Source organism: Phaenicophaeus curvirostris, chromosome Z (genome assembly GCF_032191515.1).
Source record: "Phaenicophaeus curvirostris isolate KB17595 chromosome Z, BPBGC_Pcur_1.0, whole genome shotgun sequence".
NCBI lineage: Eukaryota > Metazoa > Chordata > Aves > Cuculiformes > Cuculidae > Phaenicophaeus > Phaenicophaeus curvirostris.
In genome coordinates this window covers 25311484-25455662 of record NC_091431.1, presented here as the reverse complement: position 1 = coordinate 25455662, position 144179 = coordinate 25311484, and the positions used below count along the sequence as shown (strand labels likewise).

The 144179-nt window shown below is 40.2% G+C and overlaps 4 protein-coding genes across 5 annotated transcripts; 3 read left to right on the top strand and 1 right to left on the bottom strand.

The window, feature by feature from the left end:
- Positions 1–3357: 3357 nt before the first annotated feature.
- TUT7 (terminal uridylyl transferase 7) lies at positions 3358–36481 on the top strand. Of its 2 annotated transcripts, XM_069880271.1 has the most exons (29): positions 3360–3453; positions 4926–5452; positions 10705–10880; positions 11441–11557; positions 12339–12516; positions 12956–13044; positions 14325–14376; positions 16033–16102; positions 16952–17078; positions 18332–18451; positions 19422–19547; positions 20594–20774; positions 21118–22247; positions 22359–22509; positions 23185–23271; positions 24032–24132; positions 24638–24695; positions 25357–25460; positions 26403–26492; positions 26582–26695; positions 26804–26881; positions 27431–27608; positions 28317–28364; positions 28485–28576; positions 28907–29022; positions 31176–31501; positions 34035–34111; positions 34287–34350; positions 35480–36481. In XM_069880271.1, the coding sequence occupies exons 2-29, from the start codon at positions 4957–4959 to the stop codon at positions 35542–35544; spliced, it is 4611 nt and encodes a 1536-aa protein (XP_069736372.1). In that variant the 5' UTR covers positions 3360–3453; positions 4926–4956; the 3' UTR covers positions 35545–36481. The 2 variants fall into 2 exon arrangements, with proteins under 2 accessions (XP_069736371.1, XP_069736372.1); XM_069880270.1 differs by lacking the exon at positions 35480–36481 and having other exon boundaries at positions 3358–3453; positions 34287–35298.
- A 4205-nt stretch (positions 36482–40686) lies between these two features.
- On the top strand, positions 40687–47080 carry ISCA1 (iron-sulfur cluster assembly 1). Its single transcript, XM_069880408.1, has 4 exons — positions 40687–40791; positions 42277–42330; positions 44010–44115; positions 46650–47080. The coding sequence occupies exons 1-4, from the start codon at positions 40693–40695 to the stop codon at positions 46796–46798; spliced, it is 408 nt and encodes a 135-aa protein (XP_069736509.1). The 5' UTR covers positions 40687–40692; the 3' UTR covers positions 46799–47080.
- Positions 47081–83590: 36510 nt separating this feature from the next.
- On the top strand, positions 83591–107727 carry GOLM1 (golgi membrane protein 1). Its single transcript, XM_069880284.1, has 9 exons — positions 83591–83752; positions 86150–86329; positions 92086–92140; positions 93342–93444; positions 98134–98272; positions 103005–103134; positions 104393–104680; positions 106691–106804; positions 107143–107727. The coding sequence occupies exons 1-9, from the start codon at positions 83624–83626 to the stop codon at positions 107205–107207; spliced, it is 1203 nt and encodes a 400-aa protein (XP_069736385.1). The 5' UTR covers positions 83591–83623; the 3' UTR covers positions 107208–107727.
- Positions 107728–111192: 3465 nt separating this feature from the next.
- NAA35 (N-alpha-acetyltransferase 35, NatC auxiliary subunit) lies at positions 111193–140670 on the bottom strand. Its single transcript, XM_069880286.1, has 23 exons — positions 140654–140670; positions 139625–139766; positions 138601–138634; positions 135796–135910; positions 134617–134691; positions 133159–133326; positions 132284–132350; positions 131292–131335; positions 130644–130694; positions 129779–129862; positions 125242–125356; positions 124563–124741; positions 123404–123463; positions 121868–121974; positions 121587–121653; positions 120243–120341; positions 118734–118912; positions 116875–117011; positions 115441–115508; positions 115053–115193; positions 113268–113390; positions 112165–112245; positions 111193–111542 (listed from the first exon to the last, which is right to left on the bottom strand). Exons 2-23 carry the CDS (start codon positions 139746–139748, stop codon positions 111483–111485), a joined length of 2178 nt encoding a protein of 725 aa, XP_069736387.1. The 5' UTR covers positions 139749–139766; positions 140654–140670; the 3' UTR covers positions 111193–111482.
- Positions 140671–144179: the final 3509 nt, after the last annotated feature.

Below are 144179 nucleotides of genomic sequence, written 5' to 3'. Positions count from 1 at the left end.
ATACCACTGGTCCTGCCCTAAGTGAATACCATAGCAGTGAAGCACAGAGTCATAAAACAAATTAACTCAACAAACATTTTATGGATATATATGGACATTTCACAAACATTTTAGAAGGAAAGGGGTGGTTAAAGAGCATCTACTGTGATAGGGTGTGTAACAAATTTACACTCAACAGTTAATTTCACTATTAAGACAGTTATTTTTTACTCAGCACTGAAGAAGCATCAGGATTTGTCCTCAGAGTGCTTCTACCCAGCAGTGATTTCAGAGAATTTTATATACACAGAGGTGTCTTCATATTCATAGGTTTTCCATAAAATGACAAGCACACCTTTGTGGGAGCAATGCCAAGTGTATGGAAGATTAATTAGGACTAAGATAAAAACATGAAGCTGATACCAAGTATATCAGAATAAACATGATGAAAAGACCAGGTGTTCCAAACAAGACACATAGGATACTGAACCTTGAGTGTGTGAGAAAGACAGGCTGGGAAAACCGGCCTGGGAGTGTGTGAAGTGAGTATGTGACTGAAGACAGTCATAAGTGTGGGTGTGAAAGAAAGCCATGCGAAATATCTTGTTTGACTTCACAGTTCAGGAGCTGGAGAGCTATATAAATTTGCTTGAAAAAGAGGAGCTAGCTCATTTTCCTCATTTTGCTTCTGTGTGCCATGCTGATTAAAAGAATATACTTAGAGTAAAACTTTGAGGTCTGCATCTCCTTCATCACCCCACACCTTATTCCTGGAACCTCATTGTATATCTAGGGGGTCAAAATTAATCTCATCCAGAGTCATTAGAGCTTGGCAATACCTGACCAGGGTGACAAGAAGATAAGGGTGGTAATCATTATCTTAGTCATTAATTTTGTTGTTTTAACACATTGCAGTTGACATTCCATCTCACCATTTATAAATCACCATTTCAGGTCATACATGAGCATGCAAAATAGTATGGAATAGAGGATGGAAAATGTACTGGGTTTGGCTGAGATAGAGTTAAATTTATTCACATCAGCTGGTATGGGACTATGTTTTGGATTTGTGCTGGAAACTGGTGCCGAAAAAGCCAAGCTCAATAATCAATACCTATTTGACTATTAAGCAGGTATTCTTATTCAGCAGTGCTGCAGTACGCAGGGGATAATTCCACCTCATGTGTCCAACTATGGAGGCTGGTTACATGACTTTTATACTGGTTAAACATACATATCCGTATAGATTCCAGGAAACACGTTACATATTCATTATTTTTCCAAGAACTCATCATCATAGTTTATCACCCACTCTCATATGCACATCACAGTTACTCTGTGTCTTCAGAAGACTCTGGTGGTCTTTATCTCCTCCATTGTGTCAGTCAGTTTCTTTATGATACAGAATACTTGATTTGTTGTTTGTTTCAACTAGTAAACCAGCTAAACTCATGTTACAATCACATTCATTCTAGCTGTAAGTAGGCCAAGATTTGCTTAAGATTATTATTATTACTATCATCATCATCATCGTCATTATCATTTATTATTATTAATATTATTACTATTACATTATTATTATCATCATAATTATTATCATTATTATCGTTATTATAATTATTATCATTATTATTATTGCTTAAGCTAATTCATTCCCTTATCATAATGATTTATTCCTTCCTTCAACATAGTGTTGACAAGACAGGGATATTTTAGTTATTGCTGAGGAGTGCTTACACTGCGTCAAGTACTTTCCTGCTTCTAACAACGCCCTGCCAATGATCATGGTGGGGATGCACAGGATGTTGTGAGGGGACACAACATTTGGTCTATTTCTTTTCAGGTCTAAATACACCAGCTCCACCTTCTTCAGGAAAAGCTCACTGTAACATAGTTGACAGAAAGTTCTTCTCTCTTACCTCCAGCTGGACAAGCAGTAACATTTTCAATACACCTTAGCAGCTGAAAGATGGAGAGTGCTGCAACAGTGAAATGCTAAGGTAACAAAACCAGCAACCAAGACATGTCTGAGTCACAGTCAAAACAGGCACTCCACCTCTGCTTTGTACCACTGCTGCGCCTGAGTCACCCCAGCACCAGTATGGCAGGTTTCTGATCCCTAACTGGTCCAGTTTATTACACAAAAACACAGAAAACCCTCAATTTTATTTTTTCTCGGTAGTAAAGTTTTCCTAGAGGAAAAGAGTACCTTTTGCACTACACAAAAAGCAAAACAACAACAAAAAAAACTATTTAAAAAAATGTACCAAATAGTTGTTTGAGCTAAGTAAATGCAGTTGCAGAGAAACTGGAAACATAATCATAGAATCATAGAATCATAGAATCATAGAATCATAGAATCAATCATAAAATCATAGAATCATAGAACAGTTTGGGTTGGAAGGGACCTTAAGATCATCGTTCCACCCCCCCCGCCATGGGCAGGGGACACCTTGCACTACATCAGGCTGCCCAAGGCCCCATCCAGCCTGACCTTGAACACCCCCAGGGATGGGGCAGCCACAGCTTCCCTGGGCAACCTGGGCCAGCGCCTCACCACCCTCACGGTGAAGAAATTCCTCCTTATGTGTAGCCTAAACCTGCCCCTCTGTAGTTTATACCCACTGCTCCCAGTCCTATCGCTACAAGCCTTCGTAAATAGTCCCTCCCAGTTTTCTTGTAGCTCCTTTCAGGTACTGGAAGGTTTCGAATACCGCCTTCGCCGCCGCCCCACCCCCGATCCACCGCAGCGCTTGAGGTGACCGAGGCGGACGCTACGCCGCGCCAGAGAAGCGACACTCGCAGGCCGCGGCTCGCGCCACGCCCCTGGCCACACCCCCTGCCGTCTGACCACGCCCACGCCCCGCTGGCCACGCCCCTCGCCCTGTTCATGTCTCCCCGGCCACGCCCCCTGCCGCGCCGCGGCCGCTCCTCCAGCCCCGCCCCCGTCGGCCTCGCCCCCCTGAGTCCGGCCCCGCCCCCAGAGGCGGAAGTGCCTGTGGCGGGGCCGCGGGAGGGAGAGGAGCAGCTTCCGGCGAGGCACAATGGCGGGGCGGCAGTAGCTGCGGGAGCGCTCGGCGGCCGGTGGGTGCCCGTCTCTCGGTTGGCGGTGGACGAGCGAGACGCGTTCCCCGGTGCCCTCTCGCCCTTCCCTGGGCCGCGGGTGCCTGGCAGAGGCGGGTCCGCCGCCCTGCACTGGCTGCGCCTCCGCCGGGCCTTTCCCGGGCCTTCGGTGGTTGCGGGGGAGCTGGGGGCCTTCAGCAGCCCCGGGGCGGACGGGGAGGGTGGTGACGGCGCCGGGACCGTCGCCCCAAGACCGGGTCCCTTTGGCGGCTTAGGCCGGCGCTGCCCGCCGCTTCTGGCTCCGCACGGAACCGCGTCGTCCCGCAGGTGCCTTGCTACTCGCCCTCTGGGACAGCGCCCCCGCCGCGGCCCGGCCGGGACTGCCTGTCACATCGTGAATACAAGCCAGAAGTGAGTGTGAACTCTGATTCTCTGCTCCCTTCCAGCGCAGGGACTATGTCATCATCCAGCTTGGCAGCTGGTGTGACTGTTGCGTCTTGCTCTGAAACAAGCTGGGTTTAGGTCACTCTGAAACTCGGATTTGATATCAGATTTTGTATTAAAATGGGAAAGAAGCTCACTCTTCGAGTTTGAAACTTTTTTCAATGCTTGGCTGGAATATCTACGTCTCCACAGTCATACATAACTAGCCATGAATTCAGGTCTTTAGGACAGGAATCGTCTTTGTTTTGTTACCCACGTAAGAGCAAAACACCACTTCTGCATTAGAGGAGGACAAACACTAAAAGCCTCAAGCCTATAGGAGGCAGAAACCGAGATGCCTAGGGTTGCTTTTTTGGCGTGCAGAACTTAAGGAAACAAACAAAAAAAAAAACCCAGAGTTTAAGGACATCAGCCTCCTAACTCTCATACTAAAGGCAAGAGAAGGGAATTTTCTGCCGTCTAGGTGCTTCATGTAAATACCCTACAGCCTGCTCTACATCCTAAAGCAAATGCGTATCTTTTGATAGAGAAAACCTTTATTGCTTGGTTATATGTGGCTATGTTTAAATCATACCATATTCATTGTTAATGTGACTGCTGCTGCTTACATGTGTTTAACCGGTATCTTCCAGATAACTTCCTCTTTCACAATGGGCGCAGGTTTATGCTAACATTGGAGTTAAAGCTCCCTGGACATTTTTTACAGTAAGAACACGGATGTGACCAAGGGGTGTGGGAAGCAAATTGGTAGCCCTGGTGTTTTAGAAAGTACCAAAACAATATGGAGTATGGGTGCTTAATGTGAGACCGCGGCATGCTGGTCTAGGTAGAATGTGTGAAATGCACTGGCCAGTGCAGCATTGTTTTTTAACGGTTGTGTCAGCTTTGCCTGACAGATGGATTGCTATTCAACTTTTACACCTCTGTCTCCTCTGATCACAATTTTCATTTTTAGCAAGATGAATAGTGTCTGCTTTGGGGAAAGGGGGATATACAGATAATGTAGAATGGCTTTGGGTCCGTTCTCATTTTTGCCTCCTACGTATTCTACATGCTACAAAGTTCCTTCTTTTGAAGTTTTCTTGTACTGAGCTGAGACTCTGATGTCTACTCTTAAAAGTGGTTTTTTGTTCTAACAGTGTATAGACTTTAAAGCCCGTAAAAGTTATAGTCTATCTCTGCATTTTCTGAACCACCTATAGGTGTTAGACATTTTAAGAGGAGAAACCTAGCTGGGTTTTGAGCTGTCTTTTGTTTGGCAGGAGCCAATTTTGCTTTCCAGCAAGATTTGCTTGCCTTCATGGAATTGCAAAGCCTGGGCTTTGTTGAGATTTCTGTAACATATTGTAACATATTATTATTATTATATGTTAAAAACTTAGAAGTTGTATTTTAAGATTAATCAAGTGATGAAAACTTTTTTTTTTTTTAACTTCTAGGTGAGGATCACTGAGTTGAGTAGCAGTAGCCATGGGAGATGCCGCAAAACATTGCTTTGCCAAACAAAATAAGGAACAGGAGATTTTATGTCAAGAAGAATTAAAAGGGAGTCCATTACAAAAAGGCTACAGAGTCATGGATGAATATGGAAATGGCCATAGCAATATAATAGATACCAGCCTGCAAAAGAAAAAGGGAAGACCAGGTTGTTATGGAACCAGTCCCAGGCGAGGGCCACACAGGGTTTTGAGTAGCCCAAATTCTCTTAAAAATACAACTTACAGTCAAGGGTCAAAGTTAAATGATACCCAAAGAGACCAGATGAAGAAGTGGGTACCTAATGACCACCAAGGTACTTCGGAGAACTGGAGAGAGTACAGATCTGTTGCCTGGATTCCTGCACATAGCAGGACAAGAAAGGACTCTTTTCATGAGGTTGAAGGTGCTGGAAACAGAAATGTAAGACGACAAATTCAGGAAGGCGTTATGAATGAAGATGTGCCAGACATGCAGAAAGGAGGCTCTGGTAATCACCATGTTTGTTTGCTTTCACATAGTTATCCAGTAAAGTACCTTTTTGTGTGTTTTACTGAAAAGTAAAATTTCAGTATCCACTGTTAAACAAAAAGATTTTTTTTCCTTGATATATATTGCAAACTGTTGATGCAGAATTTCTTAGTCTATTATGTTGTCTTTGTAAGTTAGTTGGTAAGAGGTAGGAGTAAGTAGGTTGCAACATCTGCGAGCATCCCAGTTTGCAGTTTTCTGGGTACAATATGATTCAATCTGTCAAGGCTGGTATGGGATGTTTTGGTTAAGCTGATAGAGGGTAAGATTTTGGAGCTTCCAGTGAGGTTTGTTAACAGCAAATCTTAATGAAGATTGAAAATGATGTCTCCTATGTCTTGTGAGAACTTAATACTTAGCAACAGCAATATATCATTGACGCAACTAATTCACAGAATCACAGAATCACTAGGTTGGAAAATACCTCTTGGATCATAGAGTCCAACCATTCCTTTCAATCACTAAACCATGCCCCTCAGCTCCTTATCCACCCGTCCCTTAAACACCTCCAGGGAAAGTGACTCAACCCTGGGCAGCCTCTGCCAGTGCCCAGTGACCCTTTCCACGAAAAATTTTTTCCTGATGTCAAGTCTGAACCTCCTCTTGCAGAGTTTGAGGCCGTTCCCTCTTGTCCTGTCCCCTGTCACTTGGGAGAAGAGGCCAGCTCCCTCCTCTCCACAACCTCCTTTCAGGTAGTTGTAGAGAGTAATAAGGTCTCCCCTCAGCCTCCTCTTCTCCAGGCTAAACAACCCCAGCTCTCAGCCGTTCCTCATAAGGCCTGTTCTCCAGTCCCTTCACCGGCTTCATTGCTCTTCTCTGGACTCGCTCCAGAGCCTCAACATCCTTCTTGTGGTGAGGGGCCCAGAATTGAACACAACACACTTCTCCTAGTCTGTAGCACTGCATAGGGTTGTTGTGCCCCAAGTGCAGGACCCAGCATTTGGCCTTGTTAAACCTCATGCCTTGGTCTCAGCCCAGCGGCCCAGCCTATTCAGATCCCTTTGCAGAGCCTCCCTACCCTCCAGCAGATCCACACTTCCACCCAGCTTAGTGTCGTCTGCAAACTTGCTGAGGGTGCCCTCGATGCCTTCATCCAGGTCTTTGATAAAGACATTGAACAGGGCTGGACCCAGCACTGAGCCCTGGGGAACCCCACTTGTCACTGGCCTCCAGCTGGAGTTAACTCCGTTTACCACCACTCTCTGGGCCCGGCCATCCAACCAGTTTTCCACCCAGGAGAGTGTGCGCCTGTCCAGTCCAGAGGCTGACGGTTTCCGAAGCAGAATGCTGTGAGAAACTGTCTCAAAGGCTTTACTAAAGTCCGGGAAGATACATCCACAGCCTTTCCCTCATCCAGTAGTTGAGTCACTTCGTCATAGAAGGCGATCAGGTTAGTTTGGCAAGACCTGCCTTTCGTGTTTATTGTGACTGTTCTGCTAATCCCCCTCTTCACCTCTCCTAGAACTGAAAAACCTATCATCTCATGATCGCTTTGTCCCAGGCGTCCTCCAACCATCATATCCCCTGCAAGGCCTCCTCTGTTCATGAACAGCAGGTCCAGGAGGGTGCCTTCCTTTGTCTGCTCAATTCTCCATGCGTGTTTGACTTCTCTGTAGGCTTTTGGTACTAGTAATGAGAGTATGAGCCCAAAGTGCTGAAATGCATGAAAGAATAGGCTAAGGAACGATAAAGTGATCAGTGTCATGAGATCTCCATTGAACGTGAGTACGAGAAGGAAGTCTAAATAGATCAAAGCAGAAAGATGAAGCTTTAAAGGGAATACAATTAGATAAGAAAAACTAAGGCACAGATGAGGTGCTGCTAACACAATACAACTGCCTGTTAGCAAGAAATCAGTCTTGTTTTAGTTAAGACTGAGGACCAAATACTTGATTTGCCCCCCTGCTGAGAAGGAAGGCTATCACTCATTGATACCAGGATGTCCAGGAATTAAATCTCCTTTTCCTTGATATCAATTGTGACTAAAGACATAAACTGTGAGCAAGTGCCCTGTGTATCTCAGTGTTAGAAGTTGCACATTTAAGCTCAACTTCAGATGAGTAGAAAGCAGAGTGGAATACTATTGCAAGTTCTAAAATTTGCTGGCTCCATTCAGCTTCCTTCAGTGAAACTTAAGGAGCTCACTGAAGTAGATTTTTGGAACTGCCAGCAATCATACCTGAGAACTTAATTGGGAGAAGTGAGCTACTGATGTATAGGAAAGGGAAAGTGCATCTTTATTAGTAGAATTTAAAAATGGTACACAACTTTAATCTTGGCAAATTGTTCTGGAATAAATTTTGAAACCTACTACGGGTATTTGAAAGGTAACAAAGAGAGGAGTGGCAGTAAACATGGATTAGTTAAGAAAAAGGTATGCCAGGTCCTTCTAATTTATTTCTTTAAACTGATGATCAGTCCCCTGTGTATATGGGAGAAGTAGTTGATAGATACTGCTAGTACTATAGTACTGTAAACACACGTGGTAGTCTAGTAAGTAAACTGAGGAAAATTCTTTAGATTAAGTTAATATAAGAGACTTGCAGAGTGAATTAGGTAACTATGCTCAGAAAATAAAAGATTTTGTCAAAATTTTAGGAAGCATTGAACAAGCATCTGTGAGGATTCTATTCTGTTCAATATTTATTACACTATTCTGATGATGAATGAGAACAGCATGCTTATTACTTGTATGCTTTTAAATTTGAATATGCTGTGGAGCTGGAAGAACTGAATGCAGAAAAGCAGGAAGATCAATTACAAGAGCTTTGTGCAATTAGAGAAATTACTTGCATGTAGGATGAAATACAAAATAAATACTTGCAAATGCTGTTGCTTTAAGTAGGAATGTCAACTGCACAAAAAAAGTAGGAAAAATTACTGGAAATTGTTTTGTCATCTGAAATTGTGCTGAATCAGAAGATGATAATGAGTAGTCAGTTGTCATGGTGTTGTGAGGCGAAGAAAAGCGAGAATGCCAGCGCACATAGGAAACGACTGTAACAATCCCCAATCTTTCTGCAAAAGGAAAGGGTAGGGGGATTCAGTAATAGTTGATTACTATCTAGAGAGGTATTAAAAATCTGATGTGGTAATCGGGTTTGCATCTTTCCAACAGATGCGAAACAAAACAGTGGGTGTTATATTAAGCAAGAAAACTTCAGATAAGGAATAAGAAGTCATATTTTAATGGTAAAGCTAGAGAAGTACTGGAGAGGTTATCTGAACAGCTCATAGAGTGTGTACCTCAAGGCCTTTAAGAACAGGTTAGGTGAGCATTTCTCAGGATTGACAAAGTTCATTTCTTCCTGCTGCGAAGCACAGGCTAATCTCTCGAGGTCCCTTCAAAAGCTCTAATTCTCTGTCAAGTGCCAAACGATTACTAAAAATGTTTCCTTTAGTGGGTTTCTTTTTACTTGAAATCTTTTATTGCAGTTGTCACTTTACTTTACCTTCATGCCTTTTTACAGAAGCTCATAAGGAAGGAATTTGCCATATCCAAGGCACTAATTTTTCTGCAGAAACTTTAATTTCAACTTGAGTTTGGTACTTATTTAGTCATTAACCTCTAAGTAGATTGTCACTACAGTAACTATCAAATATTAAAAGTATTTCTTTACTTTGCAATTTTTTTAAGTTATTTAATGGCTACAAAAATAATTGGCAAGCAAGTGGTTGTCACATGCTTTTTTGCAGTGGCATTCCATTAATACAGTTTTTTTCTCTGAGTTCTGTCTATGCCAATTAGTAAAAATGTAGTCAAGCAACTGTACTGTGTCTTAAGAACTTGAGCTGGAGAATTGGCATGGAAAATGGGAGGAATCTGTAAAGTTCAGACCTAGGCCCAAGTCAGTCCTCAGTTCCTGCTCCTTGGAGCTTCCTTTGGTGTACTGTTCCTGCAGCCCATTAAACCTTAGTTCTGTGTATTCCAGCATGTGCTACTGCTAATAGAACTTAGGACATTCATCTCTTGTTCCTGTTTACAACATGAGCACATACACGCTACTTGATGAACTGAATCAAGCAGCTAGTTGAAAACACACAACCAGGTTGTTTCATGTTTGCCAGTTATTAGAGATAAAAATTGTGATTGCAGGAAAGGAACTTTGTAGACGTATTTGGTAGAGCAGTTTTGGTTCATCTTCTTTTTTCCCCATTATTACAAATTATGCTATTACATGGGGGTCTAAGGAAGTCTCAAACTTTCTCAGAAACAGAGTACTTTAGAACATGCATCTGGATATCTTGCATAGGTATTCAAGTGACTGGTAAGACATGATCTAAAGTCAGATCTGAAGTCATATGTGAAAATCTGGCCTGTGTATATCCATTCCTGAGGTTATTTTTACGGGTATTCTTTGGACTACTAGCAATCCCTACTTCAAAATGTATTTCAAAATGATGACAAAGTTTGCTTAAAAGTAGAAGTGGTATTGGCATTAATTTATTCTTCAACTTTTGCTGTAATAAAAAGCTCTCTAAGCGTGTTTATTCTGCCAGTTTTATGCCTTTATTAAGCAACATATACGTATATGTAGCAAGTTATTTCTTTTTTTTTACTACATAACCAATAGGGATTTTCTTTCATTTACCTCTTTAATAATGTGAAGATATTACTACACCATATGCTGGTTTAATTGATAGGCAAATAACACTAATAGACACTTATTACTGGTGATAATAAATTGTATGTCAGTGAAGCCATGGCAGTGCTCTATCATAGTACTTTTAGTTCTTAAAAATTATTTAGGCTGGCCTATGCTCACTAATTCTGTGATTTTTGTAGTGGTCTATGGGTCAGTTCACCTTCTAGCTTGTTCGTCTACCTAAGCCTGACCACACATCCTGAAATCTTTGGATGTGTTCTACCATTTCATTATGATACACAAGTATGTCTCTACTACACAGTGAAATCAATTGCTTGGGGGTGAGGAGCTTGCCAGTTTTAACAAAGCTAAATAAGGCTGGTGACTTCTATGGGATAAATTGGTGTTGTTCACTTTTTTAGAACAAAGGTGTTAGAGGTTATGACATAAACATACACTCTTGCTGTTATCGACTTGCACAGCACTGATCACGATACCATGCTGGGTAGCTGATTTGTATTTTCTTTGACTCACGGAGAAGTAGAATGGTAATTAAAGAAAAAATTAAACACTGCATAGTATTTTGAAGTTTTTTGATGTATTTGCTCTCTTATTTCTTTGTAAGAAGTGAAGCAGCTTAGGAAACAAAGAAGGTCAAGAAGAACTAGAAAGGATGAATATGATCAAGATGAAGTAGATGATCCAGTCGTAGATGAATCTGTGCTGTCAGCAAAAGAACTTCTAGGATTGCAGCAAGCTGAAGAACGGTTGAAGCGAGACTACGTTTATAGACTAAAGAAGGTGTTTTTACTTATGTTGTCCTCTCCTATTTTTCTTTTTTTCCTCTAAATACAGTGTAGAGAGTACACAAATCATTTTTCTGGCTGTGTCTATAAGTCTAGTTATATTAGAATTCATATAACTTACAAAATGGGTGCAGTTAATGAATTGTCAAGAAAAAGCAGGTTATCCTTTGTTTTTTTACTAAAATAAATCTAGATTTGGCAGTATTTTAAGCACAAAAATTTCTGTTACTTTATTTCATTAATTAACATCGGATCACTAGATCTTTGGGCGGTGGACCAGAAAAATTTTATGTTTATTCATTTAACATGTTCTTCCATGGGCGCTGCATATTTACCACTGTAAAAGACAAGGGATTGGACTTGATTGACCCAGTATGACCATTCACTGGCATTATATTTGATATGCAGCCTTCTAACTGTAAAGGTGGAGTTAGGAAAGCCGAAGTGAGTGTTTCTGAACATCAGAGTTAGTCATTCAGCTTAGCCAAGGGTATTGAATGAATGAAGGTAATATCTTTCTGTGTTTTTGAAGATTTTTTACTATCTTTATTTTAGCAACCTCGAAGCTATCCATTAGCAAAATATACCTGCAAATTGTGTGATGTTTTGCTTGAATCAGTGGCTTTTGCTCATAAGCATATTAAAGAGAAAAGACACAAGAAAAGCCTAAAGGTGAGTTAAGGATGAGGAAGAGTATAAAATGCAAGCTAATGAAACTGTCCTTGCCTTACTAATGATAATGAAACTGCACTGCTTCTAAAATCATTCCTCATTTTTTACCATATTTGAATCTTTTTAAAAACTATTATGTAGTGATACTGGTAAAAAGAGTAAATTTGGGATCTGGACTTTGCTTCTGCCCTCAGCTTTGGAATTGAATTTGTACTTTTTCATGCCTATTAAAGGAAGTCCTTATTTAAAGTATAACTTGGTAATGCTTTGCTACTATTGACTGAAGTATAATAAAAAAGCTGTTCTAACTGACTCTTCTGTTTTGCTGTTTATAATTCTTATTGTATATTTCATTGGTATATTTCAACAAGTAAGAGTTTTGATCAGGTCCAGAGCAATGAGGAATAACTATAAGCAAATATAGTTGGTATGGCAGAATTGGAAATTATAACCTATATGTCAGGGTGAAGATTTCAATTCAAAAATACTTTGAGGTTAAGAACTTGTTGCAGACTTGTTTATAAGTATAGGAAATAAGTTTGTTTTGAACATAAATATCGAAATAATTTCCAGTATTGTCTCAATTTACTTCATATTTTAAATTAAATGTCTTCTCTTCCTTCTAATTTCTATTTCTTTTCCTTTTTCTATATTTGCTTCCAAATATCTCCCATTATCTGGAAAACGTCTAGTGGTCTTGGTTGGGATGAGTTGCAGGCTTTCATTCTATCATATGGAGCAGCTCAAGAGAATCATTAAAATGTGTGTCCTATCTTTAAAGGAAAAGCAAGAAGAACTGCTACTGACTGCTCTGCCTCCTCCAACGCCTTCCCAGATAAAAGCTATTGGTGTTGCTATTGAGAATGTAGTGCAGGAGTTTGGCTTAAATAACGAAGATCTAGAAGAAAGACTCAACATTAAAACAATGATGGAAAACTTACTGCGTCAAAAACTGCCAGGTATCATTTGCAATTCATTTTTAAATTCTAGAAATGCCAATGTTAAAACAAAAAAGCAATAGCCTATAAGCGAAAAACTTAATTAAATGTTGGCTAGCTAAATTCTAAAAGAGTATGTTTAGTTACTAGTCTGTTGAGTGACATGATGGGGCAATATAACCCTGTGTAATTACAGTGGTGCTCATGACTCAGACCTGTAGTAATACATGAAGATGAACAGGACATGGAGAGGGCAATTGATCCTTATGATAAGACTTCATTAGCAACAGCATGGAAGACAAGGTTTACTAAAACAACTCTGTTCTGTTGGAAGACCGTCTGCATTTCGTGTGGTTACCAAACCTAGATGTAGTTTTACAATCTACTGACAATACCATGAAATAGCTACAGACTTAGAATTAAGTATAAAGTAAACGCAGTATAATTCTTTTTATTGCAGAGTGCTCGTTAAGATTGTATGGCTCCTCCTATAGCAGATTTGGTTTCAAAACTTCAGACATAAACATAGATATCCAATTTCCTGCCAGCGTAAGTAAGACTATTTTATTAAGTATGTCTAAGTGGTTTTGAATTTCTGCACCTTTATGTAGGTTATAGTTTAAATATAACTTAGTGAGGTAATAGCATTTTTTATGAAAATGCATTGGTTAAAACAAAGCTACCACATTAAGATGATCTTGAAGTGACTTCCTTGCTTCATACACCAGTTGTGGTCAGGCAGTATAATGCACCTTTGTTTTATCAAATCTTCTTTCTGAAAAACCGAGAACACTTAAAACATCTGTATTTCTAGTGTTCCTATGATATGGATCATTATTTATCTTTTTTTACAGCTGGATCAAATGGCATTTCCATGATCTTGTTTTTGTATTCATACATGCACATCAGAGTTTGATTGCTACGTTATTTTTGAGACATGAAACCATCTTACATCATTTATATGTGAAGTAATTTTAAGTCTTGATTTGTCATGCTAGTTGTTTCAATACATCTTTGTGCTTGAACATTGAAAAGAAATTAAGGACTCTGAAAAGCTTTTGATTCCATACTTGAACTTATTCCTGCTGTAGTTGATTTGCAGCCTGATAGTTAAAATTCAGCATTACCTCTAGGAAGGAAAGATGGAAACATTGTAGGGAAAAAGAATGATCCAAGTTCCTAAAGTCCAGATAATTTTTAAAAGCTATATTTTTAAAAAACTATATTTTTAATCTTTGCTGTGAGGTAGACATGCTGTGTCAGAAGGCACTCATATTTAAGCACACTGAAAGAGTACTTCTTGTGTCTTTTTTCCCCACAACCATGTCTTCTATAGAGGTAAAAATAGCTTCACTTACAATTACTTCAGGAATTTTTTTTTTCTTCAAAATAAGTGGTTTGTGTTCCTGTTAAATAACCAAGGACTAAGATTTTTCTGAGCTGCTGTTTTCATAGAATCACAGAATCACTAGATTGGAAAGGACCCACTGGATCATGGAGTCCAACCATTCCTATCAATCACTAAACCATGCCCCTCAGCACCTTATCCACCTGTCTTTTAATCACCTCTAGGGAAGGTGACTCAACCACCTGTTCTAATGCCCAGTGGCCCTTTCTGTGAAAAATTTTTTCCTAATGTCAAGCCTGAACCTCCCCTGGCAGAGCTTGAGGCCATTCCCTCTTGTCCTTGTCTCCTTACTGCCACCTTCTCTGGAAGAAAAACAGAAGTGACCTAGGGATGATATTTTAAATTTTTTTTTGATTGTGGGAAGTCACTTTTTTGACAGAAGTTTTTGATATGAAAACAACTTTATTAATTTTATTGACAGATGACTCAACCAGATGTTCTCTTATTTGTGCAAGAGAGGCTTCAGAACAGTGGTAAGAAAAAATTGCTGCTTTCTCAATTTTGTTAAACTATTACTAGTTAGTTTTGTTGAATTCTAACAGGTAAATCACATGCCATTTTAAAAAAAAAAAAAAGTGGGACTGACAAATACTGCAGGACATAGCATTTGGGCAGAAATAGCTTTAGTCTGGTATTCAGTTTTATGACTACTTTATTTAAGTCCCATTATTTGTGTTGATACGAGAACTTCCTCATGGGAGGGTTTCTTCATTATAAGTGAAGACGTCATTAAGGTAGACTGTACTGTCTTTCTTTCCCCAGACTGATGTTATCTATGTGTGGTACAGAAAGTAGCCTAAGCTCTTGTAATTCGGTCAGAAACTTGGTAATAAGGTACTCCAGATTGTGGTCTCTTTTTCTATAATTATGTGCACGTGCCTGTTAATGCAGGGAGGCCATTTACGAATGGCTGCATAGACACATGTTTTTCAGCTAATGAATACAAATCTATGCAGTAATACAGACAAGTGAAGTTTAAGATCTTAAAAAAAAAATATATGCACCTAAACAAATTTAAGCATATGTAGACAAAAAATGAAAAGGTGGGAAAAAAACTTTCTTTTTAAATGGAGATCACAAGGAGTAGCTTTACTGCTTTCTTGCGTTGCTTTATGCCCACAGTTGGGAAATCAAGCCATATGGTTCCAAATGTATATTAAATGTCTATATTTTTCATTGACCATTTCACTGCCACACCTGCTCCTGTTGTATGTCTAGTGTTTTGAAAGCAGGCAGTTGTTGCATTAACATCCTGTGCAAAGCCTTTCTAAGGGAGATGCAAGACACAGGGACAGAGCATTAAGTATTTGAAGTACCGCAGTGGCAAAAGCAAGATAGTTTTCAAAGAAGTCAGGTGTCCCAGTGGGTAGGTAAGATCAGGAAAACCTTGTCATTTTAGAGTTTTTGAGTTGAATATCTAAAATTGTCTCACAATTTCCTCTCTACCTGGCCCAGTGAAACAATTAGGCATCAAAAAAGAAGCCCATTTTGCATCAATAGATCAATAAACTTTACCTGGAGAAAGAACTGCAGTGGCATCTTTACTTTTTTAGTGTGAAGGTAAAAATGTAGCTGAATTGTGTAATATTTGGAAACCTATATAAAGAAAGAAAGAAAAAATTAAAAATTAGGCATAACATGAAGACATTATATTGTGTCAGTAAACCTGTTCTTTACTTCCATAGAGTGTTTCTAGATTACCAAGGAAAATAAACTTGAATAATTTATTTGTCTAGTACTGATGCAATGCTCTGTATTTTTCATCCTTCACACTAATAATTGTTTTACAGGTGTCATTGGTCTGTCTATATGCCTGGGTTACTGGAGCCAGCACTTCACCAAAATACACCTTCTTAATTTTACCTACTATGTATATTAATATTGAAAAGTTCTTTTCCTTGAGGATTTTCTTAACAGTACTTATTGTAGAGTATTAACCCTCACATATGAGAAATTTGCTTTAGAACAGTGACAAGATTCATTTATTAGATGTACGGAGTTATTTGTCTCAAAATTAGTAATTTTATTAAGAAATTGGGATTCTAGTTGTACTCCCAGTTGCATCTAGTTCAACGTGTTTATTGTCAACGTGATGCTTAATATTACTTCATTTTCTTTCTCTCTTCTAGAATCTTTTACAGAAGTTGATGCAGATTTCCATGCTAGAGTACCAGTGGTGGTGTGCAGAGAAAAACAAAGGTTTCAGTTGTCACTTTGTGTTCTAATAGTATATAGAAATGTAACTTATATGTACCAACATCTGAAAAATGACATTTCTGTACTAAATTATTACAGTTCCATGGATCTTGAAACACAAACTAACACTCATGGGCAAGTCATTCCTAGCCTAGAATAAGAGGGTAAGGGTTGTTCTGTCCTTAGCTGTGTATTTCCCAACCCCTTCGACCATTATGGCTTCCAGCATGTACCCTCACCCTTCCATTTGGGATAACTACTCAAGTAGAAACTTTCCTTACAGCTAATATGGTTACTGTATTAAATTATAGATTTCTGTAAGGTCAAGATCAGTTTGCTTAGCTTCACTGGTACCCTGAGAACAAATGAAAGATGTTTCATATTGCCCATTTAATGGATATCTCTTAAGATTCATGAAACGTTCTAAAAACAGCTACTGATATGAAAGTATTACCAGTTATTTGCTGCTGGTTTGATCTTTTTTTATAGTGTTTTATAATGTCTCTTGTGCTGTGGGAACAGCGTAGAAACTGTTTTCTGATGGGTATGAGACAGGAAGATGTTTTTGATTCGTGAAGCAAATTAGTACTATAATTTTTTTTTAGTTCAATGAATTAATATCATTAGAAACAAATAGTTAAATTTAAATTGTGTTTGAAAAAACATTTACAGAAAGTTGTAATGCATATATTTTCAGCCTAAACATAAATCAGATCACTTTTCCATGCTTCTTTTAATGTAGATACAGTGTCTTTGCGGGGCTATTTTGTCTTTCCTTACAGCTGCCTTCTACACTTTTTTGTCAGATATCATCTGGCATGTGACTGTTCTTTGTTTCCTTTTGGGTTTTAGTGGCCTTATTTGCAAAGTGAGTGCAGGGAATGAGAATGCTTGGCTGACAACAAATCATTTGGCTACGCTTGGAAAACTGGAACCTACTATAGTACCTTTAGTGATTGCCTTGAGGTACTGGGCAAAGGTAAGTGTCATTTATATTCCTCTGAATACATACTGAATTAAAATTGATATTTAGTTGGTTTAGAACTTTATTATTGGTTTAGAAAAATTGTTGAAACTTTCTGTAGGAAAGCTATTTGAATTTTTTATAGATTGTACATTTTATAAATGATGTGACTATCATTTGTGTCTTATAATGTTCCACTAAATATCAGAAGTGGAACTAGAAGCTTCAGCCCGTGGTATACAGACTAAGTATCCTGCTCTGTTACCAAACAAGTCAGAGGAATGTATATGAAATGGAATTACCAGTTTCTCATAAACTTAATACATCATGGAGGGAAAAAAAAAAAAAGCTGCTTGTTTTCATATGGAGATGAAAACTTTCTTTTGAATTAAAATAACTTGTTCCAAAACTTTGTGCTTGCAATTAAAATATATAATTCAAGAAACACTGGAAAACTTACTGTATTTTCATAAAAATAAATCATGCGAATGTGCTGTATGCTATCTGGTTTGCGGTTTGCCGATCTGCATCCTATGACTCTTCCACTAAAAGTATTATGGTAATCATAGGGTCATGGAATCGTTTGGATTGGAAGGAACCGTAAAGGTCATACAGTCCAGCCCACCTGCAATGAACAGGGACATCTTCAACTGGATCAGTTTACTCAGAGCCCCATGCAGCCTGGCCTTGAATGGTCAGCCTGCTCCAGTGTTTCACCACCCTCAGTGAAGAAAATTTCTTCTTAGTATCTAGTCTAAACTACTGCTTTAGCTTAAAACTATTACCCCTCGTCCTATTGCAACAGGCCCTGCTGAAAATTTTTCACAATCTTTCTTATAAGCTCCCTTTAACTCTTGAACAGCTACAATAAGGTCTCTTCAGAGTCATTTCTTCTACAGGGTGAGCAACCCCAATGCTCTCAGCCTGTCCTTATAGGTGAGGTTTTCCAGGTCTTTAACTGTTTTTGTGGCCCTCCTTTGCACCCCATCCAACATGTCCCTGTCTTTCCTGTGCTGAAGGCTTCAGAGCTGGATGCGGTGTTCCAGGTGTGGTCTCACCAGAGTAGACTGGCAGAGTCTCCTCCTTCAACTTTCTGGCATGAGTCCTGCAAATACCCAGGCCTTGAGAACAAAGTCCAGCTCCCCAGAAGTCAAAGATGTCTGTGTTTCTGTCAGTTTTTAGTGTAACAGAGTTATGAACAGTAGTTGAATGAATACCTTCCGTGGTATCACTTGAAACTTTAATAACTGCACAATTTATTTTTACAGTTGTGCTGTGTTGATCGTCCTGAAGAGGGAGGCTTGTCACCTTATGTGTTCGCTTTAATGGTTATTTTCTTTCTGCAACAGAGGAAAGAGCCTTTTCTACCTGTCTGTTTGGGATCGTGGGTATGTGAATTAATGCACTGGATAGTATGAATGAGAGGACCAGTCACAGGTGGTGTGTCAGCTTCTTGCTATTCCGAGCAAGCCAGCTATTTTTGCAGGAATTCAGAAAGAATGTTAATTCAGCCAGACTACACCTAACCTTTGAATGCTTTGTTGTAAGGCTGTCATTCACATTCCTAGGCGCTGAATTACGTGCACTGTAACCACTTTTCTGAGTCAGAAGACCTGGACATTGAATAATGCATTTCATAACAACCTCTTCCTCATTTATTCAGCCTTTGTACCACACTCTTGAGAACTCTGAATTCATGTAGCTACATCCAAAAACAGTGGCTTGGCCTTTGATATGTAATTCTTCAAAACTGTGTAGACCACGGTTGAGCACACTGGTGTGATGTCTGCCCTAGGAATCAGACCAGAGATTTAGAGGGTATATTTCTTGGGTTTAGAAACTGAAATGCATCTTTATATAAGGAATTGTAATGTCTATATGAATCCAGAATCCAGTTGTCCAGGACTTCATTTAAATGTTATATTCATGGCACCCATTTTTGTTTTTATAGTAACCTGTCACATATAGGGTGCATGTTCCAATTTCCACAACCAATTACATGGGCCTTCCAACTTACAGTTTCCTTAAACGCATGACCGTCTCATTCCTAAAGCCTCTTCACTCGAGAGAGAAATTCTATAGTATGTGGCTGTATAATTTAAATAACCATTTATACTTGTTTAATATGCAAAACCAAAGTTATGTGACACATGGATGCCCTTGCAAAGGCACTAAATCTTGAAAGCTTTTTGTAGAGAAGCAGAGGGAGAAGAGAGAAGCAGGTGGGAGGATAATTTAGGCATGGAATAGCTGGTTTTAACCTTAATTCTGTTTTAATTTGGTTTACTGCCATGAGGGGGAAAGGTTTAAAGTTTACATGATGTTTAGCTGTATGTTTCTTTTTCAATTTCCTTTCAGATTGGAGGATTCTCATCAAACAAATTATCTAATTTTCACCTGAAAGAAGTTGAGAATGATGCTGTGATTTGGGAGTATAATCCCAGTGATGATTTGCCACAAGAAACTTCCCCAAGAAGGGGCAAGGTCTGAAACATTAAATTTACTTCCTTAGTAGTCCGGCAGTCATTGCTTTTCCCAGAAAAAGAACCATCTTCTGGTTTTGCTCCATTTGTTAAAAACCACAAGCTGAACTAAGAGGTTGCATGACTGCTTGGTACCATGCTTACAGTGCTTACTTCTTGTTGCTGAGAAGCTAGCAGTAAACTAGGTGTTATTTCAGACTCTAAGATGCTGGGGTTTAATCTGTCAGGGAGAACATAGTTTGTAATGTTGAAGAAATTTTATGTCAGAATTAGGTTAAAAAATATTTCCTCTTAGCTCTGAACTACAAATTACTTATTTTAAAACAGCTTGACAAGAAACAGTATCACTAAATGGTCAAGTGTTATCAGTTAACATAGAGTTTTTTTCCCATGGAGTATTTTGTGAGCATGCAGAACTCCAATAGCTGTACCTGTTGGAGAAATACTTTTGGCACTACCGACTGTAACTAGTAATCCCTCCTGCTTTCACACAACTTCAAATTTATCTGTTAAAAAACCCAACACAGCAAAAAAAAAAAAAAAAACCAAACAAAAAAACCCCACAACACATGCAGGAAAGTACTAGTTACAAACAGGAGCTCAGATGCTACTTAAGTAGCTACCAGCTACATGGTTTGGACCTCATCTTTAGCATCTTTGCTAAATGGTGACCAAGGAATCTTAGAGCAATTAAGTAGTGAACACCTTAGGCTTTACTAAAAATTAGGATGTATAATCCATTCTGTCAGATTTAGATGGGATGTTTTCTTGGAAATTTATAAATTATGGCGTAAACACTTAATTAAGCAATTGTTATTAATCGTCAATGCCATTCTTTACTATTACTTCAGTCTTTCATTTTGAAGTTTTATAATCCGAGTTTATACTGTCTTTTCCAATTTTCTTAATTGCAGTTATTATTGTAATTGCAGGAGTATAGAAGCAATTGCAAATTCTGTAATATTACATTACAGATGAAATACAAGGAAGTTTAACAGCTAAACACTTGTGTATTAAATATTACTTAAGCTTTTCTGTAATTGACAGGTTCCCTTAGTATATGGTTCAGGACAGCACTGTTCAGCACCTGCTGGTCAGCTCTGGGTGGAACTTCTTCGTTTCTATGCCTTGGAGTTCAATATGGCTGACTTGGTTATTAGCATACGAGTCAAAGAAACAGTGTCTCGTGAATCAAAGGACTGGCCTAAAAAGCGCATTGCTGTGGAAGGTATTTATCAACAAACTTCAAAGAACTGTTACTTTAATCTTCCCAGTTACTGTCTTGGCTTTTGACTTATAATTTTTCAATACTGGATTATGATTCCCAATGATGCAGTAGAAATGTTTTGAAAAAATCTATTTAAGCAATATTTCTTGAATAGTGTTTCAACATTATCAAAAGTAATAAAGTGGACTTAAAAATTATCTTCAGCACAATTCATAGATCCTATGTTCTACAAAATGTTTTAGAGTAACAGTAGCATATTCAAATTTTGTAAGGATGTAAGTGTGTTCTTTCTCTTAAAAAAAGTTAACTCCTGCACTGCTGGCTCACTTCTTCTTTCCACTAGACCCATATTCAGTCAAAAGGAATGTGGCAAGAACTGTGAACAGCCAGCTAGTGTATGAGTATATCCTTCACTGCCTGAGAGCAACTTACAAGTACTTTGCTGTGCCTCACAAAAGAAGTGCAAAATTGAGCAAAAAATCCTCTCCAAATGCCAGTGAGGAGAAATCCCAAATGTTGGACCATGGACAAGATGATATAAAGCATGAAAATTCTGAGTTGCAAAACTTACATGGCAGAGCAAACACAGCTGTAGCAGAAGATTGTGTAACGGAGACTACAGGTACTACATGCCACGCACATAGAATTAATCCTTCAAAACTGTGCGATGGCTCAGAAAGCTTCACAGAGGAAGAACTGGCTGATGATATAAGTCATTTGGAAATCGCCCATGAAGATTCAGACTGTATAATTGAGGAAGTTATTTCTGGAGATAATGAGGATTTTAAACCAAGTTGTGAAGAGTCAGAGAGTGGAAATGAAGAAGAGGGGGGAGAACAGCAACAAAAAAGAAGATGGAATGATATCTTGACTGGCAAGCAGGGATTGGACGAAGATAGTGATAGTGGAGATCTCCCTGTTACAGCGAATGAACATGATGTAGAGACATGCAGTACTTCAGACTTAGAAGGTTTTCAGAATGCTGCACTTACAGAGAGTGATGAGTTTGGCCTAGAGTGCAGTGCTGTAATGGATGACAAGATTGACATTGAGGAAAGTACTGAAGGTACTGATGACCTGGATGAATCCCCTGAAAAATTCCAATGTTCCACACAGAGTCAAATATCCCAAATTATTAACTCAGATGAGGAGGAGGAAGGGGAGCAAGAACCAAGTCTTCTAAACCAGAGAGAGTCTGGTGTTATCCTAAGAGCTGAAGATGAACTAGATAACATATACACTGGATCTGGAGAGGATGATGCACTGTCAGAGGAAGATGATGATTTTTCCATCCCAAATAAATATGAAGACAAACATTTTGAAGAAAATGTGGATGCACCTCTGCGTATCAATTTGAGTCAAGAGGATCTTGCTGAGAAGGGAAGTCTTTTAGAAGAGAACACAGCAACAGAACAATGTTTAGAGTCTGAACTCTTTTATGAATTCAGTAAACCAGCTTTCACAAAGGGCAAGGTAAGTTAGCTTTATCAGAAAGTAAGCATATTGCAATTACATGAAAGCATTGCTCAAATTCATTAAAGCCATTACAGTTTTTAAAACCAATCTTCCTTTTTGTTCATGCAGTCTCCCACAGTAGTATGTAGCTTGTGCAAACGGGAAGGTCATTTTAAGAGAGATTGTCCAGAAGACTTCAAGAAAATTGAGCTTGACCCACTGCCAACGCTGACACCCAAATTTTCAGTTATTCTAGATCAAGTGTGTGTCCAATGTTACTGTAAGTTTTTTCCTTTGAATATTGTTGTGCAGTAGAAAGAATTGAAAAAAACAATGGAAGAACCACAGGCTACTGGTGTTATAAAGGGGTCTGGTTTATTTACCAAACTGCAACCAAGTGTCTTATGTACAATTCTAAGGTTTGTAAGGGCTTAGTGGGACTACTGAGTAGTTTTTATCTGTAGAAAAACAAAATGTTTAGGTTTAACTTCCACACAGCCTGATTACTCACTTAGGCATGTTAATATTATTTCTAAATGTTTCATTTTCGGTACGTTTTTTGACTCATGCTTTTACGTTTCTTTCTACTTTGAATTGTGTTACTGTTCTTTAAGGTGTGCTTTTTACTAAGACTTCAGTGTTTTAGAAAAAATGGCGTCAAAATACTATTTTGTAACACTTTTCCACTTCTGTTCTTTTCAGAGTGACCCAACTTTTCTCCTTTCTCTCTCGCCATTTCTGACCAGACAAAATGCGTTATTTGTCTAATAAATGTTTTTCTTTGAACAGGTATTTCTCTTCTACTTCATCCTTGCTTTCATTCCTTCAAATTTGAATCTTCTCTTGCTTTTTCTGTCCCGCCCCCACTGTAAACCCCTCACTTTCTTCATTTGAATCTTTGCTGCTGACTCTACAGATCAGATGGCCTGAATTATTGCCTTTTATTTTTTTTAAGATGATTTTGCTCCAAATATTGTAGAAGATCAGGCTCGGGAAAATATAAGACAAAACTTGGAAAACTTCATTAGACAGGAGTTCCCAGGTAATTAGGCAGTTCCAGCTTTGTATTTATACTTTGGTGTGTTCATATTTCAATGATTTCCAAGAAAACATAACAAGTACTTTAGTTCTGAACACTTAACCTGTACCGTTGCTGAGCATTTCTTTACTTCATTACATTATTTTCTGTTTTAAGTCTTGTAAGGTTTTGGTCTGAGTTTATTTTACTTAGTCATATATACAACTTTAGTAGGAAGGAACAATGTCAGGTTAAGGAGGAAACAAACAAAGCAGTAGCGGTACTAATTTATAATTGTTATTTTAGCCTTATTCTTTAACTAGATTTCTTGTTGTTTTGCAAAAAAAAAGCTTTTTGTAGTCCTTCCTACTGAAACTTACTGGTTTGGGAGTATTTACCTGGAACACCTGGACTTCAGTTCATAGTGTTTTAAAATTAATAGAAGACTTGGGTTTTGGCTGGAGCCTGGTATGTGAACAGATTAGTCCCTTATCTTGAAAATGTCTGTGGAAAGCAGTCTTACACACTTTACCAGATTCCAGCCCAGACCTGCATGCCGACTGTTGGAAAACATAACTTTTTTTTCTTTGTCTGTCAGGCTGCTCATTTGAGAAGTAGTAGTAGAGGTGCTTTCCTCATCAGCAAAGTTGATACGAAAATAAGTTTTGATGTACCGTAAGAAGATAGTAATGTTTTCATGCCCGTATTAAGCAGTGGTTTGAAGCTTTGTACAGTCCGAGGTTCTGTGTCGATATATGGTCATAACCCATCACATCTTTTACAGGAACCAGGCTGAATTTGTTTGGCTCCTCAAAAAATGGCTTTGGCTTCAAACAAAGTGACCTGGATATCTGTATGACGATAGATGGGCTGGAAACTGCTGAGGTAATTAGAATTATTTTTTGTAATAAACACCAAATTTTGTGGATATATTATGTATATAGTGTTATGAAACAATGAATTTGTTAGAGCATTTCAGATTATGCAAATTGAAGCAGATTATTTTAGGAAGTTTTGCTAATGGTCTAGGCATGAGTTTATGAACTACTCTCAAGAGTCAGTTTTCTTCCAAATTCTGCACTACCATTACTTCTCACATTAGCTGCTCCGATAAATACCCTACTTTGTAGCATAAACAACCAGAATATGGGAGAGTGGAAAAGAATATCAATCTTTTGTGCCTGGTATAAACTTCTTATAAGCCTGTCTTAGGATACTATCTGGTGTTGATTTTACAAGTGCTATTTTGAAACAGTTTCTGGCAGTCACATAATCCTGCATAATGTGAAACTGTCAGTTATGCAGCTTAAAGTGTAATGGCAAGTAATAAAAGGTTTCCCTAGAACACCTGTAGCAGATACCACTTTCACCTTTTTTCTTGATGTTTCAGGGACTTGATTGCATCAGGGTCATTGAAGATTTAGCAAAAGTTCTCAAGAAGCAGTCAGGTAACTTTGCTGAAAATTTAAGTGGTTCTGTGTATGTGACTTCAGTTGTAGTAAGAACGGTCTTGGGCACTATAGCTAAAAATCATTCTGATAAAACTATAATGAAGAGCTTAATGTTAGTAAGAGTGAGGTTGTGTTGTGAACATTTGAATTTATTTCTGTTTGCGCATGTAGGTCCATGAATTTATAATGTTATAAGATCACATCTCAGTTGGGCAGATCGTATATTGATAGCCAACGTACATAAGAACAAACCCTAAGTTAAAGCTTGAGGCTTCAAGTTAGTAGTTATGTTGTATTTGTATGTTTGGTGCCTAATAACTTAGTAAGAAAAGGCAGGGTTTGCATTGAGAATTCTGATTTTTTTTTAAAAGAAATTATCATTCTGTGGTGCTTGTTTGGGTGAGTCTCATGTGAATTTAATACAAAGGGCATGAACGATCAGTAGTTTAAAGTTTATTTTTCTGTAACGTGTTGCAGATGCACAATGTTTAATATTGATTTTAAGGATTCAAAGTATAATTGTAATACAGTTTAGATGTTGCCTAAGATTTTATTTTGTAGTCTTTTCACTACAGTTTGGAATTATTTGTACAGCACAGGATACTTTTATGACTGTTTGTCTTTTGCAGTTATACAGTAATTAAACATTTCATCCTAGGTTTAAGAAATGTCTTGCCTATAACAACTGCTAAAGTCCCAATTGTCAAGTTTTTCCATGTCAGAAGTGGTCTTGAAGTAGACATCAGTCTATATAATACTCTGGTAAGGTTATCTCCTTATTTTATTTTTTTTTAACAGAAATGTGGGCCTGCTTCTTGAAGTGATTGGTTTGTTGAGGTTCAGTAATCAACTATTTGCAATTATCTGTTGCAGCTTTAGGTTTCCAACCAACCTTTTTTTTTTCTTTGTTTGACTGAGTGGAGTTAGGTGCACAGTTGTTACTCTAGAATTGTCATTTTTCTAAGAAAATATTAGTTCTTCAGTAAGAAGAAATAGCAATTTAAGTGTTTTCTGTAAAAAGAAAGACAAAATAATATAACTTCAGCTTTCCTAAGCCTCGCTTCCCATTGTGTCTCTTGCTTGGCATTGAAACCCGGAATAATGATTTTGAACCTAGCTTATCTGTACTGGGACATGTTAGAATTTACATAGAAGTCCAATTTCTTGGCCAAATACGTTTTTTAAAAGTTTTGGGGTTTTTCAATATCTCTGAAAGTCAAAAGGCGTTCCCTTGAAACATCAAAGAAGAGTCAGTTTTAGAGCCAAGTATTAAGCTTTCTGAAGTTTTTGTATGAGCTCAAAGGGAGTCTTGAGGAAAATGAGACTAAATGAGTCTTCTTGAAATTATCCATCCATGTGGGTCAGTTGGTAGCTGTCACATTCTGGGCTCAAATCTCTTAGTTCAAGAACTTGTCTCCTATCAAATATTTTGAAAATGTAGTATTAAATAAATGCTTCTATTTCTGAAATGCTGTTCTGTGAATGCTGCTTTGTACCACTTCTGTACAGATAAAGGACATTCATCAGCTTTACAACATAGCAGGTAGTAACCTCGTTGTTGAATGCTTGCTTTCTTATTACACATTCTACTACGCAGGACTTTGCATTTGCGTTTCTTGAGCACACAACTTAAGCTGAAAACATTTTATTCCTTCATTTCTTCAGACGTCCTGTGCTTCCTGTATGACCTTTTTATTTTTTTAGGCCTTGCATAACACAAGACTTCTGTCATCATATGCAGCCATTGATCCTAGAGTAAAATATCTGTGTTACACAATGAAAGTGTTTACAAAGGTAAGTATACTTCAGACACTCTAGAGGCAGTAGTGCCTGCAGCGAGAGATGCTAACCATAACAGATACAAATAATTTTTCTCTTCCTAGATATGCGACATTGGAGATGCATCTCGAGGTAGCCTTTCTTCTTATGCATATACTCTTATGGTGCTTTATTTTCTCCAACAGAGAAACCCACCTGTCATACCTGTTCTTCAAGAGGTATAGTATATCAGGAAACAAATGAGTATCTGTACACAGTACTGAACAGAAGAATGTCAGTGCTGAATCTGAAGGGCTTGTCTAATTAGTTTAATATTATGCTTTCAGATCTACAAAGAAACAAAAAAGCCTGAAATTTTAGTTGATGGCTGGAACGTTTATTTTTTTGATAAGATAGAGGAGTTGGTGAGTAAATCAGGTTAATTTGAAATTCTTACCTGTAGCTTTGCAAATTAAAGAGTTTCTTTGAAGAAGCACTGTCCTCAAATATGATGATGGAATATAGAAATGGAAGTGGAGTAGCTATTGCTTTGAAAATCGTAATCCCATGCTGTAGAGCTTTAAGGATGTTATTGGTTGTAATTAATCTGTGGAAAAAAAAAAAACCAAGAAAAATCTGAAAAACAAGATTTGAAAGTTTATTTTAAGGTGTTAATGAAGATTAATTGCACTGTGTTCCATTACTAGGTGAGGAATAACTCCTAAAGAGGCGAGAGTGAATTAATAAATTCTCTTTATATCAGGCAAAACCTAGTTTAGAAGGTTTATTAGTTCTCCACTATTTTAAAATAAGTATTGTATTAATTCCAAGTATTAAAGTAAGGGAAGTGTGCTGGTGTAGTTCAACTGTGTTGCTGTATAAAAGATGACTTATATTCTTTGAGTTTCCAAGTTATGAATATTATTCTGCTTAATTTAAGTAACGGGAAGTAAAAACAGCTCTGTCGTTTTCAGTCAGTTGTTTGGCCAGAGTATGGCAAAAACACTGAATCTGTTGGGCAACTGTGGCTGGGACTTCTCCGTTTCTACACAGAAGAATTTGATTTTAAAGAGCATGTCATCTGTATTAGGAGAAAAAATCTTCTTACTACTTTCAAGAAGCAGTGGACTTCCAAATACATTGTAATTGAAGGTAAAACCATATGAAGTACATGAATATGTGGAATTTCTTAATGACCCCATGAAAAATTTGATCTTTCCACAAGGCTTGTTTATTTTTCTGTTACTAGATTAGGATTATGTACTTATGTTTAGAAATCATTTCAAAATTCCCAGTGAGTTTCAGTAGTCCTAGAAATTCTTAGGGTGTTTGTTTCTCTACTGAAAAGAAACTGCAGAACAGACCTCATATATTATGTAATGACAGTAATTGACAGAAAAATACATTTTAAACATCCTTTGGAAAAGAAATTAGTTGTAGTGCAACTGATATTTTCTAACAGATACTTAGATTAGTGGAGTCCATATTTGTATGCTCAGTTTAACCCTGTCTGCGATTACACTGTCAAGTAATACTGTGGTCTCCATCAAGAAGATGGAGCGATGCAATTTAGAAGGGGTTGCTAAACCAATTTCTGACCCGTGTGACTTAAATGGAAAGAACTTCTACTCTTGCCTGCACATTCTACTTACTTTTTTTGTAATACTTCAGTCAGTTCAGAGGTGTACAGCTGTGATCTTTTGTCTCTGTGGTTAACTTCTTCTCAATAAATTTGCAAACAGTTCCATTTCAGTATATTAATTCTGCACTTAGAATAGGTGCTGTGGGTTGTTCATGTGTATCTTTTTACTGCTGATTTTGCCCTGGACATGACTAATGCCTGCAATGCTTTTTGTTCAGACCCCTTTGATTTGAACCACAATCTTGGAGCTGGATTGTCAAGAAAAAGTAAGAATCCTACTAACAAATCTGGGTACTAAGTGAAGATCTTGTCTTAGATCTTATTTTATTGACTTGTTTGTTTGGATGATGATTTCTCTTTTTTTTTTTTTTTCTTTTCTTCCTCAGTGACAAATTTTATAATGAAAGCTTTTATCAATGGCAGAAGAGTATTTGGTACCCCTATAAAAGTATTTCCTAAAGAATATCCATCGAAAATGGTAAGTTGCTTCTAAAAGCAGTATGTGTATACTCTAGGGTTTATAGCTTACCATTTGCAGGAGTATGATTACACTCTTCTTATGCTCTTCTGTCTTAAATTTCAACAGTACTCTAAAAGTCTTTAGGGAAGTTATTACTGAGTGCTGGTTTTACATTCTTTGCTGGCCATTAACAGGCCAGTTGCCAGTTAATCTCATCGTTTCAGGAGTTGAGCTACAAATAAGATTTATTTATTCTCTCTGACTCTTAGTTACTGTTTAGCACTTGCTTGTCTGTCTTGATTCCCAAGTGTATGGATTTGCATTTTAAATGTGTGATTTCTTCTTCAGGAGTACTTTTTTGATCCAGAGGTGCTAACAGAAGGAGAATTGGCACCAAATGACAGATGCTGCAGAATTTGTGGTAAAATCGGCCATTTTATGAAAGATTGTCCCATGAGAAGAAAGTGAGTATCGTTTTGCCATCTGTGTGGAACATTTCCTTAGATTTGTTTCCTTGAAAGATTAGGATAGTGGTGCTACAGGAAATTAAGGTTTACACTCTAGTTTCTCTCCAGGCTGGACAGTCTTGGTCTTCTTACTATCTCTTCCTTAAACATTTGCCTTCATTTTAGCTGCCTTTCTCTGTACCTGCTTTAACTCTGACTTTCTTCTTAAAATATCAAAACCAGACCAACATGCAGTATTTGGATGTAAGCACACCATGGATTTATGCAGCAACAAAACAATGTCTTCTGTCATGTTTTTAATGTGTTATCCACGATGTCACTACCCTCATTAATAAAGAGTCTCTCCCTACCCTCATTAATAAAGAGTCCCTCCCTACACACACTAATAAAGAGTCCCTCCCTATCTTTCCTGTAGGCCCTCTTTACATACTGGAAGGATGCTATAAGGCTGCTGTAAGGTCAGCCTTCTTTAAGCTGAACAACCCCAACTCTCTCAGGCTGCTCTCAAAGGGGAAGTACTCCTGCCTTCAGTCATCTTTGTGGCCCTTTCTGCACGTGGTCCAGCAGGTCCATGTCCTTCCTGTGCTGAAGACTGTACAGCTGGTTGCAGTATTATGTGTGGAGTCTCACATAAGCAGAGTAGACCATGCTGCTTTTGATGCAGCCCAGGACTGGCTCTCTGGGCTGCAGGCACACATTGCTGGTTCATATAAAGTTTTTCGTCCACCAGTGCAGCCAATTCTTGCCCTTCAGGACTGTTCTAAATTCATTCTTTGCCTGGCCTGTCCCAGGTGCAGGACATTGCATTTGGCCTTGTTGAACTTTAAGAGATTCACACAGGCCCACCACTCAAGCCTGTCAAGTTCCCTCTGCATGACATCCCTTCCTGCTACACTACCAACTGCACCACTCAGCTTGATGTCCTCTGCAGATTTCTTCAGGGTGTATTCAATCCCACTGTCCATGTCCCCAACAAAACTGTTAAATAATACTTGTCCCAGTACCAAACCCTGAGGGCCACCACTCATCACTGGTCTCCACTTGGACCAACCACTTGGACATCAAGCAATTGACCACAACTCTTGAGTGCGACCATCTAGACAATTCAAATTCATGTCTCTCCATTTCAAAGATGAGGATATTGTGCAGGACAGTATCAAATGCTTTGTGCAAGTCCAGGTACATGACATCAGATTAGTCACTCTTTCCTTAACTACTGATGCTGTCAGCCCACTGTAGAAGGCCACCAGATTTTTCAGGCAGTTTGCCATTAGTGAGGCCGTGTTAGCTGTGACCAGTCACCTCTCCATTTCCTGTGTGCCTTAGCATAGTTTCCAGGAGCATCTGCTCCATGATCTTGTTGGGCAGAGGAGAGACTGGTTAGCCTGTAGTTTACTAGGTCTGTCTTTCATCACTTTTTTTAAAATGGGGAAGCTCACCTTCAAGCTTATCTGCCATTCTTTTGCCCATTCATTCAGTTTTGTGAGGTATTTTCAAGTTGCTTGCCATGAGCACTGCATCTGACTGACCAAAGAAGCCTGGTATTATCCTCGGAGTTTGAGGTTTCACTGGTTTCTTCTCTATGTCATGTTTAACAAAGTTAGATAAAGCCAGTCAGGCACCGGTAGCTGTTTCCCCACTGCCAGGCCTTTAAGTCACATAGAACGTTAGATGCTTCTCCCAGTAGAAAATACTTTTAGAGATACTACAAATATACACAGTTTGAAAAGGAGGCGAAGTGAGAGTTCTGATTGAATTGTTCAAGGAGAAAAAAAATAGAAACATGGGCCTATTTTTTTATGCTTTGTTTGCATTTTGCTCAATGTTTCTTTTCTTCTATTGCCCTTGCAACTGCAGCACCCAGATTTTCTGTCATGTTTATATTTTCTGAGATGTAATTGTTGGAATTCAAGGCTGCATTATAATCTTAATTGTGAAGTTAAATTATTAAATATATGTACATCAGTGTAGCTCTATTTGGTAAGAGTTCCAAAGGGACGGGTATATTAGTTCATTTAACCCATTGGAAAAAAATACATGAAATACATATATTGTCTGTAGACAGCAGTTGGGTTTGGGACTCAGGGTTTTTTTACTCTCTGTGTGTATATAAGGCGTATGAACTCTGCAGCATTTTTCTACTCCTGCAGACTAAGACGGCGTCATGATTATGAAGATACCAAAAACCATAGGTACACAGAAAGCAAGGAGAAAAGAAGCAAAGAGGACAGAGAAACTCAGAATAAAACAACAGAAAAGGAGAGCTCAATCAAGGAGGGAAAGTTGCATCTCTGTACACCTCAGAAGCGGAAATTAGCAAGGGTAATAGTGGAAACTGGAAGAGAAAAGACTCCCAGGCAATCAGCAGAGAAGTGGAAGCGCCCAGAAGACAGAGAGTTAAGAGAAAAACGTTGTTTTATCTGTGGAAGAGAAGGTCATATTAAAAAGGAATGCCCACAGTATAAAGGAGCTGCAGGTATGAAACTGGTCAAACTGAGTGATTTATACAGTGTATGGCTTTTGGTATTTTTAACAGAATTGAAGAAAGGGTAACGTTTTTCCTTTAAATAGCATCACTTTTTTGTTGTTTTTTCATTTAGTCAGTTTTCCCTTCATCCTCACTTACCTTTCAGAACTTTGCTGTATCCTAAGACGTTTAACATGGTTTCTTTTAGAGGGTAAGATGTGTAATAGAAAGGTTATGATAAGGAGGGTAATTGTTGTTGTTGTTCTGAGGGGAACGGAGGGCCCAATATGAGACTCATCCTGCAGGGAAATCTGCAGCCTTCGGGGAGCCCACGTTAGAGGTGTTACCAGGAAACTCCCTGATCTGTTACAGCCCTCTTGATTATTTCCTGCTATTGGTTATGCAGGTTGGTGGTGATGAGGTTGCAGAGAGAAGTCCAAAAGCAATCAGAAGTGACTTTAGGACACTGGGACAGTTGGTTGAACGATCAGGAGCTCAGGGATTGGTTTTCTCAATCCCATCAGTAGCAGGGAAGAATAGTGAAAGGAACAGAAAAACTACCTGTTGAACACATGCTCATACTGGTGTCATCAGTGGAATTTTGGGGTTTTTGATCATGGGGAGGTTTACACGGCACCAGGCTTGTTGGTGACAGTTGGATTTCAGCTGTTTCAAAGGCACAAAAAGGATTCTTGCTCCTGAGTTGGCCAGCCTCATCAAGAGAGCTTTAAACTAGGTTCAAAAGAGGAAGGGGATATGACCGGGCTCATTAGAGATGAGCCTAGGGGTATCATGCAACATACAGGAGGACCTAGAAGCCATTGTGCAGCAGGATAGCTATGACAGTCACCATCAGAGAAACATGATGGGATGACTGTCATGACTGGATTGCTGCAATAGATGGATATAAGCTCTTCAGAAAGGATAGGCTAGGAAGTAGGAGCAGTAGAGTGGCTGTGTGTGTTAGGGAAGGGTTTGACTACATAGAGCTCAACGATTGTGATGATAAGGTTGAGTGTTTAATGGTGAGGGGGAAGACCTGCAAGACAGATATCATGGTGGGAGTCTGCTACAGACCTGCCAACCAGAATGAAGGGGTAGATGAAGCATGCTAGAAGCAGCTGACAGAAGTCTTACAATCACTACCCCTTGTTCTTATGGGGGACTTCAGCTTATTGGACATCTGCTGGAAATAAAACACAGCAGCGATGGCAACAGTCTAGGAGGTTTCTAGAGTATGTGAAAGGTAACTTCCTGACACAACTGGTAAGTGTGCCTAGCAGGGAAGGTGCCTCCCTTGACTTGCTGTTTACAAACAGAGAAGGACTGGTGAGAGATGTGGTGGTCAGAGGCTGTCTTAGGCTTAGTGACCATGAAATGATACGATTCTTGATTCTCGGTAAAGTAAGGAGAGGGGTCAGCAAAGCCACTGCCATGGATTTCAGCAAGGAAGATTTTGGCCTGTTCGGGACACTGGATGAGATGGGCACATGACTGCCCTTGGCAAGCAGTCCTGAATGGCAAAGGGGTCTTGGAATCATGGAATAGAATCACAGAATCCCTAGGCTGGAAAAGACTTTTTAGTTCATCAAGTCCAACTGTATGTGTCCACTGCTAAATCATATCCCTGAAAACTTCATCTGCACGTATTTAAGCACCTCCAGGGATGGTGACTCAGTCACCTCCCTGGGCAGCCTGTGCCAGTGCTTGACAACCCATTCAGTGAAAAAGTTTTTCCTGATGTTCAATCTGAACCTCCCCTGGTGCAGCTTGGGGCCATTCTCACTCATCCCATTACTTGTTACTTGGAAGAAGATACAAAACACTTGCCTCACTACAGCCTCCTTTCGGGTAGACATAGAGGGCATTAAGGTGTCCCCTCAGCCTCCTTTTCTCCAGCCTAAACAACCCCAGTTCCCTCAGCTGCTCCTTGCAACACCTGTGCTGCAGACCATTCACCAGCTTTGTTGTCCTCTGGACATGATCCAGCAGCTCAGTGTCCTTGTAGTGAGGGGCACAAGACTGAACGTGGTATCCAACGCACAGCCTCACCGGTGCCGAGTACAAAGGCACGATCACTTCCCTACTCTGCTGGTCACACTGTTTCTGATACAAGCCAGGATGCTGTTGGCATTGGGCACACTGCTGGCTCATGTTCAGCCAGCTGTCAGCTAGCACCCCAGGTCCTTTTCCACCAGGCAGCTTTCCAGACACTCTTCTTCAAGCCTGTAGTGTTGCATGGAGCTGTTGTGAGCAAAGTGCAGAACCCAGCACCTGGCTGTGTTAAATCTCTTACAATTTGTCTTGGCCCATTGGTCCGGCCTGTCCAGATCCTTCTGCAGAGCCTTCCTTCCCACAAGCAGATCGACACTCCTGCCTGGTTTGATGTTGCCCACATTGTAAAACTGAGGACTATAACAATGTCCTATGTACTTCTATGTACTACGAACGCAGACTGCAAATATTTTGGTATTTTTCTATCTTACGAAACTTGAAACTAGCTACAAATTGGCAAATCTTTGTTATATTATGATCTTTTCAGGTGATTCAAAACCAGAAGTGTTGTGTGGATCTCCTTCTTTACCCAGTGCTACCAAACATGCTGGTAGATTAAATCAGGTAAACACCAAGTGTTCCTTTTCTTAGATGTTTTTCTCTGTAAGTGATCTAGAGTTTAATAAAGTAACTGAAAATAGCTTTATGTAAACTTTCAAGAAGGACCTTCTATTTTCTGTATTGTGGAAGGCCATAATTCAATTTTGTTGGTTCATCAGTGTGTATGTATATTTTATAGGGAGTGCTTATACATGAAGAACAAAAGAAACAAAAAGGAAAAGTATTTTTGAGTCCTCAGTCAGGTTTGTATATCTTCATTTCAATTCAGAAATTCTGTTTAAAAGCATGTATTTTTAACTTGCTTTCCCCATCAGTCTTTATGGGAACTCTGCCTAATTTGCTGAACACAGCAGCAGTCTGGACAGATTGCTAGATAATTCTGAAGTGAAGTTGTTTGTTGGAGTTTTTTTTACAGGAAAAGTGCATTTTTTTCAGTTTTGGTTTCAAAGCAGAACTTAAGTATGTCAGTTCTGTGAATTTTTTTCTTTAACTCTGGTATATTTATTTTGCAGAAGGAAATAATGGGCTTTTATCACTCTCATGTTTCAGCATACGTGGACTTTTGTGTTTCTTCAGGAATGACATATGAAGCACTCTCTTGAGAGGCTTCCTCAAAGTTATTGTCTATACTTCCATGTGATCCACTGAATTAGGAGATGCTATCAAAAAACTTCCTTGATCTGAGCTGCCAAAATGCAGGGAAGTTAAAATTATGCTTAAAAGTAATAGTCAGGTGGTAATATAAAAGCTTTTATGTATCCTCTCTGGATCAGAGATGTTGTGTGTTAGATGCATGGTTACAAATGCAACATCGTTAAAGTAATTTCACACATTTGCTAACAGGTAAAATGAAGATTTTTAAAAGCAACTGCTTTTTTTTTAATTATTAGAGTTTCTCTTGCAACTCTGCAAACCTTATAGCAGCTTGGGTTTCTTCAATAAAATACATAAATCTCTTCTGGGGCACATGAAGGGGGACCTAAGTAGTCTTTACAAACTTTGGAAAACTAAACTGCAAGCAAGTATCTCAAATTAAATTCTCAAGTTTTCTTGTTGGGAAGACACCATATTTTCTGTTTTGGTTCATCACTACAAGGCTTTTTCAAATCTAATTTTGGGGTTTTGAACACAAACTGGTTAGTCATTAGGTGTTTAGTTGAAAAATATGCTAGCTTCCCATTTTGTATGTTGATATTTCATACTGTCCTCCAGTGGATAATGATCTAAGGTTGATCTTTGCATGATTTTATTATTGTTTGACTTAGCAGTAATTATCACCTGTCTGATTGTTTCAGTTGTTTTATGTCTTGTCTTTTTTCTTTTCTTGTTTTAAACCTTTAAAGTGTGATGCTTTCTTCCTCCCTATCTTAGGCAGCCTTTCCAATAAATACATGACTCAGGGAAAAGCCTCACAGAAGAGGACCCAACAGGAATGATGAGGGATGTTAAGTACTGTTAAATTGCAATACAGGCCCTTCATTCATTTAAAAAATTATGTTTGCTTAAAGCATCTGGATTCATAGGACAGCAGCACAGAGAACCTTCGACTTAAGTATAATGGAATATGGATGTTTTATTTTAGATTGCTAGTACAAGCAACTGTGGATTTTAATATGGACCCCTCCTCTTAAATAGAATGTTTGAGCATTTTAATAGGAAGCCATGATGTTTACTATTTGTTTACTAGGTAAATCATATAGAAAAGGGCAGGTACTAAAAATGGACCGTTTTCAAGGTTTTGTCGTTCCACCTGACCATTTTAAAATGCACTAAAATTGTGTGCAAGCCAAATACATTGTTTTCTTCAAAAATTGATTTTTTGAAGGCGCAAATAATATTTATTGATGTTGATTGTTTATTGAATCCTTGTGTAAAAGTGTTTTAAATGTTTGTAGACTGCTACATTATGTTTTTTCCCTGTAGAGAACTGAAAATATAGACATTAGTAAAGATACATAAAACAATCTCTGGACAAGCAGTGCCATTGAGATTTCTTGGGTTTCTTTTCTGTGATTTTGTGGGAGTTCATTTGCTGCTGTGCTTACATACAAGAAGAAAGACAGACTAAGAAACAGGTCAATCCTGTTTGATGCTGCTAAGAACCTTATTCAAAGCCTTGGGGATACAGACAAAAATGCTTTAAGGAATAGAGGTATTATATTTGGCAGCTGAGGAAAACACACGTCCATTTTCATAAAATGTGAAGGGGATCCTTGTACCAGCCAAGAATTTAACTTGTAGTATGAATTTGAGCTTTACTTGAAGTCCTTCCAGAGCTGGTAATGTGTTGTCTTATCTTGTTCAGAAAATAATTAGTTACATGGTAAAATTGAAACCACTGTTATTTATGACTTTGAAATAAATTTTAAAAAAAAATTAAAAATCAAACTTCAGTTTCTGTATTTCTTCTTAGATTGCAGTTTTCAATATTCCTGACTTAAATGTAGAATTAATGATAACATGTTAGAATTATTTGTTTGTAGAAATGTCATGTTTAATTTTTTTTCCTTATCCATCTCATTTTTATTGAAGTTGAAAAACTAATATTGCCAAGGTAGTCTTTGGGAGCTGGGATCCTAACCTCTAGCCAGCTGTCTGTAAACTTCTAGATCTGCAGCTTTGACAAGAAAATCATTTTGTATTCTTTACTCAACATTTTACTCAAGCAAAGTATTAGAAGGCAACAAACAAAATTATTTGTCTACTACACTATATTTGATCATATGAAATTTCTTGTCTTATGGGAGTATGTTCTCAAGGAAAGAACTTTCCACATACAAAGAAAAACTCTGAATGGACAGACTTCACTAATAAAAAGTTTCTAGAAAAAGAATGATAACAAAACTAATAGTAATAAACTAAAATAATGGTTTACAAATCAATTCATACTAAAAAATTTAATACTACAAAGTAATAAACTAATAGTTTAAAGGACTGTACTGTCCATACTCAGTCCCTCTAATGACATGGAGAGACACCGAGTTAATAGCACTGTGTATTTGTGTTGCTTTTTTAGTTTAAAAAGAAAAAAAGTGCTATTGTCATATTTCAGAGGAATTTCACATACTTCGGCCACCTCTGTTTCCGAAGTCGGAAATGCCTTGTGCTATATGTAGTTAGTTCTATCAGTGCTGGAAAAGGGGAAAGGCCAAAATTGTGTTTCAGGTAAGTAATGCAGTTAACTGTCTGTCTTAAACAGGCAACTTATTCCCAGTTAGCTATATAACTATTAGATTAACACACAGCCATCTCCCCTAATTTAATTGTGCTGGTGAGATTTGTTTCATAGCTGTATTTAAAACTGTTTCTTCATCCATTAAAAATTTATTTAGATGCTTTTAATACACAATGGTTTTGTTTATAAGCCTCATTACATTTTTATAAGAATGGCATAGAGTGCATGACAGATGGCCTTCGTTGGCAACTTTTGGGGGGCCGGAAATACCTACTTGGAATGGCATCTTACCAGCAAAGAAAATATTTCTTTGCTATACTGATAAAGTTATCAATAACATTTCTTGTCATTAACTTGAACTATTTAGATTTTAGTACTGACTTCTTGCATTTATCATTTCTCGGTAATGTACTGAAGATGAAAAGCACCTTAGAAAAGCAGCCTATTTCTATCCCATGCTCGGTCTTTCATGTTGCGATTCGTTCAGCAGACGGGTGACCAGAGAGTGATGATGGGAAGGGTCCTAAGGAAGTACCAGAAGATAACATGCTTCATGCCTGCACGAGAGACTGTGAATGATGAAGAAGGTATTTGTTGCATTCATACACGAGTTTCCTTCTCCACTCCAAGTAGACACGCTGCTGGCTTTGCCCTCAGGCTGTTGGTGCATTTAAGCCTCTCCATCCCTAAGTGGTTGTTTGAGTTCAGGATGCGTGTCCAAGTTGCACAAATGCTGTGTGAAGACACATTTTGTTTAGCTGTCTTTTTTAGTAAGCTTAGAATCATAGAATAGTTTGAGTTGGGAGGGACCTTAAAGATAATCCAGTTCCAACCCTCCAGGGTGTAGGCAATTCTAATGTCCCCTTATTTCCTAGAAATTAGAGAATGTGTGCATAACTCAAGCCTATGTTGTTTTATTGTCTCTTGCGTTCACCAGCTTATGAATTGCTGCTTGTGTTCATAGAGTCATAAAGTCATAGAATGGTTTGTGTTGGAAGGGACCTTAAGATCATCCAGTCCCAACCCCCTTGCCATGGGCAGGGAGACCTCCCCATAGACCAGGCTGCGCAAGGCCCCATCCAACCTGGCCTTGAACACCTCCAGGGATGGGGAAGCCACAGCTTCCCTGGGCAACCTGTTCCAGCGCCTCACCACTCCCATGGTGAAGAAATTCTTCCTTATGTCTAGTTTAAATCTGCCCCTCTCCAGTTTTTACCCATTCCCCCTCGTCCCATCACTACAAGCCTTTTTGAACAGTCCCTCCACAGCTTTTCTGTAGCCCCTTCAGGTACTGGAAAGTCACTATAAGATCTCCTTGGACCCCTGTCTTCTCCAGGCTGAACAACCCCAACTGTCTTACCCTGTCCTCCTCTGGAAGGTGCTCCAACACTCTGATCATCTTCATAGCCCTCCTCTGGACCTGTTCCAACAGCTCCGTGTCCTTCTAATGTTGAGGATTCCAGAACTGGACACAATATTCCAGGTGGGATCTCAAGAGTGGAATAGAGGGGTGGAATCACCTCCATCAACCTGCTGGACATGCTTCTTTTGATGCAGCCCAGGACATGGTTGGCCTTCTCGGCTGTGAGCGCACATTGCCGGCTCAAGTTGAGCTTCTCATCCACCAGCACCCCGGAGTCCTTTGCAGGGCTGCTCTCAATCACATCATCCCCTATCCTGTACTGAAACCGGGGATTGTCCTGACCCAGGTGTAGGAACTTGCACTTGGTCTAGCTGGACCTCATGAGGTTCACACAGGCCTACTCCTCCCTGGGTCCCTCTGGATGACATCCTGTCCTGGTGTGGCAACTGCACGGCTTAGCTTGGTGTCATCTGCAAACTTCAGTTGACATTCCATCCCACCATTTATGAATCACCATTTCAATGTACTCAAATCTTGCTGTCAATATCATTGATGAAGGTATTAAACAGCAGTGGTCCCACTACGGACCCCTGAGGGACACCGCTTGTCACGGATCTCCATCTGGACTTGAAGCCATTGACCAGTACTCTTTGAATACAACCATCCAAGCAGTTTCTTATCCACCGAACAGTCCACCCATCAAATCCATCTCTCTCCAATTTAGGCTTGCTGTCTTTATAGGTGACATAGAACTACTGAGCCTCGTTAAAGACTTGTGGCAAAATTATGTATGTAAAAGAGAAAAACATGATACATTTATGATCAAACTCTTCAAGAATGAATTGCAGAATGACAACACTCAACTCAGGTGCAGGTATGCAGGGTTGCAAGGGGGATTTTTCGTCCAAGCCCTGCACACCAGACATCCAAACTGGCGCTTTTTTATTGAGCTATATTATTCATATGTATTAGGTTAGTATACATAGTCATGACTTTTCCAAGAAGTGGGTTGGGTTAGTAAAATTAGTTCCAAGAATTCATTAACACATATCTCCTCCTCCTTGCGCATGTGTTCCTCCTAGTAGTAGTGGTCAATGAGGGTCTTTGGGGATGAACTTAGCTTGTCTTCGTCACATTGAACTTTTCAACTTTTCTTCTTGCGCGTGCTGTTAGACTTTTGGGCATCCCTTCAAGGTTGCATCTAGTTTTAGCTGGTTCTTCTCCCTCTTATTGCACTGGTCCTTGTTATCTGGCTTAATTAGATACAGTGACATTCTTTCCCATTCTTTCTAACTGCAGCTTTGTTAAAATTTCTTATGTAAGGGTAAGCATCCAAGCACAGGCTAGCTGGGAGCTATTGTTCAAGCTAATTCTATATTTTAGTTCTAAAACTGTGTTCAGTTCTGGGCCTCTCACCACAAGAAGGATGTTGAGTCTCTGGAGCGAGTCCAGAGAAGAGCAACAAAGCTGGTGAAAGGGCTGGAGAACAAGTACTGTGACACACAGCTGAGAGAGCTGGGGTTGTTTAGCCTGGAGAAGAGGAGGCTGAGGGGAGACCTACAACTGCCTGAAAGGAGGTTGTGCAGAGGAGGGTGCTGGCCTCTTCTCCCAAGTGACAGGGGACAGGACAAGAGGGAATGGCCTCAAGCCGGGGCAGGTTCAGGCTTGACATCAGGAAAAAAAATTTCACAGAAAGGGTCATTGGGCACTGGAACAGGCTGCCCAGGGAGGTGGTTGAGTCACCTTCCCTGGAGGTGTTTAAAAGACGGGTGAACGAGGCACTGAGGGGCATGGTTTAGTGTTTGATAGGAATGGTTGGACTCGATGATCCGGTGGGTCTTTTCCAACCTGGTGATTCTATGAAAGCCATAGAAACTATACATAATATTCAAAGTTATAATACGCTAGCAGCTCATAACAAGCGGTCTCTTCCTCCAAGAGCGTTAAGCACCGAACCAGGCCCCCCGTGGCCGGGGAGGGAGGCCGCTCGGGCTCCGCCCCCGTCGCCGGCCAATGGCCGCGCGCGCCGCCCCCCGCGTCACGGCGATGGCGGAGGGGGCGGCCATGGCCTCGTCGGTGGTGCGGGCCACGGTCCGCGCTGTCAGCAAGCGCAAGATCCAGGCCACGCGCGCCGCCCTCACCCTGGTTAGTGCCGGGGGGAGAAGGGGGAGGAGGGGCGGCCGGGGTCCCGTCCCCGCGGGAGGTGCCGGGGTTCCCCGCCGGCGGCGGGGCCGGCGATCGCGGCCCGTGCCCTGCGGGAGCGAAGTGCGCGTCGTGCGGGCGGTGCCGGAGCCCGAGCCCGCCCGGCCCTGGTGGTCTGCGGCGGGGGAAGGTCATTAGCGGTAATTAAGTGTGCCCAGGTGGCCAAAAAGGCCAATGGCGGCTTGGCTTGGATCAGGAACAGTGTGACCAGCAGGTCCAGGGAGGTTATTTTCCCCTGTGCTCAGCACTGGTGAGACCTCTCCTCGAATCCTGTGTTCAGTTCTGGGCCCCTCACCACAAGAAGGATGTTGAGGCTCTGGAGCGAGTCCAGAGAAGAGCAACAAAGCTGATGAAGGGGCTGGAGAACAAGGAGCAGCTGAGGGAACTGGGATTGTTTAGCCTAGAGATGAGGAGGCTGAGGGGAGACCTTATCGCTCTCTCTACCTAAAAAGAGGTTGCAGAAGGGCAGGTGTTGGTCTCTTCTCCCAAGGAACAAGTGATATGACAAGGGGGAATGGCCTCAAGAGGTTTCAGGGGTGGTTTAGGTTAGACATTCTTCACAGAAAGGGTTTATCAGGCACTGGCACAGGCTGGGCAGGGAGGTGGCTGAGTCACCGACCCTGGAGTGGTTTAAAAAGTGGGTAGACAAGGTGCTTGGGGACACGATTTAGTAATAGACAGGCACCGTTGGAGTTGATAATCTCAAAGGTCTTTTCCAATCTAATGATTCTATGATTCTAATGAGGAAAGGTTTTCTACTTGTAGGCCGCTTTTGGTGTTAAAAGTCTGCTCACAGTAACAATTTGTGTGACTGGTGCTTTTCCTTTTCTCGGTGTCTTAGAAACTTCTAAGTACATGATGGAAATTTTTGTGTTGCGTTATTGCGTTTCTGCAAAACTAGAGCAGTGGATTTTATCCACTGGAAAGCCACAGATCCTCTCCGGGTTACTGGGAAGACACATGTAGGCCATAAACAGTTCTGTGCCAAATTGACTTTTGTCTGTAATGTGTATGTGATAAAAGTTTTACAAGTTCTGTTGTGGTAGTGATTTTGCTAGGGGAAGAGGGAAGCCAAACCCCCAACATGGAGGACTTGAGAGTTTCTGAGCTACCTGCTGGCTGTGTGGGTGAGGAGGGTAGCAAAGAGATATCGTGTTCTGTGTGAGTTAGATTCAGTAATCATCTGTTTTACAGCAGTGTGCAAACCTTCAGATCTGACATGTCAATACTGATAGGTGGCGGGTGCCTAAGGTGGACTTCGCAGATAGGAGACAAATATGTGCTAAGAAAACTTGAGTGTACGGAGTTAGAATGAAATCATTAAAGTACAACTGAGTACATTGCACCCTTTGTTATGTGCAAGCACTCACTGCAAGTAGACCGAAGAAAACCCCATTTCAAATTGATATACATCTTTTTATTTTTCAGACTCCATCAGCTGTTCAGAAGATAAAACAGCTTCTTAAAGATAAACCTGAGCACGTAAGTATAAACAGGGCCAGACTGTAGGTTGTGCTGAGGTATTAGCACAGCTCATGGTTGCAAAGCATTTCTGCCTAACTTGGAAGTTTGAAGTAAACACTGAGGTGTTCAGAGATGCTGGCATCTTTTTTTTCCAGAGGGCAATGCGTAAGTCTGTTTATATGTCAAGCTTCATTTCTTTATAAAATGAAATGCAGGAAATAACTGCCTAATGACATTCCACTGAGAGAATTAATAAATTTTTTTTGAGATTAATAAAGTTGAAAATTTTAAGATTCAAAATATTTTTGAGCTATATTTTACTAAAACTTTTTAGTATGGTATAGTGGCAAGTTCTGGTACAGAAAGAGATCTTCAGCTTTTGGTATTAACACAATATTAATTCAGTTTCTGTAGATGTTCTCATTATGAAGTATATAATGATAAAACTTAGATCCATACCCATTGGAAAGCATTTAATCTTAGGAAATTTGCCAGGCTTCGTATTTTTTTTAGTAATTGGCAATTCTCTAAGTTACTAAATGAAATTGTCATATTTTCTTCCTTGGGAAAAACATGCACAGTCTTGCTTCCCAGCCTTTATAAAAAATAAGGATTATATTTGGCTCTTTACCGTATGTATTATTTCAAGAATAATATTTCCTCTTTAACTTTGTGTAAGACCCATTGTTCCTTTTGCTTCCTGTACATCTGCAACTAACTAGACTCTTTGTTCTAATGTTTTAAACCATCCTAAGGAAGCCCTAAGCCTACAGCTTAGCTGGTTGGTCATCCCCTTGCTATGAATGGAGTTTGTGTTCTCCAGCCCGTTATTTGTAGCAATTCCTGTAGAGAAAGGTATTTAGTCTGAAAAGATCAAATGTTGTTTGTCTGAGATCCTGGTTCTTGACAAATGTTATGTTTTGGTATGTTTTTATTGTAACATTGGTTACAAAGATAGACAGTATAATTTTCTTCTTCAATTATGAAGCATTGGTGTGTGGAAAGTTTTGAAAGATGGTTGTACACAAGTAATTTTCTGTATCTTTAAAATCTTTTCTCAGTTCTTTACTTCAACAGATGCTTTTTTTGCCAAATTTGTTAGGTACTGTGAATGTTACAAACATTGACTAGGTTAGCTTTTAAGGTCAGTGAAAACACTAAGCAAATAAACAAGGGGATTACTCTTTAAGTGAGACTGGCAACAGAGGAAAGGAAGAAATCAAAGTACTTTTTTCAGAACATTGCTTTGAAGTAAGTTCTCTGATTTCATTTACAAGAATTTGATGAAACTAGTAACTGCCCTTGTCTTGGCCTCATGGCCTCATAATTAGGCTACTGTCAATTTTAAGAGAGAGCCTGGATTAGCATCTTAGCAAGTTTTAATTTGAAGTCACAAAAATATCTGCCATTGAAACTTTACTATACTTATGAGACTAAGCTCCTACAGGAGTGCCAGTAGCTTATTGCTTCAAAGCTTGATCCACAGCAGCAAACATATGATGTTTGCTTGGCACTCTGTTTTGAAAAAAAAAAAAAAAAAAGTAACTGCTTAATCCATTAAGCTCATTCACTTCTGCTTTGAGGCAGTGGAGATTAATAATAGCCAGTGTTTTGTTGTTCTGCATATTTTTTTATCGTTGTGTTCCAGGGTAGGTTTTATAAAAGTCGTGAATATGTTGGTGTGGTTTTTTTTTCAGGTAGGTGTGAAAGTAGGTGTTCGTACAAGAGGATGCAATGGACTTTCTTACACATTAGAATATACAAAATCAAAAGGAGACTCTGATGAAGAAGTAGTTCAAGATGGTGAGTTTCTGATACAGCAGAGCAAACTTCTTTGGTGGTGGGGAAAAAGAATCTGTTACAGGTTTGCCAAGGTACAGGTTAGAACATACTTGAAGTAACAAGTTGTAGCAAGAGGTCCTACTGTTCTGTTATACGAACTGTTGTCCCTTAGTTTCTGTTTCTAAGTAGCCAGTTAGTTAAAATCTGCAGCTTTTCAGTCTCTGGGTCTGAGACTACCCATGTCTTTGTAGGTGCCTTATAGCAGTTACTTACAGAATAATACAGAGCGATGTGTGTAGAAAAGAATACTTCTATCAGCATACCTAAACCAAAACTTGGCAGAGTAAAGATTTTACTTGCAAGGGGTTTTCTCCATTATCATCTCTAACTAGTCTTATTCTTCTTTTATTCATAATTTGTTTTTAACCTTTACATAGCTTTGTAGCAACAGGTTCTAAGGCTGCGTTAGAAGTTGTTTTTAAGTTGGTGTTTAAGGTTTCAGCCTGATAATTTCAGTGAGTATCCCATGATGGGTCTGTTGTTAAAAGTTCCTGTTGTGGTTTAAACCCAGCCCACAAGTAATCTCCTCACAGCCACCCGCTCACTCCCCTCTGATGGGACAGTGGAGACAATGGGAAGAGTATAAAAGTGGTAAAATTCATGGATTGAGATAAAGATGACTTAATGAGTAAAGGAAAAGCTGGGCGTGCAAGCAAAGGAAAACAAGGAATTCATTCACTTCTTCCTGTTTGCTAGCAAGTTTTCAGCCGTCACCAGGAAAGCTGGGCTGCATCACATGTAACAGTTATTTGGGAAGACAGACACCATCACTCCAAATGCATACCCCTTCCTTCTTCCCCAGTCTTTATATCCTAAGCATAATGTCATATGATGTGTAATATCCCGTTAGTCAGTTGGGGTCAGCTGTCCTAGCTGTGTCCCCTACTGGCTTCTTGCACACCGCAAGCCTTCTAACTGGTGGGGCGGTGTTACAAGCAGTAAAGGACTTGACCCTGTGTAAGCTCTGCCCACCAGTAACTGAAATATCTCTGTGTTATCAACACTATTTCCAGCACAAATCCAAAATGTAGGCCCGTACCAGCTGCTGTGAAGAAATGTAACTGCACCAGCCAAACCCAGCACAGTTCTATACATTCCTCTTGTAGGGTTGATTGTCAAGGGTTTGTTTAGGTGTTACTGAACTCAATTATATTATGTTCAGGAATATTACTTTTAATTTGGTGGCAAAGTAAGATATTTGAATGCAAGTGGGATATAACAGTTATTTTCCTATAGAAGCTATGCTGCTAGGCAGAGCCCATCTTCCAAGTGTCTTCAAAATACCTATGACCAACTCATAATTTTTACTTTCTTAAACAGAGTTAATCGGAGCTTCAGCATATTACTAAATTGAACCAGACTGCGTGAGATAAGAACTGCCACCTAATTCTGCAGATGCCTCTTGATTTCAAATTCAGCTGGCTTCTGGAGTCACCTGTTCTGCCTGACTCAGAGCTGCTCTAGCTTTACAGGGCTGAAAACAAATTTTTCAGACAGCACTTCCTAGTTTGAATCTTAAGGAAAAGAAAAGCTATTTCCCTCAGTCGGGTCAGAGACCTTAAGTTCCAAAGCCAAACCACATTTCTGGTGTGCTTGTGTGCTTCCTGTTTTGTTTTGGTTGCTTCTAAACACATTCCAGTGAAGGCTCTGACTTATATATAGCTTTACGCTCTGCGAGCTGGTGGCTTTGGATCTCAGCACAAATTTTCTGGCTTTTAGGTAGTAAGTGACTGCCTCAGGGGGCAGATCCATGAACTCCTTTATTAGGTTTTGCCATCACTGTCAGTTACTCCAAATTGATCCCAAAAATGTGTATATTCAACTTAGTTGAAGTTGAGTTGTGAGTAGTGTTTTATCTCAGTGTGTACTAAAATGAAACAGCTTTCCAGCAGTCTCTCATAACTTAATGAGTTCTTGTTGCTGTTTACTGATTTGATTTTAGATTTTTATTATTTCCTAGTCTGTAGACAGCTAAAGCACCCTTATGTCAGATTTGCAGTTTTAAAATTCATCCTAAAACGAACTACTAATTCTTAATCCTTAAAAGCTGTGATGTCTTTGAGAGTTCACATATTTGGGGAGAGAAAACGTTTGGGTTTTTTCATTATTTTTGGGGCATCTTCTTGGATGTGTAGGCTAAGAATGATCGAAAATGGGTTATTGACTGGGAGTTAAGTATTGAAGCTGATATTTATTCCCAAGGTCTGCAGCTTATTTCCCTGTGTATCATGGTTTTAATCACTACCCTACTCTTCCTCAAAAAAATATGTACATTCATGTGCACACATGAATAACAATGCTAAACTGTTGCTAAAGTTTTGTAGGTAGAGTGGAAACAGTGATGTTAAGTGCCCTATGTTAGGCCAGGGAAACCAAGTTATACTGGTAGTTTTCATATTTAGCTTCGTTTTTTTGTCACTGATTGAGAGAATTTTCAAGTGAATGATGATTTTGCTGTATGTAACTGGTTTTTTTTTTTCATTGTTGTCTTTAAGGGGTTAGAGTGTTTATTGAGAAGAAGGCACAGCTGACGCTTCTAGGAACTGAAATGGACTATGTAGAAGACAAACTGTCTAGTGAATTTGTCTTCAATAATCCAAACATCAAAGGAACATGTGGCTGTGGAGAAAGCTTTAACATCTGATGTCTCAGGACTACTTTGACTTTGAACAGCCCAAAACACTTACTGTTATGGCTTTTGGAAGTAAATGCATTCTCTTCTGATTTGTAGGCTGCATAAAGTGTGGATACCATTAGGAAAAATAAGGAGAAATTATTTTCAAAATGTAAATTGTGTGTTAAATTCCACCACTGATGTAGATGTGCTGTAATTTGTGATGAGTTGGGATCCAAAAGGTAAGAACAGCAAGTATTATAGTAACAGCTCTGTACTTTCACAAGCCAAGGTAATAAAATCTCAACGTTCCTTTCCTTTGTTATTTTCTTCGTCCACTCTATTGACACTTGTCCGTCCAAAAGCCATTTGAAAGCAAATATTGCCTATGTGTTTTGCTGTGATTTGTGGGGATGGGGATACAAACACCAACCATTTACATGTGTGTGTTTGTTAAGATTTATATACACAGGTACACAGTCCTCAGCTTCAGAATTCACTGTGATTATGTAGATGCTTGCTTTTGGTTTTGTAGTTTTCTGGTGTTTTCATCTTCATATGTGTAGGTTTTCTGATGATTTATTTACCTATAAATCCAGGAAAGTCCAAAAAGAAGTTCATGTATTAATACAGTGGTAGGCCGCCACAGCACTGCTTGTAGAAGTACTTCAACATGGGCTAACCCAATTTTAATTAATTTCCTTTTCTTGTTGAAGGCACAGTCTCTGCTGTACTTAGAAAGTAACTTTGAAGAACACGAAATATGCAGGCACTGGAGTAATAAAGTGGGATACACACAGGCCTTCTTTCTCATATTTCTGTTGTTTCTTGACTTAAATTGCAAAGTTGGTAAAACTGCCTCTAGATTGTGCTTCCCATGTTCACAGAATGTGCTGTCTGTGCACCAAAAGCTATGAAAACTTTTTCTGAGAGAGAGAATCCCACACTTCTCTGGTTTTTTTCAGTCATGTCTGCCATTAGTTTTATTACAGCTTGAACTCTGTTTTGTAGCTGTGTTGCTACTAGGGGGTTTCAGCAAAGCTTATGGTAACTTCTATTTAATGCCTGTCTTGCGGTTAGCTTGGGAACAGGAGAATGTGCATTTAAAATTCTAAAAATCCTAGTATTTCATCATTTTTAAAATCGCTTTACACAGTAATTTAAACACTGGTTTTGGAAGAGGCCTGTTTTTTTTTTTTTGAATTTAAACTTACTCTCTCCTAATCAGAATTTTGCTTTCATCAACCAATGCCTTTCAAGCTTATTAAGCCTTCAGCACTTCTGCTGGTGCTCAGGCAGATGTGCAAATGTCTGTCCAGGCCTTCCCAAAAGCTGGCATGAGAGAAGTGCTGTTCCATCATTTTATCTCTATGTTCCCCTGATTGTCCAAAGATGACATTGTGCAGCTAAGCTGCTCACTTGTGGAAAGGAAATTAACTTGTCTGCCTGGGTCACTAATCAGAACAGCTGGCAAGAAGATTATGGGACAACTGGGACTGGGGTCTTGCGGTCAAGAGCAGAAAGGTGTTGAGATGGGAGAGAACTGAGAGCATTTAGTATGGGCGTTGAAAATTCAGAGGTCGCATTGATCTGGACAGTTGCACCCACATGTCTGTGAACAATTTTGAAGTAGTGATGTGCTGAAGACATTGGGTTGCAGCTACGTTTTTATTCTTCACTCTGCATCTTTTCCCAAATGGAAAAAAAAAATAAATCCAGATCTGTTTTCTGTAGCGGACAGGAACAGAAAGTAAATTTTTCACACCTATAGCTTAATACTAAAATCTTCAATTGTGGTTGTATACTGTATCACCTTTTGATGTAATAACCCTAGTTCCTTCAACAGTCAAGTGTTGTATGCAGTTACTTTTTATTGTAATTCAAGAATCGCTGATAATACACTGGCTGGGTGCATTTATAGTGCCATAACTATTTAAGTCTTGCCAAACAAGCAAAAAAATGCAATTAATGTGATGTATCTGTATTAATATGTCTAGAACTCGAAGCTAAGGGCATTTCTTCAGACAGTGTTTCTCTGCTTCTTGCAAGAGGCGAAGACTTTGAATGTGGTAGCAGTCATGATTGTTAAAGTGCTAGTACTTACTCATTTAACTTGTTTTGGTGTGTTTGGGGATAGGGGAATCGGTTTGGGGTTTTTTAGACCTGTGGCAAGCATAGGAATCCTTTACATGTGTTTTGTGACTATGCCTTGGATGAAAGTTTGCATTTTCATACTAACATGAAATAATCCTCAATATTTCAATTTATGAAGACACCTTAGGCACAATGTGTTAAACTTATGTTACACTGCTGTTTATAGTTGCATAGGAACGTAGTTTTGTTGATTGGTTCATTATAATTTTGTGCAATATTGTATGTAGAGTTCTCAATTATAGTAATAAATATTGATTATTGGTAAATACGAAATTTTCCTATCCTGAATGAGTCTATTTACAATAATAAACAAATCTTAGGGCAGGAGGAAAAGAGGTTTATATGCTGGGATTACAAAGTAGGTACAATGTTACTGTTACCTAAGTTAATATTTCTAAGAAATAGTAAACACTTCCAAATATTAATGGCATTTCACTGGCATAGAAACATGGTAAAAAAATATATTAACTCTGTACAGGAAGGTATTTACACACACCGGAAGGGTGGGCTGCTAATGCATAGACTTGTATTAAACCTCACATCTTGCCATTCTCAGGGTAAAAATTCTAACAGGCAAGAAGTTTTTTTGGAGGCTTCCACATGCTAAAAAGTCACTGTGGTATGTTTTAATGCAGGATAATTATTTTGATCAAAGTTACTGTTCACATAAAAGGTTTTTAATCAGTGAGGCAGTGTGAGGGGAAGAGTCCCAGCCGCTAAACTTCAGCGTGGTGTGATGGGATCAATACCCCGTGGTGTGCATGTTGATGACACATTTTGGGTTGTCTTGTGGATACAGGCATTCCACCTCTAAAGCTAAGTTTCCTTTTCCTGTTAAGTGAAGATTCAGATTATAGAGGATGAATTTTGGATAAAAGTTAGAGATTATTGATACAGTTATGTATTCATGATGCTGGAGAGAGAGGGGTATCCTTCAGACAGTCTGGAGCCTGGCAGTGCAGCAGTTACCTTTCTGTTGGAAGTCTGAGAACTTGTAAAAAAAGCCTTGCTTGAACCAGCAAGTCTGTGCTCCAGATCCACCCCTTTTCATAGCTCTTCTTGAAAGGTCAAGAAGAGCAACTTGCTCAGGAAAACACTGAACAGTCCGATATGCAATTCATCCTGGTGATGGGACGAAATGAATTTGGACTCCAAAATAAAAAATGAGATATGTTTGGTGGGACTGTGAAATTGAAACATTATTTTTTTTTTTGTTGTTAAATCCATAGGTTGCTTCTGTTGTTTGGGTTTTTAGTTGTAATTATGATCATCCCCATTTATTTAAATCAGGGCCCTCACTAGTGGAAAAATTCTCCCAATTGTACCGCTATTGTGCTTACACTGGGTGCCTGGCTGCTTTATAAGATAAAACTTTCATGATGCTAAAATTTTGCAGTCTCCTCTGACAGAGAATTCCACAGTTGTCTGGTGTGGCGGAGTGTGCACCTCTGTGTTTGTCTCAAAAGAACCCTCAAAAGAGTGTTTGAAAAATTATTTCTTGTCAGTTACAGCTATTTCTCCGAACAGGAATCTGCCAGGCAGTGAGCAGCTGGGCCTGTTTTGTTCTTTACTTCTAACACACCTGAGATCATAGAATGGTTTGGGTTGGAAGGAATCTTAAAGATCATCTAATTCCACCCCCTGTGCCATGGGCAAGGACACCTCCCACCAGATCAGGCTGCCTAAGGCCCCATCCAACCTGGCCTTGAACACCTCCAGGGATGGGGCAGCCACAGCTTCCCTGGGCAACCCGTGCCAGTGCCTCACCCCCCTCACGGTGAAGAAATTCCTCCTTATGTCTAGACTAAAAGATACACTGCTCCAAAACGGTGATCAAAAATGCACCATGTTAGTGCAGTTCCATGTGGTTTGGGTTTGAGCAGCATTTGAATAGCACTTTTTGTATGCAATGTCTGGCATCTTTCTTAAAAGAGAGACACGAGAGGGAAGATGAACAGCTGGATTTCAGGAAGGTCCTTGTGGTCACCAGCCAGGGAGTGATGTGGGTGGCCGTGTCTCAGCAGGGCAGCAGTGGCGCCCAGTCAAGCTCTTCACCCCCTGATCCCCTGCACAGGCGTGGCTCAGAATGTCAGCTCTTGGGCACAGATACCTGACAACACTGGATGGCAGCATGTCTCCGGGCACCACGTTGCAGAAGGCGAACTGCCTCTCTCTGTGTCTGTGTTCCAAGTTTCCTAATACGTTTCCTGAGTATTAGAGCACTTTTGCTTATACTGATGAAAGCTTCTGTTAGATTGAACTTTTTCTTGTGTTCTCTTCTGCGCTTTTTACCTGTTCCCAACAGAAGACAGATGACTGCAGAAATGCAAAATGCCCAATCACTCCACACAGATCACTGATGCAATGCAAAGCAGAGGAGCAGAACAGAGCTTTCTGACCTGCTGTGGCTATCGAAGCAATGTATTTTTCATCTGTCCTCCCTAGTGTGCTAATGTTCCTCACTGACGTGTCCAGCTCCAAATTATTGCAGATTTGTAACTGATGGTTGCTTTGAAATCTAGGGTGACATGAGTTCTTTGCTGGGATGGTACAGTCCAGCAGGGCAAAGAAATCTCACAGAACGGTAGCTTCTCTGCCACACCTTACCTATCTGGCTTTTTTACTGCTTGCTTAATTATTTTATCACATAGGATTTTAATGAAAAATACCTTCAGTAGCTTACTGTGTTGAAGTCCAGACAGCAGGAATGAGTTCCCTCCACTAGCTCATGAAACGAGACAGCCTTCAAAAAATTGAAATAGCCTAACTAGCAGAACGCTGTTCAAACAGAGGATTTGCAGCTAGTCACTCCCCTTTTCAACCAAATGTTTTAATCATTAATTTTTTCACAGTGAGTCATTCACATTGACCTTTCATTCCTCATTGCAGTAGTCCTTCTGATTAAATACTAGATAGCGAAACTGCTTAAATTACATTGCTTTGCTCTTAATTATATTATTTCCTTCATGTAGGAAGCTTTAATGCAAGCAAGTATTCAAATAAGGAGAAAGGGAAAGGTGGTAATGAGTGTAATGTGGGATCTTGTGAAGCACACAGGAACCAGTCCTGCCTCTCAATCTTCATTTTCACAAGAGATTTGCAGAGTGCAGTCCTCCAATTTGCAAGTGAGACCTAGCTGAAGTGTTGAGTCAATGTTTATTTCTCAGGAAACATAAAGAATTCCTCCCCCAAATAAGTGAATAAAAAATCTGATATTTGGATATAAAAATTATCATGTAAAACTCCTGTTTGGAAACTTCCTTGAAAAGAGAAATCACATTGATTGTCCTTGAGATACATCTTCTGAATTTCTGCCTTTACTGTTCGGACTATGAACCAACATTCAATCAAATATGAACTGGCTTAACTGGTTTTATGAAGTTCCTTTGTACTTGTCCGCTCTATTTTAGTGTTTGATAGGAATGGTTGGACTCAATGATCCAGTGGGTCTCTTCCAACCTGGTGATTCTATGATTCTATGATTCTATGATTTGAGGTTGCTGCTCCTGTGGCAAATATGTGAAACAAGTGCATAGACTTCAGCTGTTGAGGGTGTGTTTCCATTAATATGTTGCGCTGAGCACTTGGTTACTCCAGCCTGTCTACTCTTGCTGAAATGTGGGAAAACAGTCATAGATAGTTATATAGTGAGTGTAGTTTACTTAAACTACCCTGTCAAGAAGAACTAGAAATCATTGGCCCACTTCTTAGGGAGCCTAAAATACCTGCTGCAAGGTTATTGTAAGTTGCCTCCCACAATATTCTTTTCATGAAGAACTTCTGGTTTCTACAAATAATTAAATACATTAAAATGCTCTTGCAACTTTAAACCCAAAGGCCGTTAAACATGCAACATGGATCTTTGGCATTGCCATTTGATGGACGTGGCCCACTGTGGAACTGTGAAGCAGTATAAAAAGACTCCGAAAAATGGTTTTGAACTCCAGGTTTGGCTACTTTCAAACAAAACTGTTTGTGTTAGATCTACATGCTTGCTATCCTGCTACTCACTGGAATTTGTGCTTCCAGGCTGTACTTAAACTGGTTAAACCAGCTCTGTGTTATAATTAGACCCATATGTTGCAATAAAGAGGCTTTTGCATGTGCGCAGTTTATTATGAATCGGAAAAATATTTCCTGGAAAACAGACTCTAGTGGAATCTGTCAGCACTGAATTTTGCATTGAGGATGCTTTGGTGCCCTGCATAGGCTGTGACATTTTGTCTGCTCTGCTTGATACCTCTGTCCCTGCCAGCTCAAGAAGCTTCCTTTGTAGTCAGCCACTCACTTGTTTACAGCAAGTTCGCCACAGACTGTTGTGCTTCTAACTCAAGAAAGTGGTCTTTCATGCAGGAGATGCGAGGAAAGTGAAAAAAGGCAGAAAATCAGGGGTTTTTTTTTTCACCTAAGGTAAAATATTTGTTAAAATATTTAGCCACAGATATACAAAATTTATGTTCAATACCAGAAGTACTGTATCTGTCTTCATGCCAACCTGAGTTGCCATTTACTGAAAAACATGTTTTCTTACACAACCGTCCAGATAAAATAAACTTTTAAACCAGTTTTGGACAATTTTATTAATCAAGGCTTGATGTGGAAAATTAGAGATTATTTTCATGAAACAGCTGACATCTAGGATCTGTTATAAACATTATAAAAGATGTGCATAATGTTATAAATGAGTCCAAAGGTAATATGTTCTGTCATTATTGTGGAGTGCTAGGAACACGGCTCATCATCTCTTATGTGGTCATTCTGCTTTTATCACCATACCTGGCCCATGACCTATTTTTATACTATGTTTAGACTGTAAAATATTTGTGGCAAGGATGATTTGTTTGTATTGTATGAAGATCAAAGGCTACAAAGCTGCGACTCTTGTCAAAACTTCTAACCTTTAAAAATAGTAATAATAATAACAACAACAACAACAACAACAATCGAAACCTTTGTAGTCATCCATAGAATTTGTATTTACAGTCCTGTGCTATTAATGTGAAAAATGTCCTATATTCGTTCAGATATCAGAACTACTGTCATCCCTCACAAGTATTAAAAATGAAAGGCAAAAGTAACTATCACTTTAGGAGCAAACATACATCTCTCTCTTCTGTACATACAGTCAGCAGCAAGATCTAACAATTGGGATGCTGCAGCATGCAACTCACACATCTTCCTAATGAGTCTGTTAGTAATAGTTGTTCACAAACAGATGTTGCAAAGGAAAATGCTCAGTTACTGAGAACAGGAATAAGAATCTCAGATAATTTCATATTTTAAGATGTCAAACAGCTGTCTGAATCAAAGTGAAAAATATCTGTTGCTGGAGGGCACAAAAAAAGCTCATGTTTGTGATCCATTGCAAAAACATGCTCTCTTCTGTATTTTTGATCAAAAATTTCCTTCATGTGCCAGTTTGTGTGGTCCAAGACAAATGTTTGAGTGGAGATATTACGCAAGGTATGTTTCAGGAAAGGGAAAAGGTGCCAGCCAGCATCGGAGACTTCCTCCATTTCTGTGTTAGAGGATTCTGTCAGTGACCAGTCCAAACTGATCATTATTTATGCGTGTCTCAGAGTAGCACAGACGTCATTAGGTAGGAACAACAGGACAAAAATTAAAAGAAGGAAAATAATTGAGATTTCAGAGACAGGTCCTGAATATAAGAACTGAGATATTACAGTCAGAATAATGGATGAATGAATATCTAGGACAGGGAAAAAGATGTTTGTCAAAGCAAATGTAAGCAAGCAGTTTGCTATGTGTTTTTACACCAAACATTTATTTTTCTGCAAGAGCCCACAAGAAATATCAAAAACCTACATGAAACCATTACAGGCATTTGGGAGCTCTTTCAGATCCATAATGTGTTATGTCTGGCTCTTGTGCACAGAGGAAGTTAATTCCTACAAGTCTGTTAGTTGCTCCTGAGATAGAATTGAGTGAGAAACTTGGCTTGGACTTCCATGGGAGCTGGATTCATACAAATAATTTTCTCCTCATTTGAGCAAAGCACTGGATTCTCAAGTGAATGCCACCTTGTTTTTTTTAACTCTACATTTGCTCTGAAGCGCATTAACAGGCTTTTTTATGCATCTGCTAGAGCTAATGTTTTGCATGCAATGTGACCATTCTGTGTGGAGACAATACCACACCGAAGTATCTTTGATGCCACTCGAACAGTAGAAGGGAAAATCTGTGCCAAAGCAACTTTCTATACTTTTCCCCTCCTCCCCACCTTCATGACTTCAAGGTACTTTAGGCCTTCCTATCTATTTTTCACATACTACTCCTTGTGTTTGTGTGAGGCTGTGTGCACAGGCTCGGCTAAGAGAAACACCAATTAATGGCTCTGAGTGGCCTTCCTGTATAACTGGGTTAAAATTAGAACAGTTTTAATAGCTTATGGATTATCAAATACAATTTCAAATCTCCAAGAAACAGATTGGTGGATGGTTTGTTTTCCACTGTTACAATACTTCTGGGTAGGTGAGTCTGCACCTGAAGACTGCCACAGCATCCACTTCTTTACGGCCCTCAAGAAGCCAACGACACTTTAAGCAGCTCATTTCAATTGTTTCTCATACTCTCTCTGCTAAGGTTTTCCCCAGAGGCCAACAATGACAGAATCTATCCCTAGATGACCAAGGAGGTTTTAACACAGGAACAGAATGAATCAAGCTGAAGTAAGATCTGGGGTTTTTTACTTCAAATAGCAGGTGCAACACAGGCAGCATCAGTACAAACCCGTCTTTTCAGATCTGCCAGAGCGTGTGGCTGTTAAGTGTTGACATCTAGTCATTTTTTTGGCGTAGCGAATGAGACCAGCAATAGGAGTACCAAACCGTGATGATGACATATGAATTATTTTTCCTCTTGACTTTGTAATCAGTAAAAATACCTCTGTTCATCTCAGTGGAAGAAAGTCAAGGCTTATTTCAATAAAAAACAAACAAGCAAACAAACAAGTAGGTATTTATCAGTGTGGATACCTCACTGCAAGAGATGGGTCCTGAACATCAGTTTAAATTGCAGTACATAGATGTCAGTGTTCTGCCTTATTACAGTGTACTCCCTTATTTTAGAGAAAATTGCATTCATGTTAACATAACACATACTTTTTTGCCAGTGTCAGAAGTACCAGAAGTGATCTGAGGGGACTGCAATGGGAATTGTATAAAGCCACTGTGAGGAGGAAAGTGTCATTCCAAAATTTTTTTGAAATAAACAAATTACAGTCCTTTCAAGACACTAAAGGGGAAAGCTCAGGAGACACACTATGTCTTCTCTTTGCTTTTTAAGAGTTCACTCATGTTCTCTGTTTATCCTGCTTCATGAATTCAAATGGGAATGACTACAATTCAGCAGAGAAAGCAAATGAAACTCTAAGTGCTTTAGGCAATTAAAAAGTCATCATTATTTTAATTTATTCTTCAGACTGTAGTAGTAACTTTAAATTTAGCCTGGAGCATAACATTCTCGTGCAGTACATGCAGAAAAACAACATGACTCCCAGAAATGTTTTACTGTTCTTCAGATGTGGAGCAGCTGGATGAAAACATAAGCCTTCAGACAAAAAAAAAAAGTACATGTATTTCTTTGTCTCTGCTGGAACATGGTAAGTTGATGTTTATATAACAAGTGGTATGTCTTTTTTCTGTTTAATGTAATTCCTAGCCCAGAAAGCTTGGCTCAGTTAACTGCTGCCTGAGAAATCCCTGAGTCAGACGTGCTCCTGCAAATAGGCCTGTTCCAGGTTAATCAGACCACTTAGCTGACCAGGTCCTGTCCCGTTCAGATAAAGGAACTCAAGCCTGTTCTTCCTCCTCTCTTATCTTTTTATTTCCCTCTCTTCTTATTTTTGTGTAACAATCTTTTTCTATATTATTCTCCATTGTACCCTCTTTCCTTTGTTTTTTTTTAATCACCTTTTCTCTCAGAGTCTACTCTTGCCAGTCATGTAGCAGTGATTGCTTCCAAATGCCCAGGGAACAGTCCCTCTTTCAGTTTGTTTCATTTCAGGAGAGAATTTCTCAGTTGTACTCTCCCCTCCTCTTCTGTTCTGCTTGAACTATCAAACTCTCCTGTGTTGTGACAGGACTACCTGGCCTCGAGTTGCAAAGGAGAACACGTTGCCAGACCCACAACCCTGTCTCCCAGTGTTAGGAAAATCTTTGGCTTGCCTTGGCTAATGGTTACCATTGCTCATCACATAGTCCAGTGGTGTCGCCTTTCCACGTGCCCAGCACAGCCACAAGCATTCTCTTCAAGCTAGTCAGAGGTTTCCATTGCTGGTAGCTGTCTGGCAACTGTGTTCTTTTTTTGTCTTCACCATGCAAATAAGTTATTCCCCAGAGGCACACGTGACTATTAAGCAAAGCAGATGAAAACAGTCACTTCTTCAAGGGTGAAATACTAAGCATAGGTACAGCGCTGCTGCACCAGATGGTGTTTATTAAGATGGCTGAGGAAAGAGTGCCAAAACTGCCCTAGCTACCCACCACTAGTAATTCTTTCAGAAATCCTGCTCAGTGGGAGCTAGATAAGAATTTCAGATTTACTCTAAAGCTGTAAAGCATTCTTCTCAGGTACATAAGGGGTGTGGGGAAGAGCTGATTGAAAACCTCAGATGGGTTCTACCTTGCCCAGCTTTAATTGTATCCCCAACCAGAGGCTGACGGCAGGGTGGTGAAGGATTACTTTGTGGGGTTTGTTTTAAATGGTCTGATCTGAAAGCCATTAAAGTTAGTGAAGACCTCCAGGCTTCAGTGAACTTTGGATTAGGACCATAAAGCATGAAAGGGATTTCTTCTGAAATAAGACAACTATTCAGTGAGCATACTGGCTATTTTCTGATAATAGTCATCCCCTCTTTAGAATTTTAATTTGAAAGGACACGTAGCTTGAATCCTGACATGCATACTGTTGGGAGAAAGCACTGTCTCTGAAAAACAGCGTGCAGGTTTCTAAATGAAAGATAATATGAGTTTGTTGTAGGAACGGCTCCTTTAAAAAAGGACCTTGAATGTTTCCGGGGATTCGGCTTCCACTGCTTCCTGGGCAACTTGTTCCAGTGTTTCACTACCCTCATTGTAAAAAATATCCTCTTTATATCCAGTCTAAATCTACTCTCCCTTACTTTAAAACTATTATTCCTTCTCCTTTCACAACATGCCTTGCTATACAGTCCATCCCTATGTCTTATACAGCCCCCGTTTAGGTACTGGAAGGTTGTTACAAGGTCTCCCCACAGCCTTCTCTTCTCCAGGCTGAACAACCCCACTTCTCTCAGCCTCTCCTCACAGGTGAGGTGCTCCAGCTCATGGATCATTTTTGTGACCCTCCTCTGGACCCACTCCAACAGCTCCTATTCTGAGGGCTCCAGAGCTGAATACAGTACTCCACGTGAGATCTCACAAGAACAAAGTAGAGTGACAGGATCAACTCCCTCGACCCACGTATGGACCCAGCATGGTGTAGGTTAAAATGTCTCACAGCCAGTAATTCTGAAATGTGACCCCCACCCCCTGTGGGTGGTTACAGGAGTAGATGATGCTGGAGGGCATGTCTCAACCTCTTACCTGATCTGCCACCTGACCCAGGTGAGAGGTGGGGACAAAGAGTTTAAAAAAAACCATGCACACATTTGGGACCATGTGGACACCCACCAACTTCTTGGACCCACAGGACAGAGACAACAAGTGCTACAACATGCAGAACTTTGAAGGTGGTGATTGCCTTTCATCTTTTCTATCTCTCATACAAACTATCCCTCTCATAAACTATCTCCTTTGCCTCTTTCTTCTTTCTCTTTTATTTTTTTTTTCCCTTGTAACAAGCACAACTGCATCAGGACGTAGTATTTTTGGTTCTTTTATGGTTTTCAGTTTTGTTAAGCAAACTGTTACGTGGTGTTATCAGTGTTTCCAAGCCACGGTAACATTGACCTTTGCAGTTTCTTGTCAGTGCTTCATTGCTTACAGGTCATGATTGATTGTACCCAGTTTTTCAGGGCGTGCACCTTTCTTAGTAAGATATTGTTTATACCCTACTCCTGAGAGATTTGTGTCACTCTGATCCTGTGCTGGTGACTCCAAAGAGCTCACTTTAAGTGGGGCATGACAACATGCTGGCCACGCTTCTTTTGATGCAACCCAGGATGCAGCTGCCTTTCTGGGCTGCAAGCACACATTGTTGGCTCGCGTCCAGCTTTTTGCCCATTAGTACCCCCATGGCTTTCTCCGCAGAGCTGCTCTCCGTCACATCATCCCCCAGCCTGCTTCGAAACTGAGGATTGCCCCGACCCAGATGTGGAACCTGGTACTTGGACTTGTTGAACCTCATGAGTTTCATGTGGGCCCACTTCTGCAGCTCGTCCAGGCCCCTCTGGATGACGTTACGTCCTTCAGGAATGTCAACTGCACCCCTCAGCTTGGTGTCATCTGTAAACCTGCTAAGGGTGCACTTGATTTCACTGTCTACATCATTGATGAAAATACTAAACAGCATTGGTCCCAGTACGGACCCCTGAAGGACACCACTCATTGCTGATCTCCATTTGGACATTGAGTTGTTGATTGCTACCCTTTGGATGTGACAACCCAATCAATCCCTTATCCACTGAACAGCTCACCCAACAAACTAGTATTTCTCCAGTTTAGAGAGAAGAAAGCTGTGGGGGACTGTATCTACACCTCTGATCCCTTCTGCACATAGAAGCATGCTCAAAATGTGAATCTTAGCTCTGTTTAGATGAATTCATACTGCTGGAGTCAAATACTTAACACAAAATAGACCTTGTATAGATCTCAGAGCAAGTGCCTATATAACAAAAAGAGAACTAGTGCTTTTGTTTCAGTTACAGCACTATTACAATAATTCACTGCCTCTAATTTGCAGGAAAGACAGATGTCCTAGTACTTAAAAAAGATTGCATAATGTCCAGGATTGTCTTTACTTAGGTTGTCTTTACTTACAGTGTTTAAAATCACTGAAAACCTAAAATGAGTAAAATTGCTTAAGAGTCTTTGGAGAAGTCCATGGAGGGTAAACAAATAAGAATGAGAAAGGCACTCTAACCTGTGTTTGGTATCCATGTTTTTGTTGCTGTAGTAGCTTTTACAGTGCAGACTTTTATATGAAGTATTCTAACATCATTGCTGACAAGGAGTAACTGAAAGCTATGTAGGAGAAATACAGTCTGTTTTTCCAAGCTTTCAGTGTCTGCTACAACTTTTGATGGGTAAACGGAGCTACTGCCCCTCATACATAGTTACCTTTATTAAAAGATGTAAGAATCTAACTTCTAGTGATGGTTATGATGTTGGAAGTTTAATTCTGAAGTGCTTTGTTCCATGTAGGGAGCTGGAGCTGGCTCACTGCATCCTGCCCGCACTGGAAAGAAGTGGTCCTCCCCCAGCAGAGCTCCATAATCCTCACCAAAATCTTGCTTTGTCATTACGTCTTAAGAGTAACATGCAGTGGTGGCACAAGGCATCAAAGTTGCCTTCTATTATGCAGTGGAGTTAACTGTTTGCCTTTTGCAGATTGTCTACGCTATCTAATGACTTTCGATGTGCAGCAATTTGTTCTAACATGTAACAAATTCCCATTGTTTGTGTGATTCCTAGTTTTTTAAGTAATGCTAAACAGTGACAGCATTCTGTTGCATTAACACACCCATGTAGAAATTTCAGTGCGAATTTCACTGGATTTCCCCAAGCCCTCAGAAACAGGCACTGGGCGACTCAAGCTGTGAGCATGAACAAGACAGTATTAAATAAAGTTTCAAAAGCTTTGACAAGGTAATATCCTTTTTGTTGCTGTTTTTGCAGTGTACAAGTAAATATTCCTGTCTTATTAGTCTTAGCTTGTTACAAAGTTTGTTTTGTTTTGCATGACACTGTAGCTTAACATTTCTGTTGTATTATATTCATATGCATATACGCGCACTGGGCTACTACTGACCTCACTAGCTAAAAAGCATTAGAGCCACTATAAGGAACAATGCACATGCATGGAAACTTAAATATAGAGTCTGCTTTCTGAGGATCATAGCTGGAAAAAATATCAAGGGCTATTGTCTTTCGTCTCTTTTATTATGCGTTGTAAATCATGCACTGCCCCAAGGCATGTAAAATCTGTGCTTCTCGAGATGGCACAAGTCCCCATGTATTACCAGAGTAGCACGAACATGGCTACATGTAAATGATTGTCATAACTAACCGTTATAACTTCAAGGTAATGTAGATGCAGAGCCCTGTCTGTGAGGTTTTTAGAGGCACTGCAAAGAATAGAGAAAGAGGCTACAGATTTTTGAAAAAGGCGCTAGAGCCCGAAGCATGGCAGGTTTGGATATGTGACATAAATCGCAGGAGATACACTGAGATTTGCAAAATGACAGATGCAAGGCTCCCCTTCCAATTGCTTCATGGGCCTGTCTATGGTATAGAGAAGGGAGACGATTAAATCTCAATGGAGACACCTCAAAACAGACTGGATTCTCTTTCCTGCCTGAAATGACAACCACTCAGAAAGCAGACATAAGAAAGTATTATGGGTTTAGCTAGGAAATCCTTGCTCTCTTTAATGTTTAGGGGGTGATTGAGGTGGTATATTTTCCTGTTAAAGTTGTTTTGTTGTAAGGGAAGATTTTGAGAAGTTCTTCCTTTGTGAGATGGGAGAATAATATTAGTAGAGTAAGTGGCACACAGATCATGCCTGACAGTAGGTCTACATCCCTGCTTAGCAGCCATTGCCAATAAAAAGTCTTTTTTGCACTCTTCCTATGTCTCCTATGCCTGGGCAGGCACAACTGTGTTGGCAGCAATAGCTTAGGAAAATGCGTCTCATGCCTGTAATTGCTTGCACTTGCAGCTGATCCCAGACTCTTAAAAATTATGTTCATACAATCAGGGAAGAGAAATGATCTATGCAATTACTCCCCACATACTGCTCCTCAGGCATCAAGAGAGACAGACTATGCTGAGCTATGCTCCAGCGGGCTGTCACATTCTTGTTGTGAGTGTGTTACTTCATATGTGTTATTTTTAGAGCCTTCAAGTCAATAAAGGCCTATGGATGTTGGATCATGGCCAGCTCTGACTGCACTTCTAAAATGGGTGGCCACAAAGAGCTATTCAGGACAGCGCAGTGGCTGGCATGCAGATCTGATGAGCTTCCGTACTATTTTGGACCAGCTGTGCTTTTCCGTGCTGCAGGACAGCCAGCTCATGAAAGGTGATTATACGCAGTTTATTGTTGGACCTATGGCAGACCGTGGCTATGCAAAGGACCGTGGACTGACTTCAGGAGTTGGGCTTAGCATGCCATAAGAAAGCAAAATATAGCAGAGTCCCTACACAGCGTGTTTCAACTGTTGTGCTGCTTCCTTTTCCAAGATACAGCAGTGGGATGACATCTTTGTGCCACACATCATATATTCCTCACTGCTGCTCCAGATAGGCTTTTGCTGGCTGTTTCCTACACAAACTTAATGACAGAAATAGCGCTGCTAGCATTATACTTTCCATCACTGCTTCTGTTGGTACAAGTAATCCCCATGAAATAACCTAATCTTTTAGGGGAGGGATGGAACGTAATACTTACCAATACCTCTTCTAAATGGGAATGGTAGCCACTGGTGAAGAGAAGAAAGCAAGTGCGGAAATGCCTTAATTACTGTCATGACAAAGCAGGTGGCAGAACCAGGAGCAATGGCTTATATATAACTTTCTCTATAATAAAGTACATATCTTTCTAAATTCCACTACTATGATCATTATTTAGAAAACAACATGGCAATCCAGCAGAATACAATTTAATACGGAGGCTCTGAAGGGATCTTGTCATGGTGGGTACATATTTCCTAGTGGCCACCACACAGTATCAAGGGAAGAAATAGAGATGAGACCCAAAAAAGCATGAAGACCAAAAAGAATGCAGAGACCAACAATTTACAGCAATTTACCTCCAAGCATAGAAATAAAACCTGTTGTTCATACATACTTTAGAAGTAAAGGATCTAAAACTATGTCTCATGATTCTGTTCCAAAAAGTCCATCTTATAGAGACATGGGTCACTTGGCAAGCAAAGTAGCATTGCTATCCTTTGTGCAGAAGTGGCAGAGACTTTCTGAACTCTTCAAAGTCTAGCATCTCTTTTCCTGTCAATGTCTCAACTCCTACATCAGGAAGCTGTAGAAACAAAAAGCGGATAATTCTTATGGTGGCAATTTGAGTGCTGCAAGACTATTTGGGTTGGGGTTTTTTTTGCTTTTTTGGGTTTTTTCCTTTGCTACCTGATGGTGATAAGCCATGTAGGTGTAAGCTTTTGTTCTCCACCCAAAAGCAAAGAGTGGAGGAAGCTCCCTGAAGGCTTTACGCAGTCTCACTCAAACAGGTTTGTAAAGTTATACTTCCTATGTGTTACATTATTCTAACGTCTGACCAAACCCTGACTACAGAAACTTGAACCAGTCTTTACAGCTGTGTAAATCAGGGTCATTGGAAATATAACAAGCTATGGTATTTAGTTAGAAGCTATATATTTGTTTTTCTGTAGGGCAGGGCATCATGAGATGGCAGAATTTTTAGTTCTAGGTGAGGTAGGGAGGAAGATTAGCAGAACAATCACATTAAACTTCCAGAGGGCAGACTCTGGACTGTTCAGAAGGCTGGTTGTCAAAGTCCCATGGGAGACAGTCCTTAAAGGCAAGGGAGCCCACGAGGGCTGGGAGCTCTTCAAGAAGGAAATCCTAGCAGCTCAGGAGCAAGCCATCCTGATGTTTCAGAAAAGGAGCCCGTTGCGGGGGAAAAACCAGCTTGGTTGAACAGACAGATCTTGAGGGACATCAAAAAGAAGAGGAATGTCTATGAGACTTGGAAGAAGGGACAGGCATCTTGGGTGGACTACAGGAAGGAAGTGAGATTATGCACAGGAAAAATCAGGAGGGCTAAAGCCCAGCTAGAGCTCACATTGGCCAAGTCAGTGAAAGATAACAAAAAATCTTTCTATAAATACATCAACAATAAAAGGAGGACTAGGGAGAATATTCAGTCCCTATTGGATGCGAGTGGAACAAATGTGACAAAGAATGAGGGCAAGGCTGAGGTACTTAATGCCTTCTTTGCCTCATTCTTTAATAGTAAGGAAAGTTGTTCCCTCTGTGTACACACCCAGGAGTTAGAGGAGCAGAATGAGGCTCCCATGATCCAAGAGGAGGTGATCAGAGCCTTGCTAGCCCGACTAGACACCCACAAGTCTATGGGGCCAGATGGGATCCATCCAAGAGTATTGAGGGAGCTGGTGGATGGGATGGCCAAACCCCTTTCCATCATCTTCCAGCAGTCCTGGAAGACTGGGGAAGTCCCATTGGACTGGAGGCTGGCTGATGTTGTGCCCATCTACAAGAAGGGTCGCAGGGAGGATCCAGGGAACTACAGGCCTGTCAGTCTGACCTCAGTGCCAGGGAAAGTCATGGAGCAGGTGATCTTGGGTGCTGTCATGAAGCACATGCAAGAGAACCGGGTGATCAGGCCCAGTCAAGATGGGTTCACAAAAGGCAGGTCTTGCCAAACTAACCTGATCGCCTTCTATGACAAAGTGACTCGGCTGCTGGATGAGGGAAAGGCTGTGGATGTATCTCCCTGGACTTCAGTAAAGCCTTTGACACAGTTTCTCACAGCATTCTGCTTCGGAAACTGTCAGCCTCCAGCCTGGACAGACACACACTCTCCTGGGTGGAAAACTGGTTGGGTGGCCGGGCCCAGAGAGTGGTGGGAAATGGTGTGAAATCCAGCTGGAGACCAGTTAAAAGTGGGGTTCCCCAGGGCCCAGTGCTGGGTCCAGCCCTGTTCAATGTCTTTATCAATGACCTGGATAAAGGCATTGAGGGCACCCTTAGCAAGTTCGTGGATGACACTAAGCTGGGTGGAAGTGTTGATCTGCTGGAGGGTAGGGAGGCTCTGCAAAGGGATCTGAAGAGGCTAAACTAGGAGAAGTCTGTCTAGAAAGCTGCCCAGAGGAGAAGGACCTGGGGGTGTTGGTTGACAGCCGACTGAACATGAGCCAGCAGTGTGCCCAGGTGGCCAAGAAGGCCAAAGGCATCTTGGCTTGGATCAGAAACGGTGTGACCAGCAGGTCCAGAGAGGTTATTCTCCCTCTGTACTTGGCACTGGTGAGACCGCACCTCGAATACTGTGTTCGGTTCTGGGCCTCTCACCACAAGAAGGATGTTGAGGGATGTTGAGGCTCTAGAGCGAGTCCAGAGAAGAGCAACAAAGCTGCTGAGGGGGCTGGAGAACAGGTCTTACGAGGAATGGCTGAGAGAGCTGGGGGTGTTTAGCCTTGAGAAGAGGAGGCTGAGGGGAGACTTGATTGCTCTCTACAACTACCTGAAAGGAGGTTGTGGAGAGGAGGGAGCTGGCCTCTTCTCCCAGGTGACAGGGGACAGGACAAGAGGGAATGGCCTCAATCTCTGGAAGGGGAGGTTCAGGCTGGACATCAGAAAAGCAGTTTTCACAGAAAGGGTCATTGGGCACTGGCAGAGCCTGCCCAGGGGGATGGTTGGGTCCCCAACCCTGGAGGTGTTTAAAAGATGGTTGGATGAGGTGCTGAGGGGCTTGGCTTAGTGATTGATAGGAATGGTTGGACTCGATGATCCTGGGGGTCTTTTCCAACCTAGTGATTCTGTGATTCTGTGATTCTGTATTTACATTTGCATAGAACAACCTAGAGGCCAGGCTCATTCTTGCTTTTGGTTAGCAGGTGGTATTAGCACATAGTAGCAAGTGAAGATTCTGAAAAATGTCCCTCCACTGCATGCTATTCACTTTAACAACTTTCATGCAGAGGCGATCAGGTAAAAGACTTTAGTAGGCATCAAAATCTTCTTGACTTTAGATTGAGAATCAAATTTGATGATGCAACAAACAGTTGACTGAAGACTAGTGTCAACAGTATTCTTGATTGTTGTGAACATCCTAATTTTGTCTCATCTGTTTGTCAGAAGGAACATAAAGGATGTGTTCTGCTAACAGGGGCAAAGTGACTGTGGAGGACATTTCTCATCGGTGTAGGGGAATTTGAGCAGTTTTACAGTTCAGTCTGTCGAGCTCACATGTATAAACTCATGTATGAGTGTTCATGATTTCAAGAAACCCAGTATAATTGAGAAAATCCAACAGATTTATGCGGTTGCAGTATTATGCGGTTGCGACCATCTGGTGGCTATATCAATACACTATATCTTTATTTGCTAATAACTTCTTCCCCTTTAAATAACACCAATGTGAAATCAATTGAGTTTTTTTTAAATAACATTGTTGAGCAGTATTTATTCTTGCAGCTTTGCAGACACAACAGACTGTCACAGAGACTGTGTCTAATCTGAATCTTCAGACTTCGCTGTGCTATCCACATTTTTACAGTGTAAAATCTGGACATGATGTTGATGCAATTTTGGACTGCATCCAAAGGTGATGCAGTCTTTTTCCTGCTGCTGTGTTGGCAGTGTAGAAACACCATTTGTTCCATTTCAGTAGCATCCAGCACATATTATCTTTGAACTGCTGATGGCATAAGGGGATTTGACTCATGTAGTCAGTGCATCAATGCTGGAAACGATCTCAGCCCTAGTGTGGACGATTAGCTGGCAGCCTTAATGGAAATGCTTTGCTTTGTCTCAGTGCTAAATGACTGGTAAGGCTGTCGTTCTCTATTAGCTCCCTGTTGTGACCCATGAGATGGCAAATCAGGTTCATACACAGGCACTTGTGCCACACAGGCACCAGTCCCAGAAAGCACAGCATTGTATTCACAAATAAAAATACCACTGTATGAAACTTATGCTTTGAACTGCTGTACATTCAACAGAAAACATTCTGCTTTTGCCTTGCTACTACTCCTACATTTATGGATAGGCTGCCTTACTTGATGTCCTGGTTTTGGCTGGGATAATGTTGACTGGGAAAGAAAGAGTTAATTTTCATCTCAGCAACTGCTGTTTTTTCAATTCAATGTGAGTATAGTGTTGATAACATATTGGTTTAGGCTTGGCTGGGATAGAAGTTTTTCTCAGCAGCTCCTGTTTCTCTAGATTAAAGTATGAGAATACTGAAAATACCGATGTTTTATTTGTTGCTAGGAAACCAAGGATTCATTTCAGATTCCCATGTTTTACGAGTAAGCAGGGGTATAAATCTGGGAGGAGCAGAGCCAGGACAGCTGATACAAATGGGCTAGCAGTAGTATTCCCTACCATGAACATCACGCTCCCTTTATAAGCAAGAAATTTGACAGAGGTGCCCTTGCTCTCAGTGTCCCACTCACTCTTGGTGTCCTGTTTCCAGTGTCTAGTTTTTGGCACTCCAAGTTTAGTTTCTGTCTTCGATGATTTCTGCACTGGCTGTGACTTCCACGCCAGCTGGAACTACTGTGCTCACTGTCTGCCACCCAGCAGTCTCTGCTTGGAGGACACATTCTGCAACAGGCTGAGTATAATTTTGAATATTATTATTATCATCATCACTATTATTAGTAGTAAATCTTCTTTTTTTGTTCTATTAAAACTGGTTTTATTTCAGCTGATGATCTTTCCCTTTTTTTTCCTAACTCTCCTCCTCAGGTGTATATGTGGGGGAGGAGGTGATAGAGCAGCTGTATAGCACTTAGCTGCTGGCTAAGGGCTGAACCAAGACACTGGATAATCCTCAGTTTTACAGCTGCATTTAAGGAGTAAGTTTTCCAATGTACTTCTAGCAGACCCCACATGACCTCGATCATTATTTCCAAGGCAGTGCAGAATTCACATACAGAGTTGAAAATCAGTCTGCACTTTATATGGATCAGACCCCTGTACCAAGATGCACCATCAGAGCTAAATACTGTGGCTGACAGGTAGTTATAGAGACAGTCCATCATATGTTACCATATTCCACTACCTAGTGTGAACCCCAGCACAAAGAAGTGATAAAATGATTCTCATGCATTGTCTTCCTATGAGCTCAAGTGAGTTAGCCAAGTTACCTGAAACTGCTCTCAGTTAATCGTTTAGCTACCACTACCCTTCTCCACATAACTATAGCTTTGTGTCACCTGCAGTTTTTCTAGAAAATATGGACTGAGACCATTGTTTCCTGGGTGGACTCTCAAGGATTTGGAAAGATTGCTTTTGTAACCTTTACCCTGTTTTATCTGTTGCTATTGGACTACCTATGTGCTGTGTCTAATGAATTAAGCCTCTTTGTGCCCTCATGAGGTGGGAAAAGCATTATGGTTCTGATTTATTGAGGAACACACAAGACTGACTTGTACATTAAATGTGCACAGCAGAAGTCAGGCTAAACTCTGCACTTTCTGAATTTCAGCCAAATAGGGTTAAATTTTGCAAATGGCAGACTGTTTTCTAGGGAAAAAAAGGTTCAATCTGTGACCTGTGCATGTTACTGTATACATACACACAAGGCTGCAACAAATGCTTGCAAATCTGGTATCCCTTATTACATGTGAAATTGGTGCCACAGAAACCTGTCCATCGGTATAGAATCCATAGTAAAAAAAAGGATTGCATTCCTCTTACTGGCTTACACACAAGGAAGATTAAAGATGTTGAAAATAAAAGTCTCAGTCTTATATATATTATTCTGGAAGAGAAAATAATCTCTTAATTCTGGCTACACAGGCACCCAAGGCAGCACAGGTATCAAGAGTGAATGCAGCCATTGCCAGCAGGTATTAATTTTCCCAGTAAAGTGGCAGCAATAAATATCAAAGAGTAACACTAAAAACCTTCAGAGATACCTTATGAATGAAAAAAAAATTTCCAAGAGCACAGCAGGGGAGATGTCAACACACTAAAGACAGAGAAAAAAAGGTGAACAGAAAGAAGTCATGCAGTGAAGCTGACAGATAATCTGATACAGATCCGGGACAGAGATATTCAGTTCTCCAAGCCAGTGTGTTCCTTGTTGAGTTGACCTTTTATCTCCTTTTTAGATGATAAGTAGATGTTGATTTTTCTCTAGCAAAACCAGCCTGCCTAACTGTAATTCCTACAGTTAGCTTGGATTTCCCATGAACCTCTATGTTCTTATATGATATATGTTCTCATATGAGAGCATATCAGGCGATCTCTAAATAAGGCTGTACAATTAAACAAAACAGACAATACTATGAGGCAAACTCTGCAGAGCCGAAGAAGCCAGAATGATACTTCCATTTACAGAATCTATGCCCAAGGCCAGCATCCAGGGTTACTCAGACAGCATCCAGAAGATGGCAAAGGCAAAGAAACTCCCTTGTCATTAATCTGTGATAACATGTCTGTGCTTTAGTAAAGCAAGGCTGTGGTCAGATTTCAGCTGACAGTTGTTCTGAAATGAACTGTTCCCAGCTTCATGTTTATTGCTTTTGTTTGTGAATGCCTGGTTTTGTTTTAACATTACAAAGCAATTACCTAAGTAAAAGAAACAATCTCTGCATATGCACAGATGAGTTGAAATACAGATGAAACTCTCAAAAGGATTTATTTTAAAATGGAAGTAAAAAATACCACCTAATAATAGTTCCTATATAAGCACAAAATTACTCCTGTTTCCAATTAGCAACAGAATTCCAGCTCAGTGAAAAGGACTGTATGTAAAAACGGTTCTAAAGAGTAACAGAGTTAAAACATCCATAACTCTAGGCATGCTACTTGACCCAAGCAGTGAATAGTAATGTCAGTTTTTGCAGTATATGTACTAGAAAATTCTCACTTCAGAAGTGAATTTCAAAGCTTATGTAAATCCATTGGTTTCTGAAAGTATTCATTTTTGTTTGATGTTTTAGCCTGCACTCATTATATTTGAAGGTTTGTTGGATATAAACAGTGAACATGGTATATATGTGTTTGATTTTTAATATCGCTTCAAAAATGCACAGGTACTGGTAATGTATATCCATAAAGTGAAAGTTAATTGCCAAGACTCACTTTACAACAGCTCTGTATCATTTCCCTGGTTATGAGACAGATACTCATTTTCAAACCTAAAATTTTCAGTGACTTTGCCGAGGCCTGTACAGAAACCAATGGCAGAAATGAGATTTGACTCCCAGGTTCTTAAAATTTGTTCTCTCTCTGCCACAGCAATGCTTTCTTGCCTTAGCAGTGTGGCTAGAACAAAACTTTTAATATCTCTTAAAGATGAAGAGGCAATTTTTCTGTAGTATTGGAGAGGTGATGAGAGCAGCGGAGGTCACATCTAACAATCTGTGGGAGCATATGTATTCAAAACGAATGCTTATTGCTGCATTTCCAGTTAATTTAGTGATAAATAACCATCATAATACAGGTGTAGGTGCTTTCAATCCCTCTTTCTCAAAGCACATCCAATTTTCTTATTTCAGTGTAAACTGTAGTTTTCTTTTTCACAAATACTTCTGGAATAGATACAAATTATGTAGGTGATCCAGCTCCAGCAGCCTTCTGCAGACTGCTTTACTTCTAAACCAGGTGCTTCAGACACAATATTTTGGCAGCAGTCACTAACACTCAGCCCTAATATGCAGTGTTTCCAAACACAAATGTGACATTCTTCTCAAGGACATCTCTGTCCTGGGCTCAGCTACGCTGTCTTATGAAGCCCATACAAACAATCCCTTATCAAGTGTTTTACTTCTACTGCTGGTCCCAAGAGATCTTGCAGAGATCCTCAACTTTTCTGCAGTTTAATGTATGTAGATATGTGTTCCTTTTGGCTTAAAAGTAGTGTTAGAATACAGTTCTGAAAGACCATCATCAGATTGTGAGTTTATAGTAAACAGGAAACAATGCTGAGTGGTTTGGCTACTACATGCTGTATGCTCCATTCTTCTAAGCTAAAATGAGTGGATTTCTTTAAACAATTGTTTGCTTTACTATGTTTATGTTTAAAGAGAAAATTTCTAGTTTTCTTAGTTCCCTGTTAAAATACATGAGTATTAATTTTTTAAATTATGATACATCTTCATTAATGTTGCATGGTCTACTAATTTTTGTGCAAGAAGGATAATAGCTGTAGTTTAGAGTATTAGTAAACAGGGGAAGAAATAATGGCTATAACGATTAAGTAGAATCATTGGGGTTTTTTTCACGTCACGAACCATTGCTCTGCAGCATCTGAGCTTTTCAGAACTTCCTCTCTGCCAGTATCAGCTGTTATTTTCTGAACCACTGGTAAGCAACGTCTGCCGATTTTGAAGTAGTTCTGTCACGGTTGATGCACTGCAATGTTCTTTGAATCACTTTCAGCAAAATACACTCAATTGAGTTGATTTCTTCTTATTGGACTCACACTGCAGACATTGCTGGATTTCAAAAAAACCTTCACTCTCCCTATTAAAGGTAGGCTTTATATTAAGGTTTTGAGATTTTCCAGTTATTTCTACTGCTAAACGATTTTCCCATGCCACCCTGTGATATTTTGGGCAGGACTGTCTCACCTTAAGACAATCTTATAAGACAGGGAAAATACGGGAATTATGCCTCCAGAATTTTTAGCTGCCTCTAATGAAGGAGGGCAAAATTATTGAATTAGTGGGCCCAGCTGCAGACAGTCCAATTTTTTTTGTGTGAACAGTTATTGCTAATGAATATTTTCATTTGTGTTTATTTTTAACATTTTCCTGTCTTATTGACAAAGACCAGTGGGCAGTTTTCTGAATCTCATTGTGTTTTTATGAATCTTGACAAACAGTTCAGTTCCCTAAAGATCTGAGAACCTGTTTTTAGTGTTCAGTTCTGGGCTCCTCACCACAAGAAGGATGTTGAGGCTCTGGAGCGAGTCCAAAGAAGAGCAACGAAGCTGCTGAGGGGGCTGGAGAACAGGCCTTATGAGAAACAGGTGAGAGAGCTTTGGGTGTTTAGCCTTGAGAAGAGGAGGCTGAGGGGAGACCTCATTGCTCTCTATAACTACCTGAAAGGAGGTTGTAGAGAGGAGGGAGCTGGCCTCTTCTCCCAAGTGACAGGGGACAGGACAAGAGGGAATGGCCTCAAGCTCTGCCAGGGGAGGTTTAGGCTGGACATTAGGAAAAAAATTTTCACGGAAAGAGTCATTGGGCACTGGAACAGGCTGCCCAGGGAGGTGGTTGAGTCACCTTCCCTGGAGGTGTTTAAGGCATGGGTGAACGAGGTGCTGAGGGGCATGGTTTAGTGTTTGATAGGAATGGTTGGACTCGATGATCCGGTGGGTCTCTTCCAACCTGGTGATTCTCTGATTCTATGAAATTATAACTCTAAACTTTGATGGTGCTGTGCTGGTAAAGAAGGACTCACTTTTCCTTAAAAACTGAAAAATAAGAGGAAAAGGCTCCCACTTGGGAAATCACAAGTTTCCCTACCTAAAGGGATGTAATTGTACTTGTGAGAAAAATGTAGGTTTCGGAGCTAGACAAAGCTATTGTATGTATTATTAAAAACAAAATCTCTGTTCTCTCCCATGAAAAATCTAAAGTGCAGTTCTTACACTGATCAGTTTTTAAATGGTCTCCAAGGACTGGAAGAAATGTTCATACTCAGCATTATTTTCTGACACATGGAAGATCATTTTTGTTAAGTTTGTGGTCTTCGTTCAGTTAAAAAAATCAATTTTTTTCTTAAATCTACCATGTCATTATGGAAATTGTACTTGAAATAATGACTCTTGCCAGGGACTAATAAATGCTTTTGCATTTTTCATAGCCTACAACCGCTTTTGCAGCAATTTCTATACCTTGCTTCCACTACGATAGTTTACCTTCCACTTGCAAAAGCTAGCACACAGGAACAATGTACAGATCCAGATGGTGGGAAGCATCCAGCTGAGTGGATAGCTGTGGAGGAAATGCATTGCCTAGCTTTTTCTCTTGCTTTGAAATTCTCAAGAAAATACCTGCTTCATCCACGTGGGTGATTATTAAAAAAGTCTTATGAGAAGTATCTGAGGGAATTGGGGTTTAGCCTGGAGGACAGGAGGCTGAGGGGAGACCTTATCACTGCCCACAGCTACCTGAAAGGAGGTTGTCGAGGGGTGGGTGCTGGTGGTCTCTTCTCCCAAGTGACAGGTGATAGGACAAGGGGGAATGACCTCAAGCTGCACCAGGAGAGGTTCAGATTGGACATTAAGAAAAATTTTTCACCAGAAGGGTCATCAGGCTGATGCTGTGAAAAGCCAGACTCAATAATCCATGCCAATTTGATTATTAAGTAAGGTATTATTCAATGTGATGATGGGCATGCAGGGGATAGCTCCACCTAATATGCCTGCAACTTCCAGGTCAGTCCACAAAGGCTGTGTACAGTCAAAGCATACACATTCACCACTTTTCCTGGAACAAGTGTGTCTTGTAATCAGTTCCCAGAACTTATTTACATAAGTTTCCTGCCCTTGGCACAGGTGCTCTGCCTTCTGCAGGTCTCCTAGGCTGTAGATCTAGTGGGAGGTGTCCCTGCCCATTGCAGGGGGGTTAGAACTGAATGATCTTTAAGGTCCCTTCCAACCCAAACTGTTCTCTGATTCTGTGATCTTCCTCAGAGTCGAACTTTTCAGCTCCCCTTCATGTCCATGCTCTTAGACTCCTTGGGCTGCTCTTCGAGGCTGCATCTTGCCCTAGATGGTTCTTCTTTCTCTTATCATTGCACTAGTCCCTGTTATCTGGCTTAATTAGATACAGTCACATTCTTTCCCATTCTTTCTAACTGGTGCCTTGCTAAAAGTCCTGAGTTAGGCATAAGTATCCAGGCACAGGTGAGCTAAAAGTTATTATTCAAGCTAATCCTATATTTTAGTACTAAAATCTCAAAATCTACACATAATATTCAAATACATAATAGGTTAGCAACTTACAACAAATCACTTCTTCCTTCAAGGTACTGGCAGAGGCTGCCCAGGGAGGTGGCTGAGTCACCATCCCCAGAGGTATTTAAAACCTCAGTAGACGAGGTGCTTAAGGATATGTTTTAGTGGCAGACAGGTGTGGTTGGACCTGATGATCTCAGAGGTCTTTTCCAACCTGGTGATTCTATGATTTTGTGAAAACATCCTTCAAGAGCTGAATTTCATTCATCTCTGATTTCAGATGCTCAGCTTTTCCCACGCATGGCTTTCCAGTGTGAGAAATACTTACTCACTTGTAAAACATTGAAAAGGAGAAAGACTTCGAAGCAAAGGCAATAATATTTTTATTTTACAATTCAGTGCTGAATCAGGTGCCCTTCTAAAAAAGGCATGCCATCTTACAAAAGCAGTGGTTACATACACTAGTTTTAGACAAAGCATCATGTAAATCCTCAAAGAATGTTTGGTTTTTTTTAGATCATCCAACCATGTCTGGAGACTCTCTTCAGATTATCTCCTGACCTAAAACAGCTGCATCTTACAAGACAACTAAAGGCATCAATAAATTCTTGCAGCCCTAAGACAGGTTATGTCTTGACCTAAAACAACTACATCTTACAAGACAATTAAGCACATCCTTAAGTCCTTGCAGCTCTAAGAGAGTGCTTATTCTTTTAGGTTCTTTATCCATGTCTGGAGATTATCTGTGTATTAACTCTTGACACAAGACAGGTTTATATGATCAGGTCCCTCCAGAGGAACTTGGACAGGCTGGAGAAATGGGCCTGTGAGAGGTTCAACACAGGGTTCAACAAGGCAAAGTGCAAGGTCCTACACCTGGGTCAGGGCAGTCCACAGTTTCAGTACAGGATGGGGCACAAATTAATTGAGAGCTGCTCTGTGGAGGACTCAGGGATGCTGATTGATGAGAAGCTTGACATGAGCAGGCAATGTGCGCTTGCAGGCTGGAAGGCCGTGTCCTGGGCTGCATCAAAAGAAGCATGGCAACCAGGTTGAGGGAAGGGATTCTGCCCCTCTAGTACTCTCTTGTGAGACCTCGTCTGGAATACTGTGTCCAGTTCTGGAATCCTCAGCATAAGAAGGATATGGAGCTGTTGGAACAGGTCCAGAGGAGGGCTACAAGGGTGATCAGAGGGCTGGAGCGCCTCCCATCGGGGGACAGGCTGAGAGAGTTGGGGTTGTTCAGCCTGGAGAAGAGAAGGTGCTGAGAAGACCTTATAGCGACCTTCCAGTACCTGAAGGGGCTACAAGAAAGCTGGGGAGGGACTGTTCACAAAGGCTTGGAGTGATAGGATGAGGGGCAATGGGTGTAAACTGGAGAGGGGCAGATCTAGACTAGACCAAAGGAGGAATTTCCTTGCTATGAGGGTGGTGAGGCGCTGGCCCAGGTTGCCCAGGGAAGCTGTGGCTGCCCCATCCCTGGAGGTGTTCATGGTCAGGTCATAGAATCATAGAATCACAGAATAACCAGGTTGGAAGAGACCCACCGGATCATCGAGTCCAACCATTCCCATCAAACACTAAACCATGCCCCCCAGCACCTCGTCCACCCGTGCCTTAAACACCTCCAGGGAAGGTGACACAACCACCTCCCCGGGCAGCCCGTTCCGGTCGGATAGGGCCTTGGCCGGCCCGGTCTAGTGGGAGGAGCTCCCAACACCCACCCCCGCCTCAGCCACGCGCCTCACTTCCCCCTCCCCCCCGCAGGAACCCCCGCGGCTGGGGAACACGTGGCGGCGCCCCGCGCGCCCGGGGGCGGGCTGAGGGGCGGGGTGCGGGGGGGGGGGGCAGTCGGGGCGGGGCCTCCCCGCGCGCCGCCCTTCCTGCCCCGCCCGCAGCGGCACCGGCGCGCGGCGGCGCCTGTGGGTCTGTCTGTCCGTGTGTCCGTCCCCGCGGGTTCTCCTGCTCGGAGCGGCGAGGTGAGAGCGCGGGGTGCGGCGGGGAGACGGCGGTGTGCGCAGCACCTGGGATCCCCTCGCCTTCCCCTCTTTGTGCGGTCAGCCCCAGGCGGCCCCGGAGGCAGGACGGGCTGAAGGAGCCGGGGACCGTTCAGTCTGGGGAGGAGACCTTAGAGCCGCCTGCCAGTACCTAGAGGGGCTGCAGGGAGGCTGGGGAGGGGCTGTTCACAAAGGCTTGTGGTGACAGGACGTGGGGGAACGGGTATTCTCTATATTCTGTGTCTCTCTTTATATATATTCTATAATAATAATAATATAAGTAATACTATATATGCCCTATGCACTATACGTTCCCTATATGCTGTATATAATTACGTTCCCTCTCTATATATCATATATATATTATATACATATATATATTATATACATATATATATTATAAACTGGAGTGGGGCAGATTTAGACTAGCCAGCAGGAGGAATTTCCTCGCTGTGAGGGTGGTGAGGCGCTGGCCCAGGTTGCCCAGGGAAGCTGTGGCTGCCCCATCCCTGGAGGTGTTCAAGGCCAGGTTGGATGGGGCCTTGGGCAGCCTGGTCTAGTGGGAGGTGTCCCTGCCCATGGCAGGGGGGTTGGAACTGGATGATCTTTAAGGTCCCTTCAAACCCAAACCGTTCAGTGGTTCTGTGAAATAACGCTGCTGTTATAAATGATAGAAGGGGGGAGGTGTAAAAGTCTCCTCCAGGCTCCTCTTCCACGAAAGGTCAGACCTGATGGTTCCGGGAGGTCCCTTACAGGCGGGACTGTGTCCTGACCCCGCTCACCCATCTCTTCCCGAATCCAGCCGGCTCCTGGCTTTCCCTCCCCGGGGCAGAGCTCCCGAGGGCTCCCGGTCTTGCCCTCGCTGAGGTGGCCGGTGGTTCGTGCCTCCAGAGTCCTTCCCTCTTTCTGCTTGGCAGAGTGTTTTTACTGCCTCAGAAATCCTGGTTAGGCTGTTGCGTGCACAATCAATATGGAATCTGCTTCCTGCACCCGGGAGGTTTACCTTGCCTTGCTTTATTGGATTCGTTTACCTACTTGAAGATGGGAGTAGTTGATCAGGTTTTTAATTAACCTTGCTCTTGCACTAAGTCACTTTAGTTAGTGCTGTATCCTCCGTCTAAACCGCCTTTTGCTCATAAAGAACTCTTTGCAACGTTGTTTTTTTTTTTTTTCCTGCGAGTAGTTTTGTGTGTTTTACAACAAAATCTTGTCGGGGATGGTAGCAATTTTGTGGTTTTCTCACCTCAAAACTAAACATATTGTATTTGATTTCTTAAGTTGTTTTTTTTTTAAGATTAGGTAGATGTCTTATTAGTAAGGTGATCCTAACAAGATAGTTCATATTGTATGGGAAAAATATCAACAACAAAATATTTTCCTGAAAATATATGAAGAGTCTCACTAGCTGTTGAGATGTTGCAATGTTGTAGAAATTTGCTTATTTAATTCTGGTGTCCAGAAACTTCATGCTGGTATTTTAGAAGATTTTCTTTAGTTACCTCACTTCCTTCATCAGAATAGTTACCTACCTTAAACCTCCAGCATCTCTTCAGCCACAGACCTGTTTGGGATTTCTCTTTAATCAGATATGGGCATGACGTTGTGGGTGATTGATTATTAGCTTCTTGTAGAGTAGTCATTTTAAAGAAGAAGTACTTACCAAGTTGAAAAATAATTAGTGGGTGAGTGGTAACAGTCACCATCCCCTGAACAGATAATGCTTTTTCAGTATTTTCATCCTCTTCTGATCTGTTAATTTTAGTTTAAAATGCATCAGAAAAGGAAGACCCAAGGTCTGAGTTGAACATAAATGATGGTTATTTCTGAGGAGGATGAGAGTGCAGTTGCTGAACTTGTGCCATAAAAGTTTCTCCCCTTCCTGTTCAGTGAAAAGTGTAACTTGATAATTTGAACAAATAATGACTCAGTGACATCCTGCAGCATCTGTGTTTGAATATGGTTGGTTTTTCTTTCAGAAGCTACCTCTTTGAAGTGAGCTGGTCAGCTGAAGGACAGAAGTTTGAAAACTGACTGCTGCTGAACGTTTCAGGAGGGTTTTGTAGTTGTAGTAGTTTTTCCTGCAGTTTGTGGATTCCTGTGAAAGATATTTAGAAAGTTTGTGCTCAGCAGGCCTCAGTTCACTATATGGATTTGATATCTCCATTGGAAAAATGTTTGTTTGAACTCTTAATTTGCAAACCTCAAAAAACCTACTCTCAAACAGTGTTGCTGCAGAGTATGTGTGCTTTGTTTTATGACAATGTTTTAGACCTGGTTTCTGACCTCTGTACACAGTCAGTAAACCCTTCAAAGCATAAAGCTTACTGCTGCTGTAACTGGTGCTTGCCGTGCAACTGTGAGTGTCACTTCTCTATTTCCACTCATCTCCGAACCATCATCTTTTTTTTGGAAGACAGTGCACAAATGTTTGCTCTATGATTCACTTTTTAAAGAATTGAATTTTTAGAAGATTTGTTTATTAATTTTACTCAAAAATAATTTCATTTTTTAATAAAACACAGTTTGTGATACCTTCCAGTCTAGTCATATCTGAGTATAACTAACTATTGTCAATGGAAGTGGTATTGATTAGTTTGCTTGGTTAAGCTGGTCTGTTTTTATTCAAGCAGTCTGTTGTGGTTTAGCTCAGCTGACCACAAAGAACCATGTAGCTGCTCACTTAGTCTTCTCCCCTCCCAGTGGGGAATTGGGAAGAAAAATGTGAAACTCATGGGTTGAGATAAAACCAGTTCAATAGGACAGCAAAGGAAGAGTAACAAATGAGTAGTAACAGTAACAATAAAAGAATACCCAAAGCAATTGCTACTCAGCGCAACTTCTCCCCACCCAGAACCTGACGCCTGACCCCATCCCGAGTAGCAATTACCGAACTATGAACCGCTCCCCCGCCAGCTACTCCCCTTATATACCGAGTGTAGTATCAAAGTATGGAATATCCCTTTGGCCAGCTTGGGTCAGCTGTCCTGGCTGTGTTCCCTCCCAGCTTCTTGTGGAAATTAACTCTATCCCAACTAAACCCAGCGTACGGTCAGACATAGAAATTCCACAGTAATATCTGAAAAAAAATCCTGTGTAATTTCTTCCAGAATCTCACTGAGAATAGTACCATTGTCTATCTGCAGATATCCCTTGACTGAAGGAGCTTTTCCCAGCCTGGATGGAGCTCACCTGTGGGCCAGGATGGGGTTGTATGTCCTTTTAGTGCTGTCTGGTAGCCCATGGGTTCTTACTGGGTTTTTATAATTCTCTTTGTCTCTGGTTATGGCCCTGCCTTTCCAAAGGGGTTTTCCTAAGGCTCTGTCCTTACCTGGGGGTGCAGACCTCCACATAAGATGTGCCATCACTTTTCAGTGACTTCTCCAGCTGCACATGGTCTTTGCGTGCCGCTCTGGCTTATGCTGGCCTTCCCCCCCACCCCGCCATGAAGATGTGCACTGCTTTTGTTGCATTATTTATCAGTTCTGCTTGTTCTGGCTTGGTGGGACTGATGCAGATGCACAGAGCTCAATCTTGTAAGCAGAGAGACTTGGCTTTCCTTCTGGGAGTCTGAAATGCACATATTATTTTGCTCTGTCTTTGCCACTAATATCTTAGTCTTGAGACTTAGTAGGCACAGTTGTTAGTTATCTGTAGTGGAAAACTGCTGGATACCAGCTATCCTACCCAGCTGACTGCAGTAAAAGAAGGAATTGCTCAGACTGATAGTGTGTGAATATAGCAAATAAAAGTATGCTATATGTTAATTTGCTTGAATCCCTCAGAGTCTAAAACATCTTTCTCTCAATGAAGCACTGCTAGGCTGGCAAAACAGAAGAACAAAATCTGCTGTGCAGTAATCACGAATTTCATGCTGAGCATTATACAAGTGATAAGAGCATCTAATTTTCACATGTAGTAAACATTGATGAAAAACAGATTTCTTCATGTTCAGTAAAATCACTTTCCTACCTATAAAATCAGAAACATTCAACACAAGTAAGTGTACCAAACCAGATTTTCATGGAAACCAGCATGTACAAATACATTTTCATGTAAATGTGCTTACCAGCGTGATTTGCTTATAGCTCCTGCAAAATATATGCATGTCTGTATCCATGACAGAAAATGAAACAGTTTTTATTTTTAAATTAGTGAGAGACAGAGAATCTAAATGTTGCAACTGAGGTAATATTTTGGGTCTGCACTATTCAGGTGGAAGATCCTTCTGTGTTTCATCTCTTTCCTCTTCCTTTCCTTCTGTTGACTATAAACATATATTCCCAATTAACATAACTTGTTTAAAGACAGACAACACTGGATTTTCCAGAGAGAACAATGTATTGAAGTCAAACATGCTTCAGTGAAATGAGCGCTTTCCTGCCTGCTTGTTTTTAATACCTGAAAACAGCAAAGGAGTGGCTCTGGCTGCTGGATTTGTGTACTTTGTAAATGTATCAGTGTGTTTTAATGTGGTTTTGTGCCTGTGCTTAAAGCAGTGTAGTGAACCAATCATTCATTTGAACAACATAGTTGCTTTGCCTCTAGAAATTCTTAAGCAAAACAGCTAGTTCCATCTATTTATCCAGTAGTTAAATTCCAGTGTGAGTTGTTACTGCTGCTAATGTGGACTGCTTTCTCTGTTTCTGACTGGTAGGAGGAAACTAGCAATTATTTTATTCAAGCAACAGTTGGAATATTGCACTATGCCTTGCAGTGCTATTTTTAGTAGTTTTTCCATGTCTTCGAGTGTACCAACTTACAGCAAACAATAAGATACGAAATGCTTCATGACAGGTTTCAATATAGATTTTTTGAAATGTAGTATTTTATCCCAGTAAGCAAAAGTAAATTAATTATCGTGTTCTTAGTTGATGTTGCAGTGCTGATTATCCTCATTTTCCAGCTCTCATTTTTGCCACTCTGGCAATCTGCTGTTCTTGGTTTTCAGGGACCCATTGTAAGGTGAGGTGGCTCTGTTGTTCTTTGGCACTTAGGATGGCAGGGCAGGAAAATAATCTGTGCAAAATGTATGCGTTGCTGCAGTTCTTAGCTTTGTATTAGATATTTGTGCATATCTCTGTGTATGTGTTTTAGTTACTGCATCTTGATTCTTTTTGCTTTACAACAAAACTGCATGGTTCGTCTTCTTGCTTTTGCTATTTCTGTTGATCTTAACCTCAGTTGTACATGGCCCCATGGGTGTCCACTGGGGCTGTGTTACATATGCTGGTTTGTTCTGTAGTTGAGGTTTCCTTAGGCAAGAATCTTGTGCCTTGGGTGTCAAATCTGTGCAGCTGTGCACACTTTTTTTGGTTTGTTTGGGGGGCTTTTTTGTGTGAAAAAGAAACCTTGTTTTACTCTTAGGCTCCATATATGGCCCCATCCCTAAATATAAGCAAATTCACAAGCTTTTCAAGAATACAAATAGATCTGAAACCTTCATCAGTCTGGCAGTATTGTGTACTCCCTTCTGAGAAAAGTCAAAAACAAATTATATCTTAAAGTGAACACAAAAAGGGGGTTTTGCAGAGCATGCATTTGGACACTTAGGCATAGGCAAGCTGTAGAAGTACTTAAGTGATGGATGTACATAGAATCAGTATTTCTGGTACTTGCTAACTGCTGGCATCACCTTCTTCCCCTGTGATTGCATTGTATGTCAGTGTGTAAACCCTTTGAGAGTTGCTACTATTTATTAATTTTTAAATACATCACAAGGTGTGAATTGCTTCTGTAAGGAAGAAGTTGTTTATTTAAGAAAATGCACCTTAAGAGGCTGTACAACATGTTAAGTGTACCCATTATGACCAGCCTAGTGGCTTTCTGCTATGGGGAAACCGCAGGAGTGGACACAGGCTGTGATCTGTCTAGGCTTCTTATAAAGCCTTTGATGTGGTTCCCCACAATATCCTTCTCTCTAAACTGGAGAGAGATGGATTTGTTGGGTAGACTATTTGGTGGATAAGAAACTTGTTTTATGGTTGTATTCAGAGAGTACTGGTCAGTGGCTTGAAGTCCAGGTGGAGGTCCATGACAAGTGATGTCCCTAAGGGGTCCGCACTGGGACCAGTACTGTTTAATATCTTCATCAATGGTATTGACAGCGAGATTGAGTGCATCCTCAGCAAGTTTGCAGGTGACACCAAGCTAAGTGGTGCAGTTGCCACACTGGAAGGATGGGATGTCATCCATAGGGAACTGGACAGGCTGGAGAAGTGGGCCTGTGTGAATATCATAAGGTTCAACAAGGCCAAGTGCAAGGTCCTGCACCTATTTCGGAGCAATCCCCAATCTCAGTACGGGATGGGGGATGATGTGATTGAGAGCTGCCCTGTCAAGAATAACATGGGGGTGCTGATTGATGAGAAGCTCTGCGTGAGCTGGCGATGTGCACTTGCAGCCCAGAAGGCCAGCCATGTCCTGGATTGCGTCAAAAGTGTGGCCACCAGGTCAAGGGAGGTGATTCTGCCCCTCTACTCCTCTCTTGTGAGACCTCATCTAGAGTACTGTGTAGTTCTGGAATCCTCAACATAAGAAGGACATAGAGCTATTGAAATGGGTCCAGAGGAGAGCTACAGCCTGGAGAAGAGAAGGCTCTTATAGTGGCCTTCCAGTACATGAAGGCGGCTACAAGAAAGCTGGGGAGGGACTGTTCACAAAGGCTTGTAGTGATAGGATGAGGGGGAATGGGTATAAACTGGAGAGCTGTGGCTGCCCCATCCCTGGAGGTGTTCAAGGCCAGGTTGGATGGGGCCTTGTGCAGCCTGGTCTAGTGGGAGGTGTCCCTGCCCGTGGTAGGGAGGTTGGAACTGGGTGATCTTTAAGGTCCCTTCCAACCCAGACTGTTCTATGATTCTATGGTTCATTTCAGATTCAGCTAATGTCTTGCAATGCATCTGTTTGCCGTCTGTTTGATCATCTGTTTGCTGGTTTTGTCTGCAGAAGTATAAAAAGAAAAAACGTTGAACTCATTTTACACGAGAGCAGTCTTACACACTGTGCCCAAGATTCCCAGTGGCTTTTGAGGATTCATTGAGCTAGATGCTGTGATACTCATTAAGACCAGATTTTATCATTTCACAGGGTGAATATGACCTATATTAAACAGAATTGCACCTGGCCTTTGACCCCACTTTTCTGTTAAGATAAGCTGTTCCATGGAAACAACCTAAGTCTCAGTAGCAACCAGTAATACCCTTGGTGCTGCTTATTCGTTAAAGCAAGGTTATTTATTTTCTGTTAGGAGCAGAGAAAGCAGCTGAAGATTAAAACACACATCACTTAATACAATTTACTATTGAAATCAATGGAATGTCTACTCTTCTGTTTTTATTTATTAGATCAACTTTAAGGTAATTTGGTTCAGTCTGTCTCTTTTATTTATTTGCAAGTTTAGAATGTTAAATTACTACTATCACAAAGCATAAGTTGAAACTATCCAAGTTCAGGAAGCAAAGTGCAAATTATTCATGAAACAGTGAGGCTAAGTTTATTTTCTTACTAAATGAGATAACAAGGAATCTATCCTCTATCTATAGGCCAGTGTTTTCTGACTAGCTTTTTGGGTCTACTGTATGATAGGATGGCTGGTTTGTTCCACTTATTGCAGATTTTCATTGTATTGTCAAGAATATACAAGATTTTCCCCTTGAGTCCACATGAAGCTCTATGTACGTGTGAAGTTAATAGTATGAGATGACCTCTCTTGTCCTTCAGACGGGAATACCTGGACAATGTGCTTTCCTTGCTGGGTGTAGGTCCTCTAGCTGAGAGCAGTTGAGTTGTCGCAGCAAAAGTTTCATTTTGTGTGTAAAATACCTGTCATGGAGGATGCAATATAACGTGTCTGTTTTAATTTGCAGGTTTCCACACTGTTGTGATTCTTTGGGTAATTTTTTTTCCTGAAATGGTAGGGCTGGGAAATAGCTGCCGAGGGATGAAGTCTCCACCTCTCCTTGTGGCTGCACTTGTGGCATGCATCATTGTTTTGGGCTTCAATTACTGGATTGCAAGTTCTCGCAGCGTGGATCTGCAGGTAATTTTCCTATAGTTCTACATGTTGTCTTGGACTCCTGTGGTTAATAAACATAGTCCAAAAGAAGGATGCTTCCCCTGCATGTGATGGGCCAGGAATTTAAACTTGTTATTGGAATTCTCACAAGTATTACAGTCGTTGCTAACAAGTAGCGGGAGGAATGCCTATTTGTAGGTGAAGGGGACCCAAAACTTGAAGGCTTGCATGTGTGATACTTGTTGCCTCTGCTTATATAAAGTGCTCAGCTATCTTGTGCTGTTTCAGTTTACCGGTATGGCAAATACCATCCTCTGTTTGTCTTCCTAACTGTTCATGGACACTGGTACTCCATTTTAAATCTGAATGGACATCTGTAATTTGCTTATCTTCTTAGATTCAGTTTCTTATGTGACTGGTAAGAATGTATGCTTACTTTCCCAGCAAATACAAGGAAGTCTAGCTTGTTGAGAAACAGTGTCTGTAAATCTGAATTTGTGTTTCTTAGAAGCCTTTCCTAAAGAGGGCACAAAACTCACATGGAATAATTCCCTTGTCTGGTCTTTTTTTTCTACTGGTAGCTGTATTTTCTGTGACTGTTGAGCTTGGGTTTTAATCCTACTGGAACACGTGTTCTGAAGTTGAGGAATACAAGAATAAAATTTCTGGTTTGTGACAATGTATGTAGGATAGTTATTTTTTCTTTTTCTTTCTTCCTCTTATTTTTTAACAAGCAAACCTAAACCCAACAACCTGGTGATTAAACATGCCTGATGAGAGTTCCTCCCATGCTTTTCCACTAAATTTGTATCCTCTCTGTAATTGAGCTGGATTTTAGTACTGAATTGACAGCTGTAGGAATTGAACTCCAATTTCATCTCAGAGTGGGCACTATTCAAACAGGACTTGTATTTCTCTGGCCGTACGGTTAAGGGTATGTCTTTAGCTTGCCCTGTGTGGAGGGTGTGATGCGCTGTCTTCTTGGACTATGCTTAGCTCTTGTTTTCCTTTTAGTCTGTGGCCTCAGGATGGTGGCTACCAGAAGGTAGTAACTGTATCAGTACTGCTGAAGCTTTGCAGCACGGCTGTGAGGCAGCTAATATCAACGGAAATAAGCTACCATACTAGCTTATTCTTGATCTTGATCTCAATAACCAAGAAATGTAGGGTCCTTTTTGCTGTTACTGATTTACCATATGATCTTATATAGTTCTCACAAGGTTAGCTTGAAAATGGTTTCACTTCTGCATGGTCATACATTCTGAAATGAAATAAAATCGTACCTCAAGATGTGGCTGGAGCTTCTGAAGCATTCATTTGTTGGCAAGATTTCACAGTTTTTATGACTGAAATGGAGGAAGTGATTTTTTTTGCACTTCCAGCTAAACTGTTTGTCTTCTTCCCTTCCAACCCCTGTGCCTTCTCTCTCAGTTCTCTCACTTTCGGTGGCAGAGAATCAGAGTACATGGGCAGTAAGATGCAGCATACTGTGTGTAAGAACTGATTCTTTTTCTCAAAGTCTTTGAAGATGCACATTTTTTATTATATCTGTTTTTTAATTCATGTGAATTCCCTAGGTCTTTCTAACTGATGTAAATTCTGTTGATATTCCATACCCAGCACTCCACACTCCCTTGCCGCCCCACCCCCATGTATCTTTGAACTCTTCCTTGCTCTCGAAGAGTGAAATTAACCCAAAATATATAGAAATGACATCCTGCAAAACTGTATCAGTACTTTAAAAAAGAAAAGCTTTATAGTTTTATAGCTTTATAGCATCAGGCTTTGTTCCTTACCCTATGTTTCTCTGTTTGTGCAGTATGTGATGATGTTGAGTTTTCCTCTCATTGTCACTGCTCTTCAACCAGTCAAGAACAACAATAATTTCTGCTTATAAATCAGTTATTCTTATATACGTCTTTGTGTAAGAGCCATATGTCAGTTGCTTATGTAAAAGCTGGGCAATGTCATCCTCCCTGTACTCTTTCCCAGATCTTCAAGGAAAATGTACTGGTTTGAGAGATGAGTTTTCCACCTGCAGAAGGAAGTATGGTGACATCAGAACTGTCTGAATTGAATTTAAAAATTATTTGACCTTGTAGTTCAGAAAGATTGTAGGCTGCAATATTTTTTATATGTTTTTCTGCATTTTTTTTTAAAGCTCAGGTGCTGAGGCAGCTTTGTATTTCTGGTATCTTAACTGAAATTTTAATAGTGTCTACAGATATGCTGTACCATTAATTTATTTAGAAAGGGGGTGGTATGTCTCTGTGTGTGGTGGGTGTTGCTGTCTGACACAACACTTTAATGACATTACCATTGTTAGTTCTGTAAAATGTGGTATTCCTTGAATGTATTGGAAAAGAGTCCAGTTAAGGGAGAAGCATTTTCATTTGCTTTGGCTAATTTGGCCTTCCTCAGGGTCGGATCATGGATCTGGAAGGCAAAGTCCGCAGGGCAGCAGCGGAGAGGGGTGCCGTGGAGCTCAAAAAGAATGAATTCCAAGGGGAGCTAGAGAAGCAGCGACAGCAAATTGACCAAATCCAGTCCTTGCACAGCTTTCAGATGGAAAATGCCAACAGAGTACATCAGGAAGAGAAGGTAAGGCACTTTCTAGCCACAGTTTTCTGCGAGGCTGTGGTTTACCAGGACACACTCTGCAACAGAATAAGGTTGCTCACATGTTCCCACTGATGGTCATGCAATTAGTGTTGGTAAGGCAAAATGTTTGTTTCATTGTATGATGTTTAGAAAATGAACATTGAACGTGCATTGTGGCATTCGCTGTATAATATATGAAATATTAGAATCTGCAGCAACACTTCTGAATACCACCTCTGTAAGTCATTGTTAACCAGCCTTGGGGTGGCCTCTGGCTTTTTTTCCTGTATGCTAATGTTTTAAAACTTAAGGTAAAGAAGAAGCTGTGCCAACAGTCATGTTTGTATTTCCAAATATATTTGTATATATTTGTAGGCATAAATGCTTGACTTTTATTTCTAAGTGCATTACAAATTTTGTGGCATCTTGGCCTTCTGCCTCCGAAATGTCAGGAGGTTAGATTAGCCTATCATAGAATCCTTTGGATGGGAAGACCTTTGAAATCATCAAGTCCAACTGTACCTGTCCACTACTAAACTGTATGTCTGGGCACCTCCTCTACCCATCTTTTGAATACCTCCAGGGATGGTGATTCAGTGAAGAAGTTTTTTGTAGTATCCAATCTAAACCTCCCGTGGCATAACTGGAGGCTGTTTCCTCTTGCCCTATCACTTTTTACTTGGGAGAAGAGACCAACACCCACCTCTCTGCAACCTCCTTCCAGGTAACTGTAGATAGTGATAGTGTCTCCCTTCAGCCTCTTCTCTGGGATAAACAGCCTCAGATTGCTCAGCTACCCCCTGTAACCCTCGTACTCCAGACCATTCCCCACCTCTGTTCTCCTTCTCTGGACATGCTCCAGCCCTTCAGTGTCTTTCTTGTACTGAAGGGCCCAAAACTGAACACGGTATTCAAGGTGCAGCCTCACCAGTGCTCAGTGCAGGGGAAGGATGACTTCCTTGATCCTGCTCGCCACACTCTTATCTCATACAAGCCAAGATGCCGCTGGCCTTTGTGGCCATGTGGGCACTTTCATGACAGTGCTTCTGATTGAACAGCACAGCCGGAGAGGTAGAAGTCCTTTGTGATGAAAATGAATGTACCTACTTAAATACCAGTGTGTACTGTGTGATTAGTGATGTGTAGTATCTTGCAAACTGTTTTGCTGTGCATTTTCCTCATGTTGCTGATACAACCGTGGATGTGGCTTATTAGCCAATAATATAATTTTTCTTGCTGTTGCCAGAAGTGTTTAGCTGAGAGTATTCATTCTGGGTTTATTGCTTCTCTTGCAGAGTCTCTTGACTGAAGTTTATAGATCAGCTTTCCAGGACTGTTATTTTTAGCTGAACAGACACAACTGATGGTGGTAATAGGTAATCTTCGGCTAAAGGGTTCTCTGTTAGGAGACAGCTCACTAGTCAAAACTTGTGGTGCATGAACTAACTCACCAGAATAATCTTTGAAGAGCTTAGAGGAAGAAAAGTTAATTAAAAGTGGAAGGTGGAATTGTTTCACTAATATGCACATCAGTGGCATATTTTTAATTTTTATTTTTAAAACTGCTTTTATTCAAAATCCTTGAAGTAATAAAAACCCAGTTCTTTTTACCTCTTCTGAGATTGTTGAGATTTTGATAATTTCTTCTCTTTGGGTTCAGTCTTTGTGTATGCTTTATAAAAAATGAGGTATAGTTTTGTCTATTTATTTTTTTAATGTATATATTTATTAAAAAGATACTAGAGGATAGACAGAGAGCACTTGAGTTATCAGTCTTGTCACTTTTGCCTCCTAACAGTGGGCTTTGCTATTGAGTGCTGTGGGAATTGTTTAAATTTACCATCTTCTGGGAAGGTACTTAGTTTACGTTTTGGTGAAACCCATCATTCTGTTTTGGCATCTTTTTGCATTTCAGTTCTGTCCTGCAAAGAATGAGGTAAAAAAAAAAAATCAGTCTTTTTTACAAAGAAAATACGTTTTATGCTTCCTTTTTGTAAGTAGTTTTCTTTTGGCCAGAATTATTAAAAGTCACTGGAAGTGCTGGTCACAGAGTTTACTGTGCAGGCCTTCTGGCTGGCTGGATGTTAAGAGCTGGTGACAGGAGCTCACCCAGGAGATTCAAGGAAGCTTGGTGGGTGAAATATTGCTTCAGTCAAGCGCAGTGTGCAGTCTTTGTGCTTCAAATTACTATAGTACCAGAAAAATGCATCTGGCACCACACAATCCACCTTTCTTGCAGTGGTGGTGTTTCTGAGTCTAGAGGACGTGTAGGAGTTGTCCATTAAATCTGGCCTCTGTGCCAGCCAAAGTGATGGGAAGTAACAGAACTGCTGTTGCATGTGGAGGTGAATGTGACAGTCTGGGAAAGAGTTAAAGCGGCTTCTGGAAAAGGAGATCTTGTTTCTGAAGTCTTGGGATTTCCTTCTGAAACAGTGCATTCACACCTGGCATTGCAAAAGGCTGTACGTGCATGACTTGTAGAGAAACTATGGAGATGTTTTAAGACTGTGTGATCACAGGGGTGAATTATAAAGCAAAAGTTACAAAGCAGCTTAGAAATAAACTGGGTTAGGTTCTGTACTATGACAAGGTCACCAGTGGAATTTAGGAGTGCTGGAAAGTCACACAGAGGAGGACGAGGAGGATAAAAGGATGTTTTCTAGTAGAGCTATCGCTGCTACTTAAAGGATAGAGGGCATAGAAGGTAGGAGGTAGTCAGAGGCAGAAATACCCTGTCGGCTTACCATTCACTGAGGCAATGTAATCCTGGGAAATTACTGTCATGATTGTTCCTTTAGGTCTGAGTATGTATAAAACATTTCTATCACCAGTCTGCTTGTAAAAAAACTGCTTGAATTCTTAAGCATTAATATAGATTTAGCAAATATCTTCTGGAAATCCATACAGAAATAGACTGAAGTGATCAAGAAAGCTTACATGAACTCTTAGTAACAACAGATAAAGAATCAGGAGTGCAAAAGGGCCATTTCTAATCTCTAAGCAATTTTCTAAAGAACAACATTCTACATGGTTGTTATTCAGGGCTTGTAGCTTCTGGGGTGTACGCAGCCATAATAGTATTTTTGAAAAGTGTTACAGGAGAACAATACATGTGATCTCTCTTATTTTCAACTTCTAGAATGTGCTTTTACATTTGTTATTTTCTTTGTATTTATGTAATTCTTCCCCAACCCACATATTCTTTTACTAAGGAGTGGGAACAAGCTTTGTACACTGTATGTGAAGCACGTCACTGTCCTGTTGCTCAGTGTCTTTTAACACTGGGCACAGCTGCTCTCGGATCCCCTCCCTCTGGAAAATTTCAATTCCTGGCACAGCCTTCTGAGACAAAATACCTATCAATATGCAGACAGTCAGCTCTGCTCAAAAGGAATGACAGTGGGTGGAGGGAAGAGAGAAGAATGCCTGCCATGAGAAGGAAAAGGTGCCTGTGCGTGTTTTGTTCTTGTTTTTTTAAACCAAACAATATTGCATCTTACAGTTTTGAAAAGGCTTTAAGGAAAAGCAAGCACTGCTTGGTGCCTCTCTCTACTTGCCATAGCACAATGTAACCAAATTAGCAATAGAAATCACTCTGCTTACTCATAACTGGTACAGCAGAGGTCTAGAAGAGTGTTTCTGTTTAAAATACTTTTATGTGATTGTCATGGTTTAACCTCAGCTGGCAACTGAACACCACACAGCTGCTCACTCTCTCTTCCATAGCGGGATAAGGGAGAGAATTGGAAGAGTAAAAGTGAGAGAACTTGTAGGCTGAGATAAAGACAGTTTAATAGGTGACGGTAAAGCTGGGCACACAAGCTGAGCAAAACAAGGAATTCATTCACTGTTTCCTATTGGCTAGCAAGTTTTCAGCAGTGTCTGGGAAAGCAGGCCTCCATCACATGTAACAGTTACAAATGGCATCACTCAAAAGCCCTTGGGTTTTGGTTCTGAAACCAGTGTTTAGTCTTACAAAGTTCTTTGCCATTTTATTTCTTTTTCCAGCTGCAATATCTTATTATGCTTTTATATACTCTGTTTACAGTGCCAGTTCTTACTTACACCAGTTCAGTGTGCTTGGGTTAGCTTGATTTATGGTAGTATCATATGCAGAAGAGGTCATTGTAGTAATGGTTCCAAGCATTATGATTGTGGAGGCTGCTGTGTAAGGCATTAATCGAGTCAAATGTATGTACGTAATTCAGAGGATCACAGTTATTATTGTCATAAGCAGTTATTACTGTCATAATGTACAAAACATTTAACATTTTTCTGTTTTACTGTCAAATAAGTGGTCTTGGTATTTGGGATTTTCACTTTAAGGAAAAAAAAAAGAAATCATAATACAGCAAATTGTGAGAAAATGAAAATTCCGTGTGATACTGATTTTTCTAGTCCATTCACTGTGATAATGATAGAATCATACAATGTTTTTTTGTTACAAGGGACCTTAAAGGTCATCTAGTTCCAACCCCCACTGCCATGGGCAGGGACACCTCCCACTAGACCAGGCTGCACAAGGCCCCATCCAACCTGGCCTTGAACACCTCCAGGGATGGGGCAGCCACAGCTTCCCTGAGCAGCCTGTTCCAGTGCCTCACCACTCTCAGAGTGAAGAATTTTTTCCTAATGTCTAATCTAAATCATCTTCCCCCTCCCCTTTGAATTTGTAACCATTCCCTCCTAGTCCTTTCTCTACATGCCTTTGTAAAAAGTCCTTCCCCAGCTTTCTGGTAGCCCCTTCATGTACTGGAATGACGATGATGATGATGATAATGATGTCTCCCTGGAGCCTTCTCTTCTCCAGGCTGAAAAAGCCCAACTGTCTCAGCTGGTCCTCATATGGGAGGTGCTCCAGCCCTCTGATCATCTTTGTAGCCTTCCTCTTCCAACAGCTCCACATCCTTCTTGTGTTGGGGGTTCCAGAACTGGACACAGTACTCCAGATGAGGTCTCGCAAGAGAGGAATAGAGGGGCAAAATCCCCTCCCACGACCTGCTGGCCACGCTTCTTTTGATGCAGCCCAGGACACGGTTGGCCTTTTGAGCTGCAAGCACACGTTGCCAGCTCATGTCGAGCTTCTCATCAATTGGCACCCCAAAGTACTTCTCCATAGGGCTGCTCTTAATCATATCATTCCCCATCTGGTATCGAAACTGTGGATTGCCCTGACCCAGAGTACTTGGCCTTGTATGAGGTTCTCACAGGCCCACTTCTCCAGCTTGTCCAGGTCCCTCTGGATGACATCCTGTCATTCTGTCATCACAATTGCACTACTCAGTCATCTGCAAACCTGATGAGGCTGCATTTGATCTTGCTGTCTATATCATCAATTAAAATATTGAACAGCACTGGTCCCAGTATGGACCCATGATAGCAAGCTGTGCTAAGCTGTATTCTTCCTTCATGAGATAAATACAGTAAATCTAAATGTGACTACAATAATGAGATTAAATGAGAGTAAAGCAGCAAGCCATTTTAGTAGTGGACTCTAAATTCCTTCTCCTTTTATTTAAGTGCAGTGATATCTCTCCGCACCCCCCATTTACTGGGAAATCAAGGTTAAAATTAATATTTATTGTTCATAAATGTTTATCTCTAGAGCAGCTTAAAATTTTTGGTTTTGGCTGTGGCCCAACACTTTGCAAAGAGAAGATCATGTTACAAGCACTTAGCTTGGTGTCATTTTTAATACTAATGGTAACACAGGTCCTTTGCAATTTAAACATTGTTTTCTGCTTTGCTCCTTCCAGGCAGTGCTGATGAGTAATATCACAGGAAATGAACGACTGATCCAGAGTCTACGAGGTATGTTGTAATACCTCTTTGCATCTCTCTCGTGTTTTTTAAAGCCCCCTGTTGCATTTTTCTGGTGTCTTCTGAGAATGCTGCCCTTCTTCAGGTCAAGAGGGTGGTGCAGGATCTGCAGTGACTTAGTCCTGCACCTGCATAGTTCCAGTTCAGCGAGGTGTCAGACTAATGTCCCTCAGTGGTAGAAGGATTTGTCCGTGTAGTACTTGATGTAGAACTACTGACTACCTTTAGCAGCATATTCTTGCATTCCTTCCTGAAGTGTTTGGGTCATGCATTTTAGTACCAAGGGAATCCACAAACTCCTATATTAAATAAGAAAATTTGGTCTAATTCTTTGCTATTGATGTTGATGCTTCAAAATTGTTAACAATTTATTCCTCAGGAAGTATGGGGAACGGATCCTAAGTTCAATAAACAGTTAGATATATTGTGGTGTCTCCTGGTGCCCTCACACAGAGCTTTCTATCAGGAAGAAAACTCTAAATCATAGATGCTTCTTTTTAAGGACAATAACTGTTAATTATGTATTATTCAGATAAACATTGTAAAGTTGTCTTTAGATTGCCGATAGACATGAATGCCACTTCATCCTGTATTCTGATTATTATTTCATAGAATCATAGAATAACCAGGTTGGAAGAGACCCACTGGATCATTGAGTCCAACCATTCCTATCAAACACTAAACCATGCCCCTTAGCACTTCGTCCACCTGTGCCTTAAACACCTCCAGGGAAGGTGACTCAACCACCTCCCTGGGCAGCCTGTTCCAGTGCCCAATGACCCTTTCTGTGAAAAATTTTTTCCTAATGTCCAGCCTAAATCTCCCCTGGCAGAGCTTGAGGCCATTCCCTCTTGTCCTGTCCCCTGTCACTTGGGAGAAGAGGACAGCACCCTCATGGGCTGAAACTTAGCAGAGCAAGGGTTTTCAAACAAGTTCAAGTATTCCTTGTGAAGAAAAGGACATAAAAAAATCTGGTTTTGTTAATGTATTAGGCTTACCAAATCCTGTGCAGCTTTGATGAATAAATTGAACACTTACCTATGCATTTCTATACAAAAATATAGTAAGCATGACAGATGGATGGAGTTAGTGTGCTTACTATCAATCTGGGTTTTGGTACTTCTGTTGTAGTATGTGTAGGTGTGCACATGTGCGTCTATTTTAAAGTGTATTTTTATCCTGTTTTGATCAGAGCACTTAAAAGAGTTACAGACAGAATATGGAAAGCTACAACTGGATGTTTACTGGTTTCAGAAGAACCAGACTAACCTTCAGAAGAAGTTTTCATATGACCTGTAAGTACATTCTTTTTAAAAGGTGGCTTCAAGAGTTGTAGGTGACTTAATTATAACACAGAGAATTCTTGTGATAGCTATGGCACTGTTAGTAAGCGTATAGTTTTGAAGGGAAAGTAACACCCAAGACATCTTCTAAAATTCCTTACAGCTCATCTTGACTAAGAACATAGGCCTTGCAACATTTGGCACATCAATATCCACAGACTTCTACACTTGTTCACGTCCTTTCTATCGCAGGAGGAGAAAGGTAGCGATATTCTCATTCAAGAGCTGGGGTGAAAATTGAAACATAAAGAGACTGAACTCTGAAGAAATTTAAGAACGAAGATATCATAGAATCATAAAATGTTTTGGGTTGGAATGGTACTTAAAGGATCATCTAGTATGAATCCCCCTCTGCAGGTACACCTTCCACTGGGTCATGTTGCTCAAAGCCTCATCCAACCCTGGCCTTGAACACCTCCAGGGATGGGGTATCCATGACTTCTCTGGACAGCCTATTTTAGTGCCTCACAACCCTCACAGTAAAAAGTCAGCAGGAGTTTTGTGAGCTTACTGGTATTATGTGCAAAAGAACTGCATGTTCCTTGGCATGATGACCCAGGAAAGAGTTAAAAAGGTGTTTAGTAAGAAATGGGACAGATTGTGCTGATCAAGTGCAGGGCAAGGCCATACAATCCTACCACCCAGCAACGTGTATACATGCAACTAATTTTGTTTATTCCTTTATGTATCTGGTTTCGCATGCTTGTTCCTACCAGAGATCCATCCATTTCCCTGCCTTTGTTCCCATAATAAGGCTTGGCCATCCCAACATGTTCTGTCCCTGCGTCCCACAATGTTTCCCCTCAACCTAGACAGGAAGCACCTCAATCCTGTTGACTCATCTTGGTGGGTTGCATGCCTGGGCATGAGGGCTGAGGCTGTCCTGAGGCAGCTCTGGGCTGTGGGGTGGTATGAACTGGGTGTCCATCTTCTGAGTCTATAATTTAGGCTCCCCACTGCCCTTGTGCCTCTCTACTCCTTTGGTTCATGGAAGTTGGCCTTGGATGGGCTCGATGGCTCCTGTGATGGGCCTGGGAGCAGCTGGAGAGGGTATTACTTGGGCTCCTTTGTGTATGCACAGATTAGCTCTTTATCACAGAAATGAACTGTTTACTCTTGTGAGAAAGAAAACACACAATAGCTAGTAAATTAAAAATTATGTGGATCTGTTGCAGTTGTTATCTGAATTTTATTTTCATGTGCAGTTTGGGATGAAAGAGCATTTATGAGAGGTTGCTCTAGCTCCAACTTCAAGTTGTCAGTATACTGCACCTTTCCCAAGCTTGCAGACTGAGGTGTAGGCAATTCTAATGTCCCCTTATTTCCTAGAAATTAGAGAATGTGTGCATAAATCAAGCCTATGTTGTTTTATTGTCTCTTGTGTTCACCAGCTTATGAAGTGCTGCTTGTGTTCATAGAGTCATAAAGTCATAGAACGGTTTGTGTTGGAAGGGACCTTAAAGATCATCCAGTCCCAACCCCCCTGCCATGGGCAGGGACACCTCCCCATAGACCAGGCTGCCCAAGGCCCCATCCAACCTGGCCTTGAACACCTCCAGGGATGGGGCAGCCGCAGCTTCCCTGGGCAACCTGTGCCAGTGCCTCACCACTCTCATCGTGAAGAAATTCCTCCATATGTCCAGTCTAGATCTGCCCCTCTCTAGTGTATACCCATTGCCCTAGTCCTGTCACTACCTGCCTTAGTGAACATTCCCTCCCTAGCTTTCTTGTACACCCTTCATGTACTGGAAGGTTGCTGTAAGATCTTCTCTGAGCCTTTTTTCTCCAGGCTGAACAAGCCCAACTCTCTCAGCCTGTCCTTTTATGGAAGGTGCTCCAGCCCTCTGATCATCCTTGTAACCCTCCTCTGGATCTGTTACAACAGCTCCATATCCTTCTTAAGGTAGGGATTCCAGAACTGGACACAGTACTCCAGATGAGATCTCACAAGACCGGAGTAGATTGGTAGAATCCCCTCCCTTGACCAGCTAGCCACACCATGCTTCTTTTGATGCAGCCCAGGACATGGTTGGCCTTCTCGGCTGCGAGCGCACATTGCCAGCTCATGTCAAGCACCATCAATCAGCACCCCAAGTGCTTCTCCACAGGGCTGCTCTCAATCACATAATCCTCCATCCTGTATTGAAACCAGGGATGACGTTTTGATGACTCTTCCATGAATTAGCATTAGGAAAATCAAACTTTAGAATAATGCCTAGTCAAGAAGTGGTAATAATTGATTTTTGAGTTCATACAGTTATAAAGGTAGTAATTTGCCAGTTCACAGATTATCTGCTTACCACTCCACTTCCTTTCTGGATGTGAACTACAGAACAGAATTTTTTATTTTAAAAAGAGGGCAGTGAAAAAGCATGAAAGCGCAATCAAACTGAGTGAGCTGCTGTCATAGAGGGCATATGCCCTAATTCCTCTAGATTAGCTAGTAGCTTGTTTGCAGCTTGAGAAACTGGAACGTGCCTATCTGAACCAGGTGCTGTTACACCAGAGGGTATTAACACTCTGCTAGAGCCAGGCTCAGAAATGCATCCCCCTTCTGTTTTAGTGAGAGGGAGGTAAAAGTTTTAGTTTGTTGACCATGTTGTTGTCCACAGGATGCTGGAACAGGTTTTACATGCGCAAAGATGTGTTTGCAGGTTCTGTAGCTGATGGTGTACCTTGGCTCAAAAGTTACTTTAAAATGGAAAAGTCCCAAAGGAGAGAGAGAGAAAGAAAAAAAAAGCCCCGTTAAAAAGCCCCAACAAACTCCTTTGCCACTGGGGCCATCAGGGAAAAGCAGCAGTGTGATCCCCCAGCCAGGCCTTTTCCTTGGGCGACCTTTCCTGTGCAGTGGGTGCTGACAGCAATGATGATTTTTCACCACATTTTCCTACAGCAGGATGCGCTTGTCCTCAGGATCCACTCAAACCCACAACTCCGTGTTCTGTTCATGGTGGGATCAAAGTGTACTTAGGGTTGTATGATGTGTGGTTTCTAAGCCTTCTTGCATGTGAGTTACAGATTGACTTATCTGCCTTGTTCTTACTCTAATGCAACCCAAAATTTATGAAACAGGTTATGAAGATTCTAGACAGGTTTCTGTCTAGAAAGCTGCCTGGAGGAGAGGGATCTGGGTATGTTGGTTGACAGCCGACTGAACATGAGCCAGCAGTGTGCCCAGGTGGCCAAGAAGGCCAATGGCATCTTGGCTTGTATCAGAAACGGCGTGACCAGCAGGTCCAGGGAGGTTATCCTCCCTCTGTACTCGGCACTGGTGAGACCGCTCCTCGAATCCTGTGTTCAGTTCTGGGCCCCTCACCACAAGAAGGATGTTGAGGCTCTGGAGCGAGTCCAGAGAAGAGCAACAAAGCTGGTGAAAGGGCTGGAGAACAGGCCTTATGAGGAGCGGCTGAGGGAGCTGGGGTTGTTTAGCCTGGAGAAGAGGAGGCTGAGGGATGACCTCATTGCTCTCTACAACTACCTGAAAGGACGTTGTAGAGAGGAGGGTGCTGGCCTCTTCTCCCAAGTGACAGGGGACAGGACAAGAGGGAATGGCCTCAAGCTCCGCCAGGGGAGGTTTAGGCTAGACGTTAGGAAAAAATTCTTTACAGAAAGGGTCATTGGGCACTGGAACAGGCTGCCCAGGGAGGTGGTTGAGTCACCTTCCCTGGAGGTGTTTAAGGCACGGGTGGACGAGGTGCTGAGGGATATGGTTTAGTGTTTGATAGGAACGGTTGGACTCGATGATCCGGTGGGTCTCTTCCAACCTGGTTATTCTGTGATTCTGTGAAGTGAATTGGGGGAAAGGGTGATCTTGCCCTGGTGGTAGTCACTTCCCATGAGAAATCCAGCTTGACAACAGTGCTGGGGTTTGCACAGGATCCTCAGCAGAGCCACAGCGGGGAAATGCTGCCCTGTCATCTTCAGGAAGAACACTGCTGCAGCAGCCTAGCTTAGCTACAGGCTGTCGAGCTGTGAGCAAAAGGCAGGCTACAGAACAGCAGGTAGAAGAACCCTGGTGTCATAGGTGTTCTGATATGGCACAAATGGCACAGTGTAACTGTTAAAAGTATATGAAAGATACACAACACTTGCATCTTTAGGAAATAATTCCTTTTGGAACTTAAAACAGCTACTGATGAACTCCATTTCTGTAACATATTTTTTTACGTCTTGCAGCATTGCACTTTGATGAAATACTGTGAAAGAGTTCAGCTTGCTAGCAGTAGCTTACACCTGTTTTTTATTTCAACCAGTGTCTTGTTTCCTCTTCCTGTCTAAAATCTAAATATGCCTTTCTGTTACAATACTGGAAATGTTTCAGGGATCAAAATTGATTTTGATTTAACTGCAATTGACTAGCTATCGAAAGACAAGATTTATGTAGCTTGTTGAGCTGGTCTAGCAGAAGCAATTTAATTTCTTCGAGTAGAACCTGGACCACCTGTGCCACAAGTTTGTCCTTAGGACATAGGTTAACATTTCATTTTTTCCTACTGACTTCTCGAATACAAGCACAGAAAATAGAATGAAGAAAATAGCAAAATTGGGGGGAAAAAAAAGAATAAAATATTTAACAGAAGAACATTTTAGAACTGCATGGATGAAAGTCAACAACTACTCACTTGTTCATGTTTTCTTCAGGTCACAATGCATCAACCAGATGAAAGAAGTAAAAGAACAATGTGAAGAAAGGATAGATGAGCTTACAAAAAAGGCTAGTGATATAACACAAGTCAAAGAAAACAAAGACCTCTCAGAAGCTTCAAAAAAAACCAGCCAGGTAAAGTTTGAGTAATTTCTTTAAAATCATTTTCATTGTAGTTCTTAAGAGGTTTTCCACCTTTCTGGTATCTCGCGCCAACACTAGCCCATCTCGTTAAGGTTTGCACTGCTTTCCTTCAGATTTATTGAATGTTTCTGATCTATGGGGAAATTGAGTGATTCCAAGAATGGAGCAAGGCAGAGGTCCTGCAGGAGACTCCAAATCACTGTGTTTTTTGAGATGGGCAGAATTCCAGAGGCAAAGCTGGGAGTAGTGTGTAGCCCACTAAAGAGTAGTTGAGCTTGGGTTCACAACTCCTTTTAACTCTAAGAGCATATTCTGTTTGTGTGTTGTCTATACTTGAGAGTAGCAGCAAGTCTTGAGTACGGTATTGTAGTCTCAGTGTCTCTGAGATCCATCAGCTATGAATTTTCACAGAAATCCTTATTTCAGCCTTTTACAGTGGGAATGCGGGGAAGATCAAGTGTTGTAGTTGTTAGCTTTTGGACATTCTGAGTCAAAAGAACCACAAGAGGCATTACTGTATGTGACATGAGAATCATAGAATTGCCAGGTTGGAAGAGACCCACCGGATCATCTAGTCCAACGCACTTAGGGTCGGGCAGGCTTGCTGCATCAGGTTGTCTGCATGCCAGCTGACTCTTTCTTCTGGGGTAGAGAAGATGGGAGGAAATCCTGAGAAATGGAAATTTCAGATCCTCCTATTGCCTTGGCGTGTGAATTATTGATGCTTCTTCAGTGAAGCAGGATTTAGCCAGGGATAGGACTTGATCCTTTAAACTTGATACAGATGGCCCTGGAAACGGGCACTAAAGCTCCTGGGCAAGAAGACAACTAATTTATTTCTCTATGTACTGAAGCAGCCCCTTCTTCAGGCCTATGAGCAGCAGTCACAGAAGTTACATTTTTTTCACATATGGTTGCAGTGGGGTCTTTGCCCAAGACCCCAGTGGCCAGCACTCATTGGGAAGGCGGTGGGGTTTGGTGGCATGTGCTGTTTTTCCTTTGGCTAGGAAAGGGCTAGTAGAAGAAACAATTTGATGACTTTGGAAGTGGAAAGCCTAAAGGAGTAAGGGTTCAAGCAAGGTTTTGTAAACAGTTGGAAAGTGGTGAGAGAAACTGGCTGAAACATTTGCCTGGGGACTGCTAGGTGTTCAGGTAGTGGTTCCTTTCTGTGTCCAGTCCTTTATGTTAAATGGCAGGAAAGGGAACTGCAGAAATTTGTGACCTGGGAACCTACTTTGTATGACAGCTGCAAGATGAATGAAGCATTAGAGGCTGGAAATAGTAGCCAGCTATTCCTCAAAAAAAAAAAAAAAAAAAGCTAGAGCTCTTATTTGTCAATAATTTTTAGCAACAATCTATAAGAAGTAAATAGAACCTAGTAATAGTAACTATATAGTAACAATTTGGAGATGATACATGTTTGTCAAACAAATCTATCTTTTTTAATGTGGAGGTATAACATATTAACTCTTTGGAAAGTTAAAGTGCAGAAGACCATACTGGAGAGGTGATCAGCTTGGTTTCCAGCGTGCCTTTGCCCTAGACTTTCATTACACTTCCTTGTACCAGGTGCTCTTTTCTTGTTGTTCTGTGGTTTGGTGCTTTGGTTTTTTTTTTACCATTTCCAGTTTAGAAGGGAAATCATCCCAGAAGGAGCCTAAGCAGTTTGGCTGAAGCCGCTCTGTAGGACCAATTCTCAGTCTCTGGAAGCAATCTTTACTCAAAGCAGACAGCAAATGATGCAGGGCAGGTTATTTGTTCTCTTTTTAATCTATAGACGGTATGGTCCCAGGTGAGATAACTACAAATATAGCTACAGCCTAAATAAGTTCTGTTTGTGTTCCCTGGTATCTGTGACAGTGTTTTTCTATGTCAAGCTGTAACCTTCTCAGTAGTTTGTTTGCCCAAGGATTGCAACTTTTTTCTTGTACAAAAGCAGAGATATTTATCATTAGTACAAGGTGAGGAAATCTATTTACATTTTTAGCCAATGTTCTTAGCTGGAATAATTCGCATTTGCAAGATGTACATGCTTATGTAATGGGAAGGTCAGAGTTAAAATAAAACAAAGAAACAAAATGTAGTGTTGGTTGGTTAATAAATATACAGCTTTTCTCACAGCTCTGTATTTTAAGGAATTATGTATGTTTTGTTTGAGGAATGTACAGCATGTTCCAATTATTATCTTTTTATCCAACCACTTAAACTAAAAAATTTTTCAGCATACACTCTTCTAATTTATTTGACACCATCATTAAAAATTACTGAGCTAGAAAGTTAAGATAAGCTAAGGGCTTTTGCATGTTCTCATACTCTGACCATGACAGAGTAGGATTCAGAACTGCACTTAAACAGTTAGTTTATTACTCATAATGTTACAATTCTAAGTCAAGGGTATAAGCATAATTCTAGACCAATATTAATATCCTATGTGGGTTTGTGGGGGAGTATGCAACCTGTCTGGAGTTTAGTGACAAAGTCTTTGTAGGTGTTCCCATGAGGTTACTGCAGCTGAAGATCTTGCAGACGATCTGGTACCATAAGGATTGGATCTGTGTTGTTATTTTGATGTCATTGGGGGTCTCAGACCATCTGAGAGGGAGCTCCAACCATGGTTTACTCCACTTGCTCTCTTAAGGTCCATTCACAAGTGGTCTGGAGTGATGACATCTGGGGTGGCGGTCAGCCCAGCTCTTCTTCTTCACCTCTTGTCGGTGGTGCAGCTGATAAGGGACACAATGCATTGTTTTGGCCTGGCCTGGCTGGTGCAGCCTTTACTGACATGTAGGGATCTGAAAACTCCAGGGTTATACACCAAGCCATTTCCAACACACAAATCCCACGGTTTCTTTAAGTCGTCTAAGTATAATACATACTGGATTCAATTCATAAACCTGATTAATACTTATGCTTTCAGGATCACTTTGGGTTCCTTTTTCTTTGGGTGTGGTGTCAGGTCAGCATAGCTCTGCTATATGTGCCTGCTCGCTCTGATATTTGGGGGGTGACCATGGGCCAGTCTGGTCATCCTGATCGGCAACAAGTGGCAGAGACATCTTCATCTGGGTTATTCTTCCCCACTTACCCTCACCGCACACCTGGGCTTGGTTATGATTGTCAGCATGGAGTGATCACCAGACCTTGGTCTTGCTCTTCTCCACCCTACAGGTCAGGAAGGCAGCAGCCATCTTCAGCAGCTCAAGCGGGAGTAATGTGTCACATGTTTAATTAAGAGATAATTTCTTGCTACTAAGTAGTTTTGCTGAAGAATTCATGCCCAGCATGAAGTGAAAAATGGTCTTATGTTCAGTTTCTGATGATTTCTACTGTAGAGTCTGACCTCAAGAGGCAAGTTATACAATATAAGCATTTTTAAATACAGCATTTTTGTTTTAATGACTGAAGGAAAACTGAGCTCTTCTGAATATCCTCACTCTAATAACAGAATGTTCTGTGGAGATACTTGCTTCTCAAGCTTTCTGAAGAGTTAATACTACTTTTTTTTTGGTGTTGGACTTCATGGCGTCGAGTCAATGAAGTCTTTAGTTATGCTTTAATTTTGACTCAGCTTAAATATTTTCAAAACAGCCAAGTAATCATATACTACAAAACGCTGACAACTTCGGCTTCTTGGTTATTTAACCATCTCTTTCTGCATTTTTCCAAGTCACTGCATGAATGCTTGACAACCTAGTTTTTTATTGACCTACTTAGAACAATGGGTAGCTGCAGTCTTATCAACAATCATAACAGAAAACTTTTGACTGTATGATTTTCTATACCGTGACGTTTCCTATTCATTTGTATAGTACTGGAGACAAAAAGGTTTATGTTTCTAAATATCTGCATGCTTGTTCTTTCTCTGTGTCTCTGATTATTTTAAACAAAACAAAACCCCATCCAAAAATCGCTTTAGAACAGTTTCATTAGTCTGGTTTTTTGCACCAAAGCTAGTATAGTGCAGCATGGGCTCCAGGCACATTTCGTGTTCAGTCTTTATGTGAACTGCAATGATATAGCTCTCTGCCAATTAAATGCTAATATTAATTGTACATAAATGTACTAAATGGGATGATCTTCAAGGTGGTGTACATCCTAGCCATTAATCTTTAAGCAGGTCAGATACTGAGAGCACTGTAGTAGTAGTATTTAATATATTCTTAATTAAGCTTCATCACATTAAATAGATACTGTTTTCTAGTTGATTTTATGTTTTTCTTTCCTAATCCTGCATTCAGCATAGTTTTAGACTGGTTCTGTACAGGCTCACCTAATTGAAGTTTTATGATGCCCAAACTCAGTTTACATGTCCATGTAGATAACTAACAGTAGTTAATGCCATGTGTTTGTTTGTTCTGCTGACCTCGGCTAAGTAGGAGAGCAACAGTGGAGGAATGCTTGGTGTTACAGTTCAGTGACCCTCAGAGAAATAACAGTGTTTCTTCTGAAACACTAACCAAGAGTAGTAACCTCAGGGCTGGCTGCAGTTAGAATAAAGAAGGTGCCCTAAATTCTTGTTGAGTTTTGCTGTTACATAGAAACATCACTGCATATTCAAGATTGCATGGTACTTAATCAGCAATAAATATTTCAGTCCAAATATTTCAAAGTGTGTTAGGATTTTTTCCCCCCCTACTAAGTTCTTATCTAACTTCCACTTCCCTGTCTAAATCCAAGAGTAGTTATATAGACCAATGCTTGTCTGTGTACAACCACTTTATAGGTTAATATTCAGCTGCCAGCCTTGAAGCAGACCGAGCTCATGCACACTGACTTGGAACAGCAAAAACACAATGAAGATGTACCTAAAGCAGTACCTACAGTAAAAAAGATTGACCTGCTGCAGGCTAAAGGTGAGCTTGAAGTCACTGTCTTACTAGGAACTGTTTAAGAAGTATGTAATGGAATTGAGCTTTTGAAAAACATTCTTGTGCACAAGATTAAGATGTAAACAGTGACACCAGTAGACTGAACTGTAACCAGTTTTCCAGCTATGGAGATTTGTAACATCCATGGAAGCATTTTTATTGCTAGCATTTCTATTGGTTCAGCTTTGTTGTAACTGACAGGCTGCACATGAAGAAAAATGCAAGTATTGACAATTCTAGAGTCCTGTTCCTTATTTAATGTGGAGCAAATATCCTGGTTTTGGAAGCAATGATTTTCAAGCACATTTAAAATTTGCTTTTTTTAATAATTTTGACACATCTAGCCTACTAAGCCACCCTACAGAATACCTGAAAGTTAGGCTTTAAACAAACACACGTCTGTGCTTCCCATGTGCTGCCACTGGGCAAAATGTGAGTAAGGGAAATGATATGAAGGACATTAGATTAGTTGTCCTAATGGTTGCTTTTGGCACTAAACTCACAAACTATCAATGTGAATGGCTGTATCCTAGTGTGTTGGTTTGGCATAGCACTGTGTGTGATAGCAGTTCAGTTTCCTATTTAAGTATTCTTACATGCTCTTTTAAATTGCAGTTTTGGGAGTATGCAACTCAGTGAGCTGTCAACTGAAGACAATATCTATATATAGTTTATTCAGGCAAACGTCATTGTGGTCTTTTTTTTAATTAAAAACACAGGTAGACAGGAAAAAAGATATGGTGTCTACTAAAAGTAATAGCCCTCCTGCACTTCCTCGTCAGTTAAAAATAAGAAAAGCCTTGATTTACTTGCACATCTTCCCATGTGAGTGTGTTGTGGTTTGGGCTACTTTTGAACACTGTCGGCTTTACTGATAGTGAAATGTAATACAGAAACCTGATGCCTCTATAGCACACTTCAATTTTTATTTAAACTGCTGTTTCACCTACCCAATTTATTAACTGCACAGATCAAAATTTTAAGTAGGTAGAAATGTGACTCTGTTGACAGCAAACAGAGCCACAATAGGCTCTACAAGTCTTATTGTTTACCTGTTCCCAGCAGGAAAAACATGAGTTGGTTTTGGCTTTCTCTTTGGAACTGATGTGGTTGAAGATGTTCTTTCAGAGGAAAAACAAGAATTTAATAAGAAAGATAAACCTTTAATAAATACAGCTGTTTATCATGTGCCACCAGTGAAAGGCATTAGCTTTTTTTTTTATTATTTATTTATTGTATACAGAAAGAATAAATGCCCTACCTGACAACAGAAAACAGGAGCCTACCGCAGAAGAGGAGAAGCTTTCTAGTGAACTGAAAAAACCACAGGATTCACTCAAGGCTGCTGCAGGTCCTAAGGAGATGCTGCCTGAATCGGAGAAGGAGCTGGATCCATCTGAAGATGGAAAAGACGTAGCGGCACAAGATGTGCTACAGCCGGCAGCAGAGCAGGCTGCCAGTGAGGAAATTGAGAGGGAGCAGCTCCTAAATTTTGATGCTAAGCAGGATGACTTGACCCCTGGAAAGGCTGGTTGGTAGCACGTCGCATGTTGTTGACAACAGTAAAGATTAAAGTGTGGAATGGGCCATGGTTTCTGCAACAGTGACCACTGGCCAGATTTAGTAGAAGGTTTCCTTAAAGGTTATTGTGACATCTAAAAGGTTCCCAGCAGTTTTCTACAGTCAGTGGATAAAGATGGACTCTTCTGCTTGTGCAACATGCAGCTGCCAAGCTCGGTTCTTCTGTATCACTAGAGCAGCCTTTTGGTCTTTCTTCCCATTGGCTGTTCAAGGTATTTGGGGAAATTGGCCCCAAAACTTTGTGATATTAAGGGGAAAAAGGATGAGATGTTAATCATCCAAAGCTTTGATGAGTGGAGAGATACCACGTATCAACACTTTGCAGTTAAGTCTTTTTATAGTGTCAGTGTATAAATGCTAGCTATCCCCATCTCAAAATAAGCTAGTGTGAACAAAGCTTGACTTAACACTTCAGGGATCTAAAGTTTATTTTTGTGAGTCTGCAAAACTGCAGATCAGGTGTTGCAAAGGTGCCAGTTTGTGGCATCTACCACATGTGACCCTGAACCATGTGTGGCCACAGCACTGAGCAGCAGATTGTTGATGTCATACCTACACCTGACCAGAATCCAAACACCCCTCTGTCTTGAGGAACCCAGGCAAAGTTATCAAGAGGAAGTCTTATGCCAGTCATAGCATGGAACTGATGCCCACAAGAAGTCCTGTTTGTGCTTCTCCAGTAAATGCCTTCATAGAGTCACGAGTAATGATGTTAGCAGTGTTGATAACTTGGCAACAATTTCATCGGCATTGCTAAAGGAATATTTTTCCAACTGCTCCAAAAAGATGCTGGCTAGAGCAGGGTGTCCCCAAAGAGATGTGAATATGCAAGTTACCTAAACAACTTACACTTTAACAGTAATAAATAGCAGAAAGATTAGGTAAAAAAAAGCCTTCATCCATCAATACCGCAAGAAAAAGCATTGCTATGTAGCTTGTGAAAGGTCAGAGTTTCTGCGAGCTAGAAAGAGTAGAATGTTCTTAAGGCTTGATTGTTCCAACAAGAATGCCATACCTTACTGCGTAGGTTCCTTGCAGCCAAAGGAACCTAAGGCAGTAGATTTTATTCACATTCTCTGAGCATCCTCTCTCTTTCCATAAAAGCTTTTTTAAAAAGTTTGAGACATTTAGATCTACAACTGTAAAAATCCATTTGATGTGGTGGTCTGACCATGGACAACATAAGGCTAAAAATTGTTAAGCCTGTTTCTAAGCCATTTACTAATTACAGGGCTTGGCTTGAGAACATTCAGAACCACACACTTTGGTCTCTCTTCGCTGGAGTATGCTTACACGTCTATGCTGTTACAATTTTTCCTGACTCATTAACTGAAAAGTAAGAATGGTAGTCTGGCAATCAGAAATACTGTTTCCATTTACTTCTGAAAGAAGTAGAAATCTTCAGAGAGTCAAAAAAAGTTGCTTGAGATGAAGTAATGACTGGGTGAAGAAAATTTCTTACAGAAAAGCACTTTTGTGTCAAGTTAGCACTTCATAAAATACTATTTTTTAATGCTATAGTCACAGCTTTCTGCTTAGTTAACAAACTAAAACCAGGAGGGGGAGAAGCTGAGGTACACTTTAGAATGGTGGTAATAAATTTAAAACCACCACCACAGTGCACTTCTCAGCACTGGATTCAGATTTTACTCTTACTTAGATTGTCCTTTAATGTATTCCAAAATTGTTTAATGCTTTTCTTTTCTGTCCAGATGAGTGCTGACTGAATTTATTACACTCTCTAAATCCCAGAAGATTAATTTATCTAGTTCTTTAGACAAGATTAATAGCAAAAGCTGCTCTAAAATTTAACTGTTCAAAAGGAAAAATAATATGAAAAGCTACTCTGAACAGCAGTTAATTCTGCAGCTAAGTAAATTATGTGGACAACTGTTACAGTAACTGTTTCTTGTGCAGTTGGCCTTATGATAATGCATAAAACTAATTAACATTTTTCCAGACAAACAGGAACAGGAAGCACTGAACCAGGACAAGAATACTGATTACAATTTAGATGAGAATGAAGCTGAATCGGAAACAGACAAGCAAGCAGCACTTGCGGGGATTGAAAATGGTAAAAAACAACAAATAAATTTTAACCCAAGTATCACATGCTGAAAAGTTTAAGATATCATTTTGTATTCTAAGTTGTAACAGAGGCAGCTGATTTATTTCTATTTGTTCTTTGACCTTTCTCTCAAGTTGCCAGTGTGATCTACGTTCCATGTAGTATGACTGAAGCTACTGTTAAAGATATGGTGGGGACGATAGCTGTAGCTTTACTGTACCATACAATACTTAACAATCCTTTCAGAATTTCTGCTGCTGTGTTCTAGACTGTTTTCTAGATGAAGAACTATCAGTTCTGTGTCTTAAAGAGATTTCTGTACATTTTTCTTTTTTCCTCACTAGTTCAAAACCCTGAAGACGTGAAGAACGACTTACCTGAGCAAGGCGAAGAACGACAGAGGTTGTAAGCAAAGGAGGTTCAAGATGCAAGTTAGTCTCTTCATATAAATGCAGCCAGGATGAAAGCAAAGTGATCTGAGAACGTTTTGATTATCTTCTCAGAGCTTCAACAAGGACCCAAATGAAGTAGTATTTTCTTGTGGAGTTTTAGTACTGTTTCAATGGTGAAAAAAATAATTTTACATCTCTGGAAGCTCCTTTTGAAGCAGCCTGACCTCTGCAATGACTCTCCCCTTCCTACAGATTATAAAACTGAAATCAGATGGCAGTAAGTGTAGTAGCCTTAAAGTCAGCTAACTTGTACAGTCGTACTATGTAACAATACATAGGTGTGGATTGATGGTAGATGAGGAGTCTTCTGCCAGGGTGGATCTCTCCCCCGAGCAATGCAGTAGAGAAGTCTCCAACCTGGTTTTAAGAGGAGCTAACTTACTTTGACAAAACACAGGAAAGATGAAAAATGGCCCATGCTGCAATCTACTCTTCGCGTATTCTGGCACCATTTACTGCAGTATGACTGTAGTCCTCATGTATGTGTGTGCAGTGTGATATATTTTCCTGGGCCTATTAAGTGAAATCACTATCTGTAACCAGGCCGAAACACAGTCCTGGTTGGTCTTAGCTTTTAGGTTAAAAACGGGGATTCTGACAATAGTGTCTTCTCATTAAGAGATGAGCAGAAATATTTTTCTGAAAGCTTTACTCACAAGATCAGTACCACAATATGGTTCAGTTGCCACTAACCTGCAGGAGTTTAGAGTAAAAAATTCAGACTCCAGAACTTTCCATGACAGCAGCTATCTGAAATGGTGTGCTATGACTCCCCTGCACTCCACCCAGCCACCACCTACTGCAAAAAAAGCAGACAGACAGATGCTTCCCTTGTCTAACAGCCGTCATCTCAGCTGTCCCAAGTGACTAATCTCTGCCAGACTTGTGAGGAATGTAAACCAGACTCTGCATTCATCAGACAACTCGCCTGCAGGTAAAGCTGCAGCTGTGAAATGCTATGTGATGCACAATGTATGTTGGTAATGTACTGTAGGTCTTCGTATTTTCTGTAACTTGTCAAATGTAATCTATAAACTACTTCACTTGCAGTAGCCTAGCACTACACTCTACTATCGCTAAGGCACCCTTAGCTGCAGTCCAGCCTCCACTGTGTGTAGCCAGCTGTTCTCAAGACTGACACCAGTGCTTGGAACATCTCTGAATATGCACCAACCTCGGTCAAGACAGCATGGGAGCAGACACACAGGACTAACTTTCCTACCAGTGGTTCTGTTTAAGAACATACAAATTTGTCTTGACTTTTTCTTCATGCTTTTCATTTTGTAACTGTTTCTGAGGTGTGTCATGCCTCAGTATACTTGTTTACAACTCCTGTACCTTAAGATGCTGAAATATGCAAATGAAGCTGGATTAAAAAAGGAATAGTTGTCATAGAGTAAAAGGCAGAGCTCAAGTCATACGGTGCCTATTAAGCCTGAATAAGTACACAGTTCACTGATAGAATTCAAATTACAGGTGGCAAGCCTAACAAAACACGAGCCTCTATTACTGCATTCTTGGTTACTCTGTTTTCTTCACCATTTAAGTTGGAGATAACTGGTCTGGGTACTACAGTCAATATAGCAGGGAAATGCTTTAAGCAGGAGAGAAAAGGAGGTATAAGCATCTCTTCTAGCTGACAAGTATTGGGAAACCTGGATAATGGCATATTTTAGCATCATAATGTTTACACATATTTTGAGTAAAAGGGGCATTTTCTTAGGACTTAATCTGTAAACAATTATAGTTGAGATGAAGTTAATCAGGAATTTATTAGTGATTAACAAAGAACATATATTCTAACAGTATAAAAAGTACAGTAGTTGAATGCATGGCTTTAACTTGAAACTGGTAAAATCCCAACACCAACAAACAAAATCCTTAAGGTAATTAATACACTGGCAGAGAATTATTTTAAAACAAATTATTTTGGCTGTATTTCTGTACACTAGCCAAACCTAATTAGGCTTCCCATTAGCCAGCTAGATATTGTCCTTCCCATAAACAAGACACCTTCATACAAGCACACTTGTTACAGTTCTGACAGCAGGGGCTCTGAAAAGCTGCGTAAAAAGCAATGTTCAAAAGTATAAAGGAATACAGTCTTATTCTCAATGGCTTCAAGCGCTACAGGAAGGTAGCAGAGAGCAGTAGATTTCTAGTAGACAATGGGCCTGTTTGTCTACTGTATAGACTTCTAAAGGACTTCTAGCTGAACAAAGCAAGATGGTCACTTGGTACGGTTGTTTACATAGTGTTGTCTATGACTAAAATTTAGTTGCATGAGGCAGGAAAGCTTCTTTGCTGTGATCACCTTGGGGATAAATTAACAGTAGTCCTTCATGTTTTTTTAAAAACTAAACCTGATCCATTATAGATAAGCATTTTAAAATAAAAATAATCTTCTCTACTGTGTGTTCAGCTTATTCTGCACAGCTCATCCCCTTCTAATGTCAATGAAAATGGGAAAGATTACTCCTGTTGTCTTAAGTTCTGTAAGTGATGTAGGTTTCTCTTCTACTTCCTGCTTCCTGTGGAAAAATACTGAAGATTGTCCATGAGCTGCTATCATATAGTTAAAACATTTTTAACACAGGAAAGATTTTTGTGATTGTTTGCAACAAGGCAGCAAAACCTAGATGAATTCTCAGTGCCCTGCACTAGAACTATTTTGCCATCTTTACAACTGCATTTTCTGGGATTTTCATTCCTTTGGCAAGAATACAGAAGCATTTAAGTATATTAATAATGATGATAATCAAACATGTAAAATGGTATGCAACCTCCTTAGCAGCAAAATCAGAAACAGCATGTCTTCAAGGCAGTACTCCTGCTTACTTCAAGAAACTGCAAATAGGACAAGTGGATGTTCCAGTTACTTCAGAGTTTCTTCACTGTTTTCCAGCTCTAGCTCAGCAGTGCTGCTGCTTAGGTGATGCAGTTACAGTGGTATTACTCCACAATTCTAACACACAGTTGGAGAAATGCACTTATCTTGTAATGCTCTAGAGGGAGTTACATGCTCATCACTATGAAGGAAGACATTTTGCACCAAAATGAAAAAGATCTGTCCTATGCAACATAGTCAAACCCAGAGGATTTGCTTTTATGGCCCAAATAAGACTTGGTGGTATGGTTTATCAAACACCAAATCAACTTTTTTTTTTTTTTAATCTGTTGTAGCAGATGGTTGCTCAACAGAACAAGTTATTTCACAAGTGGAAGCACAGAAATAACAACTGTTCCAAGAAGGAAAGGGTAGGTTTGGGGCTCCTCCTGTTTGGGATTTCTACCTCTATCAACCATTACAGAAGGCAGTAAGGTCCAGCAAGCAAAACTGCAGCCAAAACAAGAGAATGAAAGTCATGCAGAAGTTGACTGGGCAATGGAAAAAAAATCAGAAATCCCTCCTTTGCAACAGTGAAGTAACTACAGCATTGAAATAAACTTGCAGAGCAGTAAAAATACATTCCTGAAGTCTGATATTCCTATGCGACTACACAGTGTTAGTTATGTGGACTCTCCAGAACCAGGAAGAATAAAGAAAGACAAAGGAACAAACTGCAAATAGAAATACCACACTCCATTTCTTGCTGTCTTCAAGAACTTGTCCTATATCTGAGACAAAATACCTCCTAGACAAATTACTTCAGTAAAACAGAAAGCACCAAATTCAGCGTACTAGGAGTTAAATAACTAGTATTCACCTGCTCTTAAATTCTATGAAGATTGTTTTAGCTTGCAGGACTTGGCAAGAAAAGAACCCAGTCTTTCTGCTTGCAAAGTGCGCAAATTTGATGCAATTTAGGCAAAAATAGGGAAACTTACAATCTCTCCAAGTGGCAGTAGCGCAGCTGTGTCTGTCAGACATGAGACTACTGCATTATTTTTACTTAGTCCCAAATTCCACTAAACTTCTAAACCACCATTTTCTGTCAGAGCTCATTCATAAAAATGCTTTATGATTACATCTGTAATAAAAATCAATTAAGGTACAACAAACAATACAGTTGGATTAAAATCACCTTCACCTGAAAAAATTTTTACAAACCACTTGAAAACAGCAGTTGCATTCAGAACATGTAAAGAAGGCAGTCTATAGAATATTCCACGTAACAGAACTTTTATCCTGGAGATTCCTCTCAAGTCTGGGTATAGAACTGGATATTCTTTCCTAAAGGTGTTATCTGATACACAGATGACACTTAAGGTACCCTAACAATAATCTTCTTTCAAACAAGCTTCACAACTGGAAAATATTTATGAGGGGAGAAGTCAAATTCTGGAGGAACCTAGAAAGGAAAAATTTAAAACATTACACAGCAATACTACTGAATTTGATACTCACAATGAAGGATACCCTGCAGATAGAAGAAAAACTACTGAATAGTGAAAGACTGAAAAAAAACCCCAACCCTAGCTCTTTAACATCTGAAAAATATTCCAACCCAGTTCTGGATATACCATTATCTGGCAGTGATGGGCACAAAGCTGTAGAGTGCTGGCGCACCTCTTCCGTGTGCTCTTTTATTCTTTCATGCTTAGCATCTGGCAAAAAGTCTAAACGCCCTTTCCTCCCTCTGACCCACCTGCTAATCCTGGCAGGCAGCACTCTGCTGATTGCATTCGCACAGGCTGCTGATACACTGCTACCAATTACTTCTTCCTGCTCTTGAAAAGTACTCGTACATGTCATCCTACATGTACTTGCCATTTTTTTTCTCCCAAAACATTTGAAACAAGAGTTTGCTGTATTTAAATAACTACAACAAATATTTCCCACAGAAAAATGGATTAAGTTACTTTCTATGTTCTTTTAAGAGGGCTGAATCTGCTCACTCACCCATAAGATATCTGTGGTAAAATGGTGTATACTACTATATTTCACATTCAAGCCAAGTGGCATTTTCTTACCTTTGAGTCTTTTTTGTGGCCTCCTGCCAGCAGCTTCATAACCACAATATTTGGTTTAGCAACTTTCAGAATTCGATTGACCTAAACACAAAACAGCAGTAAGTATTCAAGCGAAAGTGTATGAACTCAAAGATAATACTCAAATCTTTGCATACTTCAACGATACAGCAGTTCTATACTATCAGTTTAACAGAGATGAGAGCATCTTGGATTTGCTTTGAAGTGTAACACCTGGATCAATGAAATTTCACAAAGGGAGTAGTTAAGAGTCACTTGTTTTACTCAAGAGACCATGGAAACCACTGCTCTCCATACTTATGTTTAAAAACTGTTTAACTATGGCAAGTTCTGAGGCACTTCTCCAAATAAAGGTTTAGACAAGCTCTAAGCATCTACCCCCAACACTGTGATCCAATCACAACAAGGAGAAACTCAAGTATCAAACTAGTGGCTATTTGCATAGAAGTGCTGTGGGCATCCTCACGCTACCTCTAACTACTCTGTTAGCCTCCATCAGATGTGTGTAATACCACCAGGATCTAGAGAACAGGCAGAAATTCCTAAATTTTCAGAACCCAATTCCATAAGTGTTCTCAACTTGCTCAAATGTGACAGAATACTTACACTCAGTTTTTAGCATATGGACAAAGAGGGAGAAATTCCTACTCATGTTTATGGCCTGGTGCTCAGAAAACTGCTCCAAGAAACAAGTGCCAGACTCAGTGCTCTTTTCAGCCTGATGACATCCAAACCTATTTTTCCTACCTCTCAGGAGTACATGTTAATTATCAGATTTCCAAGCAAGTCAGGTAGGCCTGTGCCACCTTGTTAAAGCTACTGTTCTTTTAGAATGGGGCCAGAAGGCAACATGCAAGAGGAATCTAAAGTTGCTATCTAGCTTTTTAAGGTACCCTGATGACATTATCTAATGTACTGAAACAGACCACAGAGTCAGACGTCAGCATCCTTCTCTGTCCACTCCTTAAACCAGAGCAATCAGCTTTGCTCAGCATTTTGACTAACTACACTGTAGATCTCAGACTGGTCCACCTGAAAACATATCCTATTATGAGCAACTACTTTTCCCATTGTTACAGCCTTACCTCATAGTCTGGATTAGGAATATTCTCAAGAATCATTTTAGCTTGCTGGAAGTGTTTGCTAGCTGCCATGTAGAGATCTGACGACTGAGGAGGTGGACTGTACTTATTTAAATCAGACATTTCCTAGCATGTTACAGAAATATATAAACAGATATTAAAATCAGTTGCCAACAAATTGCATTTTTATAATCTTAAATGAAAACAAATTTCTATATTCAAGCAAAAAGTTATGTCAACTAAATAATATTTTAAGAATACTTAAATTGAAAACACTTATTTAAAATGGCAAATAACAAGCAGCTATAAACTGCTTAATGTTTATTTTATAGTGACATAAAATACAGTGAACCTCTCACACTTTATATAAAATAATCCCTCTCCTGAACAACTTGTTATTCATTTGCTTTAATAGTGTCATGCAGCAGAGTGTGATATTACGGAAATAAATAGGAAAAAAAAATTAATAAAAGTGTATGGTACTGTTCACTCAATCAAGTTTTTCAGCAACTGAGATACTGAAATGGGTCTGAATTTCATTTTAGATATATATTTTTCATATAATATTGTTCCTGCCAGCCTTTTATTTTTTCCAGAGGAAGCCATGACAGTCTTATTTTCCACTACAACTGTTTGTAATACTGAATTACGGAGAGTGACTGGCATACCAAATAATACACTTTCAGTTTGGGCAGACCTTCAGAACATTAGGTCTGGCCACCAGAAACTTAAGTTCAACAGCAAATGTCTACAAATGTCTGCACCTGGGGCAGAATAACCCCACAAATCATCAGAGGCTAATAACCAGCTGGATGAGGAGCAGCACTACTGTGAACACCAAGCTGAGCACCAGCCAACAAAGGGCTCTTATTACAAATCAGATAAGCCTCGTACAGGAATACCAAGCAGGAGTAAGGCCAGCTGATCAAGGCTTATCATCATATACTCAGTATTTGTACTGTAACATCTGAAATATTGCATCCAACATTGGATCCACTCAGTCGAAGAAAACTGATGTGGAGATGGCTGGGGGCCTAGAGCACATAATTAATAAAGAGAGATCAATGGACCCGGGCTTCTTCAGTAAGACAAGCATGATGCCTATGGTTAATCTTAATAGCAGCCTACAATTACTGGAAATAGTTACAAAGTTGTAGGAAGACAAAGGCGATTTGTAAATGGTACACACTATAGCATGGGGGAAGAGGTCACACATTGTGGCTCTGGTAACTCAGATTGGACATTACGGAAAAGGTGAACAGCATAGTCCTCAATCAGGTTGTCCAAAGACTAAACGGACCAGAAAAAGAGGTTGGAAAATGTCCACTCTTTGATTTTTTTAGACTTGGACAGACAAAGACAGAGCTGATGTGATCTCTAACTCTACTTCAGAGAGAAGACGGGAGAAGATAAGCCTTCACTGGACCATTCCAACCAACAGTGATTTAACACCCGAAACTACTTTTGTTTCACCTTCCCATTCGCTTACTGCCACAGCCAAAAAGTCTGTCAATAGATTTTCAAGAGATGTTCTTTTCATGCAAACCAACGCTAGCATCACATCAGACTAATTTTTGAAATTCCAAGCGTCTAATTTTAGTAAGAATTCAAAGCAATACATTTTCCTTCAACACAACTAAAGCTAGAGCTCCTTGCCATTTTGACTTATGCTTCAGTATAAACTCTGAGATATTAGAGGCTAATTTTACGATGACAAAAATGTCTAAAACAGGTGAGCAAATAACTTTTATAAAAGCATGAGAGGCATGATATTTTAAGATTACTCACTTTAAACTGCAAGTAGTGCACTGGGGGTGGTGTGATAACACTGTTGAATGGTGCAAACCTGTGCTCATATCGAACTTGTTCACTATCCAGTTCAAACTTGGGTTTTCTTACTTTGCCATCCATGTCAAATGCAATCATTGTCTAAAAAGGAAAGGATAAATATAGTGTAAAGTGTTAGCTTTATATCATATTTTGTTGTGAGCAAAATGAAAGTTATGATTTAGCTACGACTGAAAGGACAGAAAAATAGTAGACAATTTACTATATCACATTATAAACCTAAACTTAATTTCTAGCCCCACTAAAAACAAAGAAGGCATGCAATCCATGCTTTGTTCTTATTACAAAAAAAAAACCCCGAAGCCATTGTTCAGCAAGCGCAAATTACCTTGTACATTCCAGCACACATATTTTGGTACGCTTGACTCATGGTAATCTCTCTGCTGAGAGGGCGAACTGCAAATTTCACATTAAAATATTTTTTTAAATCAATATAAGCACACATTTAACTTCAAGTCAAAACAGTTCTTTCAAATGTTCAGAAAGTCACATAACTCTCAATTATAATAATGAAAGAAAACCGAAGCATGAAGAGCAAGGACATGCATTGCGGCTGACTTGACTCACAATAACACAAAAAATCTCAGCACATACTTAACAGTCACATGAACACCATAATGCCTTCAATGAAATAAACTGGTCCAGACAGTCAATGTCACTACACAAAACTAAACAACTGCCCAGAATTTAAAGCTTGTAATTGAGAGGCTTTGTTCACGGATTTTTTTTTTAAAACCTTTAAGTCTAAAAGGCTGAAGTGTTTTTATCCTAGTAAGAAAGACTTTTATACCGATAAAATTCCTTTAAGATCCCCTTTAGCTTGCAGTGTTTAACTACTGCCAAATTGTCCCACACCTGGCATCGTTTAAAATGCACTAAATACAGCAACAATTTCTGAATTTTTAGAGACAAGGGAATTTAGTTAATATGACCTTGAGCTGTTCATATCAAATTGCTTGTTCCCCTTGAAAAGATAACAAGGAACAAAACCCAAGGCATAGCAAAGAATGAAAGCAAGCTTCCACATGGTGCCTATTTTCAATGGTAATGCTAAGGTAACTCCAGCCTATCACCGTCTTAGTAGCCACTGAGGCATGGCAAATTTGTATAAAATGCTATTTAGTCATTGTTTTTGATGTGGTTTTGGTAGCAGGCTTACAGCTCTGACCACAGAGTCAGATCGCTATGATATAGGATGGGAAACTCATTTTCTCTCCTACATATACACCAAAGGAAGCATGACTTTCTAAAGGGGCTTTTGCACAGCACTGCTACCACTGAACTGAAGCAGGGCAACTCACCACTGTAAAATTAAGAAACACACTCGAACACATTCTGAAGCCAAAGAGAAACTACAGAAACACACTGAATGTTTGGTTTTTGAATCTAGCTATAGTTGTAAAAAATGTAATTCTACAGGAATTATAGACTGCAGAAAGGCAGTACTTTCAAAGCCAGTGGTTCTGGATCTCTTAATTAAGTCTCACAGGATTCAGCACATAACACAACTGGTGAAGCTATGAATATAAATAGGCCTTTTCTGAAAATCTTGAACCTCTTTAAAAGTAAGTAAATCAATGCGAAATTCTTACACAGCGACTGACTTTTGTTTTAGTTAAAAAGTTTGACATTTAGCCTTCATAAACTTCAGAATATTTTCCCTACCCATATCAGTGCTGACACTATAAATATTGAATTTAAGTTCTACATCACTGCATGAATGGGGAAAAAACCAAAAGCGTTACACACTATACCTAGATACCTTTTTTCTTTTTCTTTGTTTTCTTACTACTACGGCCTTTCTGTTGTTCCTCCATTATTCTCTCCTCTGCCATTTGAGAGCTGTCAGCACGGCTCAGTGTTGACATCAACCAGGCATAGAGAAACTCTGACAGATACCTACAGAAAAAACAGTACGTAGCTGTTATATTTTGTACCGTAGGATAAATTTATAATATGCACATCCTCACTGAGTGCCAACTTCTTCATTCAAAGAACTAATTGTAAAGGACAACCTAAAAACTTTTTGTTTAGCATGGTTGCAACCAACAGATTAGTCTTGTATTCCACTTTGGATTTTTTTTAAACAAGACTCTGTACAGATTCAACCACATACAGGTCAAGGTAAGCAAGTTTCTTACGTTTTTACTAGGTGAAGTCTACGTTACTTGTTATTTCAAAACCCACATAAGATCAAGCTTTTCTATAATTCTTCCTTCCTCCAGCAAATAAAGCATTTTTTAAAAAATACTATGATAGCACTTTTTCTGCTTTTGTTACAAATCACTCTTTTGAGAAACAAGGTTACTCCTGATTTGTTTCAAGCATCAATAACCAGAAAATTATAAAATAAAAAGGGCAAGTTCACAAACCAAAAAGATCAACATGCAATTCTTTAAGATTTAAGAATTCTGTAAGAGTGATTTCTGAGTAAGGAGAAGCTGATCCAATAAATCTCTAGGCTGACTTCAAATCAAAAGGGGGGAAAAAAGACAGTAGAAATTACAGATCTGGAGCATAAGAAGAAGAAATACTACTTCATAAGAAGTCATAATTCAGAAGAAAAATTACTGAGAAATAATTAGGAGTTTCATTTGCACATTTTCCCTCAAAAAATTCCTCTCTTTTGTTCTTCATTTACAGTAAGGAGACAAAGCAGCTGATATGACAGTTCCAATTAAAAGTGATTTTGTTATAATGCTGCGGGGAAATACAGGCAAGTAAAAAAAAACCAACCTGTTTTACAGAAGATTTGGTATTAGTTATTGAGGTATTATTTAAAGAATATTGCCCTCTTCTAGTAACTACCTAGAACACTAGTTTTCTCACTTAGTGCTTACTTGACTCACGAAACAGCATAGAAACATGATGAGGTACACTGAAGTTGGAGTCATTTTACCAGGTCTATTCTCTCAGAAGGAATTGATTACAACCAAAAACAAAAAAAAAAACAAAGCAAAGTACAGAAACACTTTAACACAGGAAGGTTTAACATCAAATTTCTAATGCCGAACCAAAAAACCATCTAAATAATTTCTCGTTTGGATCAAGCCACCAACTATAAAAAATAATTTAATGTGAATGGAAAGGAAAAATAAAAAGAATTTTGACTCTATATATTGCATTATTTGCACTAAAGGCAGATCTCTTCAAATATGCTCACAGAATAAGGAGTTACTTCTATCTAGTCAACTTTCAGGTCACAGTCAGAACTTAAAAACTCTAGAGATCTTTTTTTTTAAAATAAGACATTAACAAGAATATTGATCTTGGTACTACGAAGACAGAAAAGAATAAAGGAAATAGCTTCGTTCCTGAATTCTCCTGTCTGTCATTATCAGCATATTTTCTACTGTCATCAGAAGATACTGTTTTATAAAGTTAAATAGAGAGCAAATTACTCCTTCAAAAAAAAGTAGTAGTACACCATTTAGTCAGTGTAGAAAAGAGACCAAAATACTTTTTTCTCCACTTGTAATTTTGTTAATAGGCAAATTAGATATGGCATTAAACAAGCCTGAGATTAAAAAAATCATAGCTGTCCCCCCTTTAAATAACTACAATCTTAGCTCTGTGGGAGCATCCCTCCTTGAACAATTGGTAATAAGAGCATGCTCTTACCAATATATGTAGTAATATTCATGCATACTATAAAGTTCCAACTCGAAGCCACTCAGAAGATACTGTATCATAATACGGAGGTTATGATATAGGACCCAGGTGCCCAAGCAAGCCAAATGTTGCCTTTGTGGTTCCTGCTTCAGTAACATACTATGAAGTGCTGCATCTACTTTCTCTGCCTATTGAAAAAAGAGAACAAAATAGCAATCAGAGGAGGAAGAACATTTGACTGAAACAGCATCAAAGGTCTGCCAGAAATAAAATCTTAAAATCCAAATATAAATTGGGTAAAGCCATGCTCCAGATTAAAAGACGGAAACGTGTTTTTACAGATATTGCCACCTCTGAAGTATAGAGCCGTCAGAAAGCTCGGAAGATATTCACATAACTAAGTAAAATCTGCTGCACGGAGGAAGGAAGTCTACAGAGTAATTTAGCAACAATATTAAGGGCTTTTTTAAATTTAAGATTTTAAGAAGTGTGTGTGTATATATATGTGTGTGTATATATATATAAGGATTGTTAGCAGTCAAGTGAGCACTGACACTCAGAACAAGTTACAAGCTGATATCTATTTTGTTATATCACCAATATTTACTTTTCTTTTTTTGAAAAACAAACAAGACCCCAGACTAGGTGCACTGAAACATTAAATGTGTCAGCTTAACATGCAAGAAACATACTGCGGCCCACCAATTCTGTCTAAAAAATAATTGTATACCACCATTGGAATATTGTCAGTAGTCCTGAACAAATCAACCCATATAATCAGTTACAAAGTGAAAAAACAGTGTGTCTCAGCTCCAGTACTTGAACGAACTCTCAACCAAACCACCTTGAGAAGCCAAAGCACACAAAATATCTCCCCCCAGCTCTAAGTTCCCCAACTGTTCTCTTTAACATGTACTCCTTGGAAATGTATTATTATTTCGTGTCTCTCACTGCTGAAGAAATACATTTTCAGCAAGTGAAAATACACCTTTCCCTGTCACGTTTCACACCCCACTCTTGAGAAGTATTAGAAAACAGTTAAGTATGTATTTTTAAGAGTTATTATTTAACTTACATATATATGTAAAAATGTTATAAAATTCTGAAATTTAAGTCTCACAGAGCTCTAAGATTGAATTTTCAGGTGTCTTATGAACATGGTTCATCCATCTCACCCTGGTTACATCTTGCAGACTGCCAGTTACAAGCCGGATAGAGACTACAGGCAGTGGAATTACCATTAAATTACAGACATCACAGCAGGTTTCCCTTAAGTCCACTTATTGGTGCACAGTTAATTGAGAAAATGCAATACCTTTTCATTCAACAGATCTAACAGAAAGTCTTTGGATGCATCCTACAGACACCCCAGACTGCATTTTAGGAATCTCCATCCTACAGATTTTAGGACAAACATAGGAGTTGCTTTGTTCATCTAGAATCTAATACCATATGCTCCATTCTGGTAGGTATATACCTAGAAAGAAAAGTTTGCTCGCCTGCTGCCTAGGACTTTACCTCATCCTGGAGGGTGGCAAATTCCTCAAGTATGTGCCCCAATTTATCTCTCTGACGGGCTCTATTGTGTCCATGGATTTGAATCAGGCTACAAAATGGCTAGGAAAAAAAAAACACAGTAGGTTTAAACTTTCAACACAACTTTTAAAGTACAGGAGGAATACCATGATGTCTATTAAAGCACCTGTTTTATACGTGTATATTAGGAGGTGGGCTTCTTGAGACTCCCTAAAGAGCAAGTGCATCAGGCAAGCAAGCTCTCTAGAGTGACGCCAGAACCCATTTCTCTGTATACAAGTCAACGTGACATTAAGAGAGCATCCTTAAGGCACCTGATTAGAACAGAATGCTTGGGGTAAGAAAGAGGTTTCTTATGCCTAAATCCATGTGCATAGGTAGCCAAGAAGGCCAACAGTATCCTAGCTTGTTTCAGAAATAGTGTGGCCAGCAGGAGGAGGGAAGTGATCAGCCCCCGTACTCAGTGCTAGCGAGGCTGTACCTTACAATACTGTGTTCAATTTTGGACCCTTCAGTACAAGACAGACATTGAGGTGTCCAGAGAAGGGCAACAAAGCTGGTAAATAGTCTGATGCACAAATCTTATTAGGAATGTCTAGAGGAACTAGAGCTGTTTAGTCTGGAGAAGAGGAGGCTGAGGGGAGACATTATTGAACTCTACAACAGTCTGAAAGGAGGCTGTAGTGAGGTGGGGAGTAACAAATGGCCTCAAGTTGTGCCAGAGAAATGGATATTAGGAAAAATTTCTTCATTGAAAGGTTGTCAAATACTAGAAGAGGCTACCCAGGGAACTGGTGGAGTCACCATCCTTGGAGGTTATGTAAAAGATGTGTAGATGTGATGGTTAGGGACATGGTTTATTGGTGTACTTGGCAATGTTAGCTTTACAGTCGAAATCCGTCATCTTAAGGGTCCTTTCCAAATAAATGATTCTGTGATTTTCTTAGACTCTCATTGCGCTGCATTCAGTAACTGCATCTTCTAAAACAATTTTTAGTTTGTTTAACTGGAAAATATGTAAAATAATTTTGTTCTTACTAGTGCTATGCATTTGCTTTGTGACACGAAACAACCCTGTAAAGAGTTAGCAGGTGCACATCTCTAATATAGTGAAATGTTGGTGAAAAATCTGAAAGCATAATCCAGGAAGTAAACAGCAATAATTATATTGGCTTTTAAAAAAACTTAGTATTTCAGGATGGCCAGCTTCTGCAATTCAGCCTTCACAACAAGTATCTAGAACAACTAGTCTCATTTTCAAATGCAAGCAAATCTTGGAAGTGCTCATAAACCCATTAACATGCTGTAATTGGAATTAACACTTACCCGAACACAATGTGTCACAAAGGAATCAATGTAGTCCTTTGCCTGGTGATTATTATAAAGACAACACCTAAAAGGGAAATAAATGGTTTTGTAAATGTCAGCACTCTGTGTAGCACAAAATTAAAGAATAAATATGTGTGAAGGAATGGCAAATGACTCCTCCTTAAAAAGCACCAAAAAGTACAAAATGTATATGTACTTTAGGTCTTTGCTTTTGTAAGCAGAAGTATTATTTTCATCAGATATGTAAACACATGCAAGTAAACTCAATATCCACTTACTTTGGAGAAAGTACTGGAGGACTGACGAAAGACCTTAAAGCATCTTTTACCATGTCTTGCATGAGGTGAGTGCCAAACACCTTCTTGTTATCTACCAGAAAAGTTGTCTGAAAGTGAAAACATGGTTTTAGAAACACGCTTTAAGCTCACATTAATGCTTTAGAAATTCCTAATGGAAAGCTCTTACAGTACTTGTATTAGAAAACCTGTATCAGAAATTCGTAAGATTGCTTTAAGATTAAAATGGTTCAGCTACATGCAAGGTTACAGTCTCAGAAATAGAGACACACTGATCTCTGTCACTCCTGTTGTACCCCATGACATGCATATCGTACTATTACTTGCATAAAACAATGCTTGCAAAAGTATTCTGGTTTTTGGACTTTAAAAACTGATTAATCAGACAAATGTTTCTTAAGATTAACATAAAGTAGGTCATGTGGTTTTCCAGAAGACAGATAAAGGTAAGCTTTCAGACTAATGCTGACTTGTTTTCTATGCCTTTAGATACTACCGCTTTGATTGTCATGTTGCTCATTCTACTTTCCTCCACAAGGGCTGTCCCTTTTTCACAGGGTTCTTCAGCAGAAAGATGAAAAACAGCTCTGCTGTCAGCCACTCACAGGCATTGCACAAACACACATCATGGCAGGTCAGAACACATACACTTTATAAGAACATTTTACTTGCCAGTAGTCATATTCCACTGGCTCTATACATTATCTAATGATCAAATGGAAAGAAGTTCTGACATCCAGGGACATTCTACTCACAGAATCACAGAATAACCAGGTTGGAAGAGACCCACCGGATCATCGAGTCCAACCATTCCTATCAAACACTAAACCATGCCCCTCAGCACCTCGTCCACCCGTGCCTTAAACACCTCCAGGGAAGGTGACTCAACCACCTCCCTGGGCAGCCTGTTCCCATGCCCAATGACCCTTTCTGTGAAGAATTTTTTCCTAATGTCCAGCCTAAACCTCCCCTGGCGGAGCTTGAGGCCATTCCCTCTTGTCCTGTCCCCTGTCACTTGGGAGAAGAGGCCAGCACAGAACTTCCTAAAAGAAAGTATATCTGGGTCTGAGTGAAGGAATATATGATACACTTTTCAAGGAAAAGTGAAGCAGTAAGAAGTAAAGTAGTAGCGTGTTCTACTCCTAAACACGAGTTTTACTGTTGCAGCAATAGAGACAATGTACACATGAAATTCAGTCCAGAAAGGGAGAATGAATATAAACACCAGCCCCAAACTAGACAACCTATGTAGAACATAAAAATGCATGTAAAGGCCCAGCTTTACCACCAGTAAAAAAAAAAATTTATACTTTTTTTAATCAGCAGGCACTAACATGACCTCAACAACAGTATTTAAAAATGTTTTAAAAAAACACATCAGAACACAAGTCTCCATATACCTAAATATTTCCGTTCATATATTAAGTGGTATGCAAATAACTAAAATATTGGAAACAAGATGATTAATCTATATTTATAATTAACAGAAAATTATATAATTTAAAGATAAAGACTTGCCTGTAACAACGATCTTGAAAGAACACATGGTGACTGCTCACTAAACTCACAGAAAAAATCCTAATTTATATTTCAGAAAAAAAAAAAGAAGACCATTTAGGTTAATATGCTTATTTGTATATATGTCTACACACAGAAATAGACACAGATTTATATTTTTATACACACACATGCACTTTTACATATGCATATATATGCGGTTATGTAAATACACCTATATTTTGTATACAAACTCACATATACACATAGTATAGCTTGCACAAATTGTAAGAAAGCAAACATGAATAATCTAAACACGCCATGAAGCTAAAATCTATTTATTTTTTTTTTGCAATTACTTGTTATGTAACAGAACAAAAGGCTTCTGAATTTTTTTCTTTAGATGCAACAATTTGGATGGTAGTATAGAAAAAAAGATACTGTGAAACTTAAGATCACAGCTTAACTGCACCAGGTATGTTACAAAACTGTAATGTTTACCTGGTACCAGATGCTTCATGCAAATACTGCTTTAATTAATTGAACAGGAAATAGGAAGACAAAAGATTCTTGCTTGATCTTTGAGCTGATGTAACCATGGCTCTTTTCTCAGTCAGTGAATGTGTGTATGGTAAAAAGTATATTAAGCATTTAATTTTCTTCTAATTAATGTACACAGTAACTGAGAATAATATCTCTTATTCAGGAAAGAAAATAAGCAGGTTAATTTATGCCTATACAAGGAATTACGCGCTTAAACAAACATGTATGAAGTTTTTTCATGTTACAGGCATATAAGCAGAATACTGCTTACTCAATCTGAAAACATCAGATTCAGCAAGGATCTGCTACTGCAGATGCAGCTCTTTAACCAAGGAGACTCACAAGGAAATTAACTTGCTTGCGCTCTGCAACTAACACGCATAATTATTTAACAGATCATGGGAAAAATGCGAAGTTTGAGAGAATAGGTCTTTGCCAAAAAAAGAGAAAAATATCAAGTATCAGGAAAGACAGCAAATTTTGAAATTTTACACAACAGTGGGAAACACTGAGAGATTTATAAATACAAATCAGTTTTTTCACCAGTGGGCAACGGCATGTATACACAGAACGATTTTTTGCAAGCTGCATTTTAAGATCTTAGGTTTGACTACAAAAAAGAAACACTCATGCTTACCAGTATACAGTGCAAATTAGTTAAGTTGACTACTTCACATACAGTTTTTATTCGGTCTATTAGTTTGGAGAAATAGTTGACCATTTCTTCCCTTTTAATTATTTTTGCATATCGAGGGAAAGTTGGTGGCAGCAATCTCTGATTGACAAGGGGCTCAAAGCCCATCATAATAGGATGATCTAATGAAGAAGAGAGGAAAGAGAAAGAGAGAGGAGGAAAAAAACCCCGCTGTATATAAGTTGTGTTTTCAGAACTCACTTCAAACTTGACAGTACAACACAACTTATTCAATTAGCCACAATGAACTTTTAAACTGACAGAGACATGAACTACCCAACTGAGACAATGATTACTATTTAAAAATTGAATCCCCAGCACAGACCAGTACAAGCAGCGAGGTGGTGTTCTCTATTTTCAAATTAGTATATATGCCATTTTAAGAGCAATGTACTTAATCAAAAGTTAACATTACGTCTGGCTTCAAAGTGACAGTATTGCTTTCAGGAGAACCACCATTTAGTGAAATAAAATTAAGATCAAACAATGCAAATCTCCAAATTTGTATAACAAGTATTATTAGTTCAAAGTAAATAGTGACTTCTTAAAAATACATATAGTAATTTAAGTTTATCAAGACAGCATATTTAAGAAAGGAAAAAATTAGTAGTTTGATACATACCTCCTTTAGTGGTATCATTCTGTGCCTGGATTCCATGATGCAATGAATTGTGGATGGCAGAAAGCAAGTCAGCTGCCTGAGTCATTAGTTTCTGAGCTTCTGCAACTGCACTTGTCTGAAAGACAGATAATAAACATATTTTGTCTATGGAATTAATGATAGTATCAGAAAAAAAAAATGATATGAGGATTCTAATGATAGCACACAATCAGTTATGAAAAAAATCAACAATCTTTTGTGTAGCAGTGGTGTTTATATTTAAAAATGCATGTTTAAAACTGTAGACTGATAGTCTACTATAAACTAGATGCAAATCCTTTACTCTTGATTGAGGAGGCAGAAGGGAGCAAAAACTCCTAGAAAACTTTTCCACCAAATGAGGCGGAGCTCCAAACTGCAAAAAGGAAATAAATCCCCTGCCATTGGAAAAAAACAACCCAGAATTACTGAGGATATAGAGAACCCATAAACTATGAACTGAAACAAAATCACTACATAACATTAGAAAATTACCAGATGTCCATTAGAAATCTTGATTCATGATCTGCTGACATGCTGAGTCATCTGATGTCTTATGAATCCAAATTTGTTATCAAACTGGGCACTATTTAAAATAGCTCTTTATAAAATCTAAAATCTTATTTTAAAAATACTGGACTGACAGTCCCTGACAGGACATTAAATACTTGAAATCTCAGATCACATTGAAACACGACTTCTTCTAGAAAGAGAGATGTTTAAAACCCCCGAAGATCTAATGGAAGCAGGTCAAGAGGTGCAGCTCTGCATAATACCTGTTCACTTATTACAGCATTCATGAATCTACTAAAAGAATAAGTGGCTAAGCAGATCTACTTCAAATCAAAGAAGCCCATGATGTAAATAACTTACACTATAAGTAATCAGACTTTAGCAACACTATGATAATCTGATCTTGCATAGATTACTACCTTACAGCAGTTGACATGGACAGAATTTGGTTCTACGTCAGTATAGATTACTTCTATGTCACAGTTTGATTTCAGATATAACAAATGGTTACACTCAGAATGCAATTGTTGTCAACCACAACAATGACTTTTTCTCAACACTGATGTCTATCAACACCACTTGCATATGACTTAGAATTTGATCAAGCTTTTTTAAACTATGCAGTATGCAGCTTCTCCAACAGCACATGTGGGAGAGAATCAATCCCACCTATGGAAGAAACTTCTTTATTTCATTATGAAAATGGAAATAGGATATTTAGAATCACAGAATCATAGAATCATAGAATAACCAGATTGGAAGAGACCCACCAGATCATCGAGTCCAACCATTCCTATCGAACACTAAACCATGCCCCTTAGCACCTTGTCCACCCGTGCCTTAAACACCTCCAGGGAAGGTGAATCAACCACCTCCCTGGGCAGCCTGTTCCAGTGCCCAATGACTCTTTCTGTGAAAATTTTTTTCCTGATGTCCAGCCTAAATCTCCTCTGGCAGAGCTTGAGGCCATTCCCTCTTGTCCTGTCCCCTGTCACCTGGGAGAAGAGGCCAGCACCCTCCTCTCCACAACGTCCTTTCAGGTAGTTATAGAGAGCAATGAGGTCTCCCCTCAGCCTCCTCTTCTCCAGGCTAAACAACCCCAGCTCTCTCAGCCGCTCCTCGTAAGACCTGCTTTCCAGCCCCTTCACCAGCTTTGTTGCTCTTCTCTGGACTCACTCCAGAGCCTCAACATCCTTCTTGTGGTGAGGGGCCCAGAACTGAACACAGGATTCAAGGAGCAGTCTCACCAGTGCCGAGCACAGAGGGAGAATAACCTCCCTGGACCTGCTGGTCACACCGTTTCTGATCCAAGCCAAGATGCCATTGGCCTTCTTGGCCACCTGGGCACACTGCTGGCTCATGTTCAGTCACTGTCAACCAACACCCCCAGGTCCCTCTCCTCCAGGCAGCTTTCTAGACAGACTTCTCCTAGTCTGTAGCACTGCACAGGGTTGTTGTGCCCCAACTGCAGGACCCGGCATTTGGCTGTGTTAAACCTCATGCCATTGGACTCTGCCCAGCGGTCCAGCCTGTTCAGATCCCTTTGCAGAGCCTCCCTACCCTCCAGCAGATCCACACTTCCACCCAGCATAGTGTCGTCCTCAAACTTGCTAAGGGTGCACTCGATGCATTCATCCAGGTCATTGATAAAGACATTGAAGAGGGCTGGACCCAGCACTGAGCCCTGGGGAACCCCACTTGTCACTGGCCTCCAGCTGGACTTCACACCATTTCCCACCACTCTCTGGGCCCGGCCATCCAACCAGTTTTCCACTCAGGAGAGTGTGCGCCTGTCCAGGCCAGAGGCTGACAGTTTCCGAAGCAGAATGCTGTGAGAAACTGTGTCAAAGGCTTTACTGAAATCCAGGAAGATACATCCACAGCCTTTCCCTCATCCAGTAGCCAAGTCACTTTGCCATAGAAGGCGATCAGGTTAGTTTGGCAAGACCTGCCTTTTGTGAACCCATCTTGACTGGGCCTGATCACCCGGTTCTCCTGCGTGTGCTTCATGATAGCACTCAAGATCACCTGCTCAATGACTTTCCCTGGCACTGAGGTCAGACTGACAGGCCTGTAGTTCCCTGGGTCCTCCCTGTGATCCTTCTTGTGGATGGGCACAACATCAGCCAGCCTCCAGTCCAGTGGAACTTCCCCAGTCTTCCAGGACTGCTGGAAGATGATGGAAAGGGGTTTGGCCAGCACATCCGCCAGCTCCTTCAATACTCTTGGATGTATCCCATCCGGCCTCATAGACCTGTGGGTGTCTAGTCGGACTAGCAAGGCTCTGACCATCTCCTCTTCGATCATGGGAGCCTCATTTTGCTCCTCTAGCTCCTAGGTTTGTACACAGACAGAACGACTTTCTTTACAATTAAAGACCGAGGCAAAGAAGGCATTAAGTACCTCAGCCTTTTCCTCATCCCCTGTCACTGTTGTTCCTTCTGCATCCAATAGGGACTGTATGGTCTCCCTAGTCCTCCTTTTATTATTTATATATTTATAGAAGGATTTTTTGCTATCTTTCACAGACTTTGCCAATCTGATTTCTAGCTGAGCCTTAGCCCTTCTGATTTTTTCTCTACACAGTCTCACTTCTCTCCTGTAGTCCACCCAAGAGGCCTGTCCCCTCTTCCAGAGCCCATAAACATTTCTCTTCTTCTTGATATCACTCAAGATCTGTCTGTTCAACCGAGTTTGTTTTCTCCCCTGCCGGCTTTTTTTCCGGAACATGGGGACAGCTTTCTCCTGAGCTGCTAGGATTTCCTTTTTGAAGAGCTCCCAGCCCTCATGGGCTCCCTTGCCCTTAAGTACTGTCTCCCATGAGACTTTGCCAACCAGCCTTCTGAAGAGTTTAAAGTCTGCCCTCTGGAAATTTAATGCTACCGTCCTACTAACCACCCTCTTCCCTTCACCTAGAACAGAAAACCCTATCATCTCATGATCACTTTGTCCTAGGCGTCCACCTACTGCCACATCCCCCACAAGGCCTTCTCTGTTCACAAACAGCAGGTCCAGGAGGGCACTCCCCCTTGTTGGTTCATTCACCAGCTGTGCAAGGAAGTTGTCTTCCACACGCTCCAGGAACCTCCTAGACTGCTTCCTTTCTGCTCTATTGTTCTTCCAGCAGATATCAGGGAGATTGAAGTCTCCCACAAGAACGAGAGGCATCGATCTAGAGATTAACCCCAGCCGTTTATAGAAGAGCTCATCAGCTGCTTCTCCTTGGCTGGGTGGTCTGTAACAGACTCCCATCACAAAATCTACCTTCTGGTAGGCTCCTCTGATTTTAGCCCACAGGCACTCAATCTCCTCATCACCACAATCCATCTCAACGGAGTCCAAGTCCTCCCTTACAAAGAGGGCTACCCCACCTCCTCTCCTACCCTTCCTATCCCGCCTGAAGAGTTTGTACCATATTTATCCTTGTATAAATAAAGAGCTCTTCAAACTAGAAGATCTGTCTCATGCAACACGATTCAACTCCTTTGCCTAAAACATGCTGTTCCTTTCCCTCTCAAAAATTAAGAAATCTTATATTCAAAAAGCAGACACATTGCATGTAAAGCCGTTACAATCCGCTTCTCAGACCAAAAGAAGTCTAGCTATAAATTCGATACTACATGGAAGGAAAACCTAACAATTTTGCAGAGATGGATACAACACTGCCCAATGTCAGGTAACTCCACAGAAGGGAACTGAACTTAAGAAAGAAAAGTTTTGCTCTTGTGTGTGAAACAAGTAATCCAATAAATATTTTTCTTGAAGTGTGCTAGAAAGAATATTCTGTCTCTCTGCAAGGCCATCATAATATCAGCTCTAGTCTTCTCCCGTGTTTTCTTTAAAAATGAAAGAAAATGTAACGGCTGCTACTGCAAGGCCTTAACCAACCCTTTAACTGCAGTAAAATGAATTCATAACTGTAGAATAATTGCTTGACCTTAGAAAATCAAAAAATGAGTTTTTCACAGGAGCACAATGCAAACACAGAAACAGCAAACACACCTACCTCCTTTTTGGTAAATGCTATTAGAACAGTCAGTAGTACCCGGGTAAACTTGACTCTGCTGAACACAGCTAAACATTGTTGATGCTGTAATAAAAAATCCTGAAATTAACTAAGCAATACACATTAAGCCCTGAAGGTTATGAAAAAAATATTTTACAGATTTATTGAAGTATGCCCTCTAGCCTTAAAAACATTTTATGTAGTATGATTCTGAAGAAAACTTATACAATTTATAGAAGAAACATACACTCCTGTGAGAAAAGCAGAACTATAAAAAATACTAAGGTTCTATTGGTAAAGCACAACCATTGGCTGTATAGCTATCTCCTATACAAACACCATTCAAATCTCAGCTTAAGTGAGTATCAACAAATTATTAAACCATCTTTTCTTTGCAGCGATATATGTTAAAAGTAATCTATGAAGAAAAAACATTTCTGGGAAAGGAAACCTATACCCTCCTACATCAGCAATATAAACTACATCACTTATCATTTTTATGGAAGGAGCTACACTGCTTTCACTCCCTCTTCTTACTTCCTCCCTGACAGCACGGGTACCATCAGGAGTAAATGGTACAGGGCAGACAAGACCACCTACTTTGCTAACAGCTTCTTCTAGAGAGGTAGTCTATAAATGGCAGCATTGAAGCAGCATCACTGCTCTGCTATAAGGCTCAATCCAGAAGTCGAGCCCCTCAGAGCATAAAAGCCTACCTGCTAACATGGGGTTCACTCATGGTCATGTTTAGCGCAACCCAGATATGACAGTAGTAGCAGCACTGTTCTTACAAGATGGCAATTACAGATCAAAGTAATGCTGTACTAAAATACGAAATCCAGGAAAAAAGGAAACAATTCATTACTTCAAGTTCAACTTCTGGATCTCTCTCTTCTCCCTGTCGACTTCGAGTACTCTAGAAGATAAAGAAATTTCAAGTTCTTAAAAACTGCAAAGGAAAGACATTGATAAAATCTTTTTATCCTCTTCAGAGCACCCATCTGCTAAATAACCCTAGAAATCAGTTCTCAAATTCAAAACCTCTTAATATATAGTACAGGTACTTGAATGATCCAAGACTCTCCTATAGTAAGAAGACTTATCTCAGTCCACTCTACAAATTGACAAGGAAATTGTATGAACATTTCATATTGTAAACTGTGGCAAACAAAGATTAGTGACTTCTTTAACATCATGTAGTATATCTCTCTAAAAGTCAGAAGTTAAATACATACTTTCTGTGCCACAGCCCAGTGTTATCTTCTAAATCATAGTTCCAGCTATTACAAGTGAAGCAATTACCAAAGAGTTCAAAAAAACTCTGAAGACTTCAGGGTCTTCAGCTAGAAGGCAAACTACCAACATCTTACACAAACCACTATGGCAGTTCTTAAAAACCCCTGTCACTTAATGACACAAACCCATCACACTCTTCGTAATCTCAACTCCCTCCCCCAAACCTATGCTAGGTTCACTTGCAGTACAATTGACAAGGCAAACATGATAAAAATACCTTCACTCGTTTTTGCATGTCATCTTCTACATCTTTTAGCATACCTGTAAAGTCACAGCAGAATTAAAAGCTAAGAAGCAATCCTACATACACCTGCACCACTCAAGGGAAAAAGGTTTAGAGGGAAAATCAAGTTTTAGGTGCTTTACATACCCATTAGCTAAAGACTAGATTTAAAACAATCTTGTGAGGGATGGTGTGGATGTCTTGCAACAACAGATAAATCAGAGTACAGATTGACTGATGCAAATCTACAGTGTTTACAAATTTTCTCAAAGTGAATCAATGGAAAGCTCAAGTCTGTATTGAAACTGGTGAATCAGAAGGCTAATACAGTTATGCAGGTACCTAATAACTTATGTATTCATTGCTTTATAACTAGTAGACTGCTTTTTCCTCAAATCAATCTGTTTAGATCACAAAATACCTGCGAGGCTGAGAAGCAGAACTGAAGGACTGCACTTCCCCAAGTGACAGGGAACAGGACAAGAGGGAATGGCCTCAAGCTCCGCTAGGGGAGGTTCAGGCTCAACATTAGGAAAAAAATTTTCACAGAAAGAGTCATTGGGCACTGGAACAGGCTGCCCAGGGAGGTGGTTGAGTCACCTTCCCTGGAGGTGTTTAAGGCACGGGTGGACGAGGTGCTGAGGGGCATGGTTTAGTGTTTGATAGGAATGGTTGGACTCGATGATCCAGTGGGTCTTTTCCAACCTGGTAATTCTACGAATCTATGATTCGTAACAGTTTGTATCTGTATCACTTGGCTGGCACACTGAAAGGCACATCTGTTTCTCATGCATTTAACAAACAAACATCTGAACCTTTTCTTCAAAGAGAAATAATCTTTTTTAACAAGCCCCAAATGTTCCCAAGGCTAATAAAAAACCTGAACATCTAGAATTCCTACTAATTCATTAGGTTTGGTTGAGACTAACCAACAAGCTCCAAAGAGAGAGACTGATTGACAGATACACTGGAAGCACAAACCATACCTGTAACTCTAAGATCTGTCACACTGTTGGCCATTTTAAATCCATAAGTCATTGATTGAAAATCTTCCTAAAAAATAAATATTAAAGAAAGAGGACATAGTGAAATATAAACTGTTGCAGACACATTTTCAAGTTGGGGTTTGGGTTTTTCTTTCTGTGTGTTTAAAGATTTTGGGGTTGTTTATTGGTGTGTATTGTTGCTTTTTTATTTTAGGGTGTTTTGTTTAACTACACCAAGTTTAAAAGTCTGGCTTTATTCTGCACAACTGGATATACCCATAGTTTTGGTGACTTTCCTCCCCCCATCCACTCTAGGTTATTCGTAATATTTTCTGCATAACTTAATACCAGTGTGCCCTTCATAATTTTGATCAAGTGCTACCCTACCAAACTGTCACCAGAACTACAGATGCAAAGTATTATTTAATACATTTCAGATGTAGTCAGTAAGAAGTGACTTGTCCAAGTTCAGAGGAAACAAAAATTGCTGAGCCCAGAAAATGAGACTCTGATTCCACTGCTAGACAGTCATTTAGAACAAAAGACAAGCATGGTAATCTAATGCAGAAAAACAAAACACCAATCAGGAAGGAAATCACAAGTAAAATTGTTGTAAAATCATTAGCCACAAAAATTGCATTGCTATTTGAGTAAAATAATTATAATACTCAAGCAAAATACAGCAAAAAGCATGGACAGCTTTAATGAAGAAAACTGCACTTTAAAAACATCAAGACTAATACTTCTAGGAGGATGAACTGTTGCTCCTACAGTATTCACCAATCAAACAATAACGAATCTCTCTAACATATTCTTTGATTTGCATTAAGGAGCATACATATAATGTTACATTTAACCATAGAAGATACTGATACCTCTTCAAAAACAGCTGCTTTGTTAACCTTTTCTCTGGCAATATCACAGATTTTCAGAATCCCTAGAGCAAAAGCCTTCATAGCAGGATCTTCTATGAAGTCTGGATTATGGATATAGAGGCAAGTGAATACCGTCTGTGCCAAGGAATGTCCCTCTAACCACGTTATCTAGGGAAATGAAAATTAAATGCTTTACTTAAGACAGCCAAGACCTTATTTTCATATCTCAAATCTTTTTTGATCTTACTGTCTTTCAGTGAGTCATTAAGGAAGTCTCTATCATGGCAACCTTCCATCTAGTGAAAAGGGCAAGAGAAGGTCTTTGAAACTTTAACCTTTTCACATCTGCTGACTGTGGCAGGCAGTAAATTACTGAATCCTAAACACTATCAAATTCTGCTGTTGGATAAACCTCTTCCACAAAGTTCAGCTCTGATCTGTGTGACTTAGACAGGACATTTAGTTAAGAGAATATGAGATTCATAAATTTCCTCTACATAAATACAGAATGAAAAAATGCAAGAGGCTATGAAACAACTCAGCAATACACTGTATGTTACCTTCCACAACTTAGAGCTTCTTTTCATGACCCCCTCTACTATTTTCATGCAGCTTTAAGCTACAGGGAAAGCTTCAGACATTTAAAACATTATTTCTACCTTGAGATAGCATAAAACTCAGTAACAGCACATTTCTAATACAAGAACTGCCCCTCTTAAAAAAAGTTGTTTTTTTTTGAGGGGTGTGTGTGAATTATGTCATGCTGCATCAAACACACAGTGATCTTTATGTGTCTTTTTGGACTTAACTACTTTGAGAATATCTGAAAATAGCTCATATCACTTACTGAGGAAATTAAAGAACACATATATAAACCCCCACAATTAACAAATAACTGTTAATTTACTAAATGGATCTGGTTATTTATTTTATTTGCTTTCTTCAAAATGCCCCTGTAAGCTCAGCCAATACTAACTAAAGAAATGAGCAAGAGTGCTGTAGGTTCCTGCCCACTCATTTTCCAACACAGTCAAACAATAATTACAACAGGCAGTCAGATACCATACATTTCAAAACCACAAATTATAAAACCTTTTACATTATAGAAAATTCTACCAGTTCTCTTTCATAATTCTTCATCATAAAAAATTCCAAAATCAAATTTGTGACTCTTCAAATAGCCAATGTGATGTTGAAAATGCTTTCAAAAAATACAAGTACTTAGATGACACTTAACTCTGCTTTAGCTTAAATCAAAAATATTCCACTTTTTGTAGTAGTAACTACTTCTTGTATCAAATCCAAATACCTAAACGGAAATTAAAATACCACACATGTATTTCCTGCTCGGTCAATTGTTTTCCTTGAGTTCTACTGTTTTTTCTTCTTCTAAACTGGATTAAAGTACTATACTTTGAAAGCAAAATCATCTAACATTAGGAAGAGAGAAATGCTTACCAAACAACAAAAACATGTATCCATTATTCCTACCAATTCAGGTGAAGTGAGATCCTTTATTTTAATGGTGCCATCCTTAGAAAACAAAGAAAGAAAAAACTTAATGAATAGCGAGTCATTTAGACAAAATACAACTTATTATTTATAGAGCTGAAAAGGAAATTGCAATTTGGTTAAGACTTCAGAATATTTGTATACTGCTACCTTTACTGATTGGCTTCAAAACGTGCCTCAAATTCTGAAAAACTTTGCTTTCCCATCATTGCATTGAACACTGACAAAAACAAAACTATCCAAAGTAAAAGCTAAAATAAAATTTCTGATTTATAAGTAGCCAATAAAAGTTTAAAACCAGTTAACTGCTAACACTTACATCACAAAACATCATGCATAATCATAATAATGAGTGAACAAGGCATAATACGCTGGACTTACTCTTTGAAGACTGCTTTTTACACTGTGGATACATGTGCAGAGGTTTACTGCCTTCAAGGTCAGGACCAAGAGGCAGCAACCCTACTGCTTTCAAATTAATTTGTCCAATATATCCAATTCTGCACTAAATTCTACACTACTTAGATGGCAAATATTTTATATAGAGTTCTCTTGGTCCATGGTAAAATTTTTTTCCCTCTGCAAGTATATTTTTTCCAAAACAAAAGGAAGTCTTTCAACCTTCCTCCATCAATCTATCTTCACCAGGCATCATAAGTTAATCATTCCTGTCAAAGTTGTTAAATTAGCCAGCTTCTGTTCAACGATAATGACTGGATAGCATCATGAAGTGTTAATTTCCAGCTTTTGTAAGGAAGCTAGTTTCCATTCAGTTTAAAGAGGATCCAACCAATGCATTTTCGTATAAACGACACATTTTGGGGAAGTACTGGGTGACTCACAAAAACATTTCTGGAATTTGTTTATCTGAGGTAATAACACTCAGCAATTTCACAGTACTTTCCACTGAAAGAGTTAGCATCATTGTGATAATGTAGGTAACAAAAAAGGTAAACATCACAAGGTATTTCTTACTTAACTATCCAAAATAAAGAATAAAATTAAAAAAATCAATTTTAAGTGAAGATTGAAAACATTAATTATATTGAATTGTGCTTAACGGCAATTTGATAAAACTGTATCACACTTTTACAGAACAGACAAAACCATGAAAGGCCCACGAACCTTAATGGCTTGCTCAAAGTTAAGAACCTTCCTATTAACTTGGTTTCCAATCATACCAGCATCCATCTTGGGATCCATCATTTCAATGGCAGACATGGCTTCAAAAAGACCAAAACTAAGAACACACACACACAAAAAAAAGTGTTCTGAATTAAATTATTTTACTTTAGTCTTCACAAACCAATGTAAAGGAACAAATGACGATAAACCGAGTACCCTGTACTCTGACTACAGACAATAAGGTAAAGTATATAAACATTACTAGTGATCTTTAGACATCATGGTTTTCAGAAATTTGAGGATTTCTCAACAAATAAGAAAAGAGACGCCTAAAAGTAAATGAGATCTCTGAGACTACTTTAATGCTGAAGAACACTACCAAGAAAAATATCCCATTACTAAATCTACTCACACCTGTTTCTATACACCCCAAGACACAGAATCTCTTTCACAGAATCACAAGGTTGGAAAAGACCCACTGGATCATCAAGTCCAACCATCCCTACCAATCACTAAACCATGACCCTCAGCACCTCATCCACCCATCCCTTAAACACCTCCAAGGGAAGGTGACTCAACCACCTCCCTAGGCAGCCTGTTCCAGTCCCCAATGACCCTTTCCATGAAAAAAATTTTCCTGATGTCCAGCCTGAACCTCCCCTGGTGGAGCTTGAGGCCATTCCCTCTCATCCTGTCACCTGCATTCTGCTTCACAAACTGTCAGCCTCCAGCCTTGACAGGTGAACACTCTCCTGGGTGAAAAACTGGTTGGATGGCCGGGCCCAGAGAGTGGTGGGAAATGAGTTAACTCCAGCTGGAGGCCAGTGACAAGTGGGGCTCCCCAATGTCTTTATCAATGACCTGGATGAAGGCATTGAGGGCACCCTTAGCAAGTTTGCAGACGATACTAAGCTGGGTGGAAGCGTGGATCTGCTGGAGGGTAGGGAGGCTCCAAAAGGATGTGAACAGGCTCGACTGCTGGGCAGAGTCCAATGGCATGAGGTTTAACAAGGCCAAATGCTGGGTCCTGCACCTGGGGCACAACAACCCTGTGCAGTGCTACAGACTAGAAGTCTGTCTAGAAAGCTGACTGGAGGAGAGGGACCTGAGGGTGTTGGTTGACAGCGACTGAACATGAGCCAGCAGTGTGCCCAGGTGGCCAAGAAGGCCAATGGCATCTTGGCTTGGATCAGAAACGGTGTGACCAGCAGGTCCAGGGAGGTTGTTCTCCCTCTGTGCTCGGCACTGGTGAGACCGCTCCTTGAATCCTGTGTTCAGTTCTGGGCCCCTCACCACAAGAAGGATGTTGAGGCTCTGGAACGAGTCCAGAGAAGAGCAACAAAGCTGGTGTGGGGGCTGGAGAACAGCCCTTATGAGGAACAGCTGAGAGAGCTGGGGTTGTTTAGCCTGGAGAAGAGGAGGCTGAGGGGAGACCTCATTGCACTCTACAATTACCTGAAAGGAAGGTGTGGAGAGGAGGGAGCTGGCCTCTTCTCCCAAGTGACAGGGGACAGGACAAGAGGGAATGGCCTCAAGCTCTGCCAGGGGAGGTTTAGGCTGGATATTAGGAAAAAATTTTTCATGGAAAGGTTCATTGGGCACTGGAACAGGCTGCCCAGGGAGGTGGTTGAGTCACCTTCACTGGAGGTGTTTAAGGCACGTGTGGACGAGGTGCTAAGGGGCACGGTTTAGTGTTTGATAGGAATGGTTGGACTTGATGATCCTGTGGGTCTTTTCCAACCTGGTGATTCTATGATCCTATGAAATATACCTACTTTGTTTAAAACTGGCATGTTAAGAAAACTGATACAAAAAGACTCCAGCATGTGACAATAGAGCTCTTGTAGCCAGGGCATGAAAGCTTTTAGAACCATGCTAAATGATGACTTGCCTACAGAAGAAGAGATATAGCATCTCAACTTTGACACGTACAGTATTCATCAGAACTGCTGCACAAGCCCTTATTACATAAACAAGGTTATTGCATGTGGCACATTCTATTTCTGAAAACTGCTACTTGCTCTGAAATGCTCTGATGTATAAAATAACAACAGTACACCTCGATTCTACTGAGAACCTATTTGATGACATCCCTGCATGCCTTTTCAAGCAGGTTTGCATTTCGTAGTGTGTTTTCTGACCTACTGGTCTTAAATCAGCACTTTTTTCTTTATGCAAGTAAACAGATTTGTGTGGCTGAACAATTTACTTTTATCTTAAAAATATCTTAACCTTACATCACTCTTCAATGAATTCAGCGAGATATTAGCACAAGGGTTGGTTTGTTTTGTTTTTTTTAAAGTACACTTTTTCTCCATCTGTAGAGCTCTCAGTTTTCATTTTAGCATATTATTTGAAAGTTATGTTAAAGCATAAGCACTGTTTATCCTAAACCTTCCAGTTACATGTGAGGCAACCAAATTTAAAAGCTTAAAGTCTTTTTGGCTTTTTTATTAATTTTTTTTTTTTTTTATAAAAGCATGTCCTCATAAAACAGTTCAGCAAGTTCAGTAGCGTCAACACCACTGATCATAAGACATGCTATAGACTTCTAAACTACATGGATTAACTGAAAATGTGATGCTATGGTGGCACCATGAGAAACACTTGTTATTCCTACAGGTGCATCACATATATATATATATTGCCGAGGATGAAAGATATTCTGAATACCTCAAATATTTTATTTAAAAGGAGAAGTTTTAAAAAGCTTAGCTGATACTGCACGACTTGCTTACTGGCAAACATTAACATACTTGCACTAATCCTGTCTAAGAAACAGAACTATCCCACAGGCATACTTACAGCTTGTCATGAAGCAGCTCTCCTAACTTCAGTTCTACAAAGGAACAGAACAGGATAAATAATTACAACCACCGTTCTAGTGTAACTTTTGTAGGACAATCTCCTTACTCACCATACTCTCAAGACTGAAAGGCTAACCACCTCCCCCCAGCTGTCCCACAGTTCTTTCTCAACCCTCTCCGTTTTTCCAACAGTTGAAGCCGTTCTAGAATGACCAAACAGTATTAACACCATCTGGACAGCCCGGAATACAGGACAACAGTTTTCTGTGCTCCTTTGTGAAGATATCTATATTTTCCCAGAAAATTTTACTGAAAGGCTTGTTTTTCCTCATCACTTCTAATGAAATCTTTAAATGGATTTGATGGTACATGAATGGCACATGATTAATATACAGGAATTACAAGATATCATAAGAAAGTAGTACGTATCGTTACGTAATTTTGTGTGTTAAGTTGCAGTTTCATATTTATTTTTCCCTAATGTCATGAAATTGGTTGAAAAAAATAAAGTCGCCATCATGGTAAACTAGCATTAATATTAAATAATGATAAAGGCATTGCTTAAATGGAAGCAACCGCTTTCCTGTGACTGGGATGCACTGCATCTCTTCAGAAGTTTAGCCTCTGTTTCAAAGATTAGAAATGATGCACCAACCACTGGACCCTAAAGACCAAAAAATGTATATGAGAAAGCAGAGTGTTGATTTTGCATGGATGAATGAGTTTGACATTTGCGGAAGAGATAGGAAGAAATCTTTGCAAAGGTAAAAAAAGTAGGTGCAAAAATGCCTAAAACAAAAAAGCATGACTTAAAAAAGATATTTATGTAATCTGCAACAGGAAGCAAGGTAAGGTTCTTCTGCTATTTCTCACGTCACAATTAAGTGAAACACAGACTCAGTGAAGTCCATTCGTAAGGAGCCTGCACCCAGGCCATACCATTGCTTAAAATATGTCAAAGAACTATGCTCAGTCCTCTAGAGGATTCCAACATTTCTCAGAACACCAGCAGTACAACTCACCTCTACAAGCTTCTTCAAAATCCTGTGTTATATCTATCCAGCTTGTATTACTCTTTTCCATCTTGTCAGGCATACCAAGTTCCCATCCTGAATCATCATCTTCTACTGAAGCTTTCATAACCATGATCCCCCACCTTTAAATCTGTATTAGAGACACCACACATCATGCATGAATTCAAGAAACTGCTTCATAGAAGTAATTTTTTTTCCTTTTCAAGAACCAGGTGCAGAAAGGAAACTAAGTTAGAAACATAGAATAGTTCGGGTTGGAAGGGACCTCAAAGACCATCTAGTTCCAAGTCCCCTGCCATGGGACTTGATTTCATTTAAATATCTACCATGGCATAATACCAGATATATTAATAAAAATTATTTTTAAGTAAATGGAGAAAAAAAAAAAGAGAAATTGTTTCTCTACAAATAGCTTGCAGGCTATGGAACCTCAAAAACTAAGGATGCCAAAGCAGACACAATAAAACGTTTACAGTCAAACTGGAAAAAAAATGGTAAACAACGTCCAGAAATTATTTCTTACAACAAATGTAAATATCACAAACGTGTTCTTTGTCGTTTTGCCCTACCAGAAGCACACAGGCCCTCCTCCTGCTCTGTGTAAGGGGCTGAAAAAAAGGCGACTGTAAAACCCACCACACGCAGGTTTTTTTTTCGGATCCGAAGGGATTTGCCGGAAGGGGCACTCTCCCTTCAGCAGAAACCAGCACCGACACCGCCGCAGCGACGTTAATCGGCTTCAGGACCGAATACCGCTTGCAAAAACTTCACCGAACGGTGATTTCGAGCTGGTTTTGTGCTTTTTCGCGACCCCCGCAGCGCGGGATACGCTGCGGCCCCCGCGCCCCCGCTCCTCGTGCACCCGCCCCAGCCGGGATGCAGCCGCGCGGCCGCCTCTTCCCTGTAGCCTCCCAACAAAGGGACAGCAGGAATTAACGGGAAGGCAGAGGAGGAAAGCGGGGAGGGGAGCGGGGAGGGAATACGGGACCGTCCCCCCGTCACGAGCACAAGCCTCACCCGGGCCGCCGCCGCCACGAGAACCCGACTCGGCCCCCACCGCCTGTGCGCACGCGCGGGTCGACGCTAAGGGCGAGTGGGGCGGGGGACAGGGGGGATGCGGGGGAGGGGGCGGGGCCGGCTCGCGCGGCTCGTGCTTTCCGCGCCCTCCCCGCTGCCCGCCGGGCCGGGCGGGCGCGACAACCAGCTGAGGGCGCGGGCGGGGGGTCGCGTTTTTCTTCGGTTTTCTTTTGTTTGTTTTGTGATTATTGGAGGGGTTTTTATTTTGGTTTGGTTTGGGTTTTTTTGTTTGTTTGTTTGTTTTTCCCGTCAGCTGTTTCCTCCCGTTTCTTCTGCCCTCTCCGTTTTTAGTAAGACGTTATCTGCCAGACAAAACGTCACCGCGTTTCTGTGCAGCGTCTGCTGTGCCGAGGGGCTCTTCTGTCGTTGGGAACTGGCGGGCATGAGATACCTACGGGAACAGCATTTCTAGACCCGTTTACATTTTACTTCACCACTCAGAATCACAGAATAGTTTGGGTTGGAAGGGACCTTAAATATCATCTAGCTCCATCTCCCATGGGCAAGGGCACCTCCCGCTACATCAGGCTGCCGAAGGCCCCATCCAACCTGGCCTTGAACACCTCCAGGGATGGGGCAGCCACAGCTTCCCTGGGCAACCTGGGCCAGCGCCTCACCACTCTCATAGCGAGGAAATTCTTTCTTATGTCTAGCCTAAATCTGCCCCTCTCCAGTTTACACCTCTTCCCCCTCATCCTATCACCACAAGCCTTTGTGAACAGTCCCTCCTCAGCTTTCTTGTAGCCCCTTCAGGTACTGGAATGCCACTAAAAGTTCTCCTCGGAGTCTTCTCTTCTCCAGGCTGAACAAGACCAACTCTCTCAGCCTGTCCTCCTACAGGAGGTGCTCCAGCCCTCTGATCATCCTTGTAGCCCTCCTCTGGACCCCTTCCAACAGTTCCATATCCTTCTGATGTTGAGGATTCCAGAATTTGACACAGTATTCCAGACAAGGTCCCACAAGAGAGGACTAGAGGGGCAGAATCCCCTCCCTTGACCTGCTTGCCACAATTCTTTTGATGCCGCCCAGGACATGGTTGGCCTTCTGGGCTATCAGCACACATTGCTGGCTCATGTCAAGCTTCTTATCAGTGAGCACCCCCAAGTCCTTCTCTGCAGGGTTGCTCTCAATCACATTATTCCCTTCCCATATTGAAACCACAGATTTCCCCAATGCAGGTGCATGACCTTGCACTTGGCCCTGCTGAACTTTATGAGGTTCTCACAGGCCCACTTCTCCAGCCTGTCCAGGTCCATCTGGATGACATCCCATCCTTCTGGTGTGGCAACTGCGCTGCTTAGCTTGGTGTAATCTGCAGACTTGCCGAGGGTGCACTTGATCTCACTGTCTATATCATTGAAGATACTAAACAGCACAGGTTCCAGTACAGACTTAATTTGATCTTTATTGCATTTTCATTATGTAAAACCTGAATGTTCATGGTGTTTCTGGCTAAGATCTCCAGTATAAAAAATCCTGCAGTAGTTAATGTGCCTTAGTAACCAAACAGAGGCTAGCGGAAGTAGGCATGGCCTCCAAAGTTATGAGGAAGTAGTTGGATTTTAAAATGAAAATGCTGTCTTCACACATCACCGTTTCTGTTCAGTGTGTTCTAAATACAGACCATTTATTTCTTCTTGGAGGAAAGCAAGGGGAGCAAACACAGTGTGAAGGCCTGTTAAACCAATGGAAGTACCTACTTTACCTGCAACAACTGTCTTTAGTTCAATGCCTGTTGAAATGTCTGGTGGTTCACAGGTACACCATACTTGTACTTAATTCCTGGGTGATATTCAACTCTATTGTAATAGACACATTGTAACAATCTTAAGGCTATGATGACAAAGAGAAGATCATTATTAATGAACCTGATGGTGGTTAAAACATCTGTAAATGGAAGCTGGTTGTATCTTCTTTAATACAGAAAACAATACAAGGCTCTTGATTTTTCTGGGGAATTCAATTTCTAATTTTAAGACTGAAGAGCTGTAGCTGATGTAACAATCTGTAACAATTGTTTAACTGTGAAATTAACAAAGAACCCCAATATTTAATGAAAATTAGTTTCCGAATAGGTAGTATGTTTAAAGTTTGTCATAGATGCTTCCCTTACCTAATACCTGTTTGTGTTTCTGCACAGGCTGGATGGTGGCAATTAGGAGCTCGCTTCTGTGAAGTAATATTGGTGATCTCAAGTCTGGGTCCCAGTAGACCAATGGGTGCATCCTAACTAACTGCAAGCATGTATCACTTCTCTTGCCAAAAATACCGAGCATCAAAAATGACAGCAGTTTGGTTACGTGTGTGAGCAATGACCATAGCAGTTTAAAAAGTTAACTTGTTTACTGCAGTAACTCCTAAGTGGAGATGCTTTGTTTCAAGAACATCAAAGCACTTAAACCTGTTATGATACAAAAAAGCGAGTTGATTGAATGCTGTGAAGGACTGACTGAACTTTTGGTACGTATGATACTCGCATAGGAAAATCCAGAGAAATAAAATCAGCTTTTATTTGATTTTAGGTTACACACACACAATTATTTTTCAGGGCGTTGATTACATGTATTGCTAATGTTTAAAATGCCTTGGCATTTAATACAAAAGTATTCCTCTTTTTCTTAGCCAAACACTTACGTGTAGGATCCACAAGGTAGTCCTTAACATTAAGCAAAACAGAAAAGAAAGGCAACCCCCAGATAATTCTTGGTGGTTGTTTCCAGAATATGTTGTGTACTTCCTTCTTAGTGAAGTGGGAGGAGATTAAATGTAAGAATTGAGGAACTTGTTTCAGTGTTAATTATGGAGTACCTTTGTTCCTGTAATACAGTAAGAATATGCCATGATATACTTGACTTAAATAGGCTGCTTTGTTTAAGAAAACTTCAGCTAACCGTGTACCAGTGTAGGGTGTTGTCAGTTGACTGCCTGCTATTTTTGTCTTTCCAAAGTCATGTTACATTAATTTTCAAGGTATTGATGTATTTTGCATGAGTTTCTAATACAGAGTGTCTATTTTTACACCACAGAAGCTCATACTAAAGCATTATAAATTTCTTAAGGATACTTAAGTAGAGAAATGAGCAAACTTATCCTCTGCTTGGTCAGCTTAAGAAAACAAAAGTCACACAATCAGACAATGGTCAGCTTAGGTAACCTGTAAAACGAATTTTGACTGGAACAAGCAAAAAGGCACCTGCAGCCTTTGAAGTGCTGTGTGCACAAAGGTCAATTAAATCAAGTAGAAAAACAGTTCACCAGTAAGTTTTGTCTGGTTATAATGTATTCTTCTCATGGTCTAGGTGCTATTCTTAAAACGTGCTAAATAACTAAAAGCAGATTTAAGAGATAAGGTTCCTTTGTTTGCTCAAATTATCGAGAATCTTAAGTATGTAGAGTTACATATTAACCAGTATGTAGTAAATTATATTGTTCGTTTATAATTTTCTGAGTTACACAGAGTACCCTC

What these genes read in the sequence shown, in the direction of transcription:
- TUT7 (XM_069880270.1), top strand. Translation starts at nt 4,957, where the DNA reads ATGGGAGATGCCGCAAAACATTGCTTTGCCAAACAAAATAAGGAACAG. An exon ending in CTTCCCCAAGAAGGGGCAAG is followed by an intron (nt 19,548 to 20,593) that starts GTCTGAAACATT and finishes TGTAATTGACAG; the next exon opens with GTTCCCTTAGTATATGGTTC. An exon ending in ATGGGCTGGAAACTGCTGAG is followed by an intron (nt 24,133 to 24,637) that starts GTAATTAGAATT and finishes TTGATGTTTCAG; the next exon opens with GGACTTGATTGCATCAGGGT.
- ISCA1 (XM_069880408.1), top strand. Translation starts at nt 40,693, where the DNA reads ATGGCGGAGGGGGCGGCCATGGCCTCGTCGGTGGTGCGGGCCACGGTC. An exon ending in CGCGCGCCGCCCTCACCCTG is followed by an intron (nt 40,792 to 42,276) that starts GTTAGTGCCGGG and finishes TTTATTTTTCAG; the next exon opens with ACTCCATCAGCTGTTCAGAA. An exon ending in TGAAGAAGTAGTTCAAGATG is followed by an intron (nt 44,116 to 46,649) that starts GTGAGTTTCTGA and finishes GTTGTCTTTAAG; the next exon opens with GGGTTAGAGTGTTTATTGAG.
- GOLM1 (XM_069880284.1), top strand. Translation starts at nt 83,624, where the DNA reads ATGGTAGGGCTGGGAAATAGCTGCCGAGGGATGAAGTCTCCACCTCTC. An exon ending in CTCGCAGCGTGGATCTGCAG is followed by an intron (nt 83,753 to 86,149) that starts GTAATTTTCCTA and finishes GGCCTTCCTCAG; the next exon opens with GGTCGGATCATGGATCTGGA. An exon ending in TGACCTGCTGCAGGCTAAAG is followed by an intron (nt 103,135 to 104,392) that starts GTGAGCTTGAAG and finishes TATTGTATACAG; the next exon opens with AAAGAATAAATGCCCTACCT.
- NAA35 (XM_069880286.1), bottom strand. Translation starts at nt 139,748, where the DNA reads ATGGTTATGAAAGCTTCAGTAGAAGATGATGATTCAGGATGGGAACTT. An exon ending in TTTTGAAGAAGCTTGTAGAG is followed by an intron (nt 138,635 to 139,624) that starts GTGAGTTGTACT and finishes GTTCCTTTGTAG; the next exon opens with AACTGAAGTTAGGAGAGCTG. An exon ending in GAGCTGCTTCATGACAAGCT is followed by an intron (nt 135,911 to 138,600) that starts GTAAGTATGCCT and finishes GTGTGTTCTTAG; the next exon opens with TTTTGGTCTTTTTGAAGCCA.